At 52.3% G+C, this 138,038-nt stretch overlaps 7 protein-coding genes and 1 long non-coding RNA gene across 19 annotated transcripts; 3 read left to right on the plus strand and 5 right to left on the minus strand.

Moving 5' to 3' along the window:
* Positions 1-8,898: 8,898 nt before the first annotated feature.
* Positions 8,899-13,748, minus strand: SOST (sclerostin). Its single transcript, XM_059668275.1, has 2 exons — positions 13,494-13,748; positions 8,899-10,874 (listed from the first exon to the last, which is right to left on the minus strand). Exons 1-2 carry the CDS (start codon positions 13,708-13,710, stop codon positions 10,453-10,455), a joined length of 639 nt encoding a protein of 212 aa, XP_059524258.1. The 5' UTR covers positions 13,711-13,748; the 3' UTR covers positions 8,899-10,452.
* A 3,283-nt stretch (positions 13,749-17,031) lies between these two features.
* Positions 17,032-28,121, minus strand: DUSP3 (dual specificity phosphatase 3). Its single transcript, XM_059670310.1, has 3 exons — positions 27,777-28,121; positions 24,549-24,775; positions 17,032-20,689 (listed from the first exon to the last, which is right to left on the minus strand). The coding sequence occupies exons 1-3, from the start codon at positions 27,899-27,901 to the stop codon at positions 20,484-20,486; spliced, it is 558 nt and encodes a 185-aa protein (XP_059526293.1). The 5' UTR covers positions 27,902-28,121; the 3' UTR covers positions 17,032-20,483.
* Positions 28,122-29,531: 1,410 nt separating this feature from the next.
* Positions 29,532-33,580, plus strand: CFAP97D1 (CFAP97 domain containing 1). The gene is made up of 5 exons (XM_059670314.1): positions 29,532-29,655; positions 30,864-30,934; positions 31,220-31,341; positions 32,901-32,954; positions 33,453-33,580. The coding sequence occupies exons 1-5, from the start codon at positions 29,532-29,534 to the stop codon at positions 33,547-33,549; spliced, it is 468 nt and encodes a 155-aa protein (XP_059526297.1). The 3' UTR covers positions 33,550-33,580.
* A 6,117-nt stretch (positions 33,581-39,697) lies between these two features.
* On the minus strand, positions 39,698-64,829 carry MPP3 (MAGUK p55 scaffold protein 3). 2 transcript variants are annotated; one of them, XM_059670312.1, is made up of 18 exons: positions 64,713-64,829; positions 64,401-64,519; positions 64,102-64,179; positions 62,754-62,834; positions 62,397-62,534; positions 59,190-59,271; positions 58,131-58,216; positions 56,137-56,211; positions 52,554-52,750; positions 50,547-50,611; positions 49,338-49,358; positions 48,720-48,761; positions 47,237-47,401; positions 47,054-47,134; positions 44,635-44,728; positions 44,334-44,442; positions 42,604-42,726; positions 39,698-40,136 (listed from the first exon to the last, which is right to left on the minus strand). In XM_059670312.1, the coding sequence occupies exons 1-18, from the start codon at positions 64,816-64,818 to the stop codon at positions 39,960-39,962; spliced, it is 1,839 nt and encodes a 612-aa protein (XP_059526295.1). In that variant the 5' UTR covers positions 64,819-64,829; the 3' UTR covers positions 39,698-39,959. The 2 variants fall into 2 exon arrangements, with proteins under 2 accessions (XP_059526295.1, XP_059526296.1); XM_059670313.1 differs by lacking the exon at positions 62,754-62,834.
* A 10,741-nt stretch (positions 64,830-75,570) lies between these two features.
* CD300LG (CD300 molecule like family member g) lies at positions 75,571-90,650 on the plus strand. 5 transcript variants are annotated; one of them, XM_059670315.1, is made up of 8 exons: positions 75,571-75,685; positions 78,072-78,407; positions 81,461-81,559; positions 82,283-82,523; positions 83,178-83,290; positions 85,300-85,349; positions 87,768-87,887; positions 88,475-90,650. In XM_059670315.1, the coding sequence occupies exons 1-8, from the start codon at positions 75,643-75,645 to the stop codon at positions 88,586-88,588; spliced, it is 1,116 nt and encodes a 371-aa protein (XP_059526298.1). In that variant the 5' UTR covers positions 75,571-75,642; the 3' UTR covers positions 88,589-90,650. The 5 variants fall into 5 exon arrangements, with proteins under 5 accessions (XP_059526298.1, XP_059526300.1, XP_059526301.1 ...); XM_059670317.1 differs by having other exon boundaries at positions 82,412-82,523; XM_059670318.1 differs by having other exon boundaries at positions 82,466-82,523.
* Positions 90,651-92,861: 2,211 nt separating this feature from the next.
* On the minus strand, positions 92,862-114,314 carry MPP2 (MAGUK p55 scaffold protein 2). 7 transcript variants are annotated; one of them, XM_059670322.1, is made up of 13 exons: positions 114,223-114,314; positions 111,453-111,516; positions 106,395-106,495; positions 100,878-101,030; positions 100,599-100,748; positions 99,998-100,225; positions 99,012-99,143; positions 98,804-98,909; positions 98,661-98,729; positions 98,276-98,437; positions 97,434-97,636; positions 96,998-97,126; positions 92,862-95,769 (listed from the first exon to the last, which is right to left on the minus strand). In XM_059670322.1, the coding sequence occupies exons 2-13, from the start codon at positions 111,481-111,483 to the stop codon at positions 95,593-95,595; spliced, it is 1,641 nt and encodes a 546-aa protein (XP_059526305.1). In that variant the 5' UTR covers positions 111,484-111,516; positions 114,223-114,314; the 3' UTR covers positions 92,862-95,592. The 7 variants fall into 7 exon arrangements, with proteins under 7 accessions (XP_059526305.1, XP_059526303.1, XP_059526306.1 ...); XM_059670320.1 differs by having other exon boundaries at positions 106,377-106,495; XM_059670323.1 differs by lacking the exons at positions 111,453-111,516; positions 114,223-114,314 and adding exons at positions 106,978-107,006; positions 107,994-108,078 and having other exon boundaries at positions 106,377-106,495.
* A 9,706-nt stretch (positions 114,315-124,020) lies between these two features.
* LOC132217847 (uncharacterized) lies at positions 124,021-124,733 on the plus strand. Its single transcript, XR_009449021.1, has 2 exons — positions 124,021-124,158; positions 124,278-124,733. It is a non-coding gene; the product is annotated as an uncharacterized LOC132217847 (long non-coding RNA).
* A 2,425-nt stretch (positions 124,734-127,158) lies between these two features.
* On the minus strand, positions 127,159-128,995 carry LOC132218715 (pancreatic polypeptide prohormone-like). Its single transcript, XM_059670328.1, has 4 exons — positions 128,635-128,995; positions 127,728-127,925; positions 127,467-127,537; positions 127,159-127,303 (listed from the first exon to the last, which is right to left on the minus strand). Exons 1-4 carry the CDS (start codon positions 128,692-128,694, stop codon positions 127,279-127,281), a joined length of 354 nt encoding a protein of 117 aa, XP_059526311.1. The 5' UTR covers positions 128,695-128,995; the 3' UTR covers positions 127,159-127,278.
* Between the last annotated feature and the right edge of the window lie 9,043 nt (positions 128,996-138,038).

Consider the following 138,038-nt stretch of genomic DNA (forward strand, 5'->3'; position numbering starts at 1 on the left):
ATCAACTGGTATAAATACAGTTGTAACAAGACAGAAACACTCAGAACTTAGAACAGAATCAAGAAGACAGAACCTATACGGAGCCTAGAGACAGAAGAACTTCGCTGGAGAGAGCATGCTGGAGGATCCTGGAGAGGGACTGGCCTCGGAGCCTAGAGACAGAGCCTAGCGGGAGAACATGGCAAGGGATCCTGGACTGAACCTGACTACAGAGATTGGCAGGAGAACCTGACTGGAACCTGGACACTGAACCTGACTGGAGAGCCTGGACAGAACCTGGCTGGAGATCCTAAGCAGAACCTCTCTGGAGATCCAGACCAGAACTTGGCTGGAGATCCGGGCTAGAGATCCTGGCTAGGCTGCTGATCAACTGAACGCTGTCTCCGTGTCATTCCTTCTTTGCCGACTCCGTCTACGCCTTTGGGGACCCCTGGACCTGCTGGGGTTGGACCCCAGCAAAACTGCTTTTTGCAAACCAGGTTCCACATTCCAAACCTCGAAATGTAATTAATACCTTTGTGATATTTGCCTATATAAGTCTGATGTTTCGGCCAAGCGGGCACTACAAGATTTGGAGAGCATATTGCCCCCTCATAGTCCCGGCTTTGAAATAAATGTGGCTCCTTAATTCGACTTCTTGAGGCGTCCTTGTGTGATTCGCGGGGTACAATACAACATTATAGCACTCTAAGGGGGTATCAGAAGACAACAGACAACCCTTAAGGAAATCATGACCCATCATCTCAATGGCCCAGACAGCTATCTATCTATCTATCTATCTATCTATCTATCTATCTATATCTATATCTATATCTATATCTATATCTATATATATGCCTAATATGCTAAGTGTCTGATCGACCATTCAACTGTCCTACCAGCCGCTATGATGTACACTGACCACCAGGGGGCAGACACTTGGACTGGTAGGTTAGCTTGCTGCTTGGTTCTGGCCAAATGGGATTGGGCAGGAAGGGCCAGACATGCCCTGGAGCCCTCCCATGGTCCCTTTCCAGCCCCAATCATGCACCGGTGGGGTCCCTCAGCCTGGCCTGCACCCTCTCGCAATCCAGGACCCCTCGGAGGATGTTGGAGAGCCGGTTTTGGCCTGATTCCCTCAAGCCAGGCAGAGGGACCCCACAAGTGCACAAATCTGTGCACGGGGCCTATAGTGAGTAGTGAGGAATAATGATTATGAAGACTCTGCAGCAGCATGGAAAATGCTATGTTATCATACAGAAGATATAACTTTATGGACCTAAGGTGGCGGGGAGGAGAGGAGGCTGGAGAAATGAATGGGCCAGGTCCCTATGCTGGTTTGTGTATGTCAGCTTGATTAATCTGGGAATAACAGCTTTCCAGACCCCCTTTTCCATCTGGGTTTGTCACTGCTGTCCTTGCTGAGCAGTGGTTCCCCACGGACCTCTCCATGAGCCCCCTCATGGCCCTTTGGGCAGCTGGACACACTTGGCATCTCAAATGTCTCTACATGTTCCAACTTGTCGCCCTTGGCAAGATTGGTTAATGACACTGCCTCTGACCATCAGATCCCCTTTTAGAATGTCATTTCCTCAGCTCCTCCCACATCTGGCTACATGTAATGCCTATAACATACCCTTATTCCCATATACACTGCTTCCCTGGCCAAACCCTGATCAATCTGGTCTTTATCTGAGTCCATTTTGAAGAGCAGGATAAACTCAAATGTTGGAGGTGAGTCCAGAGGCCAGAAGAACCTGAAAGGCCAGGACAGGGGAGAGAGTGGTTGGACCTGGGGCTAGCACTGGGGAGAAATGAATGGACTCAAGAGACATCAGGCAGATTAAAGAAGGTAGAAACCACTTAGGTGATGTTTGGTAGGTTGGATGCAGGGGATGGGGAGCAGGACAAATCGTGGGGGGTTCCAGGTTTCTGGCTGGAGCCCCTGTGGGAGTTGGAGGCATCCCACAGCCAATTGAGCAGAAGCAGCGGTGTGAATGGGCCCCCTACTGACTTCAAAGTGTCTGGTTGGTCTCCACAGGCGGCCAGAAAGAGCAGGAGGACATGCAGTGGATTCTGTGAACAGTGCTGCTTGTAAAATGAAGTCTCGAATGAAGGCATGGCTGCTGGAAAACAGGCGCATAAAGTGACGGAGGGCAGGAACGCAGCTTGTGCATAAAGAAACAAGGAATTAGAGCTCAAACTCTTTTTCCAGGTCCGGGGTCTCTTTCTCTCTCTCCAGGAGGAGGGCTGCGGGGCGACCAAAACTCTAAAGTGTTTGGCATCTGGTACTTGAGGGACACCTACAATGGGTGTGTTGACAGCGGTGGTAGAGGGCGTGGTCGGTGCTCTTGTGGGGGCCACTCACTCCGCAAACATTTGCCGAGCACCTGCCGTGAGCCACACTCCATGGTCTCCCCACTGGGCACATGGGGGCGGGGCGGGGGGGGGCAGGGGGGGCCAGCTCAGTCCCTGACTAATAGAACTCATGACATGACACCCATACAGAGGGACAAATCCTGACAAGGCTTGGGGAAGAGAATAGCAGGATCCTATCTCAGATGGGGTGGTCGTGGGGAGCCTCTGAAGAAGTGACATTGGAGGTGAGACTGGAAGAGCATGCCAGGCAGCGGGAACAGCATTGCTATGAGTGAGGAGCCCGTGCTTTCGAGGAACAAAAAGGGAGGCAGCGTGGGTGACGGGGGAGCCAGAGCCAGGGTGGGGGTGGGGGATGCGGATGGGAGACCAGGCTGGAGAGGAGGTGAGGGCTGACCGTGCAGAAACTGAGATATTTTGGCCAAGTCCAGACCAAAGGATTCCTCGGGGTCCCTGTTACCCCGGTGTCTATGACGTTGTGAAGAGCCGTCCTGACTGCGTCTGCGCATAGAAGGCTGGCCGGCGTCGGTTGCCATCTCCAGCTCTGCTTTGAGAAGAGGGCACCCAGGCTCTCATGGAGCAGGCGACCCAGAAGGTGCCTCTCGGTGCCCTGCAAACTGTCCAGAGACATTTTTAGAAAACGTTCCCTTTTAGATTCAACTTCTCTTGGGCAAATTATCCAGGGGAAAATAAGGCCCTACAAATAGGGATCATTGGCGAACGAGGAGAGTCATTATCTTAAATTGAGGCTGGTTTCTAAGAAAAAGGAGAAGAGAAAAAAAAACCATGCGCTGGGCCAAAACCTCACCCCCACATACCTCCAGCGCATACGTGAGGCTGCCGGTGGCCCCACCACCCTCCCTGCGAGAATGGGGCTCCAGGGGGCCTCTGAGCAGGGGAAGGAAACGGGCAGAGGAAGGAAGGCACGAGATTAGAGGAGCTGACAGATGTAAATAGCCTCAGAGGAGCCACGCTGTCCCGCGCTCCTCCCCAGGGAGCCCTTTGTCCCAAGGAATCTGGTTGCCTGAATGAAAAATGATATCATTTATTTCTTTAGTCAGAGCCGAGCTGTTTTCTTCAGACATAGAAATAACCTAACACCGCAACACCAAATTGGTGGCCAAGTGATAGAGGTATCTGTAATTTGGGCGCTTGACAATGTTCTGGGTAAACAACCTTGGACTTGCTTTCTTGGGAGGGGCCCTTTCCCCCTGCAACACCGTCGCAAAGCTACGGAGGGACTTGAATGAAAGAAATGCTTCTGAAAATGTGTCCGCTGAAAACGCCTGCTGCCCAGCTAGAAAGAAGCTGGACTTCTCATTCCTGCAGCTCAAATCACTCCCCACTGGCCAGGCATCCATTAATTGAGCAAATAGTTATGAAGCACTGGCTCTGGCCAAGGCTGTGCAAAGGCACTGGGGTTACAGATGTGCAAAAGCTGGGGCCTTGCCCTCAATGGACTCACAGTCCAGAAGGAAAGGAGGCAAATTGGCAGCTCCTGTAATACAGTATGCACAGGGCACAGTGGTCTGCTTCCACGGAAGGGGCAGTGTTTGAAGTGAGACTTGAAGATGAAGAGGAATTTCCAGAGCAGAGAAGTAGGAGGAGGGCGTCCCAGGCAGATGAAATAGAATGCACAAAAGCGCAGAGACTTGGGACTACCCTGACTCTTTGGAAATTAAAAGAAATACAATATTATAAAGAATAAAATGCTAAAGAGGCCACTGGTCAATGTATGCCTGAACAGGTTGGCAGAAACCAGATTATATCCTTATAAACAAAAGAGTTTAGAGTTTATTCTTTAGGTAATAGGGAGCCATGGAGGAATTTTGAGCAGGGAAGTGACATGATCAGATTTCTGTACTAGAACATTCACTCCTTTCTGTCTTGAAGAGACCCTACCATATGTCATATTAAGAGGCACTACAGGCATCTTCCTTATAGCATTGCTTGTGATAGTGAACACATTGGAAACGAACTAAATATCTACCAGTAGAAAAACGGTTATATAAGTAAGGAGATAAAACACAATAGGGTCCAATAGTTAAAAATAACCCAACCTCGCTAGCTCTTAGAGGCATACTTTTGAGTAAGAAAAGAGAAGTATCAGAATATGTATAGTATGAGAGAGTGCATGTAAATGTAAAATCACACATGTTTGTATGCTGGTTATAAATAATACCTATGTAGAAAAGCATAGAAACATGGGTGGCTGCCTCTGAATAGGGAGGCAAAGGCATGGGGAAGGGAAGAAATGCAAAGAGGGTTTTATCTATAATGTTTTATATAGAAAAGAAATAATTCAGCAAACATGCTAGAACATTCCATTTCCTGCATTAAAATTTTTTTTTTAAACAGAGAAAGGCCCATCTGGCAGTGCTGTAGAGGGCGGGAGGGAGAGGCTGCGAGAAGGAACCGGCGCAGCTCCTCCTGGATGGAGCGGAGCGTGGGCGGCCCAGGGGGAAAACACAGAAAACGCCCCACCCGACGTGCCGTCCTGACCTCTTGTCTCGTGTCCCTGGAGGACTTGCAGCTCTGTCTTGTCCAGGACTGGCCACCGCTTCGATCTGGCTTGACTTCTAGGTTCCCGGTCCCCCGGATGCCAGTACCATTCTTAGACACCTGCTCACCAAGGGGCAGAAACAGGAGGCTTGCAGAGTGCTGGGGGATGCTTGGCATCGTATATTCAGAGTCAAGATGGTGTGTGTGCACACACACGCATGCACACACGTGTGACTGCATGTGCAAAGCCAAAGAACAGAGTGAAAGCAAGTCTTCTAGAAGAGAGTTTGCAGTAGATACTGTGGGCATCCAGCAAAGGAGAGCTGTGGGCTTTTCTGCAATTATATACAAATTTCATAATGTATGTGTGTCCCAGGAGAAATGCATCTGTCCAATGCACACAGCCTTACTCAAGCAAACCTATCGTGCACTTTAAGAATGAAGGTGAGGCCCGGCCAGTGTGGCTCAGCAGTTGAGCATCGACCCAGGAACCCAGGTTGCGGGCTCCATCCCGAGCAGGGGGTGTGCAGGAGGCAGCCGATGTGATGATGTTTCTCTCTCTCTCTAAAAATCAATAAGAAACTTTAAAAAAAAAAGAATCAAGCTGTGCATAGCTGCTTATTAATAATATGTAAATTATTATTCTCTGGGAACCACATGGTCTTTAACATATAGAGCCAGGAGAATAAAAAGACACTCTGTCTCTTACACACACATACACACACCCCACACACACGCACCACACACACACCCCACACACACCCCACACACACCTCCCCACTATAATTATAATTACCATGCTGGCTTCCAGATTAGGGGTTAGCAGCCTTGGCATAAAGATGCCTGAAAGACACCCAAGGCAATTAGTGGTGTCCCTCCCCTCCCCCGCCCCCCACATACTTTCAGGGCCTTTGCACTTGCTGTTCCACCTCCTGGCATGTGCATCCCCCTGGTCCTGAGCGGCTCTCTCCTCACCCCATGCAGGTCTCAGTTTAAATGCCACCTCCTCAGAGAGGCCTGGCCTGGCTCGCTATCTGCTCACCAGCTTTATTTTGCTTTACACAACTTTGCATTCCTGGGCTCTGCATTTCTTTATCTGTCTGACATGCGTCTCCCTGCTGGCACAGACCATGAGCTGCACGCGGCTCCACAACCACAACCACACTCCTGGAGCCTCGGGTGGAGCCTGGCATGCAGCTGGCACTCACTCAGTGTTAGTGGAATGATGACTGCTTACCCTTCTCTTCCTCCCATGTCCATCCTCTCTTTCCTCCTACTTCCTCTCCTGCCCCCATCCTTCCTGCCTCCACCTGAAGCAGGAAGTTGTCAGGAAAATGAGGCTTGTCGCTGGCCCTCTCTCCTCCATCTCCGTTCCCGCTCTCCCTCACGGGCACCTCTCTCCCACCTGCAGCTGCCCTCTGCCAACTCTGGCCCTCTGGGTGCACCCCAGAGGATGGTAGGGAAATGGGGAATCTCAGGGGAGAAAGGCTGTAAGAAAAGCAGGGTTCCGTCTCCAAAGCAGCCCGTCATTCGAGGCCCCTTTCAGCTCCCACGGCCCAGCTTCTCCTCTTTCCCATGGGAGTCAATGCCACCATGATGGGACTCAGCCCCTCCCTCCTTCTCACTCTATGCTTCCTCTCTCCAGCCCTGACTGACAGTCTCCAACTCTGCCCCCAACCCACCTCCTCTCCTTTCTGGCTTCTGCTGCTTCCTTGTGTAATAAAGCCGAATAGAGAGCGCCTGGCGTGCCAGGTCCCGTGCCGGCACTGCCCCACCCCTGGCGTGGGATCCCCTTGCTCCTTTTCCTCGCTGCCCCTTCTCTCACCCCCTCGATCTTCAGCACGCCTGTGGCAAATGACCATACAGTCCACAGCGGCACCTGGTGCCCTCCTTTCCCACTTGTCTCCCAGCAACATTATAAATTGCTTGAGGGTGGGAGCTGCGTCTTATCCTCAGAGACCCAGTAGAAGCTGATCCAGGCGAGCAGCCTTCTTTCATAGAGGTCAGACACCCCCCCACATCCCCCCCTCCCCCGCCTTCCACCTTCATCCATACATCCTATTCCATTCCATCTGCCTAATCTCGAGAGAGAAGAGATCCTAAATGGATTGAACAACAGCTATGCAACCACAATGCATGTGAGGCGCCTGCTGTAGACTGGGTATTGGTGGGCAGCGACAGACCAGAGTCCCTGCTCTCCAGAACCCCGCCCTCCCAGCTGAGCCTGTCAAAGTCTGCTCCGTTTCTGAAAGGCGCCAGGCTCATAGACCCCATGTAGGTAGAATATAACTTTCCATAAATAACCCCTAGCCTGACCTACAATTTAGCCTTTGAGGTTTTTTCCCCCCTCGTGGTAATGGGATTGTAGCCTGGGCTGATCCCTCCTGGATCTGCAGGTCCCAGAAAGCAGACCCTAGGTGTATCTGGTGTGAGGCATTGCTTGGCATTCCTGGTCCCCCGCACTGCCTGGAGCGCAGGGAGGACTCGGTCCGTGTTGAGAAATGGTGGAGTGAGTCTTGTCCGCCAGAAGCAGCCACACATCTTCAGCCCCAGGGCCTTTGCTTGGGCTGTGTCTCCGCCTAGAATGTCTGTGCTCCCTTCTCCACCCGCTGAGCTTCTAAGCAGCACCCACCTCTGCGAACCTTTCCCTAAACGTTATCCCTTGTCCCTACCACAGAGCCAAGTACTCCCGTCTTTGGTACCATAGCACTTTGTACACAACAGTGTGACCTGATCATTTGCCCACGTGCCCACCAGGCTCTGAGCAGCTTCAATGAGTGTCAGGGCAGGGAACTGAGTTCATATCCAGCAAAACATTTAACCCTTTGGTGCCTCAGTTTCCTCAGATTCAAACACAAACGTGACTCCAGAGCCCGTGTTTCAGCCATTGGACCACATTGCCTCTGGGAGCTGGGTAATGTACCCATTTCCTACCTGCTCTTGTGTTCCGGGCTCTGGGGCACCCCTCACAGAGTATAGATCCTCTGCAGGGTCTCACTGAGGCCTCCTGAGGCCTGGAGGCAGAAACACACAATGCCGCCTACCATAGACTTGTTGATGATGATAATGGATTTGGGAGGGTTCATTGGGAGTTAAAATGGTAGGTCACCAGGGCAGACCTCAGCTTACTTTGGGGGGTAAGGTGGGCTCTTAGGGTGGGGTTACCCCAAGATGGGCTGGACTTGATTTAAAGCTTTGCAATTGATTGACCCTCCTAATGGCAACTGAACAGTACTTTCTGAGTCTCAGCTGGCATCAGCACTATGAGAGAAGTGCAAGACGCTGTCCCTGCTGATACATTTACCAGAGAGGCATGAAACTCCTGTTTGGGGGAAAGCTTGGCTGAGCTCCCAGTGAGCTGGTCCTGAATGGGACATGGCTTTGTGTCCATCCCAGTACTAAGCAGGGCAGGGCCAGATGAGGCAGGTGGTCCATGAATGAAGGTCAAATGAGAGACATAGAATCAGAGGCGTGGACAAAAGGGGCCGGACATCTGAGGAGAGAAGGATCAGTGGGGACTGAAACATCTCTGGGAGGTTCAGGGAAGAGACGACAAGGAACATGAACCCAATAGAAAAAGCAGGAGTTGTTGGGGGTGTGGGCAGGTGGCAAGCTAAGGCGGTAGGGATCATCAATACAGCATGTGGCACTTGGAGTCATTAAGGAAGCTTGGTGGAGTGGGGGATGGGACTCAAGCAGGCCAAGCCTTATATGCCAGACTGAGAAGCCTGAACTTGTTCCTGGGAAGGAGGAGCTGTTAAGGAATTTTGAGCAAGGCTGTGACAGGATGAGAGCAGTGTTTTTGGAACCATGTGCAGGGCAGGCTGCTCGAGGGAGACGGGACTGAAGTTATTACAATGGCGGAGTGAAGGAATGAGGTCTAGGTTTGGAAAGGAAGGGCGGAACATGACTTTTCAAAGGAAGGTAATTGCCACCAGGGCCACCATAGCGCAGCCAAAGGTGTCCCAGCGCCCGAGAGAAGGATGTTAACTTTGACAGAAATGACTGTGTGTGGTTGACAAATGGAGACCACACATCCTCTCCATAACGACTCATTGTCTTTATTAACAATGCCTCTGGACTCTGAAAGAACAGACTGGTATTTCATAAAGCAATATTAACATTGTCATCCTCTACAAGAAAAACTTTTGCATAAATAACTTAAGTGAGAAAATAAATATGTAACTTAACTCTTTAAAAACCACAACTTTCATTCCTGTGGACAAATCCCACATGAAAGATTGCAAAAAAATGACCAGCCCAGCAGGCTTTCACATGGCATGTGCTTCTGTTCTTAAAAAAAAATAATAAAAAATTAACAATTACAAACTACACAGAAAGTAAGAGGTGTCTGAAAATGATTTTCAAAAAGATTTTTGAACGGCAGCTATTGGCTTAGTGATTTCTCAGCGTATGTACAGCACTTGTCATTTCCCCCCAATAATATTATTTTAATGTAAGATATGCCATCCCATGAAACAGCAGTAAAAAAGCAATTTTCTAGACAAAAATGTGTCTGTGAGTGGTAGGCAGGAGGAGGGGACTCAGAAGGGATTTGCTGGTCTTTGAAAGGGCGGGGGCTACTCCTTTGGGCCTGCAAGCCCAGTGTCCTGGGACCTTGAGCTTCTTTACAGAAGGTGGGTGACTTTAAAAGATGGCCATGGGGGGAGGGTGCTGCTCTCTGGGAAGAGGAGGGTGATTTCTGTCCCTCCCGGCACCCTGGGGACCTCCTCCTCTACCCCCATGGATGGCGTTTCTGCACCCTTTTCGATGGAGGGGCGGAGGTAGCCAACCACCTGGGGAGGCAGGGCTGGGAGACAGCTCAGCATCTTCCAGGAGTTTGGCAGCCAGAAACGGGCCCTTCTTTTCCCTGCTAGTTTTTCATCTTTGGCTGTCAGGTCAGAAAATGACAACTCGGGGTTCTGGACATGACCAGGCAGGGATTCAAGCCAACCTCTCTCTTCCTGCTCATTTGAAAGCCACCCAAGTCCCTGGAATCATACGGCAGTAGATTCCTTGAGATCCTAATCCCAACCGCACCTGCATTTTACAAAGAGGAAGTCAAGGTTCAGAAAAAGAAGAGCGTAGCCCAAGGTCACCCAGAAAGGGAGTGGCAGAACCAGGACTAGAACCCTATCTAAGAACCCAAGTCCTGTGCTCTTGGCACGGCATGGCGCTGTGTTGTCTGATGGGCAGACGCGGGGGTTCTTATTGACCTTTCATAACCAGTCCCCAGACTTCTCTCACTCCCCACCGCTCCCTAAACCCCGGGGCTTCCTCTTCTGCCTGCTCGGAAGTGGGACATGAAAAGGCAGGTGGCCCCGGTGGGCGGGGTTGCATGGCTCAGTGTCCGTGACTCTCCCTCGCCTGCCCTGAGGGACCCCCTCGGAGGGCGGGGAGTGTGGGGCTTTGCTGGCAGCCGGAATCCACCGGACCTAGCTACCTCCTGCGCAGCCAGACAGGTCTGAGCCCCCTGCCCTGGGTTGCAGGCATTTAAAATGAAATACAAACAATCAGACCGCGCGCAGAAGCCTGGGGCGCCTGGGGCGCCTGGTTCCGGGGCGCCCGCTGGGGAGGCGCGGCGGGCGGCTGGCTCTAATAGGCGTTCTCCAGCTCCGCCTGGTTGGCTTTGGCGCCCCGGGCGCGGGGCCGCAGCTTCCGGCCCTTCTGCGGCCGCGCGGCCTCCGGCCCGAAGTCCTTGAGCTCCGACTGGTTGTGGGAGCGGGTGAGGCGCTTGCACTTGCACGAGGCCACCAGGCGCACCTTGCGCGCGCGGGGCGCCGCGCCGCCGGGACACAGCAGCTGCACCCGCTGCGCGCGGTAGCGGTCGGGGATGCAGCGGAAGTCGGGCCCGTTCGGGCGCCACCACTTGCCCCGGCTGATCGCGTTGGGCAGCAGGCGCGCCGGGCCGCACTGGCCGGAGCACACCAGCTCGGTGACTGGCTTGGCGCTGCGGCAGGGCCCGTCGGTCACGTAGCGGGTGAAGTGCAGCTCGCGGCAGCTGTATTCGGACGCGTCTGCGGAGAGAGGCGCGAGTGAGGGCGGAGGCCGGGCCCGACCCCGCCTCCCCGTCTGGCCAGCTCCCTCCACACCACCTGGCCTTTCCCAAACCTGCCTCTCTCCAGACGCTTTTGCTCCTGGACATCTATTATGGGAAGGGGCCCGGCTGGTGGAAAGATTTACCCTAAAACTTTGGAGCCAATTTCTTTCTTTCTTTCTTTGCTGCAGTTCAAATACCAGCTCCATCACTGTGTGATCTTGGGAAACGACTTCACCTCTCTGTACTTGCTCTCTGAGGACTCAGTGAGTTAATCCGTTACATATATAATGCAGGGGACACCACCAAGCACACAGTAAGAGCTGGAAGTGTTGGCTGGCTGCGATGTGTTATTATTTCTCTCCGAGGGGGGCCTCTTTGCTATATTAAGTCACACCTATGCCACAGGGCCCCTGACCGCGGCAAGGCTGATACTAGCCGCACAATTTGCATGCCTCTGGCTTCTCCCAATTCCTTTTCCAGGCACTTGGGAGGGGCCTGAGGTGATGGCGAGGAGTAGGGGTTAATTGAAGGTAATAAATCAGGGCAGCTGCGGAGGAGGAGCGGGATGGAAGGGAGGTGGAGAGGAGGAGAAGTCGTTAGACTTGAAAGGAGCCAAAGGCAGCATGTCCAACCCCCTCCTTTTCACCGACAGCACTGAAGCCCAGAGAGGGAAAAGCGCTGGCCCGAAAGGCAGAGCTGGATCTCCTGGCTCCACTTCCCTGGGGCCCAGCACCGCTTGGCTCCCACGTGGGTGGAAGCTGTGTGCCCAAGCTGGGCTTGGGGGGCAAGGGGGTGCTTTTTACTATAGTTACTTCCCTACCAGAGAGGGACCCAGCTCTGACGGAAAACCTACAGGTTCAGCTGCCACAAACACTGAAGTACCTGTTGGGTACCAGGTACCCTGCTGGGCACACCTCTTGTTTGTGCCATTTGAATGGACACCTGACAGAGGCACAGGCTTGCTTTCTGGGTGGTGGGGAGATTGTCCTCTGAGGCCTGACTTGGTCCCCTGAAGTCACTTTGATGATGTCTCCTACCATGGGCTTAAATGGTGGGAGCTTTTTAAATAGCTGGTCCTCCTATGAGCACCTGTCCACCCCAAGGGTCTCATGGGGACCATTCCATGTGACACCAAGGGATGAAAAATAGTCCTAAGACCACACCAGAGATGGGGGCAGAGAAGGCCAGGCAGCCACCCCCAGGCACGGAGAGCACGCGCAGCAGGGGGATGTGGGCTTGCCTTCCTCCTGTGGCCGGCCTCCTGGTTTCGGGGTTGGCTTGTCTCCCTCGTCCTGCTCCCAGGCTGCAGGGGTGTGTGTGTGTGGGGGTGTGTGTGTGGCTTATTTGCCCAGAGAAGGAGGCTTTGGGGCTTTCCAAGAATAGTGCCCCAAGGTCAGGTCCTTCCTCTGCAGAGGGTGACTTTGTTTTGGACAAGTGGCTCCCTTGGGGGCTTGTGGCCTCTCGCAGGAGCCCAGGGAAGTGGACACCTCATTCCTGGGTCCCCTTGCAGCCCAGTGGTTGTGAGGCAGGGAGGGGTGGGATGCAGGAGCCTGGGAAGTGGGCTCCTCTCCCACCTGGGCAATGGCCTGAGGGCAGTGAGGCCCTCACTCTGAAGGATCAGCCAGCCCCGCCCCCAGCCGTTCCTGCCAGCTGTGCACAGTGCCGCCCCCCCCCCCCCCTGCTTCTCTGTGCAGACCTGACCAGGAGCCCAGGTGTACCCTCCACCGGGGCCACTGACTTTTCGCTAGGGTCAGGCTCCCCAGGAATGGGCAAGGCTGGGTCTGAGGTGGGGACACAGGACGGATGCTGGGCTCAGGAAACACCTGTGTCTGCTCCCTGCACGGAGGATGCTGCTGCTGCCTCCCCTCCAGGGCCTGGACCCAGCAGCCACCCACACTAGAGGCTGAAACGGTGCCTACACTCCGTTCAAGGGCCAGCTCACAAGGCCGACCATGCGCAGGGGGGGCTGACGAGGTGCCTCTCTGTCATCTCTTTCCCACTGCTCTGGGGGGATTTGCTCTGGCTTTTGATCCCCACGACCCCACCCATCATCCCCCACGAGGGCTGTTTTGGAATTGGATAAAACTGGGTCCAAATCTCAGTCCTTCTACTCACTACCAGACTACTTAACTTCTGGAAGCTCTATTTCCTCACCTTCAAGCTGGGAGTTCACCTCATGGGGCTCCCATGTGGACCATCCTGGGCTATAGCACATGCACAGCCCACAGAGAGCGTCTGGCCTCCAGCAAGAGCTGATAGGTGTGAGGCTCCCTTGCCTTGTCCTGTCCCCAGTGATGCTGGCAGCTGGACTGACTCCTGAACCTCAGGAAGGGGTTCCTTCAACCTTCTCCTTACCCAGCCTGCCCACCTCCATCCTGCCCCAGGCTTTCTGCCAGCCCCCTGCCAGCCTCAAGTCCCTGCACTGCATTCCAGGGCTCCATTGGCATGCTATCCTTCCCTGCCTCTAGGCAAGACTGTCCCTCCACCCATTGCCAGCAGCACCTGAGGGTCCACCCCACCCCAGCCTTCAAACATCCCAAAGAGAACCCTCCCCTCAGAGGAGCCCTGTGCCCCAGGCGCTCTCTGCCACCCATACCTTTGGTCTCATAGGGGTGGTGGGGAGGCCTCCCTCCGTTCTCGGCCCGGTTCATGGTCTTGTTCTCCAGCTCTGGCGGGGGCTCGGGGTACTCGCCCAGCTCTGGGATGATTTCCGTGGCGTCGTTCTTGAAGGCCGGCCACCCCTGGGCCTCCACCACACGGAAGGCTGCGTGCACCAGCAGGCAGACGAGACACAGGGCAAGAGAGAGCTGCATGGTGCCAGCTGGAGGAGGGCACCTGGCCTTCCAGTAGCACGGGCTCCAGTCCCCAGCCCAGGCACGTTTGCCTTTTTAAAGCCCCCTCTGCCTCGTGCCAGCCAATGACAGGCTGGGGCAGGGCTGGCCCCATGCTTCCCTCAGCCCAGGGGGAGGGAACAGGGTGTGCTCAGAGCAAGCCCTCTCCAAAGACTTCTCCTCAAGTGCAGCGAACTCCCAAATTGCTGCCGGTGCTCCTGGTGACTCAGAGAGAGGGGGGCACCTCGTCTGTGCAGGCGGCGGTGGTTTTCACTTATCAACATGAGTCCCAGCTCTTCACCTCGACTTCCCTGGGCCCCCCGGGCTTTCTCAAAACAAACTTGGCACCAGCTTAACAAAGGAAACTGCAGTTCTGAGTCCTCCAGAGGGCTGAGCCCAGCTGATCCCATTTCTCAGGCCACAGTGAGTGTCCTGGGACCCCTGAGTCAACGGAAACACATTATCTGGAGCCACTGAGGCCACTTAGAGTCATTGTGCTGTCATGGTCTCCAGGTGCAGAGGAATGTGTTTCGAAAGACCAGTAAGATCACTATCAATGGGGGTTTTCAAGCCACAGTCAATGGCTTATTCAATCGAATGGGATAACTTATATAAGTTCAGAAAATCAAAATAACTTTTTTATTACTTTAGCAAGCAAGTAATGACAGAAGCCAAGTCAGCAGGGTTAAAATACTAAACAGCCATTTTTACCCAAGCATGGTTGCTACCATGCTTCACATGGTGACAGGCACTTTTGGGCCCGGACACTCCCTGTGGCTTGCAGGCTGACGTCCCGAAGGCAGTCATTTCCCCAGCCAGGCTGTGGGCAGGAGGGGAGAACACAAAATCCCTTTTCTTAGCAAAAGCCAAGGCCAACGTTTTTAGTGTTGACATTTTTCCTTCCTTGTCTCGCAGCCCATTACATGTTTGAAAACCAGCTTTGAGTCCTCTCTGGGAGATCGTACGGGTGCCTACCACGGGGCGCACTCCGTGAAGCCCTCCCAGGCCCGGCCAGCCGCCGAGAAACCAGAAGGAATGGCTACCACAGCCCTGGAGCAGAATGAGGCCTGGGAGGGGCAGAGGCGGGGAAGGAGGTTCACACCTGAGGTGCAGGAAAAGAAAGGAGCGCCAGCGGAAGCTTTCATTGCAGATGGATTGAGGCGGCAGCCGCTCCTGGCCCCGGAGGAGACCGGGAAGAGGGCTGTGGCTCCGGTCCTCTTGGTATTTTCACTGGGCCGTGAATCAGCCTGCCCCACCTGCAGAGCATCTGCAGGGCCTCTGCCACCTGCCTCGACTTGTAAGTCGCCGTGTCCATCTGCGGCCACCGGTCCCTCCTCCTTTCCATCATCCATCACTCAACACATGAATGCAGCTGCTCTGACAGTTTTACAAGCCAGACAGAAGCCCCTGCAGGAAGGGCCCTCTCTGATACCTGCTTCCTTCGTCTTTCCTTCGGGGCAGACGAAAACAGCTGTGGCCATTGTTGGGGGTGATCTATCTCTCCCAACAGAGCCCGTGTGTTGTGAGAAGCTGGTCCTCCGTGCCCCCTCCCCTGTCTCTGACCTTCCAGCCTCCTTTTCCTTTGCTCTGGAATGTGAGCCGTTAACCCTATTGTGGCCGGACACTGCCTTCTTGTCCTGGACTTGGGAGAGGGCCATTCTGATGCCCGGACACCCTGAGCTGGCGGGATTGATGCCGGAGCCCCACCTGCTGTTGGAGGTGGCAGGCCCATCGCATGTAACGGAGACGTGGGGACCATCCTTGGAACACGTCTGCCACCTGCCGGAGGTGGAAGGAGAAGCCAGCTACTGGAGGACAGCGACGGTCAGGATTTTATTTATTTCATTATTTTATTTGAAACTAATGTTTGAGAGAGAGAGAGAGAGAGAGAGAGAGAGAGAGAGAGAGAGAGAGAGAGAAATCCAGTGGACTTGAATCTCTAAATTATCCCCAAACTTTTGACGTATTCTCTGCCAATGTAGAGGCATGCTTTCCGCAGATTGGCTCAGAGACAACCCGGCTATGATGCCATCTGCTGTTTGTTTTAAAACCTCACCGAGGATATTCTTTCCATTTATTTTTATAGAGATTGGGAGGGAGGGCAGGAGGGAGAGAGAGAGAGGAACATCAATGTGAGAGAGAACATCGATTGGTTGCCTTCCATATGTGCCCTGCTGGGGATCGAACCTGCAACTTTTCAACATATGGGACAATGCTCCAACCAACTGAGCCACACTGGCCAGGGCACCATCTGCTTTTTTGCTTAACATCAATTCCACTTTATGTTTACCCAGGCCACAAGCTTGTCGTTCAGAGCTAGACAATGCTGCGGGAGGCAAACCCCTCGGCTTTAGCTGACTTCTGTTGTGGGTAGTTTAGGTTACATCCCATGTTCCCCTATTCTCGGTACAGGTGCTATGAACATCCTATACAAAGTAATTTTTCAAATTAATCTTTTAATTTTGAGATAATTGTAAAGAATAATTTTTCTAGGATATACCTAATAGTGGCTTCCTCCGAGGAGAGGGATTGAAGGTTTGGGGTAGGAGATTCACTTTTCATTATAAGCCTTTTGTATTGTTTGAATTGATTACTATGTATTACTTAAAATGTTTTAAAAATTATACTTAAAAAACACTTTTACCAGTTTTACATCTTAGTGCTCTGCCTTAAGATTTTGTGTAAAAATATAAAGGTTATGTGCCACAGCGGTCTGACAAATAATGAGTTCGCCTAAGTGCCTCTAAGCAAAGACTAGAGAGGCTCTTTTGCTGTCCAGACTTTGGGACTAAAGGCACCCAACTCTGAGTTGTTTATTCAGAGGGAAAAAGGCAGTGCTTATGGTAGGGGAGACCATGCTAATGGTGGGATTTAAAGCATCTGGGGTCGGGGATATGTTTTGGGACTGTCCATTTGCAGGATAACAAATCCCAAAATGCCACCCAGTCACCTTCCCGTGAGGCCACCTTGAGACTGTCACCCCCACCCCTACTTCTTAGAACCATAAATCTTACCTCCCTCATTAGGGGTGGGCCTTTGCACTCAAGAATATTCCAGTCTATTATACCTCAATAAATCTGAATTTTTAAAATGAAATAAATAAAAAGACTTGCTAACACAGGACATTTCTGGTACTGGAAGGGTGTTCAGCAAATATCTACTTGTCTAAATATAATCAGCATGGACCCTACCACTAGCTCAGGAAGGCCAATTTTTAGATGATTCTTTTTAAAAATTAGAAAAAGCAAACATAAAAGGTAAGCATAAAAGCAACCAACTGTGATAAGGACCGAAAAGAGACCATTTCTTGGTAATATAAGACATTTATTTTGGTTACAGTATTAGTATTTTAACACTGATTTGTGATATAACAGACATTAAACTTATTTTAAAAAACAAACCATTGAATACCTTCCCCCTTTTCTGTCCAGAAAATTTGTTACTTTCACAATCAGGTTACCCTGAAAGCTGACAGGAGGGAAGGTAAGCTTCCAGCCAATCAGCTCTCTCCGCCGGAGCCGGCCTCGGCCTCTAACCCAATCAGAATAAAATCTTGACATGGAAGGACCATCATCGTTGGCTCTTCAGTGATACTTGACACCGGTTTTATAACAGGAAATCTCCTGCGAGAAAAGCTTATATCTTTATTATAAGATCAGTGCTTATTCTGATTAAAACATTAGCATCTTAACATTAACTTGTGACACAGAAGGCACCAACATTCATTTTCAAATCATCCCTCCCCACGGGTGGAACGCAGCGCCACCTGGCGGTCACCATATTGACATACCCTCTAACTTTCAGGTGGTGGTCAATTCCAAGTGGGGACTCTTAGAGAACCCTGGTGTCAGAGTCCCCTTGTTTGTAGATGCTGATTTATGCTCTCCAGGTAATTCAGAGTGGCAGGGAAACAGACCAGCCTGTGGCACGTGTACTGCTTTAGATAGAGGAGACGCTTTGTGCTCTAATCTGGGGGTCTGCTAGTCGAAGAAAGGGATCATGTCAGGGAGGGAGGGAGGGCACCCTCAGTTCCTAGTCCATCACTTCCCAGGGGTAAAGCTGCCCAGAAACAGCTTCCCCTCAGCGCTGGGCGCGTGTTGACTCTTACACGATAGAATTTGATGTTACGTTACTCAAAGAACTAAGAGCTAAATCTTGTGAAGTAAATATTAGGATTCTGAGCCTACAGACTGTCAAGAAATCCTAGTTATCAGCATAAAAGTAGTCCCAAAGTAAAGGCAATACTTCTCCCACTGACTTTTTTCCCTCAGGCCCCCATGAACAGGCCTTCAAGAGCTCCTAAGTCGCTGTGGCTGTCCTGTGGGGTGACCACTGCCTGGGCCCCATATCCGGAGCCTCTTCCAGAAGTGGGGCAGAAAGCTCTGGCTTAGGGATGCTACGTGTTTCCTAGAAGAAGAGTCACACATTCGAACCCAGTCTTTTACTTCCTGTTCCTGGACTACGGATGGCTTTGTGCCAACTTTGTCTCAACCTTCACTAGACCTCCCTTGGCACCACAGCTTGAATCGTTCTCTGTCCACAAAGCTAACTGGCCCTTGCACACATGGGCTGGGTCAAGGGCAGGTGCAGCACACCTGGACATGGTGGGGGGGGGGGGGGGGTAGGGGAGCTCATTTCTTGAGGAGTGTCGTATGAGAGAAAGAATTCAGCTTCAGGAAGCAGCAAACCTGAAATATTGCATCAATTCTGCCTTAAACTGGGCAATGTAGGGGGTCATGTCCTTAATCACCCTGAACCCCAGAACCCCAGCTCCTTTTTCTTTTAAGGTGACCATACATGAAGATCCACCAGCTAGGGTTATTGTGAGGATCAAGTTGGATTAAGTGGGAGGGTTATCTGAAAACTGAGGTACAGAGTTTAGAGGATGGCCATTTCACTTGGGTGGCTCTCTCTGGGCAGCCAGCATATCAGGGCTGCTGTGGTCACAGAGAAAAGTGCAGCCCGGGCTGCGCAGTGCTGCCCCTGCTGGTCAGGCTGCGCAGCGCTGCCCCTCCTGAGATAGAGGCCTTGCCACCTGCGAGTGAGTTCCAAAGGCACGCCTGCTTCTCCTTGCCCTGGCGGAAAGCTCCTGGTCGACTGAGAAAGGCACATTCCACACCTCCACGTGGTAACACCGCCTGGATTTAAACTTAAAACAACTTTAAATATTCAACAAAAGTCCCTGATATTTCACTTCAGGCAAGACTCCTTTGCAAATCTTTGCAAGTGATCCTACCACAAATTCAGGATTCTGGGAGCTTGGTACACCCACCAGAACAATGCCCTACCTATATTTGGTGCTCAAAAAAAAAAAAAAAAAAAAAAAAAAAAACACGTTTAATTCCACAGACTTCTAACAGACACCTATGTGCTAGGTGTTGGGGGCATGGCTGTTAGGGAACCTGTATACAGCACTGTATCACTTTCCATGACGACAATCATGCAAAGTTCTAACAAGACTGTTGAAAATAAAATCCTATATTCTGACAAACGTGCGCACACATGTGTGAGCTAGTGCATTCCTAAAAAAAAGTTGTTTCTTGTTGTTTGTTTGCTTGCTTGCTCTACCACCGATAAAGGCTCCATTTGGACGCTCCGTCATGCTTCATTTCTGCCTGGCTGAGTCATTTTTGCTCCGAAGGGCCAGTGGCTTTTCTGGCACCAGAGAGCCATAAGAACGACCTGTGCGTGGGCAGGGTGTGAGCCTGGGACCGTTCATCTCCGTGCTCGTCTGTCCTTTGGCTGTGTTTCTGAGACCCCCCACCCCCACCCCCCGGCACACACCCCCCCCCATACACACATACACAAACTGTAATTGGCCAACTTCCTCCTCCTGTTCTTAGAATAGCAACCGAGACAAAAAGCAGCTAGCACGAGTGGCTTGGGCTCGCCAACACTATAATTCAGGACAAAATCCTTGTAATTCTCCAAATGGTGGGGTTTTTAAATAGGCTGGACTTCAACACCCTGTTTTCTAAAAAAGAAAAATAAACCAGGCCCAAGGCATCGCTCTTCTAACAAACCAAGTGACTGAGAGCAGGCCCAGGGAAATATCCCCGAGGATTCGGGCCTCAAGCCTCCCAAGGGTTCGCATTTTAGAAACTGCTGATTCGGGAGAGACCTCCGGGGGGAATTGTTTGCCCCCCTGAGGGCCTCTTTGTCTGTCTAGGCATCTTTAATCCTAGGGGAGCAATTCAAATGTGGTCTCTTCGCAGGAATTTCACCCACGCCAGCTTCAGACTTCACGGAATGCCTCTGCCTGCAAGCAGGGGATGGGCGGCTGCAAGGAGCCCAGGGGAGACAGACACGGGGGAGGGGGGCCCGAGTTTGCATAGTTCCTTTACAAGGCTCAAGGTGCTACAGTCCCCACTCAGGACAGGACCCAGGTGTAAGGAGTCGGGGAGGCCAGGAGGGCCCCTGTGAGCGTCGCAGGCCTCACACTTCCACAGACCTGCCCTGGCTCCTCCAAAAGCATGCATGTCGCAGGTCTTCCCCCTCCGCGACCCCACCTCAGGGAGAGGACACCATAAATTGCAGGCACAGGACACACCAGGGAGCAAGACTGTCCCTCAGCAAGCTTCTTTATATGTTCCCCAGGGGGAAAGAGGCCCAGGGCGGTGTTGGGACAGATTTGTGGGCAAGTGCCTGGTGATGCTGGGAGCAGGGTACATTGTGTTTCCTAAATGTGGCAGCTACGGACACCTCAGCCAGGGCTCCCCCTGTCCAACCTCTGGAGAGGAGGCAGTGGGGGTGCCCTAGAGTTTCAACTTCCCCTCCTTGACTAGTCTGTCATTGAGCTGGCAGAGTTGGGCCAGGAAACCGTCATTGGGGCCGATCTCACGGTTCTGTCTCACGATGCTCAGGGCAGACTTGACATCCATCTTCTGACGCATCATGAGGTATGCGATAACTAGAGTTGGGGAGCGGCTATAACCTTCACGGCAGTGGACCAGCACACGGCCTGTAAGAAAGGGGGTGACACGGTGAGCTGGGGCCATCCAATCACACCATGACTCAAAATTCTCCCAGCAGATGCACATGACAAGTACAAGGCGAGGCCATTCTGTGCCCACCAGAATAGCTAAAATGAGGAAGACAGAAAACACGAAGCGTCTGTGAGGATGCGGAGCAGCCAGGACTCTGACATGTGGCTGGGGAGGGGGTGCAAGTTGGCACATCACTTTGGGAAACTGAGAAGCCGTATCTACTCCATACTCCCTATGGCCCAGCAATTCCGCCCCAGATCCATGCCCAGCAGGAATGCGCACACCCACATTCACCAAAAGACGTGCACCAGAACGCTCATTCACAATGGTCCCAGTGTGGGGACTCCCAAAGGCTCATCAATGGCAGAATGGATAAAGAACAAGAATGTACAATCTCCCAAGCATGTCAAACTCGTGGCCGGCGGGCCACATGTTTGACATGCTTAAGTTATCAGAAACCACGTGGATGAAACACACCAATAGGATGTGTATGATGCCACAGATTAGGAGAGCAGCCTGACTGGTGTGTGCTGTTAGAAGACTAGACAGTGGTAAAGAGTTAGGAGCAGAGGGATTTAAGACTGGACACGTTATAGACTTTCTGGGGTGCTGGTTGTGTTATTACCTCTTGATCCGGGGGTTGGTACATGGGTGTGTGCAGTGCCCTGATTTACATACTTGTGACATGACCTCTTCTCCATATGAATCTTGTATTTCAGTCCAAAGCAAAACACGGAAACAACCCAAATGTCCATCAACAGGTGAATGGATAAACAAATTGTGCTCCATCTATATGACCAAATAGTCCTCAGCATTAAAAAGGATGGGCTATTGACCGTGCAACAACATGGATGAAACATGAAGTACTTATGCCGAGTGAAGGAGGCCAGACCAAAAAGGCATGCATGCTGTGTGGTTCCATTTATATAAAAATCTACTGAATGTACCGGTGTCTGGTGATAGAAAGCAGATCAGTGGTTGCTCAGGAATGGAGGGAACAGAGGGCGGAAGGGAGAGGTCACAAAGAGACAGAGGAAAATTTGGGGGGTGATGGATATGCTCACTATCTTGGTTGTGGTGACGGTTTCACAAGTGTATACACGTGTCAAAACTTGCCAAATTACACTACGCATAGTTTATTCAATGTCAGTTATACCTCAACAAAGCAGTTTAAAAATAAAAGGAACCCAACTCGCAAATGCAAAAATAAACCAAGACAAAAAAATCAAACACACCATTTCATGGCGCCCCAAATGGCCCACACGGCCTTGCAGCATCTGGCCCCCACCTGGCATGGTTATCTCCTCCTCTCCCTCTTCTATTCCTAGCACCCTGTCCCCAAAACACAGGCATTTTCCCAATGCCTCCCAAAGCAGGAGGGGGAGTCCTCCACTTTCCTGCCCATTCTCTCTCCGGCCAGCGGACCCTAAGTCCTCAGAGTGGGGCTTTCCCTGCCCCAGCCCTGGTCACGGGACCAGTTGCAGAACAGCTGCCTTGCCACCTGGAACACTCAGCATAGCCCGGGCTCACAGGGCCAAGGAGGGTTCAAAGCCCATCCTTCCAGGCCCCCCAAATGCCGCCTCCTCAGGAAGCCTCCCTTGATCATTGGGGCTGCAAGTGACTGTTCCCTCCTGAGCACCCCCGGCCGTCTCCCTAACTCTCCAAAGTGATGGGCCCCTGACTCCCCTGAGCCCTGCACACTGTGGGAGGACAGTGAGTTTCTGTTGACCCACTTGGCCAATCTCAGAAGCATTGACAGCTGGCATTAGAGCCCACGGGATTCATTTCAGTCACTTATTCAGTCATCACTTAGTGTCCCTGCTATGTGCCCAATGCTACATCAGGCGCCGCGGAGACAGACAAGCGACACAGTGGACCCAGCCTGAGGGCAGGTGTCATGGAGGAGAGGACACAGGCCAGCGCTGCAGCTCACAGTAGGGTTTGCCAGAGGACAGCGTCAGGAGAGGCAGGGAGAACTTTCCAGACTGATGACCTAGGCCAGTGGGCGGCAAACTGCGGCTCGGCAAACTGTGGCTCGCGAGCCACGTGCGGCTCTTTGGCCCCTTGAGTGTGGCTCTTCCACAAAATACCGACTTCTGCGCCTGGGCCACGAAGTTTCAATCGCACTGTACATGCGCGCCCGCACGTGGTATTTTGTGGAAGAGCTACACTCAAGAGGCCAAAGAGCCGCATGTGGCTCACGAGCCACAGTTTGCCGACCACTGACCTAGGCCCTGTGAGCTAAGGCCGGTGATCACAAAAAGGCGGGGTATGTTCCTAGTTGTATGAAAAGAGGAAACAAAGTCGGAGGACTCTAAGTTCCCCGAGTGGGTGCCTAACCAACACACAAGAGCAACATCCATCCCCTTCACTGGGACCCTCGTTCTCACCCACCCAGGAGCTCGGAACAGCTGGAGTGGAGGGGGTGACACATGCGGGACCATGACGACCATGAAAGGCCTGATGGTAAAGTCGGCAGATTCCCCAGGCGCTCAAACTTCCCTCCTGGGCCCCGACCATGAGACAACCAGCGTCTAGAGGACTCTGTTCACTGGCTAGCATTTCAGTGGGGAAGCTGCTGGCCCAAGAAGCATCCGTGTAGCAGAGGCAGGCTAGCATCAGGGGGACAGGGTCGGTCACACCTCAACGGGGCTCACTTCCCCTGGGTGGTTTTGGGGCGGGGAGGAAGGACGAGGCTGGAGGCAGCAGGAAGGCAAAGACAGCTGCTGAGAGAAACAGCTGACAGCACGAAGGGCAAGTGGCCCAGCCCACTCAGCAGATACCTGCCCTGGCCTTCTAGGGTTTCTCTCAGGCGTGCCTTGCCCAGTTGCCAGTGCCCCAGCAGGCCTGCTTCTTCAGTCTTACCTTACATTTCGGAGCTGCAGGAGGCATTTAAAATCTGACTTGAAGATTTGGCGTGTGGGCTGCAGTGTGCTGACCCCCAGCCTCAGCCAATCATGGCTGCCCCTTCCCCTTGGCAGGTGCTCATATCACCCAACTCTAGCCAGTGAGATGTGCGGGAAATCGCACTGGAGGATTTCTGGGGAATGTTTTATTTGCTCTTAAAAAATGAGAGAAGCCCGGCGGGTGTGGCTCAGTGGCTGAGCATCGACCTGTGAACCAGGAGGTCATGGTTCAATTCCCGGTCAGGGCACCTGGCCAGGTTGTGGGCTCGATCCCCAGTGGGGGGCGTGCAGGAGGCAGCCGATCAATAATTCTCTCTCATCATTGATGTTTCCATCTCTCTCTCCCTCTCCCTTTCCCTTCCTCTCTGAAATCAATTTAAAAAACATTTTTTTTTAAATGAGAGAAACATGAGGAAGTGGTGGCTGCTGCATCTTGGGACCCTTAGGGAGTGAGTGCCCAACACTGAGGGTGGCAGGAGAGAGAGCGGGAAAGCACCTAGTCTGATGCCACCCTTGAGCTTCCGAATCAACCAGCCTGGAGCTCCGGCACCTCAGCACTTCTTATCCTGGGAACTGCAACTTCATTACGGAAGCTCTTTGAACTGGGGGGGGAGGGAGGGTCGGTGCTGGAAACGAACCCTCCGTCAAAGTCAAATCAAACACGAGGACCCTGAGGCTGCCACTGTGTGAAAGGTTTGTACATCTTGTGTCACGTGGGGCCACTTGACAGACTTAAAGCTCTCAGTCATTCATCACAGGGGACAGGAAACAACAGGTTTGCCAAGAAAAAGTCCAGCCAAAGCTGCCCCCCTTTGGGGGGACAATAAGGGACATCTGTAATACTTTCAAACAATGCAGATAAATTAAAAATTAAAAAAGCTGCCTCCCATCGTTTCCGGGGGGGGGGGGGGGCGGGTGGCTTCCTTACCATTGTTTTGAGCCAAGGCCTGGTCAATGAAGTCTGCAGCCCTTTCAAAGTAGACGCTAAGGTTGAACTCCTGAGTGTCGTTGGCTTTGATGCCCAGGTAGGTGATGCCAGAGTCCTTGTAGAAGTTGGCATTGGTGTTGACGTGCATGAAGGACCTGCCCTCGGCAGCATTCAGGACGTGGGTGATGCCCAGTTTCTGCAGCTTTGGGATGTCTTGAGCCACAGACCTAGACAGGGGACATCGACAGGGGATGCTTAACGGACCAACTGGCAATCCCAGGGGGAGGAAGATGGAGAAGATGCTAAGCCTCTTGGCAAAGGAAGAAACCCTCCGTGCTCTGGTCCTGCTAGAGCTTCTCCTCATCTGATGCCCCTCGTCCCTCACCCCAGCGATATCTCATTACCAGTTGCTGCCCCAAATAGCCTGGGTTCATGCCTGAGCTGTTCTGCCTAGAATGCCCTTCTCCATGGACATGCACCCTCTCGTTTTTCACCACTCTCTGCAGTACCAGTATTTCTTGATTTCCTCCCTTCCATTTGGCCTCATGCTCCCTATACTGTGGTGCTGGTATAGCCAAGTGGCTAAGAATGGGCTCTGAATCCAGCCAGCCCTGCCACTTACCAGCCAGGCAACAGTGAGCAAGTCACTTAACCTTTTTGTGACTCGGTTTCCCTGTCTGTAAAATGGGGATGACCCCTGGGATTTGTGAATGCTGAATGAGGTCTAGTCTATTCTATAGACAGAGCCAGACACTGAATCAGTGCTCCTATTCTAACACTTGACTGTGCTCATTTGTTTAATGTCCAGGCAGTGAGCTCTGTGACATAAGAACCATCTCTGCTTCAGGTCTGTATGCCCAGCACCTGCTATGGTACCTGGCACCGAGTAGCCGCTGAATGAATATGTGGCACATCCGTGAAGAAGAATGAACTCAGCATGTCCCGGGCTGCCTCCTTCCTTGGATGGCAGCCTCCTCCCACCCCGAGAGGGGTCCTTCCCACCACAGGCCACTAGCCACCTTGCTGATATTTTCTTGGGTGAGTAAACACTTTGGGAGCAATGGCCCCAACAGGACTGACAGGGGTTACAACACATGTGATCTGAATAGTCAAAGGGCTCCTTTATTTCATCTCACAACAACATCCCAATTCAAACAGCCTTTCATATGTTACCAAACGCCTTGTCCGACAGGGTCTGGTTTGCCTGTCACAGCGTCAGCCCTGTGAGGAAGGAAGGAGGGCGCTTAAACTCCGGCCTGACAGGACAGCAGACGGGTGCGCATGTGCTCACGTGGGCTGCCGAGCAGCGGAGCTGGGGGGAGACCTCCTTTCTCCTGACATCAGCTGAGCTGCTCTGTCTTCCCCCTCACTCTGCCTCTCATGCCCACATCATTGCAAATCCCGTCACCCGGAAAACGTGGCTCATCCAGCTCCTCTCTGCCCTCTGAGCCCGGATCAGGAGCCCTGGTTTTGTTAAGGGGCTCCTGATGGGTGGGGGGGTACTAGGGACTCAGTCAATCCTCTCTGCCAGGCGCCCAGCACACCCCTGGCTAAGTCAAGGTCAGATTTGCCCAGAGGACAAGGAGTGTGTTTTCTACAGGGGCCGGCAGCACTAGCCACTCTGGCTGCCACTAGACGTTCACAATCTCCGTTTCCAGTTGGGAAGGGGTGACAACTGAACGTGCCAAACTGCCCAAGAGATCAAGGTTTCCGAGGGTGCCCAGGCCGCCTGCTGCTTGGGTGGCTGAGAGGCAGTCCTCCTCAGAACTTGGCCATTACTGAAGCCTTTGGCTGGGACCCTAGGGCTCTGTTTGATCTATCCCTACTCCTGGCACTTTATGCGATGGTAAAGCAGTGGCTCAATACAAACAAACACTAAAATAACTGTGAAGAGTCACTACCATCCATCTCCTTTCCCGAATACTAATTCAACATTCAATAAATTTACCATTATCATTACTGTCACTACTATGAACGAACACTGTACACTGCCTGACACACAGGTACTCATATCGTGAGTGAATGATGCAATGAATGAGGCTGGGACCTGCCTTATGGACCCCTTCAAGCTCCAAGATGACCCCCATTTCTGTGGCAGTTCTTGGCATCAAGACCTAGTCCAGGACCCAGAAGATACTAACAGGAGAAAGACACTGACCCTGTCCTCACACTCCCTCAGCCACTTGCTTGGTTGCCACTCTGTGCGTGTGTGTGTGTGTGTGTGTGTGTGTGTGTGTGTGTGTGTGTAAAACAAGAGAAGGGGAGTAGTTCTGGGTTTCTAAAATACAGGCCCCGGGCCCATGGTTCTCAGGGCACTGGTAACCTCAGGGTCTTCGGAAAGCCCAGCCTGAGCCTCCGAACGCGGTACAGGCTGGGCAATCTGGCCGTTACCTTGGGCTGCTATTTCAGCCCCTCTCACAATGGCTAACACTGGTTCTCTCCTGCTGCTGAGAATTTCTTACTAGGAACTTGGCTAGCAGAGAATGAGAAAATCAATTTAAGAACTCGCAAGTGATAAGTAATGCATTTCCTGGTGGTGAGAAGCTGGAAAGCCTTTTCTAAGGGATGGCTCAGGTCCTTATGGGGTTTATCGCTGGATCATTCTAGAATCCATGTAAATCACACCCTAGCTGGAAGGTGGGAGAAGGAGCGAGGAAACCCTGGTCCAGCTCTCTGGATGCCCCCTCATTGGGGGTATTTCGATTCCTAGATCTGGACTTGCCCAACCGGGAAATATTCCACGCCCGGATTGTGACGTCAGCCCGTTGCCATGGCAGCGAAGGCAGACATCCGCGGTGACCTCACTGCAGAACCAGGCAGCTGTCACATGACTCGCCGGCCTGAGTCCGGCCGGGCGACCGAGGCCACCTGTTAGTGAACATGGTAGCCCGACCCCACCCAAGGCCGAGTGCCCAGCGGGTGGCGGCTGCGGGCCGCACGTGGCGCTGGCCGAGCGCCCCCGGGGCTCTACGCGTCCCCGGAAGGGAAGGACCCCGCGGGGCCGGGGCGGGGACCAGCCCCTCCGCCCCCCGCGTGGGGGTGGGCGGCGACTCCAGCCCACGCCCAGCCCATGCCCAGCCCCGGCTCAGTCCCGGCTGCGGCTCGGAAGGGGCGACCCCGCCCCGTCTCCCCCAACCCGCAGTCGCCCACGCCCCCTCCCCAGCTCCCGGGTGGGCGATGCGCTCCGGGGAGGGCCCAGCGGGGCTGGGACTCGGAGCGGCGACTCACGCGTTGCCCACGTAGACCCTGGGAGTGACCTCGTTGCAGGGCTGGCTCGGGAGGCTGTAGCAGCCGCTGCCGTCCGAGAGCAGGTCGTTGAGATCTTGCACCGAGAGCTCGAACGGGCCCGACATGGCGGCGTCCGGGCCCTGCACGCCGGGGCGGCAACCAGCAAGGGGAGAGCGGCCTGGTCAGCTGGGCGGGAGCTCCCGCGCCCGGGCCCGCCCCTCCCCGCCCCGGAGGCGGGTCCGCCGGGCCCTGGAAGCCGCGGGTCACCGGCGGCCACACGCGATCCGCCGCCGGGAAGGACGCGCGCCGCCCGGCACCCAGCGAACCCCAGGAAGCCCTCTGGCCCGTCCCCAGGGGCGGAAGCGCCACCACTCCCGCGTTTGGGCGGAGCGGGGCGGGGGAGGCGGTCCTACCCACCCGGTATCACCATCAACTGGGAAGCGCAGTAACGCCATCAGATCAAATGCGAGGCACAATAAACGTTCCTATGGACCGGTACACCCGAGTGTCGCTTATTTTTTTATGATTATCGGGGTTCCGCTTGTGCGCTCTGACTTCCTACTGCGCACCAGCAGCGTCGGCACCCCCAGGAGCCTGTGGGGAGACTCCCTGCCCAGCTCAGGCCCTCTGAGTGACAATGTGCATTTTACAGGCCCTACGAAGCTTAAGGTTCCAGAAGCCCGATTCCGGGGCACATTTCTGTCAACATTCATTGAGCCTCAGCCTGGTGCCTACATCAAGGCGCGGGCTCTGTGCAGCCAGCCTTGGCGTTCTGCTTCTGGGGAATCATTTAATCTCCCGGAGCCTGTTTGCTGAGAAAAAGAAAAACAGGGATAATAATACTAGTTCCTAACTCCTAGCGCTGATTGGAAGAGCAAAGACACTTAAGGAAAGAGCCCGGCACTAACACTGAGCACTGCATAGGGGTTGGTCCTCCCTCTCCATCAGCAAATGTGTGGAGCACCCCGAGGTGCCACACCCTGTGCTGGTGTGGAGATGAACCCTCAGTGGAGGGGAACCCACAGTGGAGCAGCTGCCAGCCCGCTGTCGCCAGGGAATGTCAGATAATCCTTTACTGAGATCTCAGAGGAGCAAAAGACAGAGCCTCTGTCCTCCCCAACTGCCATGAAAATGGTAGACTCACCAACCCACCCACCCACCCACCCACCGTCCACAAAGCAAATGTGGCCCCCGGGATTCGGGACACCCAGGTCTGAGCCCAGCCCTGCCTCTAACTTGGATCTTGAGCAACTTGGCTGCTCCTCTGGATTTCACTTTCCTCTGAAGCTGAGCAAAGTGAAGACATTGGGTCCGATTACCCTTCAGAGAATCATCATCTCCCCCAAAAGCCTGTGGTCTCACACTTGTAGGGGAACCATTGCTGTGGAGACTACTTAGCTTATAGCCTAAGGTAGGTAACCAAGGGTGGCTTTCTCCACTTCCACCCGCCCCCAGCACCCACACCTCCCCGCCGCCAGCACCCCCTGCCCCCCACAGCGTACCTGGTAGCATCTGCACTCAAGGCAGGTGAAAATGCTTCTGAGGTCCTCGCTCCTCATCTTGACGTGGGCCTAGGTCAGCTTTCACAGGAGAAGCCCGGGGACAACTAGGCATGCTCTGCCACTGCTCCTCCTTCCCTGGGTCCTGTCCCTGATGTCACAACTGGGTAACTATGACAACCCACCATAGGGACAGCAAAGTACCTCACAGAGAAGCCTGGCTGCCTCATTTCTGAAGTGAGACTAGGAGGAGAAGATGAATAATTCCCTGCAGTATCTAGCCTACCCTGTAATTGTCTCTAATCACAGGCAGAGCACAGACTTTGGGAAGAAACTGGACTTCAGCCATTACATATCTCACAAGAATAGGATAGAGATAGGTATGTGGGCAGTTTGGGTTGGACACTGCCATTAGGGGCTCAGGAAGGGTCTGCCTGAGAGATGCTGACAGCAAATCAGACCGGCACATGGCTTTGAGGTGATGCGGCCTTATCTGCTGAGTTGGGTCAAAAGGACATTAGCATCAGTGACAAAATTTATCTTCCACCAGGGTTCATTTGATAGATATGCTCATTTAAATTCTTTTTTAAAAATTCATTCTTTTTTTTTTTTCTTTATTGATTTCAGAGAGGAAGGGAGAGGGAGATAGAAATATCAATGATGAGAGAGAATCATTGATTGGTTGCCTCCTGCACACAACCCAGGCATGTGCCCTTGGCCGGAATTCAACCTGGGACATTTCAGTCCGCAAGCCAACCCTCTATTCACTGAGCCAAATTTAGTTAGGGCTAAATTCTTTTTTTGAAATATGTTTTTATTGATTTTTCTAGAGAGAGAGGAAGGGAGAGGGAGAGAGAGAAACATCGATTGGCTGCCTTCTGCACACCCCCCACTGGGGATCAAGCTCGCAAGCTGGACATGTGCTCTAACCGGGAATCAAACGGGTGACCTCTTGGTGCATGGGACGACACCCAACCCACTGAGCCACACTGGCCAGGTTCATTTAAATACTTTAAAGCCAAAGTAAGATGGAAGAGAATAGGACTTCAGCCCTTGATAGACAAGCTAGTCCTACTGGGAAAGGATGGGAAAGAAGCACTTTCATGGAATTCAAAGGACATATGTCTCCATAAATGTTACTTATTCTAGCCCTTACCATCCTGACCTGCTCAAAACTCTTCAAAGATGTCAGTTTGGGAAATTAAACTAAAACTCCTGAACTGGATTAAGGTCAGAATTCAAAATCGTAATGTTTATTAATCAGGGTCATTGTCTAGAACAGTGATGGCGAACCTTTTGAGCTCGGCGTGTCAGCATTTTGAAAAACCCTAACTTAACTCTGGTGCCATGTCACATATAGACATTTTTTGATATTTGCAACCATAGTAAAACAAAGACTTATATTTTTGATATTTATTTTATATACTTAAATGCCATTTAACAATGAAAAATCAACCAAAAAAATGAGTTCGCGTGTCACCTCTGACACGTGTGTCATAGGTTCGCCATCACTGGTCTAGAATGTGAGCTTTTCTGAGGCTGCGAAGAGGTCGCCTATGATATAAAATTGCTCTCTTTTATCCTCCAGTGAAACCTGCTGTCGATACCAAACCTCCAGTGACACGCACACATCACATTTTAAAGCTGGGCAAACTACAGGTATGTGTTCTTGCCATCTGCACATGTACCTTTCTGAGTTTTATCTGTGTCCTAAAGAGGTCCAGTTCCCCAGAATCTTCTAAATACCCACCCAACCAAAAGATTCGCGAATGCTCCTCCTCCCCACACGCATCACCCCCAGTCTCTCCAGCTCTGCTCCCAGTCGCCCCGGGGGTCCTCAGTTTGCCCTTTCCCACAATCCCAGAGGAGAGCGATGCTAAGCCCTGTGTGTTGAGGCACAATGTCGCGATGACGTCATCATGCAGGGGTGGGCTTTCTCACCAGGGTGAACAAAAGAGAATCAACAAAATCGAGCATGAAAACAAGCAACTGTGTCAGAAAATTGCGAATGCCCATCGCGGCCCTGCCAAGGTGGATTGCTGGAATGAGTACTTCTCCAAAAGGTAGTGTTTTTTCTCTTCGTGTCATTGTTCAGTGTCAGTGCAAGCTTCTCCCAAGGGGGAGGAATACTGAGGGGACGTTATCTTGAGGAATAACCCAAGAGATGATGTGGAGGAGAACGAAAACTCCCCCAAATGGGGAACTTTCCCAGCATTAAGGAGCGTTTGTATCAGCTGAGAGACTGATTTCAGAGTCTCATTCAGAGTTTGTCACGAGAAAGCACTACATGCTTGTGTGAAGTGCTGACCATCGCTGGGACTATGACACAGCATCTTCAGACTCATTTCCACAAATATTTCCTGAGCTACTGTGTGCTCAGCACTGGGATCCAGAGACCAGATAAGATATATATATTTCCTAATCTCAAAGAACTCAGGTCTGATAGGGGATACAGTCATGTAAATAACAATGCAATGTGGTCAGGGCTACAAAAGTGTATGTAAGAGGAAGAGTGTGTGTGTGTGTGTGTGTGTGTGTGTGTGTGTGTGTGGTGTGTGTGTGTACACGCGTGTGCGCGCGCGCGCGCGTCTTTCTGGGTCATTGTGTATCTGAAATTGACTTGAAAGCTGAGGGAAGTGAGATGAAACAAAACTTGTCACCGGCCATCTGAGATTTATCTATAGGCAAGACCTTCCCTCATCCTAGAAATCAGACATTCTCAATCCTTGTTTCATAAGATTCCTTAAGGGCTTTTACAAAATGCCACTTTTTACAAGCTGCACCCGAGACCAATCACCTGGCATCTTCGTGAGCAGTGGGGCTGAGAACCGCTGATCTAAGCCGACCTGCCCAGTTCCCAGGGTGCAGCCTGGTCCGGGAGGCACGCGGGCCTCCGGGCTCAGCGGGGACAGCTTGCTTCATGGCCCCCATTCCCATCCAGGAGGACAATTTCATTTTTCACCAAGGTTCTGTGTTTTTTCAGCTTAAACAGAGAAACGAGGAACCGGAACCTGGTGAGAATCACCATTGAAAACCAGGGCATTCTGAAGAGGCTCGATGATCGCAAACCAAACTATGACCGCAGGTCGTCGGAGATGGACTGGCAGGCACGTGGGGGCTCTGGGGTGTTCCTGGGGGTGCACAGAGTTTGTCTGTGTTCAGAGCAGAGTCAGTCTCAGGAGGGCCCATTAACCACCGAGGGCAAGATCATGAGAAATGATCGGTAAAAGAAAATAATTGGTAAAAGAAAAACCACCTAGAACAAACCACCCAGGAGCCCAGGATCTCTCCTTGGCAGCAAAGCCAGCATGCATGTTCCAGAAAGATATCCGGTAGCATCTTCCTTCACCCCTCAATTCATTCAGAAAGGCTGAATGTCCAAGCGAAGAGAATGGAGGGTATACAATCCAACACGGGGTTAACATGCTTTATTAGGCGTAACCCTTCAAGGAGGGGGAGGGGGCGGCATTGGCAGTATTTTTAAAACCTCCGCTCCCTGACTTTAATCTGGAAGCTTTTTCTGTAAGCAATTCTGAAATATTGAATTTTGAAACTTCAACTTTCGCACCCCGCGCCCTGGCTTTGACATAACCGTTCTGATTTTTTTTTTTCCCCCTTCAAGAAGTCAAGACGTTATATCAAAAATACAACAAAGTATCTTTTCTACCAAGCTGGATAGGTATGTCTTACCCGGCTGCTCTTTACTATCGAACATGGTGATATCGAACACTGGATACCAAAGCCTTGAGAACTGTGGAGGGGCCCAGTGAAAGGGTGGTTTACTCTTCTATAGTCTCTGCTGGTTACCCACTCAGAGACCTGCGAGCTCTGTCTCTGCTTTCTCTCCATTTAAGTAGGAAATGACTGTCTTTTGTCATCAGCTTTGAGGCTTTACATGTCTAAGGGGACGTGATTTGTTCCAAGCAGATATAAACAGGAGGTCTCGTGGCTTTAATGTTGTGCCAAAGTTACATTACAGGTCTCTGTCACTATTTGAAAGTATTGTTGTGTTGGCATTTTGTATGATTGAACATTGTTAGTAACGACTAAGTTTGGTCCCCCACTCCCCACCCCCACCCCGGGGAGAGGGATAAATGGACACTTGGGCTTTCCAAAGAATAATTCTGTATAATTGATGCTTCTCTACTTCTCTCCCTCGCTTCTCCCCGAATACAAGGTTACTCCCCACAGAACAGACACAAGAGAAGGCCCTAGGATTTCTTAGCTGCTTGGAATCTCAAGACACTCCTAAATGGCTGCGTGCTCAATCCTAGGGATGCTACAATAAAGCTTGAAACACAAAATGAGTAAGTTACATTTAAGGTACCCAATGGCTTTAAGTCCCATCCCAAAATGGAGACAGAATGGGGCAGGCGGAAGAAAAGAGGCAACAAGCATTTTTTATTTGGGGCTGTGAAAAGAAGTTTTAATGAGAGAGAACTTTTTAAGACATAAACCATCATCACCATTCTGGGGGAAGAAAAGGTGGGGTGAGATGATCCAGCCACAAGTTCAGCTCCATCAAAATGGAAAACAGTGCCAAACCGGTTTGGCTCAGTGGATAGAGCGTTGGCCTGCAGACTGAAGGGTCCCAGGTTCAATTCCGGTCAAGGGCAGGTACCTTGGTTGCGGGCACATCCCCAGTGGGGGGCATGCAGGAGGCAGCTAATCGATGTTTCTCTCTCATCGATGTTTCTAACTCTCTATCCCTCTCCCTTCTTCTCTGTAAAAAAATCAATAAAATATATATTTTTTTAAAAATGGAAAACAGAAGCACACCAGGAAATTAGGGTCCAGACAACACAGAGAACGTATGCCGTTAGTTCCCTGTGAATATGCAGAATTGGGAAAAAATGCTTGTCGACTTCCCACGTACCGTGTTCATTTATAAGAAGCAGCAACCGTGAAAATATCAAAAATATATTAAACCATATGGCAAGACCACATTGAGTGGCTTCTATGACTGGTCATGTTGGTGCTGAGCCTGGCTTATTTTGAGAGACAGTAAATCTATAATATTCTTATCATAAATAAACTTCTTTATTTTAAAATAATTAGATTCACAGGAAGTTGCAGATAAATGTACAGGGTAGGAGTCGAGGGGGGCGGGAGGACTCCTCCTGCACCCGTCACTCAACTCCCTCCAATGTTAGCTTCTTGTGCAATAATAGTACAACCAAACCAGGAAATGGGCATTGGTACAATCCGTAGAGCATATACACAGTTCTCCAGTCATACATGCACATTTATGTGTGTACAGCTCTATGCAATTTTATCGAATGTGTGCCTTTGTGTAACTACAACCACATTCAAGGTAGTTAACTGTCCCATTATCAAAAGACTCTACTGTCTTTTAGCCACCCTCTTCCTCCCATTCTTAACCACTGGCAACCACTCATTTGTTTTTCATCTCTATCATTGTTATCTCATGACTGTCACATCAGTGGGATCGTGCAGTGTGTATCCATTCTTTTGAGACTGGCTTTTTCCACTCCATATAATTTCCTTGAGGTTCATCCAAGTTGTGTGTACCATTAGTTCATTCCTTTTTATCGCTGATTAATGTTCCATGATATGGATGTACCCACTGAAGGACATTGGGTAGTTTTTAGTTTTTTTTACTGTTATGAATAAAACTATTATGGACATTTGTACACAATGTTTCTGCAAGAAAATAAGTTTGATATCTCTGGGATAAATATCCAAGAGTGCGGGGTTGCATGTTAGTCCATTTAAAAAGGAACTACAGCCCTGGCCAGTATTGCTAAGTGGTTAGAATGTTGTTCTATGCACCGAAGAGTTGCAGGTGCGACTCCCAGTCAAGGACATGTACCTGGGTTGTAGGTTCACACCCCACCACCTGTTCAGGGCATGGGCGTGCAGGAGGCAACCAGTTGATGTGTGTCTCTCACATCAAAATTTTTCTCTCTCTCTCTCTCTCTCTTCCCTCCCTTCCACTCTCTCTGAAAAAAGCAATGGAAAAAATATCCTCAGGTGAGTTAAAAAATAATAAAATAAGTAAGTAAATAAATAAATAAAAAGGAACTACAAAACAATTTCCAGAGTAGTATACCATTTTACATTTCCACCAGCAATGGATGAGTGATCCAGTTTTCCACATCCTCACCACCATTTGATATTATCACCATTTTTATTTTAGTCATTCTAATGTGTGTGTAGTGACGTCTCATGTGGTTTTAACTTGCATAACTCTAATTAATTAAGTTAAACATCTTTCATGTGCTTATTCGCCATCTGTCTGTCCTCTTTGGTGAAATGTCTGTGCGTATCTTTTGCCAATTTTCTAATTGGATTGTTCTTTTTTGAAATATTGAATTTTGAAAAGTTCTTTGTATATTCTAGATACAAGCCCTTATTTGGATATGTGATTTGCAAAATATTTTCTCCCCATCTGTAATTTGTCTTTTTGTCACCTCCATGGAGTCTTTCACAGAGCAAAGTATTTTAATTTTGGTGATGTCCAATTTATCAAGGGTGAAAGTATTCTGTATCATGACCGTATCACTGTCAATATCCTGTTTGTGTTATAGTTTTTGCATGTGGGAAAGTGGGTAAGGGGTACACGGGATCTCTCTGTATTGCTTATCACATACATGGAAATCTACAGTTATCTCAACATGACAAGTTTAAAGAAGACATATGTCCAAATATAAATTCCTTATTGAACTGGTTCCAGTTCATCTCTGTTGGAGGAACCACCACCAGTCTAGACATTCAGGTGAGAAGCCTGGTGGCCATCCTTCACTTCACTCCTCCTTTCATCCCTTCCCCCTCGCTACATATTTTCAAGCTACCAGTCCTACTTCTCAGTCTGTGTTACTGCTCATATTCAGGAGCTTGTGATTTACAACTGTATTAGTGATGCAAAAATATGTCCCTCGCACTTTCTAATTTGACACCTTCTGTCACTTGCCATTCCTTCCAGAATGAGCCATACTTTTAAACATGGCATGCAAAGTATGTTAATATGCCCCCCAACCTGTGATTCTGTCCCTTCTGTCTCTGCAGCCTCCATCAATTAAAATTCTTAGCTTCAAGCAACAGAGACTGACTTGGTCTGATTTAAGTAGTGAAATAATTTATTAAAAGAATATGAATTAACAATACTTGCTAAAAAAAAACCTGCAGAACCAAGCTTCAAGCTGCACATCAAGGAACAACACCCCAAATCTTGCTGTAGAACTGGTCTGTGGGTGCTACAGCCCTGCTCCACTAGATCTCAATCTTGCTGACCGGCAACTGCTGTGCCTGAAAAGTCTCCATTGTCTCTGCCATGTTGTGTCACGAGCCCCCAATTCCAAGTCAGTAAAGGTATTTCTGATGGGTGTAACTCAGATCATATGTCCATTCCTTAGCTGCAAGGGAGGCTGAGAAAATGAGTAACTGACCTTTCCCACTTCTGGACACAGGTTCTGTTTCTCACCAGAATTCATAAGAGAGGAAACTTCCCCAAATTAGAATGAGGCTCAAAAGGCAGGACAGAGTAAGAAATGGATCCATAATAACGCTACCGGATAGAACATGCCTCTTGGTTCCGAACTGTATGATTCGAGAATGGGCTTTGTACATATGCTGGTTTTTAGTTAATAAACACATTGACAAGTGCTATCATTTTTTGGATTCATGATCCTGTGTTTGGTGGCATAAACGATGTGATAAGTGGGTGCAAAATTTTGATGGGCCACATGTCTTAAAACATGTATAATTATTTGAAACTACAATGGTACATACAAACATGATCAACTAATATTTAATATAGCTGAGCACAGCCTGTGACGGACAAGTGGTTGTAACTGTCTAAACCCATCTCCTATAGGGAGTGGAGTGGGTGGCAGAGGAGGTTACAAATCACTGGATCAGGGATGGCAAACAGGATTGACTCACTCGCTAATTCTGCTCAAATGATACTGGATATTGTGTCTGGAAAGATAGGAAAGCAGTGCCTAGATTCAGCAGGAGAGAGCTGTGATCAATTAGTAATGTCTGCCATGAGTGCAAGAATGGGTGATTGCAGCACATATGCCCCATCCATTTAACATCCCTGACCTAGAATAATCCTCTAGAGCTCACAGGTTCTCTGGCTGTAGACACAGGCAGAGAGTTTATCTGAGTTTGAAAGCCCAAGGTGGGGGAAAAAGGATACATCTTGGGGAGTATGTAATAAAGAGATTTATTGGTGTGGAGGCCCAGACTGATGGACTTGTGTGAAGTTTTTGCCCAGGAGCCCAGAATGTATAAATTAATAGCTCGAATGGGAGTTGGAGTCGCATTCACACACGTTCCACCAATATATATGTGTAAACAGATGCATTTTTTCAACACCACTCTTCTGCTTTTCACAAACAGGAGAAACACTTTATAAATGGACCTCTGCCTCTCACAGACAGCCAACAGCTGTAGGCACAGCTTGTCTTAGGGGTGGGGGGGGAAAGCTGGAAAGCTACTTTGATAGGGAAATAAAGCAGGCATCATGTTTCAATGCTTTGCTTCATCATGTACATAGAGAATTATTACCATTTCCTCTGATAATTATATAAAAATATTAAGAAGAAAATGGCTGCAGAATAATATGAAATTACAACAACAAAAAGTCATCTGGTGCTCAACCCCCGTGTTCCTCCTCCAGAGAAAAAGCATCTGGGTGGCACCTGCTAAGAGATGGTGAGGATCTCCACCAAGGTGCCTCCCAAGGGGACTTTTCCAGAGTAATTTTGACCTGTTTTCTGCCTGGGAGCTGACTTTAGATCACGGCTCTCCTGTGAAATACACACAACCTTGCATGTGCCATTCTCACAATGGGCAGCTGCCCCTCCTGCCCTGGTTCTATGTGAGACAGCTCCAGGCTAATTTCACTCGATAAGAATCCAATATTCTGTAAGTGCAAAGCGGTCCTCATCCTTTTGCTAGAAAGGTCTAAAGAACGTGATCCCGCCCGGCTGGCGTGCCTCAGTGGTGGAGTGTCGACCTAGTCACCAGGCGATCATGGTTCGATTCCCGGTCAGGGCACATGCAGGCTCGATCCCCAGCGTAAGGCGTGCAAGAGGCAGCCGACCAATGATTCTCTCATCATTGATGTTTCTATCTCTCTCTCCCTCTCCTTTCCTCTCTGAAATCAATAAAAATATATTTAAAAAAATAAAATAAAGAATGTGATCCTGTCAGGTGAACCCACCAGGTTAGTGAGCTAGATAGAAAGTTGCAAATGTGTCCTTGGGTAACAAGGCAAAATGGAAATTTCCAAACCTTCTCCATGGCGCTTCGCCCTTAACCTGGCCTCCTTTTCTTCTCATGAGGAAAAGAGCTTGAAAATGTACAAGTGTAAGAGCCTCTTTTTAGTATGAGAAGCTACAGCCACACTGCATGTTACTGTAAATCCTAGCTGTGAACACATTCCTCACTTATAAGCCAATTATTTAACAGGTAGCCTCAATTATGGATCCACAAAAACAATGAAAGTGTAGCATAGTGGCAAATGGCCATCTCTGGTATTAGGGAGACTTGGGCTCAAATACTACAGCGCTGCCATTTATTTAAAGCTGTGTGAGCTTGAACATGTTATTTAAACTTCCTAAGCCTTATTATTCTTATTGTCTGACAGCGATGATAGAATCTTATGTTTTAGGCTTAGAGTATTTGTCAAAGTAATGTACTTAAAGGCCACAGCATAGCTCCCAGCATAGAATAAAGACATACGTTGGCTATTATTAAGAAATAAAATTCTCCGAGCAGCTAAGATATGTCACAAATCCTGTATGGCAGTTTTGCTCAGAGAGAGACCATTAGCCACTCACTCAGAGTCTATATAATTTGATGTTCACAGTCAGGACTGATGTATCCTGACTCCGACACAATTTCGACAAGAGGGATCATCTGGTTTCCCATGATCTCGCCTGACAGGAAGCCCTATCATCTGAAGGTAGGGACAGGCAAGAACCAGCACCGCTGTCAGTAATGAGAGGGACAAGGGGTGGATCAGAACCAATCAGACAAAGCAAGGGCTCCGTTGTAGGAGTCTTGGGGTATTTAGAAAGGGGACAAGCAGCCTTGCCTTCCTCAGTAGTCCCTGAAAACACCTCCCTGTGTCAGCACAGTGCCTCCGTCTTCCAGAGAAGTTCATGTATGCCCACTGCTTAAGAAGGCAGAGGAGCAAGTTCTCCAGTGCCCGGCAAGCACTTGCCTTCAACAAGGTGAAAATTCACGTTGTGATGCTTGGAGACAGGGGGGCTTCAGTTCCATGGAAAAATCCCCTTGGGTAAAGCACCTCGACTTCCAACAGAGCGGGATCCATGAGGCGTCACCCTACTTCGAAAGCCTACATCCCTGCAGGTCGGCCCTGTATAAACCCGCCACCCCCACCCCCAAGAGACAGGGGCTCCTTAACTCTGGTACAAAGAATCAGGGTCAACTTGCCTGTGACACTTTAATGAAGGAAATGTGTTCTTGTGTGCTATGCCCCCTTTCAACTCACGGTTTCTGCTCCAGGGGGGTATAGTGGAAAACAACAGATAAAACCCAATGAACGGGACTTCCCACATATGCTCTTCTGGTTGATGGCGTTCATGGAAAATTCTGCCCCTCTCCACACCTGGGATTCCTTGATGGTAACATGGCTGGACTAGGTGGTCTTCCAGGTCCCCTCCAATGGGGCTGTTCTAGGATATAGTTACCTGACCCAACTAATGGGAACCCAGTGAGCGTCCTTGCTCAGGTTCTCTAAGAGAGCTCTGAGCTGGCTGTACGCGCTCTGGAGATCCTCCCTCACCAGCACAGCGTCCACCAGGTGCCCGTAATGCTGGTCTATGAAGGCGGCGGAGGCGGACATCTCTCGCTGCTCCTCATCCTGCAAGGAAAGGGGCAGTTATGGAGCAACAGGGTGGTTCTCCCCTCAAACAGGAAACCTACACCTTGTGTCTTGGGCAATGTCCCAAGTGAAGTGATGACTGATGATGATGGTCCATGAATAACCAACTGTGTACACAAAGAACAGAGTGGAGTGAAAATATCCTAGCAAACATCCAAGAAAGTGAATGGGCAGTTGACAAAATCATTCACTGTTCAGTCAGTCATTCACAAAATATCTACTCAGGACCTGTTAACTGCAAGCCATGATATGAAGTTCTTGGCAGGGGCGGGGGGGGGGGGGGGAGCGGATGCTGATTCTGTATCTGTGTCAATATCACATTTCCTGTCCCAAGGTATTTCCAAAGAAGTGCTACTATTGTGATGCATGGCAATTTGGTTAAATAATTACAGGAAAGACCTATAAATAATAACAATAAAGAAGCATTTCTGGCCCTGCCGGCGTGGCTCCGTGGTTGAGCATCAACCTATGAACCAGGGGCTTGTGGTTTGATTCCCAGTCAGGGCATATGCTCGGGGTTGTGGGTTCGATCCCCAGTGTGGGGCGTGCAGGAGGCAGCCGATCAACAATTCCCTCTCATTGTTGATGTTTCCATCTCTCTCTCCCTCCCTCTTTGAAATATACATATACATATACATATACGTATACATATACATATACATATACATATACATATATTTAAAAGCAATTCTGAAACCAGTGGGGGAGGGAGGGGAACGAAGTCGAATAAGGAACTCTAATGCCCTCTGAAGACTCCTAAGTTCATGCTGTAGAACTCAATTTTCCTTTTCATTTCCTTATACCAGGGCCAAACACAAGACACAAAGTAGAGTTAAGAAAGTGCTGGGACAACACTGGCCAAATTCCCCATTTCCTTAGGGTACCTGCCTCCTTTAATCAGATTATTTTCCTGACACCTCACACTAAGGTATAGATAGCCAATGATCCCGCCTTACCAAACTCACACAATGTTTGCTTCTGCATTCAAGAAACCTCTAACAAATAGAATTTAAAGCAGAGAGTTGACTAACTTGAGTTTGGGTTGGGGAAGAAAGGGGCAGATCCACTCTAAGTCAAATTGCAAAACAAAATTTGTCTTCGGCATTCGCCCACCTCCTATCTCTTTCCAGTCCCGCGTTGCCTTCTCTCCTCTGCTTTTAGGGGCTCAGTGTTTGGATGCTGCCATGGAGCGGGGTGAGCTGTCCTCCCCCAAAGAGACCCACCTTCCAAAAAAAAGTCCCTCCTCCTCTTCTCTCTGTCACCAATCAAAACCTGATTCCTGCTTCAGGGAGAGCGCCCGTAGTTTCGGAAGTTATGTTCTAAAGGGCGAGGGAACAGTTCTTACCTGCTAAGACGGCTGAGACCTAAGAGAAGACTCAGATCATTCCTCCTCCTCCTTTCCCCCAGGAGGGAAAAAGCTAGATGAAATTTGGAGAAGCTTCCCAGTTCCATACTGGATCTTGCAGGGCCCCTCTGGTACTCAAAGGCGCACCACCGTGACCCAGTGCCACCCCTGGATCTTCAACCCCACTTCTCCCTCCCTCTATACACACAGCCTGTAGCCTGTCTGTCTGTTGCTGCCGGAGTTTCCCCTCTTCCAGGCCCCTCGCTGCTCACCCTGGAAGCATTTAGCTATTTGAGAAATGGCAGAAGGAATATTTTTGCCATAAGTACCTCGACCTTCCTAAGGAATATTCGCATCTTGAAAGAACTCAAATCTCTAGTGGAGTGAAATGTGTGACATTTGTTTTGCAGCCACAAATCCCCTGCATCCTTTTCCTGGCCTGCAAAGGTGGACCGTCCAACCACCTGCAGCTTCAGCAAGAGTCACAGACCTGAACAGCCAGCAGGTGGGCAAGGCTCCGCTCATGCTGCCAGTGGCCCCATGTTGGATTAGCTTACTGGGTCTGGACTGGGTTTCAATGAAAGTGTCAATTAAAACTACTTGGGTCTGGCTTAGTTCAACAGATTTGTGTGGTTTGTGGCATTCAGGTACCTATTCTCAGGGAGGGCGGGTGGGGAAGCCAGACAAAGTCGCCCCTGTCTAAACTGGGAGGCAGCTCCGGCTGCCCCACCTGGGCCGTCTGGTCACTGACCAAGGAACTCTGACCAACAGGCAAAATGGAAAGATGGCCTTTGGCAGGAGGTACGAGCACCCTTATATATAATGGTAGCAGGCCCTGTTGGGCCTTTAGAAAAGAAATGACCAATTTTAGCCTTCGCTGGTTTGGCTCAGTGGTTAGAGTGTTGGCCTGTGGACTGAAGGGTCCTGGGTTTGATTCCAGTCAAGGGCACATGCATGGGTCCCCAGTAGGGGGCGTGCAGGAGGCAGCCAATCAATGATTCCCTCATCATTGATGTTTTATCTCTCTCCCCCTTCCTCTCTAAAATCAATAAAAACATATTTTTAAAAAATTATGAAAGAAATGACCAATTTTAAACTTACAAGTGGGGCTGCTATGTCCTCACAAGCCGGGGACATGGGTGGCATCTTCCTTTTTTCCTGAATTGCAGGCTTCACAAATATAATATAGGGCTTGAACTCTGAGGTCCTCAGTTGTCTTAGTGCCTGTGAAGACAAGTTCAGGAATATTATATACTTTGAAAATATTTTACTGTGAAACATAATTTTCAAATGCTCCATAAGGGTGTGCTTCACCACAGGACCTCAATGGTAAAGGTTCCGACTATACGGTCATATGACAATGAACTGCAGCTGGGCATTCTCCTCTTCTGCTCATTTCCTCACTCTCCACGTTGACTGTGGACTCGACTGGAGGCCTGGAGGCCCACTTGCTGAGATGGGAGGTTCCGAAGCCTCTGCTCCCAGAGTTGTCATCTCTTTGGCGCTGACCCCACGAGCTCGAACTAACCTCCTTATGCCCTTCCCTACCTGCCCAGGCCTGACGGGTGGGCCAGCAGGACTCACTGTGTACCTATTTAGTCATCAACTTGGACTACGCCAATTCGGAATGTGTGCTATCGCCCAGACCTCCTACTGATAGTCAAAGAAAAGGTTTGCTAAGCAAATGAAGAGACTAAGAACTTGAAACAAATTGTGAAGACTCTAGGAGGTTTTCAATATGCAAACGTCCTACTAGTGCATTGTATCTTAAGGGCCTCTGTCTGGAAACACTGGCATTAAACTGCTATATGTACAATTTGCAGCCAAAACAATAAAAATCACTTTCCAAATAAAATCCTGAAATTTTGACTGCCAACTCCCAGTAACTCCAAATTAGGGAGGGTTTTCCTTATATATAATGTGCTTTTTGGAATTTGTTTCAAGCAAACTTCTATAAAATAAAGCCTATAGCTTATATCAAAACCAGAGTGCTATTTCTATAGAGGAATAAAAAAATCTCCAGGTTGAGGTCAAAGCTTAGAAGTGTTTCTCAAAGACAAGGTGAAAAAGATGGGTCAGCCCCTGTCGAGTATACAGCAGGCAGGGTGTGCAAGACTGAAAGGGTTTTTGAAGCACTTCACAGGGACGTGTCTCCCCCTTTCCCCTTTCAAACTGTTCTCCCGGCCACCTCCCTCGGTGGTTCCCACGCCGCTGACTTCACTTGTCCTGTTCAGGGAGGAGGTACGCTGATGCAAAGAGCTGAGTCCCAGCCTCCAGCTGGGCACTGACATCTAATTTCCTGTCCCATCACAACGGGCCAGTCGGCGCCGCCCTCGACTGCATGACTTACTCCATGCAGAGTCCTATCCCGGGTCTCTGGCTGCCAAGGGGTCCATGGCTCCCTACAATGTTAATGCAGTTTTGGTGTATAGAGGTGCATATTTTGGGATGCAAAGCTTTCATTAGCTTCTCAAAGGGTGACCCCAAGAAATTTTAATACCCAGTGCTCTAGGCCAGGGGTCCTCAAACTTTTTAAACAGGGGGCCAGTTCACTGTCCCTCAGACCATTGGAGGGCCGGACTATAGTTTAAAAAAAAAACTATGAACAAATTCCTATGCACACTGCACATATCTTATTTTGAAGTAAAAAAACAAAACGGGAACAAATACAATATTTGTATTTGCATGTGGCCCGCGGGCCGTAGTTTGAGAACCCCGGCTCTAGACTAATAAAACTCCCTTAAACTGAGGTCAGATATGCTGTAAAATGTACAACCCTCTAGTTTATAAATTCCACGAATAAAACATGCCCAACTGGCCCAGGAACTCACGTCCGGCTCTACGTCCACCAAACAAACTTTGTTTTTGGCCATCACAGCGTGAATGGCATCCAGGCTGGTCCCGTAGAGATTTTCCTTATATTCCCCATGCTCCAGGAACCTAAAACACCAAAGGGGAAAAGGCCTGCGGTTCCCGAGCTCGCCCAAATTGGCACAGAAACATGAACGGACTTCCACCACGATTCTCTCCCCTCCTCCGCCTTCCCTGGAAGCCCTCCTGGGGGTCAAGTGGAACACAGGGCAGATGCGAAGACCCGCACCCAGGGCCAGCTGGCCCACCCAGCAGACGTACCTGTTGTGATGTATGCCGGCCTCGAATGCTTGCTTAGAGACAAAGTGATACTCCACCCCCTCCTTCTCATGGCTCTTCCGGGGTCTGGTGGTATCTTTTAAAGAAAGAACAAGGCAAGCTGCACAAGGAGATGTCACATGACAGGGAGTGCGAACAGCAGGGAGCCTGTGCCCTCATTCGGAGTTCACTGATGCTTTGTACATAAAGCAACGTCTTCCATCCAGCCAGCGTCTCCGTGTCAGGCACAGGGCCCTTTCCAGGCGCACCGCTGGTTCACACACACCCTGATGGAGGCAAGAGGCCTCCCATCTTGCAGGAAAGGACACGGAGACATGCAGAGAGGTGAAGCACCATGCACCGGCCCAGAGGCGGCCGGTAGCAGAGCCAAGGTCTGAACTCTGTCTCCTGCCAATGTGGGCCCTGAGCACGCGGCCAAACTGCCTCCTTGATGCTGTGGCTTCCAAGGAACCACGGGGACGATCCTCAGGCCTAGCCTTTCGTGAGCCCCTCGTCCTAATTGCTTTTTGAGAGCAGAGGAGGCACAGACATAGGTAACCTTACGGTCTGCTTTCAATCCTTGACTCAAGTATTTCTCATTTTGAGAGAAAGGGGACATGCAGACCGTCCCTTTACGGAGGAGATGTCGCTTCTCACACAATTTCATAGCACACAGAGTTTCCGCTGGATTTCCGTAACAGGATTGAGATGCACACTCCTGGGGCGAAACGGGTCCGCCCCAGCACAAGAGCACACGTGAGGCAACACATAGCGTTTCCTGCGCATCCCAAGAGAAAAGGGGGGAGGCACCAGGGAGATGCTCTGCATTCTAGATGTGGTGCCTTTGGCCAACCTCTGGCAGAGCCGCTGGGGTCGCTTTTCTGACCATGCCATTCCCTTGCTCTGAATGTTTATTCACCCACTGATTACGTCTAAAGACCTTAGATGAGCATAGGGGACCCTTGTGATCTGCCCAGCCTCCGACTCAGCTTTATCTCCCCGACATCATCCACACCAGCTTCCCCAGCCCCCGACACGGCTCCGCCTGTCACACCTTCACCCCTTGCACTGCACGTGTTGTTCCCTCTGCAGAGAGAATTCTGCCTTTCTTCTCTGCCAGGAAAACTCCTATTTACTCTTCAAAACCCAGCATAAAGGTCACTGCCTCTAGGAAGCCTTCACTAACTCCCCAGCTCCTAAACGCCAGGGGGAGAGTCACCTTTCTGTGGAGTACCTGGAAGCAGGTAGGCCTGACCATCCAGGTACCCTTCCCCCAAGGGGTGGGTCTGAGGGTTTCAAAGGACCGATGTGTGAGCAAGTTCCACATGTCCTGTTTCCGTCCATCCGTGGCTCCCTGAAACCTACCAGGTCCATTACGATGTGTTGCCAGAATGGCCTCCCAACCCCACCCCCCATCCCCATCCCCACCCCTGCCATTTCAGGTTGGGCTCTGTGAGGCAATTCTGACAACCCACAGACGGGGCTATGGGTCCCAAGGCCCAGGGACTTTGTAGCGGCCCTTCCTCAGAACATTCTGAAAAAGTCCCATCACCACCACCACAGCATCCCCCCTTGGCGGCCACCAGGTGCCAACACTGTATCCTGCGGAGACCAAGGGATGGACAGAGGCCCACAGGACGGAAAGGGCAGGGAGAGGCAGGCTGTCATGCGGCCTGGTTAAGAATGCGCCTGGAGCAGGCTGCCTGGGTTTGAATCTTGGCTCCACTATTTACCAACAGTGTGATGTTGGGCAAGTTACTTAACCCCTCTGAGCCTCAGTGTCTTCCTCTGTAGTATGGGATGATAATAATCCCTCGTCTCAGGGGCACTAGGAAGGCTGACCAAGTTAGTCACAGAAGAGCTCCTGGTGTAGGTCCTAGCACTCTTCATTCTCCTCTTCCTCATCACATCCAATCTGCCTATTGGATTTCGGCATCCCTGCCTGCCTCTAGACCCAGGAGCCACCCTGATGGGCCAGATCCAGCTACAAGGGAGAGCCCAGGCCATGCTGCTCGCTGGCTCTCTGGCTTCCCCGCCCTGCTCGCTTACCCAGCAGACAGCAGGGGCCACAGCAGCCAGCGCCATTTGGAAAAGGAGGCGGGAGCCCCCTTGGTGTTCGCTTGAGGTTGCTATTTTGCCTGCAGTGTGCTCTAGGCTTACCTCCCATCCCAGGCGGGAACCAAGCCAATTCGATTCTGGGAGTTTAACATGCATACAATTCTACTGTCCTCCAGCTTCTGCCTCAGCGGGTCCTCGTGGGCCATTCCCATCACGCCCAGGTCCCATGATCTGCTCATAGCAGGCGGTGCTTGGCAGTCCCTCAGACCCCAAATAAGGATGAGGATGGATACAGGGAGTCAGGCCCCTGAAATATTCACGTGTAGGGCCCTCCCCTCCCCCTCCCCCCCATCAGCCCTCTTACGTGGAACAGCAACACCAAAGTGCTGGGGGCTCTCTGCCACCACCTTCTGCTTCAGCTCGTGCAGCCGGGCTCCCAGAGACCCTGGGAAATGAAGGGAAGGCTGACCAGAGACCCTGCGGAGCTCCCTCCCCGCTCGTCCAGGGAGGAAACCAGCCCACGCCCTGGGGAGGCAGCATCACCTACCGATCAGAACCACCAGGCGGGGCCGCTTACTGGGTTGGTGCTGGTACCTGGTCACCTCCTCATAGGTCAGCAGCTCCAGAGGCTCCGTTCCTGCAGGCGTCTTTCCTTCTTGCGGGCTTCCCAGTCTCTCCCTGCGGCCCAGCCGGAAGCTCCTTCGAAGACCAGCTTTCGGGGAAGGGCAGGGGGCACCTGACATTTGTTCCAGGACCTCCCACTAAACTCTTCCCACCTGGCCTAACCTGGAGGTGGGTCTGAGCCCCACTGGCCTCTCCCAACCGCCTCCAGGTACAGAAAGGGGTTGATCAAGACACACAGTAACATGGTGAAAGGGTGACCACCCGGCATCCAAAAGTAGGGTCCCAGGTCCCTGTTTTACTTGGCATGTGACTGACCTTGAGTAGGTCATCACCTCTCCGAGCCTCAGTTTCCTTATTTGTGAAACGGAAATATAAATCTACAAATGCAGTGTGTGGATTGGGTCCCGGGTCAGGGGAAAATGCTCTAAAGCAGTGGCTCTCAACCTTCTGGCCCTTCAAATACAGTTCCTCATGTTGTGGCCCAACCAGAAAATTATTTTCGTTGCTACTTCATAACTGTAAGGTTGCTACTGTTATGAATCGTCATGTAAATATCTGATATGCAGGATGGTCTTAGGCGACCCCTGTGAAAGGGTCGTTCGACCGCCAAAGGGGTCGCGACCCATAGGTTGAGAACCGCTGCAAAGAATGTTGTTGGGACAATCGGCAACATTTTAATATAAACGGTATTATATATAAACACGCATATAATAGAAGTGTGTGCATGTTAAACTCCCAGAGTGGGATCATTGCCCTGGGTTATATAAGAGAAGGTCCTTGTCCTTAGGGACCACATGCCGAGGTATTTAAGGGTGAAGGGACAAGCTGTCTGTGGCGAACTCTCCCACGACTCAGGAGATGATGCATATATGTAGAAAACAGAAATGATACAGCAAACGTGGCAGAAACCAACTGGTGAATCTGGGTGCAGAAGTTCTTTATACAATTCTTACAACCTGTCAGTAAGTTTGAAATTACTTCCCAATCGAAAGTTAGAAAAACTCTTTGCCTGCCTCTCAGGTCTCTCAAAAGACTGACCAAAATGCAAGAAGTGAAGGTGCTTGGGAAACTAGTAAGAGGCCCCTTCATGGTACGGTGGTGGCGTAACCACTGAATAAACTGCAGTTGAGATCACAAGACTAACACAATCAGTATTAATGGAGGGTCCGTGTCAGGGCTCAGCTGTCAGCAGCTGGTGAACGTTGAGGTGGCGGGCAAGGCCTGGGCAGGCCAGTCCCTCCTCTGCTGACAGATGGAGGGGAATGTGGGTCCCACAGGCCCCAGCTGGGCACTCAGATGGCTTTGCTTCTGCCTCTCCCTGCCCCGGGAGCCTGTGGTGGGCTGTGCATGGTGCGGAAGAAGATGTTGGGGGAAGACATTTGTCCCAGGATCTCTCTGCTACTTACCCACATAATGCCCTTTGAGGTACCCCTCACAGTCACAGGTCTCTGCGAATCAAACAGAGAAGGAGTCCAGTGAGCCATTCTGGGCACAGACCCAAGCCCAGAGGTGCCGGCCCCTGGATGGTCAGGAAGAGCCCTCTGGGATTGTGTCTCAGGGGAGCTCAGGAGAAATCCCATGTCCTGCCCCCCCCCCCCCCAAAGAAAAACAAGTTCTTCTGTTTAGCTCAGTTCTCCATGCTTATTCCTCAAGTAACTTTTCCAGGCCCTAGCAGGTTCCGGGCCAGCAGACCCCATCCCAGTCCCTGAGTCAGGATCCCTGTGAATAAGGAGGGAAGGTTCACTAGCCCTGCCCCGCTCCTGTCTCGTGCCTCCTACCCAGCCAGTTACAATCAGCCCAGCCAGCGTCCTGGGAAGGCTGAGCCCTGTCCCCGCCAGCTCTGCAGCCTCAAGGAGCAGGCTGGACCAGCTGGCAGAGCAGGGAGAGGTGGGCAAAGAGCAGGAGGGCACAGCCACCCCAGAGTTAGGGGGGGCAGGGGGGAGAGGAACAAGCCCCTCCGCGCCCAGACATTCCACAGAAAAGGGGCCTTGTCCATGCACACAGGGGACAAATGCCAGGCCTACCTTGGTCACAAGGCTGATCATCTGCGGTTTGCACAAAAGACAGATGGAACAGCGTTAGCGGAGGGGAACAGGAGGCCCTGCGGCCGCGAGACAGCCATGGCCTCGTGTGCCTGAGGAGCCCTCCATCTGTGCCCCCTTTCTCTCCTCGGGCAAACCTGTGATCCGAGCTGGGCTGCATTATTAAACCAGGACTTGCTCTAATTAGTCTTCCTGTGTGTGTCTCATTAGCAGCTCAAAGAAAGCCAGCTCATCGCTGGCGTAAGCAGCCTCAAGGCCAATTTATTCAGCAGCCCTTTGATGGAGAGCACGTGTAGAGGAGTGGGCATGGGCAGCAGCCGCCAAGCCAGGGGAGCAGCTTGCTCTAGTCTAGGAGCCCGCAGTGGGCAAGCGTCCTCTCCAGGTCCTCCCTGGGCCCCTGATCACAGGCCCCCCTCGTCCCACTTCCTTGGCCTCAGGAGCCTCTGTTTTCCCCTCTTGGAAAAGGAGGTGCTCTGAGCCCACGCTTCACAGGCTGTTGTGACGATTACAAGGAAGAAGGTAGGTGGATGTGTTTCCTAAAAGGTAAAGTGCTACACAGAGTGGAGTTGGCAGAAAAAATACAAAACACTGGGCTAACTTTGAATTTCAGAAAAACAAGGAATCGGCATTTAGTAGAAGTATAGCCCATGCAGTATTTGGGACAAGTGTCTTTATGCAAAGAAATGACTTGTTGTTTATATGAAATTCAAAATTAATTGACCATCTTGGTTTTTATTTGCCAAATCTGATCCCTAACACAGAAGCACAGGATCTCCAGAGCTGTCTCCCCAAATCCAAGGTTCCTAAACGGACAGGACCAGTGTGCCCCTTGGGCATCTAATGAAAGCTGTGGACCTTCTCCCAGACACAGACCAACAGCCAGACACACACACACACACACACACACACACACACACACACACACACACACTTGCACACAATTTTGGGAGAGGTGCTAATTTGCCCCCTAATGTCATCCATGAGCTCCTCTCCAGGGAATAGCACCCCCAACTTAACCCCCATTTCCTCTCCTCACCCCTCTCCCCCGCCCCCTCCTTCCTCTGGAGGCTGGGAGGTCAGAGAAGGCCCTTGGTGCTGCCTCCTGCCCAGCGCCTGCTTCTTCTTGGCACCAAGCCCCCAAGTCCTAACCCCGGCCCCTCCCTTAAGTACCATCCCTGCCAATCTACTCACAGGGGGGCTTCTTGAGGCTCTGGGGGCTCGGCAGGGTGCCCGTGGCTCTCCGGTAGCTTAGGCGCCTATGGACAAGGAGATGGACAGGCCCATGAGCTGGGCCACGGAACCAGTCCGGGGGGTCTTACAGAAAACTTGGAGAAACTGATGCTGGATCCTACAGGTGGGCACAGCCTGGCAGCCTGAGGGCCTCCGGCATCGCACCGAGTTCCAGGGAAGAGGGACACGCACTGGTTCACGGGAAAGACGCGGAGTCTCGGCTCTGGAAGACGCCTGCCCAGCCCTAACGGTCACACAGCCCAGTGCCCAGGTCAGCAATTGGTTGTTACTGTCCCACGACCGATTCTCAAGAAAGGGAGGCCCCCTCTCCTCTCTCCTGGCCTCCATTCCCGAGGAAGCTGGAAAATAGCAGGACTCTCAGGAGAGGCTGAGGGTGAACGTGACCCTGACTTAACGCCTTCTCCCACCGGAGACCTCAGCCAGACACATCATCCAGCCGGGTTGTCAGTGGAGAGGCAGCTGCCAAGGTCTCACCTCTGACTGAGAAAACGCCAGGGCTCTCGGAGGTGTTTCAATGTCCACATCTGAATGCAGCTAAAGAGCCTCCCCCCCCCCCCGCCCCCGCCGCCCCAAGACCTGTGAAGCCAAAGATGCCGATGGGTCTGAGGCTCCCCTGAGGAAAGAGAGCAGGTTCCCAAGCTGCAGCACCTCAGAATCGCCTGGAACCTCGGTGAGAACAAAGAGCGCAGAGCCCACCCCGGACCTTCCGACCCAGCAGGTCTGGGGCAGGGCCCAGGAACCTGCACTTCCCACAGGCCCTCAGGGGCCGCCGCCGCCCTGGCCGGGGACCACTGAAACGCATGAGCGAGGTCTGTAGGACTTCAAACCTCAGGCGAGGCCGATGCCGTCTTAACTGCCAGCCCCTCTGACCCAGAACTTGCACTTCTGGAAATCTATCCTAGGGAAATAATTTGAAATGTGAGGGATAGTCTACGAGCAAGATAACAATTGCAGGCTTGTAGCTGTGAAACACGGGAGAAGACTGAAAGGTGGGGAAGGGGTAGCTTTCCAGCTAAACTGTAAGCTCCTCCAGGGCAGAAAGCAGGGTTCACAGCAGCCCACAGGATGCCCAGCACAGGCCAGCTCCATTCACAACAAATCCATTCATGCTGCCTGTGAATGAATGGTGTAGCTCCTGATGAACTAGTGCGTAGCCACTACACTCACACAATAACTAATAGGCAATATGTGGAAAATGCTGGCGTCAAAATGTATAGCTAAAAAAAAAACAAAAAAAAAAAAACCAAGATCTCAAAACACTCATGTAAAAAACACAAAAGGAAATAATTATGTAGTTTAGATGGTGGTGAGACTTTGGGTAGTTTTCTTTTCCTTGTTCTCTTCTTCCTTATTTTTATAGTTTATTTGTCAACTTTCTCTAAGAATGTATCATGCAATATACATTAATAACAGAGATTTCCATATACAGACAGTCCTTGGGTTACTTCGAATTCGACATAACGTTGTTCCGTGGTTATATTGCCATCTCCCATTTATTTATTAAAAACAAAGTTCTGTCATTTCGACGTATGTACATGAGTGCTTTACGTTTTTTATTATTTATTTACCACAAGTAAAGGTCAGGAATTGTTATCTTTCTTCCAAATTTTTTTTTACTGTTTCACTTCATTACTGCTGTGTATGTGCTCCCTGTGAGTGACGTAGGTGCTTATGTAGGTGAGTTCTGACTGACGGCGAAAATTGCGTTATGTCGCACCATAGGAACATATCTCCAACATAACCCAAGGACCTACTGTATTTCTTTAAATCTCAGTCATCGCCACTGGTTATGGGTCAAGAAGGACAAACACAAGTACAATTGGTACTTACCTCAGGGAACAACACACAGTGTGTCCCTCTGGCTGTGGTGCAGAGATTCGTGGGTTTGCCATGTACCCATTCCTCTGCCACTCCAGAACCACCCCCTTGCAACACCTCCAGACCCACCTTTCCTGGAACTGCTTGGAGGGAATCAGGCCAGCTCGAAGGTTGGTGTCCCCCACTCGCTTGGCCTGCCACCACGTAGGGTCATCCTGGCTCACCACCTCCAGGACCTGCCTGCGCTGGAAGGGCAGGCCTGCCTCCTGGCAGGGAATGGCCCGGTCCTCCCGCGGGTTGTAGTGGAAGAGGGCCCGCATGAACACCTGCAGGGGATGGGCTGGGTGAGGCGACCCTTCATCGTGGAGACATGGACATGTCTATGCCACGTTGAAAGTCAAATGACAATTACCGTTCACCATTAGGAAGCATAAGCAGCCTTGAGAATAGATAGCTAATCAGAAACATACTGCACATATTTCCTTATTGTTCTTCAACCATTTTGGATATTAGAGTCAGGAAATCCTTCAAGAATCAGAAAATTAACAGATGGGCCCCATGTCTGAATATCTTTCTCCAACCTAAACGTTTCCTTAATTACCTGATCTGCTGTGCTCAGCATACACAATGCCACAATTAGTCCTGGGGACAAAAGGTAAAGGCAAGCACAATCCGTCATTCAAATGTGATTTCTGATATGCTAACTGCCCCTAATGAAGGCAGCAGCCATCTGTTAAATAAGTGATCTAGATGTTTTGGTAAGAACACAAATCCCAATAAAACTACTGCTACTGACTCCTCACCATCATTTCTCAGTGGGTACTTGACACCCACATTTTTTACAGTTCAATCCTGACTCATCTGTCACACGTTTGGCTAACCCCCAACTCTCCCCTTTACCCTGAAGTCACCCCCTCCAGAGAGGATGGTGGGGAGACACAGCATTTTGTCACACTTCCCAGTTCTCTTCTATAATTCAGTGGCATGGGTTTATTTATTTCTATTTGGGCCCAATTACTTAACAGCAAATAGACCAAAAAAAAAAAAAAAAAAAAAGGCCGAAACCGGTTTTGCTCAGTGGATAGAGCGTCGGCCTGTGGACTGAAAGGTCCCAGGTTCGATTCCAGTCAAGGGCATGTACCTGGGTTGCGGGCACATCCGCAGTAGGAGATGTGCAGGAGGCAGCTGATCGATGTTTCTCTCTCATCGATGTTTCTAACCCTCTCTATCTCTCTCCCTTCCTCTCTGTAAAAAATCAATAAAATATATTTTAAAAAAAAAGAAAAAGAAAATATTAAAAAAAAAAAAAAAAAAAGGCCAGAGGGCTTCCTTAGGGCAGTGATTCTCAACCTTTTTCATCTCAGGGCACACATAAACTAAGTACTAAAATTTTGTGGCATACACAAAAAATATTTTATTTTTGGCCAATCTGAAAAACAAAATAGGTATAATTTTGATTCATTAACACTGGATGGCTATTGTTGTGTTGGCTGTTGTCATATTTTTAGTTGACAATCTAAGGGAAAAGAGGTCAGTGCCCCTGACTAAATAGTCAGGTATTGCATGTTGTAAAAATTCTGTCAGCAAAAAAATAAAAATAAAGTAAAAAATTCTGGCAGCACACTGATTGAAAATCGCTGCCTTAGACAGATTCAAACCATATCCTTTTATGCCCTCCAGAAAGGATTCAGCTAGTAGCCCACAGTAAGAACCTTCTGGCCAGGTATTGCGAGGACAGATACCCTCATCAAGCCACCGGTGTCACCAGGGTCCCAAACACTCAGAAGAGTATAATCCTCAATGGCCAGCCCAGATCAAGCTTCTGGCTCAAGAAGAAATACTTAGGAAGGATGAGCTAAGGGACTGGAAAACCAGGTTCTCGCCCTGTATCAAGTGAAAAGCTTCAGCAGCTGCATCTGGAGACCACATTAACTCATTCCAGAAAGAACCGCCTTCCATCAGGTGAGAGCCCGTATATGGCTGCCCTGGGATGCAATGGAAGAGTGCAAATAAGAAACTAGCCACAAACACCTTATTTCTTCGTTTGTTTAAAAAAAAAACACACACACACAAAAAAACCTGACATCAAACACAATGTCCATTGTTAATCCCATTCATCAAGATATTTATTGACATCTATTCTGTGCCAGGTGCTGGAATGACCCTCTTTCTTGCACTTAGTACTGGGAGGCGGGGCTGGGAATCAGCTTTCTTGAAACATTGGCATGCTCCCTTCCTTCCACCGATGAAAAGCATGCAATTGCCCTAGCTGGTGTGGCTCAGTGGATAGAGCGTCAGCCTGAGGACTGAAGGGTCCCAGGTTCGATTCCGGTCAAGGGCACATGCCTGGGTTGTGGGCTCGATTTCCAGTAGGGGGTGTGCAGGAGGCAGCCAATCAATGATTCTCTCTCATTGATATTTCTCTCTCTCTTTCCCTCTCCCATCCTATCTGATATCAATAAAAATATATTTAAAAGAAAAGGAAAGAAAAGCATGCAATTCATTATGTTATTTCTGCCTTGGCTGCAAGGGTAGTTCAGATCCAAATGTTTTTGAAATTAATTAATGCCCTCATCTGTCCTCTCTACCACCACCCTAAGCTCAGGTCTCAGCCCCCTCTCCACTGGGCTTTGACAACAGCCTGCAACCAGGTCTCCCTGCCTCCAGTCTCCACCTGCTCCACCCTCCTCCATGTGCCTACCTCGGGGAGCTTTCTAAAACACAAACATGGTTGCATCACTCCCCTTAAAACACACACACACACACACACACACACACACACACACACACACACACACCACAGCCCGGCTGGTATGGTTCAGATGGTTGAGCGCCAACCTATGAACCAGGAGTTCGCAGTTCAGTTCCGGGTCAGGGCACATGCCTGGCTTGCGGGCTCGATCCCCAGTAGGGTGTGTGCAGGAGGTAGCTGATCAATGATTCTCTCTCAACATTGATGTCTCTATCTCTCTCCCTTTCCCTTCCCCTCTGAAATCAATAAAAATATATTTTTAAAACCACAAAACAAAAACACAAGCCTTAAGGTAATTCAGAAGACAGCCCTAACCCACCTCCCCCACTTCACTCCCAGACCCCACCCCAGTACATACTCCTCTCCATTACTTTGAGCTTCTGTCTATGCAGACCCCTCTGCCTGAACTTCCCTCCACCTCTTCTTCACCAGGGACCTACTCATCTCACCCTCAAGCCTCACTCCCTCGTGCCTCCCGTGCGACACCTTCCACGGCGCCTGTAACCCCGTATAGAATCTTTCCATAGCGCTTGTCACGTGGCAATAAAAGGCTTGCTCCCCGGCCTCCCCCTGAACTATGAAGCCTCAAAGCTCCTAATCAACCCTGTCGCCAGCATCTGGCAGAGCACCTGGCACAGCCGAGGTGCCCCACAAAGGTAGGCTACACGGCGAAATAAATGGCAGTTACTTAATTGGTCCCAAAGCCAGCACATTGGGTACCTTCTCCTCCTCTTTATGGCCCCAATTTTCTATTCCAATTAAAATGTTTTAGTAAGCTAGGTCGAATCTGGTCTACCGACAGGCAGGGCACAAATAAATGAATCACTTTGTGACAGGATGGCAATCTACTGAGCACATGTTCCGAGGACCAGATGTACAATCTATCCCGAATGACCGTCTCAAAGGCTGGGCTGGAGCCCTCCCCGGCCCTCCAGCTCCGCGCCCCCCCTCCCCCCATACCTTGCTCTCCTTTAAGCGGTCCTCCTCCTGGGTGGCTGGGATGATTTTCAGGGTGATGGATCCCTGGGACTGAGCCTGAAAGGAGAGAGAGCACAGGCTCATCATCCCCCAGGCCTAGCCCTTCATGAGTTCACATCTCACTTCCCAGGTCTGAAAACTCACGTTCAGAGGCAAGTCAGACTCACTGCCCCCCCTGGGCCCCACCCTTCTATGGTGGCACCGGTTGAGTTAACAAAGCGAAACTCAGAAGCCAATACCTGCATTTCAGACAAAGGGGCATAAGATTTTAAATGAGACCCCGAGGACAATGCATACACTGAATCCAGCTCTGCATCCCTCCTGACCTCTCGTGCCCCCCAGGGCTGCCCTCTCTCCTTCCTCTTGGGTTATTTTTAATAACCTGGGCCAGTTTCCTTTTCCTCTTTCCTGCCTCATTTGGGGCTGGTTCCCAATCAGTGCTTTCCTCTTTGCTTCCATCTTCCCCAGTGGGGTCTCCGATGCCAGGCCACGCCTGTCTTCCCAGGGGTTCCCCTTCCCTCTGCCTGACAGAGACCTTGCACCCCCACGTGGGGGGCCCGTGAGGAAGAAGCTGTCAGCCCATGAGAGCACCTCTCACTGGTCTCCCTGGCCCTGCATCGCCCTGGAACACAAGCAGGTCGGTGCCCAGAACCAGGGAAAGGCTGTAAGACCGGAAGACTGAAGGGGCTGCCTGCAGCCTTAAAGAGCCAGCCTTCTCTCTTCCTTCACATCTCAGCCTGCTTCTGCCCCCAAACCATAAGAAGTTAGCTGCCCACCCGGGGTGGCACAGTGGTGAGCGTCAACCTATGAACCAGGAGGTCAGGGTTCAATTCCCGGTCAGGGCACATGCCTGGGTTGCAGGCTCAATCTCCAGTGTGGGGTGGGCAGGAGGCAGCCGATCAATGCTTCTCTCTCATCATTGATGTTTCTATCTCTCTTTCCCTCTCCCTGCCTCTCTGAAATCAATAAAAATACATTTTAAAAAAACATCAATTTTTTTTTTTTTTAAAGTTAGCAAGAAGTGTCGTGCCGGGGGAGGATGCTGAGGATACAGAGGACAGAACTATGACTGGGGCTCTTTACAATTTCAGTTTTGGCTTGAACTCCCAGAATGGACTCTGGAGGGTGTTTACATCCCAGCACAGATGTGAAATGCTGTATCCTTTTCCAGATGTTTACATCCAAATGATCACCACACATGGGATGAGAAACCATCCCTGTCCTTGCTTTCCAGGAGAGGAAATCAAAACTCAGAATGACTGGGTGACTTGCCCAAGGTTGCACCACTAGGAAGTGGCGGAGGCAGGATTCAAACCCAGGACTGTCTGATCCCAAATCCCTTGCTTGGGTCCTCCCTGTGCTTCAACCTCTAAGTCCATATTCCTTGGTCCTTTAGAAGAGGGGACCCTTTTGAAGGGGGTCTCCCAGAAGGGTCCTCAGGAAAGGGAGCTAGAGGTCAGGGGAATGACTGAAGAGAGGGTCTGCGAGAGGCAGATGGACTAGAGCAGTGGTTCTCAACCTTCCTAATGCCGCGACCCTTTAGTACAGTTCCTCATGTTGTGGTGACCCCCAACCATAAAGTTATTTTCGTTGCTACTTCATAACTGTAATTTTGCTACTGCTATGAATCGTAATGTAAATATCTGATATGCAGGATATATTTTCATGGTTGCAAATTGAACATAATTAAAACATAGTGATTAATCACAAAAACAATATGCAATTATATATGTGTTTTCCGATGGTCTTAGGCGACCCCTGTGAAAGGGTCGTTCGACCCCCAAAGGGTCGCGACCCACAGGTTGAGAACCGCTGGACTGGAAGTTCAACTCCTCCTGTCCCCCACCCGCACCCGGGAGCACTGTAAGGCCACTTTGCCTGCGGCCCTCCCATGAAAACAGGGAGACCGAGCCAGATCCGCCCTGGCTCTGGAAGCACCCGGCTTTGGTCCCCGAAGCACCACGTGCAGCACGGACCAGAATCTGGCTGATCTCGTCGGGCCGCTTGTGCAGGACTGTGATCCCGTTCACTTCCCGGAGCTCATCCCCAACGTGGACCAGGCCTAGGAGACACGGGGGCGGCCGTTAGCACAGGAAAGGGGCTCGAAGCTCTGGGCACCGCTGGGACCGGGACGAACGGAGTCCCTACTGCGTGCTGGCTGCCTCACTCGGCATCACAGCCCCACGACCACCCGGTGAAACCTCCAGTTTACAAGTTGGCAGCTGAGATCCAGAAAAAGTATGCAGCTTGCCTCAGGCCACACTGCTCAGTAGTGGAGCCAGTGTTCAAACACAGTCATTTTGATGTAGAAAGACTGTGTTCTTTCTGCTGTAACCTCTGCTTCTTTAAAAATTGCATTAACTCTTCACCATCCTGGCCTCCGCTGTCATGACAAGCCTCTCCGGGTATTGGGCCCTATTTGCTACTGAAAGTGGACGCTGGCCCAGCAGTGTTAGCACCACCCAGGAGGCGGGCAGGGTGCAGAATCTGGGGCCCACCTAAGACCTGTTGAATCAGAATCGCCTTTTAACAAGATGCTGGGGGAGAGGGGGGTCGTGTGCTTGCTCACATTTGAGAAGCTCTGGTCTGGGAGCCTCCACACCATGATCCCCAGATGTGGGGATAATGCTCCCCACACCAGGAGGTTTGCCTCCGACTCAGGAGTTCTTCCTCACACAGTGATTTGCAACTTCTTTCCCACCCAAACACATCTGGGACATGAACACCCTCCCTTCCGCAATAGTGCAACTCGGTGGGGGGGAAGGGTGTCCCTGCCCCCAAGTTAGAAATTACCCACCAAGCCCATGCTGCATGCAGGAGTCCTGATCCCCTCATCTCTCCATGTCTGAGAGATTTTTCAAGCAATTCAAATTTCTACCAGGCTGGTGAAAGAGAATTCCAGCCCCACTCCCCCACTCCCAGTACCTCCCAAACAGGTGACCACAGAGGAGGGGAAGATGAGACCCGTGGCCAAAGGGGGAAGGCCGGGGGATGAAGGCCATCGCCTTGGCCAGGTGGGCATTGATGCCACTCACCACTCCGGTCTGCTGCGCCCCCTCGCATGATCCTGGCCACCACGACAGCCCCTGAGTGCTCATCCCGTCGGATGGTGGCGCCCTGCATCGGAGACAGAGCAGGCAGGCTCCTCAGAAGCACCCACAAACCTCCAATTCCAATACTCTGGACCCCCCAGAGCCTCCCCACCCCTCCCTCTGTCATCTCAGGGGGCAGGTCAGAGGGGACCTTTCCAATGCTGAGGATGCAGTAAAACTGACATCTCCCATTAGTGTAGCACAGCACTTCACAGTTTAAACAAAGCACCGTAACACAGCGCCCATCTCATTTTGGACACGAGGAACTGGGGCTCAGGGAAGGGACGCATCCGCAAGGTCACCCAGCCGAGACGGAGGAAAGCTTTTTGTGATGCTGAATCCAGAGCTTTCTCTATCATATCACAGCCACTGCCTCTTGCAAAGACATTTAATAATGAGGAGAGTATGTGCCAGCAAATTCTCAGCCTGCCTCGTCTAACCAATCACAGGGCCTTCTGTTGCCGAAGGGAATCAATTATGCCCCAACCAGGGTTTTGGGACCAGGACTCGGTCCATGAAGCACAGAAGAGAGGTGATCTAGGATGAGAAAAGTCTAACAAGCCCTCAGTTTCCTGCGTCACACAAGGCTGGACAGTGAGCGGCAGGGCAGGGTGGCAGTCAGGCCAAGAGCTGAGCTCCGGAGTTGGACAGCCCTGGGTTTGAATCCACGCTGGCATTTACTAAAAGCATGCGGCCTTAGCAAGGAAGCCCCTTATCCTCTCTGATTCTATTTCCTCTGGGGTGTGGGGGAACATTTAACTCACGGGGTTGTGCAAGGATTACATTAGGTAAAACATCCAGGGCACTTAGCACACAGTAAGTGCTCAATAAATGCTAGCCATTTATCACAGGCTGTAACTGCAGACACTTTGTGCACTTATTAACTTTGTTTGTGTCATCTATTTGAAGTACACAAGATAAATGCTGCTGGAAAGAGAGGCCATTAGCTGAGGACCCTGTGGCTTCTTGCCCCCTAGACCTTCATGCTTCCCAGCATGTGTCCACCCCTCCCTCCTTCCCCGTCTTAGCGGAGGGGCTCCTCCTGTCTAGGCTGGTCCCTCTGCCCTCCCTCCCTCTCTTACATCCTCAATGCCCCTTCTCTCCTGGACCTGAAAATATTATCACGTCTCTCCCATCATAAAAAGCCTGCAGCCCCATCCAGCAGGAGCCAGTCTCCATTCCTTTGGAACAAGCTTCTTAAAGAAACAGGGTGCATCTGCTCTCTCTGCTTCCTGCCCTCAGAGTCACGCAGCCCTGCAACCTCAGATGCAACAGCAAAAGCACCTGATGGCCCGCCAGCTGCAGCCCTCAGCCTGCTCTCCTCGGATCAGCCTCCTGCCTGACTCTGGTGCTCACCCTCCCTCTGGAATTCGGTCTCAGCCTGGGCCCTGGCGATACCTCTCTCCCCAAGGACAAGTCATCTCCTTTGCTGAGCCCTCCTCTATCTGCCTTTGAAATGCTGACTACAGGGCTGGGACCTGGCCCGGCCCTCTTCATGTCTCACTTTGTAAACTCTTCACCCAGGAGGTGTCGACCTCTCAGGTGTGATTTTAACCCCTCCTGCAGGCTGGGGGCTGCCAAGTCTGTTATCTCTGGACACATAATCCTTCCACCTCCTGGACACCCCCAGTTCCAGTCGCACAGGCCTCTTGAATTCAGTGGGGCCTAAGCTCCTTCTTATTTCCTCCCCAGAATTACGGCCCCAACACCACACAGTCGTGCAAGCAGGACACCTGGGCATTATCCCAGGTGCCTCCCCAGACTCCTGCCCAAACAGTGGCAGGCACAACGTGACAACCATTTTGTTTCTGAACTATTTCTTGGATTTCTCTTCCCTATTCCCACGGGTCTAGGTCAAGCCCCATTTCTGAACCTCATGGGTCTGGCCCCCACTTTCAAATTGGTTTTCTGCTTCGGGCCTCACTCTCCAGATTGCTTTCCACTGGGTAGCCAGCATGATCTTTCTGCACTGCACATCTGGCCATGCTATTTCTTCCTTAAAACCTTTCCATGGCTCCCCCCACCTTCAAGGTCAAGCTAAGTAACTCTGCGTGGACAAGCAGGTTCTTTTATGATCTGCCACTGATCTGGCCTCACCCCTGTCGCTCCGTACCTCAAACTTGGCATTCTATGTCCACACCAGGCAGCTCCCATGGCCTGAGTATTCCAGGCCATTTACCTTCCCGTGGCTTTGCTCGTGCAGTCTACTTTGTGGCATGCCCTCTCCCTTTTCCTCCTAGAAAATTCCTGCTCACTCTTTTTGGAATTCAGCACAGGCATCACCCCTTCCAGGAAGCCCCCAGTCACCACCTCCTGTGAACTCCCAGGTCTTAATCATCTCTGAACTGCCTGCACCCAACAGGGTGCCTGGCACACAGAAGGGTGCACGAGGTGCCTGCCCAGTTGGTGGGTGACTGCTCCGTTTGGAAAGAGGGGAAGCAGAGGCAGAGGAGAGACCTCGCTCTGTTTGCAGCAGGGGGTCATCTGAGGTCATCTGGTGAAAGTTGGCTATAGAGGGTGCCGGCAGCGCTGTTCTTCCGGGCAAGCACTCAATTCTCTGGACTTCCCCTACTTCCCTCCTTCTAATAAACAACCCCGTCCCTTTGCCCAGTAATCAATGCTGAACCAGGACCAGCATGATAACCGTCTGTCAGCTGGGGAGAAGAATAGCTGCTGCCTGGGCTTCCTCGGGATTCAGAGCAGGGCCTGGCAACCGGTTTGGAAAGAGCCAAATGTAAGTGTTTTAGGCCACGGGGGCCGCATACCTCCTGTGCAGCTACTTCACTCTGCCGTTGCAATGTAAAGGCAGCTGTAGACAATACGGAAAGGAACAGGATGGCCGTGTGCCAATAAAACTTTATTGACAAAATCTGGCTTTGGCCCTTGGACGGTGGTTTGCCAGTTCAGAGCACGATGCTCAGAGCTGCCCCGTACAGTCGTGCAGGTTATTTACTGCACAAAGGAGCTTGGCCACCGTGGAGGGAGGCTGTATCCACCCAAAGAAAGGGGTTCCCTGCGCACAGAAGCGTTGCAGGGACCAGCGAGAGCCTGGACAACGCTGCTGTCACTCACTCCAAAGACTCCAAGAGGGTCCCTTCCCAGTTTTCTGGGTGGAACAGGGAAAGGGGGCGGGGCTGGGGTGCCACATACCAGGGGTTCCTTGTTCTTTACCAGGCGGACAATCTTCACTGATTCTTCATCAAAGTCCTCATCGATATTGTCAGGCAGAGGGGGGAGAACAGGGTCGAAATTCTTCTGAGCAACCGTATCATGCACCATGAGCATGGCCTGTCAGGAAAGCATGAGAAATGAAAGGCTGGCCCAGAGCTCCCAGGGGTCAGGCAGGGGGCCTTGGCCAGGCAGTGGTCGGGGTGGGGGGGGGGGTCTCGGATTTCATGCCAGACAACCACCCCAGACACTGGTACTTAGGATCCCTCACTGATGAGCCCCCTTTCCTCAGTTTCACGACTGAATGCTCAGGAGACACAGGGACCGCAACATGACTACCCTGAGGTGGGGGGTGGACAGCAGCTGGAGCAGCTCCCTCTCGTCGCTGTGCACGGAGGTGGCCTGCAGCTCCTCCATCACCTGTAGGGCAATGAGACGGTGGCTGTGGGTGCTTCACGCCTGCTGGGAGTCCCCAGGGAAAACCCTGCTCCCTGGACCCAGACCCAAGAGCCCTCCCAGCCGCTGCTACAGCACCCAGGGGCACATGGGACCCTCGGCCACCCAGGACCGATGCTCCCAGGGAACTCACACCGGGGATCAGAAGAGCTTGAGCAGCTTCGCAGGGTAAACCTAACGGGCACTAACTTATGAAGCCCTTCCCGGGTGTCAGTTGCTCTACGTGGGCCTTCTCACTCAGCGCTCACGATGAACTAGATGTAGCGGGCACTATTGTTTTGCCATTTTACAGATGAGAATTAAATGAAAGATTAAATATCTTGCCCAAGGTCAGAAAGCTCGGAAGTGGCACAGCCAGGACTTGAACCTGGGCTTACCTGGCTCCATTATCTGTGCCCTCATCACTACATTCTTTTATAATTGAGGAAATTGGGGCTCAGAGAGGTTGCGTGACTTGGGTAAGGTTGCAGAGCTAGTAGGGAAGGCAGGGCTGTGCCTGGGAGCCTAGCAACCTGCCATGTTGCTCATCACCACATCCCACGGAGGAGAAAGGAGAGGGAGGTGCGCCCACAGGCGGCGGCCTCCCCCCAGCAGGCCATCTCCGGGGGTTACGTGAGTTTATCCAGGAGCTGGACTTAGTCAGCAACAGGGACAGCTTTCCCAAATCATGCAACACAGAGGACAGGCCCACAGGAAATTAGGACGCCTTCCTTAAACAACGAGAAGCCTGAGCCAGGAAGCGGGGATGGGCGGCGAGTCCCTGCCCCCAGGACTTCACATTGGGCCTCTCCAGACACCAGTCTTGTTTGACCTGTTCCTATTGCCCGTCCTCAACAGCTTGGAGCTGCCGATCTGATCCAAATGCTCTCATTTCACAGCTGGGGAAGCAGACTTTCTCGGGAACACACAGTAAGTGGGCGTCATCATGTCACCATGTTCCCAAGCCCAGTCCAAGGCTCACGAGTTCCTCCCTGCCTGTTAGGAGGCCCAGGGAAGAGGAGGAGGAGGAGGAGGAGGAGGAGGAGAAGGAGGAGGAGAGGGAGGGGGAGGGGGAGGGAGAGGGGGGAGGGGGAGGAGGCGGAGGAGGAGAGGGGGAGGAGGAGGAGGGGGGAAGGAGACACTTCACTTTGCGGCTCCCCAGGCGCATGGCTAAGCAATGGTGATGAGGCAAGAACACAGAGCACTACGGGTGGGGAGAGGCTGACACCAGAAGGAGAAACTTGGGGCTTACATCCTCGGCGAGGGCCACGGCGCCGTGCAGAACAGGGGTTGGACTTTGCCTCTCGTAATAGCGAAGCTTCTCGTGAATCTGCGAAGACAGCGATTTCCGGCTGGGGCCTCCCAGGCCAGCTGCCTAGCTTTACCCTGGACACCACCCGGCCGTCCGGCTGTCGGGCTGCAAACTGGGTCACCCACAGGGCAGCTAAGAGAAGGCCCCGCATAGGGGCTCCTGAAGGCCTTCCTGGGGCAGCGGGGAGGCCAGGGTGACCTCCAGAAACCCTCACAGGACGGGATGAAAGGGGGCTTTACCTTCATTAAGTAACTGAGGCTCTTTTCACTGAACACATCCTTCAGGAAGCCCATCTCTTCCTTGTGGTTGGAGTCAGGTCTGAGTTGAGAGGTCAGCAGCGCCAGGGTTTCATGCAAGCCTGCCAGAGTGAAGGAAAACAGAGTACAGCAAACACAGCGGTCCACGGAGACCCCCAGGGAGACCCCCAGTGGGCCCTCAAACCACACATCAGCCTGTCCTGTCAACATTCCCTCCCAGGCTCACATTCCTGAGAGCCAGCTGACAGCAGCCTGCTTTCCTTCCTTCTTATCTTCGGGGTGTGGCGCACTCACCGGAGTCCTCGGACAGCACCGGCATGTCTGTGCTGGTCAGCTCCCCGCCTGCCTGGATCCTGGAGGAAGAGGAGGAGGCGGGGGAAGCTCCATCAAGCATATTCATTCAACAAACAGTGATGACACATCTACTGTGTCTGTCTGTGGCCAATGTGGGGACAGAGGGGGCGGGAACAAACAGCCCTGCTCACTTTTTGCAGAGCGGGGAGCCCGCTGCGGTCTGCTGAGGCCTGCAGTGTGCCCAGCGCGGTGCTGGGTGACCTCATCTGACATTTGTCTTAATCTGCACCAGGCCCCGAGGAACGAACACTAATACTATTGCTCACAGAGGCGTAGAGGAATTCAGTCGCGCATGGCCCCTGGCTGACGTGGGCGCTCTCCTCCACAACACCCCCTTCTCCCTTGACCTTCTGTGAGGCTCAACCAAGTCCCTTGCCTGTCACACCTTCAACAAGTTACCTGGCCGGGCCTAAAGCGCCCTCCTTTCCCTCCATCCCCCCAGCCCCAACCGGAAGGAAGCCTCCCCCGAGAACAGAGCATACAGAGGAGGAGCAATGAGAGCGCAGGGGGCCCTGCCTCAGAAGGCCCCCCAACTGCTCTGCAGCACGTGGACCTCAAAAAGTCCTCCTTCAGGAGGGGACGAGGAGAGGAATGATTCATTCATTCCGGAAACACGGGGCCAGCCCCTCCGCGACTGCACGGGTGACACTAAGATGCTTAAGGATGGTACCCGGCCCTCCAGCCACCGCCCCCCCCCCCTCCCCAAGCCGGACTTGCCCTCTGGCTCCTTCTAGCCCAGCACCCCGCCTCTCCCGCAGGCGGCAGGCACAGACTCCAGCTCGCCTTCAGAAGGAACCTGTGGGACAAACAAGGAGCGAGGCTGAGCGGAGGAGAGCGAAACCTGGGGGGCGCTGGGGGCGGTCTCGCAGGATGCCCGGCGGCTGGGAAGGAGCGGGGTGCCAGGGGAGGGGGGGTGCGGGAGGGGGGACCGGCAGCCGTGGGGCGGGGACTGCGCTCCCCCTGCCCCCAGCGGGGGGCTCTGTGGGCCGCGAGGCTGCGGTGGGCACAGAGGCGGTCTTGGCCCATCCTCCCCGCCCCGCCCGGCCCCTCCCCGCGGCCCGGTCCCCTGTGTGTTCCCGGCGGGTTCCTACCTGGGCGCCCCCGAAATCTCCGCTCCAGCCCGGGAGCCACGCGGGCCGGGAGCCTGGGCCGCCGCTGGCTCCGCCTCCCGGCCCCTCCCTGCCAGGACCCGCGAGGCGGGGGAGGCGAGGCGCGGGGAGGGGGGGGAGGAGGAGGAGGAGGAGGAGGAGGAGGAGGAAGGAGAAGAGGGCGCCGGAGGAGGAGGGGGAGGAGCGAGGCTGTCCGCCTAGTCTGGCGCTGCCAGCCCTCTGCTGGCCCAGGCTTCGCCTCCTGCGTCCTACCCCCTCCCCACGGTCCTCCCTGCCGAGGTCCCCCCTCCCCCCGCCTGTGTCCCCCCACAACCCGGGCACACAGCCAGCGTCCCTCTGCCCCCACCGCCCACACACACCCGGCGTATTGCGGGTGGACGCTGGCTTAGCGTATCATTGGATTCTGCCAACACCGATGGAGCCCCGTCCAAGGGCCAGGCGCTGTGCAGGGGCTGGGGTCCGGAGACCACAGAGACCCAGATCCCGGACTTGAGGGGCTCCCAGGCGGGGGCGGGGGCGGGTCAGACGCGAGGACATCTTGTAACAATGCAAGGCGCTGGGAAAGCCGTGTCGGCGCGCGCGGCCCGGGGCGCGGGGCAGTCATGGGGGGAGAAGTTGGGCTGGGAGACCGCAAGGCTCCGCTCCGCTCCGGTGCAGGCGGAGGGGGCGGCTTGTGTGCAGGCGCTTTTGTGGGGACAGGCTCGGGAATGGCCTGACGATCACTGACTTCTATTGTGCTGTCCCTCTGCCCCCGGCACTCCTCAGATCCCCTCGCATCACACTGACCCCTGAGGCAGAGAACATCATTATCTCAGCTCTGTAACTGAGGAAACTGAGGCTCAGGGTGTGCATGGAGGAGAGGGCAGGAGCTGCCCGGTGAGTGAGCATGTGGTTGGGGGTATTAGAGGGTAGGGAGTGGGTGCTACCCTCGCCTCTCCCCCAGCAGCAAAGACAGAGAAGGAGAGGAAATGGGTCCACACTCCCCACCCCCACCCCCACCCCCACCCACCCAGGAGCCTGCAGTGCACAGGACGGTGGTCAGTGTTGTCAGTGGCAGAGCAGGTGGGTCATGACGACATTTTCCCTCCTCCCTCAAACATCTACACCAGGGTTTCCCGGATGGAAGGCGCCCAGGGGTTGTGTAGGGCCGGAGCCCTGCCGGAGTCTGGATTTCTAACAAGCTCCCAGGGGATGTGATGCTCCCTGTCTTAGGACTTCGCTTTGAGTAAAGAAACACTCTAGGAGACAGTTTACCTGTGGTGCTTAGTGTTACATATCAAGAGCCATCTGATAGAGGGTCAAATGGGTGTTGACAAGGGCACCAGCAAAGGATGCTGGGACAGCTAGACATGCAGGTGTGTCTGGTGTTGGGGGTAGGAGCCCTGCTTCATTCCATATGCAAAATTCAATTTAAGAAGGACTAAACGTAAACTAAATTGATAAACGTTCCAGAAAAACATAGATGATTATTTTCTCAATTTTTCAGTAGTCAGAGATTTCTAGAAAGGACATAAAAAGCATAGACCCTAAAAAAGTTGATAAATGAACTTCATCAAAATTTTAAACTGTTGTTTATCAAAAAACACTATCAAGAAAATAAATAAGTGAGCCAAAGACCGAGGGGAAATATTCATAACGGATATACCTGACAAAGGACTTGGTAACTCGATAAAGAACTTCTGTAACTCAATAATAATAATAACCAAAATAATGGGCAAAAGATGTGAACACACCTCACAAAAGATGATGTATAAATAGCCAATAAGCATTCGAGAAAATGCTTACCCAATATAATTTGTCATTAGGAAAATGCACATTAAAACCATGAGCAGGTATCACCATACATCCACCCTATGATCCAGCAATTCCACTCCTAGGTAGTTATCCAAGAGAAATAAAACCATCTGTCCACAATACCTATACAAGAATATTAATGCATCTTTATTCATAACTAGAGGCCTGGTGCATGAAACTCGTGCACGGGTAGACGGGTAGAGTCCCTAGGCCTGACCAGCGATCAGGGCCGATTGGGGCCTTCCTTTGTTCCATGCTGCCCCCTGGTGGTCAGCGAACATCATAGCGAGTGGTCTAACTCCCAGTCGGGTGAACTCCTGAGGGGACAATTTGCATATGAGCCTTTTATTATATAGGATAGCCAAAACCAGAAAACAATTCAGATGTCCATCAACAAGTGAATGGATAAATAAATTGTAGTATAGCTGCACTGGTATGTATATTCACTCATCAGTGGGGGAAAAACCCAAACTACTATTTAAATATTATTCCTACCATGTTACAACACGGTCGAGTGACAGGTGTGTTATGCTGCACGATAGAAGGCAGACATGAAAAATACCCACTGTCGGGTGCCTGGGGGGTGTGACCGTGATGCTGCCGCTGCACTCACAGTCCTTGACTTGGCTGGTCCGGGGACCCAGCTTATTATTCTGACACAAACTAGCAAAAGGACCCCAGAAGGGACAGAAATAGTAACAGGCCAATTTCAATAGATTGTCAAAGAATTGCTCCCTCAAAAAAAATCAGGTAGTTCTGCAGGAGAGTCCTACCAAACATTTAAAGAACAGGTATCTTTAACTCTTCTAGAACAGCGATTTTCAAGCAGAGTGCCACAGGAATTTTTACAACATGCAATACCTGACTATTTAGTCAGGGGCACTGACCACTTTTCCCTTAGATTGTCAAATTTTAAAAAATCACAGCAGCCAACACAACGACAGCCATCCGGTGTGAATGAATCAAAATTATACCTTTTTTTTTTTGTCAGATCCACAAAACAAGAATTATCAAAGCTATTCAAGAAGAAATAGATAACCTGAATGGTCATGTATCTATTAAAGAAATTGGGGGGGAACCCCGCAAGAAATATTTCCAGGGATAAGGGGGGCTATTCCACAGTGATAAAGGATCAGTTGATCAAGAAGACATTTCAAGCCTAAATGTTATGAATACAATAATTAAACCTCCAGGTGCCTACCATCACCAGAGTCCTTTAACATGGCTCTGGGTGTGTTGGCCAATATGAACAGACAAGAAAAAGAAATAACAGGCGTAAATACTAGAAGAAGGCGGCTCAGGTGATACATGGTATACCTAGCAACTCAAAAGTATTGACTAAAAATAGAAATGATGAGTGCTATCAAGGATGTAAGGCAATAAACATGTTTACACGGTTGGAAAGAGTGATAATTGGTATTAAATTTGCTGGAAGATGATTTATCATTATTCACTAAAAGGTTCATGTGTACGTGTCCATTAGCCTAGGGAACATTTGGGCAGGGAGGTTAGAATGAAAAGTAAGGAAAGAGAGAGAGAGAGAGAGAGAGAGAGAGAGAGAGAGAGAGAGAGAGAGAGAGGTTTGGGTGAATGAGGGTTTAGAACTGGAGTGCTGGGGAGAAAGCTTCACCCCAAGGCAGAGAAAGTGGCTCAGGACATAGCTGGCCAAGATGGCTAGAAGCCTAGGCAGGGGTCCCCTCACCCAGCCAGGCCAGGGCAGCCACAGATGGAACAGGAAGATGAACTCAACACCCGACGAATGAATGACTTGGAGTTCATCTCTACAGGGAGAGGAGAGTGTAGGAGGCACGCTCTGGAAAAGATAGAAAGTCGATGATCCTCCAAGAGGTGACAGAAAGAATCTGCTTCAGGCTACAGGTCTGCATCTGCAGGTTTGGCATTCAGCCCAGACGCTGAGGGAGAAGGGAATAATTCCAAGGTGAGAAATGGACTCACTCCCAGACACACCTCAAGAGGGTGAGTCAGGAGGGTCTGGAAAAAGGGCAGCTCAGTCCATTTACATCTCAGTGAGAATCAGGGAGGCTGTAACTGGGTTGGGGGGCGTGGGGGGGGGGATTTCTGGTAACTTTTCCTATTTGTTGTTTTTGTTATTCTATCTCAAAAACCAACATTTAGATTTATGAACTAGAATACTAGACACACAGGAGAGTGCACCAACAAGACAACTTCACAAATTAATGAACACCCGTGTAGCCACCATGCCTATGAAGAAACTAGAGGCCCGGTGCATGAAATTCGTGCACTCGGGGGGCGGGGGGGGGTGTCCCTCAGCCCAGCCTGCGCCCTCTCTCAGTCTGGGAGTCCTTGGGGGATGTCTGACTGACGGCTTAGGCCCGCTTCCCTTGGGAGCCTCTGTGGACATCCTTAGCACTGCCACAGAGGCGAGAGAGTCTCCCGCCACCACTGCTGCACTCGCCAGCCATGAGCCCGGCTTCTGGCTGAGCAGCACTCCCCCTGTGGGAGCACACTGACCACCAGGGGGCAGCTCCTGTGTAGAGCATCTGCCCCCTGGTGGTCAGTGTGCGTCATAGTGACCAGTTGATCCATTGTTTGCATATTAGCCTTTTATTATATAGGATAAACTCTGCCAGCCTCAGAAGCCCCTCACAGATCACATCTCCCCACAGAGATAACCACTACCCCGACTCTCCTAGTAATCACTTCTGCTTTCTGGTTTTGCCATCTACATGTCACAATCCAATACCATTTCGTTGTTTCCTTTGGTTTGCTTTCAGACATCTAAATGGAATCTTACAAGATGTCTTTTGTACACATGGCTTCTTTCACTCAATATTATCCTTTTTTTTTTTTTTACGATTTATTCATGTTGTCTGTGATTTGTGTGACTGATATTTCCTCCCACTCTGTGGGTATGTCTTTTCACTCTTCATGGCATCTTTTGATGAACTGTTTTTAATTTTAACACAGTCTAATTTATCAGTCTTTTCCTCTGTGGTCTGTGCTTTTGGTGTCTTGTTTAAGAACTCTTTCCGCACCCCAGAGACCATGAACATATGCTACATTATCTTCAAAAAGCTTTATCATTTTGCCTTTTTCCTTTAGTTCTGGAATCCACTTCGAATTGATTTTTGTGGGTGATGGGAGGCAGGGGTCACATCCCGCATTTTTTCCATGTGTTCCAACATACTTACTGAAAAGCCCATCCTCTCCCCGCCCCACTCTACTGTGCCACCTTTGTCACAGATCAAGTGTCCACACTGTACCCAGGCAAGAGAGGCCCATGCCCTGGGCACAGGCTTTAGCACCCCAAATATTATAATCATGTGCATATTAAAAAACACATGGTGTGCTTCTTTTTAAAAAAATTGATTTGAGAGAGAGAGAGAGAGAGAGAGAGAGAGAGAGAGAGAGAAACATCGATTTGTTGTTCCACTTACTTATGCATTCATTGGGTGCTTCTTGTATATGCCCTGACCAGAGATCAAACCCTCAACTTTGGCATATCTGACAACACTCTAATCAACCTCGCAACCCGGCCAGGGCCCATGGTGCATTTCTTCACATTTGGAACATTCTCGCAATTATTTCTTTGATTACTGCTTGTGCCATATCCTCTATCTTCTTTCATTTTCGTCTCCAATAAAATGTATGTTGGGCATTCTAATGTTATTCCCCATTTCTCTTACCCTCTCTTTTTTATTTTCCTTTCATTTATTTCTCTCTGCTTCATTCTGGATGATTTCTTTGGTTCACTATTATCATTTCAACTGTGTCTCACCTGAAGCTCATTTGTTGAATTATTAAGTCTAATGATTGTATTTTTCAGTCCTAGAATTTTATGTTGTTCTTTTTCAAAACTGCTGGCTCATTTTTTTATACTTTCCAATTCCCTGTCAACAATTTCAAGCTTGACTTTTACCTCCTTGAACACAGTGAGAATGGTTGTGTTAAGGCGACTCCTGCTGCTTTCAATCTCTGTAGTCTCCACAGGTCTGCTTCTCTTGTACATTCTCACTTGAGTCTTGTTTCCTCAGACTATATCTGGTTCTCTTTCATTGTATACTAGAGGCCCGGTGCATGAAATTCGTGCACTCGGTGGGGTCCCTCAGCCCAGCCTGCACCCTCTCGCAGTCCGGGAGCCTGCAGGGGATGTCCGACTGATGGCTTAGGCCAGGGGTGGGCAAACTTTTTGACTCGAGGGCCACAATGGGTTCTTAAACTGGACCAGAGGGCCGGAACAAAAGCATGGATGGAGTGTTTGTGTGAACTAATATAAATTCAAAGTAAACATCATTACATAAAAGGGTACGGTCTTTTTTTTTTTTAGTTTTATTCATTTCAAACAGGCCGGATCTGGCCCGCGGGCCGTAGTTTGCCCACAGCTGGCTTAGGCCCACTCCCTGGACATCCTTAGCACTGCCATGGAGGTGGGAGAGGCTCCCACTACCGCCGCTGCGCTCGCCAGCCATGAACCCGGCTTCTGGCTGAGCGGTGCTCCTCCTGTGGTAACGCACTGATCATCAGGGGGCAGTTCCTGCATTGAGCATCTGCCCCCTGGTGGTCAGTGCACATCATAGCGACCAGTCATTCTGCTGTTTGGTCGATTTGCATATTAGCCTTTTATTACATAGGATTGGGTTGTATTTGGAGGGAAAAAAGGTTTTCAAATATTTAATGCTTAGGCTGATGCTATCTTCTTTCAGAAAGGATTTTCATTGGTATCTTTAAGATACCTGGGGGTAGGGGAGGAGAGGGTATTACCAGACCAGGACCAATCTTTTTAATTCAAGTTCAAAGCTTGAAGTTTCCTGGGGCACCTAATGACCGAGCTGAGCGAGCGCCCACGGTGGCCTGGTGTACTTGCAGTTCACCCTTCTCCCAAATTGCAGCCCTTTGGCGTCCTAGTCTAAGGTGATTAAATGTATGTAAGGATAGCCCTAGACTCCAACATCCCCTTAGTGGCTCCTCCTGAACCAGCAGGTGCTCCCCAGGCCCAAAGCACCTTGCGTGCTCAGCTCATCCTCCCGGGTTTCTATTTGCAGGCCTCAGCCAGGCAATCACTCATGTTTTTGTTGGCTCTTCATTGCTTTAAAAAAAAACAAACAAAAAAAACCCTTTATGCCCTAGCCAGTTTGGCTCAGTGGATAGAGCGTCGGCCTGCCTGAGGACTCAAGGGTCCCAGGTTCAATTCTGATCAAGGGCAAATGCCCAGGTTGCGGGCTTGGTCCCCAGTAGGGGGGCGTGCAGGAGGCAGGTGATCAATGATTCTCTCATCATTGATGTTTCTCTCTCTCTCCCTCTCCCTTCCTCTCTGAAATCAATAAACATATATTTTTTAAAAATAAATAAAATAAAATAAACTTTACATTGTGGAATAATTTTATACTTACAGAACCCCCCCTGAATGTCCTTCATTCTGTCTGCTCCGCCTAACGTTAACATCTTATGTAACCATGATACATTTGTCACAACCAAGAAATTCACTTTGGAACATTACTAGTAACTAAACTCCAGACTTTATTAGTATTTGACTAGTTTTTCCACTAATATCCTCCCAGTATTCTGGGTAAGAAGCAGGGCACATGTGTTCTCTCCTCTCAGATCCCCAAACCCACCAGGGGACACATCTGGCCCACCACATTGCTCTCCCTCCATCCATCCCACGGGGTAGGACCCGGTGCAGGGCCCATACTAACCCCTCACTCTAGGCCCTTCTCCCCGGTTCTTGCAATACTTTTAGGCCTGGAGGATCTGTTTCTAACGGAGTCCGCAAAAGGATGATGCACATTAGACCCAACCCCCTCTACATGAAAATTCACATTTTGGTAACACTTCTTTTACTCTCAGGAAATGCAATCATAAATAAATATGTCTTCTCACACTTACTTTTTAAAAAAATCACAATACAATGCGTGAGCTGTAACAGAGGGAACAAATAAAAGGAAAACAACTTGTCACCAAATAAAACATTTCAAAGTGTCAACGCACAGGCCCTGAGACACTGGAAAACGAGACAGTGTCAGATGCTCGTCCCTGCCTACAGCGAATAGTTAGGATTTAAGATAAGCAGGAAGGTCAGAAACTATTCTGTATAGGACAGACAACAGTGAAAGGACAGAGATATACTATCAAACCCTACAGTGGTCAGCAAACTGCAGCCCCTTGAGTGTGGCTCTTCCACAAAATACCACGCGCAGGCGCGCACGTACAGTGCGATTGAAACTTCGTGGCCACACTCAAGGGGCCAAAGAGCCGCATGTGGCTGGCAAGCCGCAGTTTGCCAACCACTGCCCCAGAATAAATATTATTTTCATCTGTGTTTTTAAAACTGCAGAAACCGGTTACCTTTTGCAGCCTATACATGTAATGGGGAGTGGGGTCCAGGCTGAGCTCATCCTTACAGGGTTTTCACTGATGCGAACCTCTGTCCTGCCCAGCAGTGCCCACAATCACAGAGAAATTAAAACCTGTCTCCCACATCACCAGAATATCTCTCTCTCTCTCTCACACACACACACACACACACACACACACACCTCCCAGAATCAGTGAATTATTACTTCAAATATTAGCCCAACAAGTGGATAAAATTCTGGCTGTCTGTATGGATGTACACATGCCCAAATGTAAACAGCGGTTTTCTGACAGAGAAGGGGAATTACAGGAAACATTCCCATTGTTCTGTTGTTTTTTTTATAGCATTTCTGTGTTGTGTAAAATTTTGCTTACAAGCTGCATGAACTTTGCAATCCAAAAAAACACACCGACAGGCCGATTTTGGAAAACGATGTGTCAGGGCTCCCTCTAGTGTCCGTGTGCATTTTGTTCCTTTCCGGAAGGGTTCAAATCTACGGTGGGAAACCGCTAATTCACTTTTTTGGATGCTAAGACGGCTCTGCGTGTGCGCGCGCGCGGGAAGACCAGCCTTGCAGCACGGCCTGCAGATGGCTCCCTCTCAGCCCAGCCCTGCAGCTTCTGACCCCTGCCTGCACCGCCGCCTGGTGGCCAAGAGCCGTACTGCGTCCTCTGGCCCGATGAAGGAGGGGGCAGTGGGCACTGCCACAGGCGTTCTAACCTCTACCATTGACCTATTCTATGGCCCCCTCTCAGAATAATGGTCTTTTTTTTTCCAGAGAGGAAAGGAGAGGGAGAGAGAGATAGAAACACCAATGATGAGAGAGAATCATTGATAGGGCTGCCTCCTTCACGCCCCAGACTGGGGATCCAGCCCGCAACCAGGGCATGTGCCCTTACTGGGAATTGAACCGTGACCTCCTGGTTCATAGGTCGATGCTCAACCATTTAGCCACACTGGTCGGGCAGAATAATGGTCTTTTAAAAATATAAAATACACATGCTTAGCAGAAAACCAATAACACTGAAGTGGTTATCAAAATGTGTATGTGTGTAATATAGGAGTACACGTGCGTCTCTATGAGCGCTTTCAAGAGCCAGCTCTAGTGGCACACCTAATTACTAAAGATTTTCCATGGCATGAGGAGCACCCACGATATTTTGAGTCATCGGTGACAACGTGCTGTGCTAGTGTCTGTGATTTGTCTTGGTGGCAAAGTCACAGGTCCTGCTAACACTCAGAAGGAAAAGATATTACTTGAAGGTCAATATGTAATTTTTTTTCTCATCCCAATTCATGAACTCCCTGAATTTTACACACAGACCCCCTTAGGTGTATGGCTGTGGGCATGGTTAAGACTCCTCTGAAGGGGCAGGGGTTTGGGAGAAGTGCTGTCGTGGGATATTTTAGGTGGGGGGGGGGGGGAGGTGGGCGCTAAGGGGGGGAGGGAGGTAATTAGATTTAATGGCGAAGGCGGATCCCTGGGCTGGGTGCCCAGGGGTGACCCACATGGCCCCTCCCCTCCCTTCCTCGTTTGGATCCCACTCATCTGGAGGAAGTTAAAGCTCATGTGCTCCCAAGAGGCGCTCCCAGTTCACCCGCGTGTGCTCCTGCGTGTCCTGTGCCCACCATGGGGCCCCTGGTCCTGCTGTGGGGCTGCCTCCTGCTCCCAGGTGAGATGGGGCAGAGGGCGTAGTGGAGGGATGTGGGGCTGAGGCTGTGAGTCTGCAGAGAGAGGACCCCCCCCCCCAACCGGCATTTCCTTTCCCGCTGTGCGCGTGGCTGTGACCAGCCCTGCCGGATCCTTCCAGGCTTCACCCCACCCCCGACCTCCTCGGCCTCCTCAGCCCTCAGAGGGTGGCACTTGCTGGTTCTGGAACCCAGAGCCGGGTGTTGTCCCCAGCTTGGGGTTCCAGCTTCTCCGAGTCTGTGTGGCTGTGAGAAGCTTTGCCTCTCTCATCACTCTCCCACTCGGAGCCAAGCCTGGAGGCAGATCAGACATCCCCCATACCGTTGCCACCTTAAACTCAGCAAATATTTCTTGAACTGCTGCTAAACTCACAACAACCCTGAGAGGCAATTTTCACCTTTCATCAACTCACAGACCTGCTTTATTTTTAACCTTCTAACATCAAAAATCAGGATGCATTTTGTAAGTGAGGCCAGTTGTTCGAATGGCAATGTTTTTCTTAGTAGTACGTAAAATGGTAGTGTGTCTTACATGTGATAACATCTTACGCTAAACGAGAATGAAGTCTTACCATCTGGGGCAGCATGGATGGGCCTCGAGGGTCTTATGCTAAGTGAAGTCAGTCAGTCAGAGGAAGACAAACACCGTCTGATTTCACTTACATGTGGAATCTAAAGAACAAAATAAACAAAGAAACAAAATTGAAACAGACTCATAGATGCAGAGAACAGACTGGTGGTTGCCAAAGGGAGGAGGGGGGGAGGACTGTGTGAAAAGGGTGGAGGGCTTCAGACATACAGATTGGCAGCTACAAAACGGTCACTGGGACGTAAGGACAGCACAGGGAATACAGTCAATAATATTGCAATAACTGCATGGGGGCAGGTGCGCGCTGGAACTAGCAGGGGGAGCACTTTGTAAGGTATATGGCTGTCCCACCACCATGCTGTACGCATGAAGCTAATAAAAATAATATGGAGTGTAAACTGCAGCGGAAAAATAAAATAAGCCGTAACCGGTTTGGCTCAGTGGAGAGAGCGTCGGCCTGCAGACTCAAGGGTCCCAGGTTCGATTCCAGTTAGGGGCATGTACCTGGGTTGCGGGCACATCCCCAGTAGGGGGTGTGCAGGAGGCAGCTGATCAATGTTTCTAACTCTCTATCCCTCTCCCTTCCTCTCTGTAAAAAAAAAAAAAATCAATAAAATATATTTTTAAAAAGGAAATAAAATAAAATAATAATATTTTTAAAGTACAAATTATATAGTGCACATTGTGGAGAAGAAAATGTCACCGACCGAGCTAACCAATGTTAATTGGCTGCCTGTGTGAGTATTAAAAGTATTTTTTCTTAAAAAACAAACAGATAATTCAGGATGTATGCTGTTGTATCCTGCCTCTTCATTCATTATTAGTTTTAGACCCGCCTTTAAATCTGAGTCTCCAGTTATTAACATGACCACTTGTTAGACACCCAGGCAGACTCCAAAAGTCCATATGAGGAGAGGAGCCACCCAAATACCTTATCCTATTTGAGCAGGAGGTCAGGGACCCCCATGACCAAGTCCTCCCTTGGCACTGCCCTGTGCTGTGGGGGACTCTCCAGAGGCTGCAGAATTCCATGGGTTTCGGCCGCGATCACACCTCTCCAGGCTCCACCTGGAGCAGCTCATGGTGACAGGCCAGGGGGCTGCTTTTGCACGGACCTTGACAAACAGGGGATTTTGTAGATAAATGTTTGCCCTTGGGTTATTTTTTTTTAAATATATTTTATTGATTTCTCATAGAGAGGAAGGGAGAGATAGAGAGTTAGAAACATCAATGAGAGAGAAACATCGATCAGCCGCCTCCTGCACACCCCCTGGGGATGTGCCCGCAACCCAGGTACATGCCCTTGACCGGAATCGAACCCGGGACCTTTCAGTCCGCAGGCCGACGCTCTCTCCACTGAGCCAAACCGGCTTCGGCTGCCCTTGGGTTATTATGTCTATCCATAAAAGTAATTCTTTTCAACAACAACAACAAAAAGATACTGTCATTACCTATCGATGAGAAAACTCAGAGGCCCAGAGAGGTCAAGCAACTTCCCCAAGGTCACACAGCTACGAAGTGGCGGTGCTGGGATGCAAACTCCGGGCTGTCTGAGGCTAGAGCTCCCCTTCCCCATAATCCTTTAATGTGCCAGTTTTAGGGAAACAATTATATAGCAATATCTATATTTCAACAGCCCCGTCCCAAAGTCCCCTGGTGGGTGGGGAGTACCAGCTCCGACAGGGCTGCCCCCAGAAAGGGGTGATTGAGAACAACCTCTGGTCTTGACCCTGGTGCTTGAATGCGGGGAATTCTGACCTCTGTCCCTGCTGTGGTTTCAGGTTATGAAGCTCTGATGGGGCCGAAGAAGATCAGAGGATTCGAAGGCGACACTGTGTCCCTGCAGTGCACCTACGAGGAGAAGCTGCGGGAGCACAAGAAATACTGGTGCAAGAAGGGCGGGCTCCTCGTCGCCCGCTGCTTGGGCATCATCTACGCTCGAGAAGATGGCCAGGAGAGGACAGAGGGCAGGGTGTCCATCCAGGACAACCCCCAGAAGCTCACGCTCAACGTGACCCTGAGGGAGCTCACCCAGCAGGACTCGGGGGACTACTGGTGCGGCATCACCATCCTGGGCATTGACGAGACTTTCCTGGTCTCTCTGCTCGTCCTGCCAGGTAAGTAACGTCCCTCCTTCCCTGGCGGGAGGACCGGAGATGCCGAGGGCAAGGGGAGGGGTGGGTCGGTAGTGGACCCAGTTCCCCGGCACAGAGGGTGCAATGCCTCATGGGAGTGTGTCTCAGGGACTCAGTGAAACCACACAGGTCAAAAGCTCATCAGCGTTTGGGGCACAGAGGTTGCCGCCTGAGCCTCAGATGTCCTCTCACTCTTGCCCAAGGTCACGCCACTAGAAGGTGGCAGAGCAGCATCGAACCCAGGTCTGTCCAACGCCAGGCTCAGTGCCCTTCCTCTCTGCCCAGATGTGGGAGAGATTGCCACGGCTGGGGCAATAAAAAAGATTCCCGCTGAAACCAGTTTGGCTCAGTGGATAGAGCGTCGGCCTGCGGACTGAAGGGTCCCAGGTTCGATTCTGGTCAAGGGCATGTACCTGGGTTGCAGGCACATACCCAGTAGGAGATGTGCAGGAGGCAGCTGGTCGATGTTTCTCTCTCATCGATGTTTCTAACTCTCTATCTCTCTCCCTTCTTCTCTGTAAAAAAATCAATAAAATATATTTTTAAAAAAAGAAGAAAAAGATTCCCTCCCTCTCTCCCTCCCTGGTGTCAGAGAGAGTCCAGAGGATTCCTCAGGCCGGATCCATCGTCACTGCCTCCTGGGCCCTCCCCACACAGCACCTAAGCCAGTGGTTCTCAACCTTCTGGCCCTTTAATACAGTTCCTCATGTTGTGACCCAACCATAAAATTATTTTCGTTGCTACTTCATAACTGTCATGTTGCTGCTGTTATGAATCGTCATGTAAATATCTGATATGCAGGATGGTCTTAGGCGACCCCTGTGAAAGGGTCGTTCAACCACTAAAGGGGTCACGACCCACAGGTTGAGAACCGCTGACCTAAGCCATGGCCACAGGGGCCTCAGCTCGTGTAGCTCCCTCGGCTCTTCCTTCTCGCCTCTTCTTCCCAGACCGTGCAGCCCCATGGACAGGTGTGCGGAGTGCCTGGCAACCAGCCTCAGAGGGGCTTGTTGAGCTCAGAAACATTAGGGGGCTGGGGCTGGTGCCATGGGGCTCTGGCTGGGGACGAGCACCTCTCTGAGTGCCCGGAACCCCACCTGGACCTGCTGAGCCGAGGAGGAGAAGCAGCCAGAGGGGGCCCAGGGGAGTGGGCAGCCCAGGCTGCAGGTCAGTAGGGGGAGGTAGGTCTTTGTATCGCATGTCACATGTCACATAAGGGGACGGAGGCTCCGAGAGATCAAACGATTTGCCTGGGGTCTCCTGGCAGGAAGTGGTGGAGCCAGGAGTCAAAAGCAGGTCATTTCTGGCTTTGGAATATGCTCTTTCCCTCTCCTGGCCCAAGAGCTGGGACCCATCCCACCCAGGCCCATCCCCACGGCCAGAGCCCCCTCATCCATGGGTCTTTATTCTAATCCTACGTTTGAGCTCTACTGTTTTCATTGTATTACCCTCCTGTATCAGACCCTGCAGGCCTCTCTGACGGCGGTTGGGGTATTGAAAATAAGGAAAGCTAATGGCAGTGGTGGGCTGGTGAAGGTACATAACGAATGGTGGGGGAAACTCCGGCTTGTAGTGTTTGCCCATTTCTGTGGTGTAAATGCCCCTGCGATGCCAATTTCCAGCCACCGGCAGTTTAACAACCAGCTCACAAAATTCCCGAAAAGCTACGTTTTAGCTCTCACGAGCCAGCGTGCGTGTCTGCACACCATAGAGAATGGCAGAGCGTTAGAAGAATTCCTAGGAAGGTCAGAGCAAGGCAAGATGCCCACTACCATCACTACTATTCATCATTACCTGGAGGCCCCAGGCAATGAAATGGGACACAATTAACAAGTACACATAGTAGGAAGGAAAATAAAAATATTCTTTATCTGCAGATTTGATCATTTACTCAGAAAATGTGGAGAAAAACTGGCCTAGATTACAATAGAAAATGGTGGGAAACGAAGAGTCCAGGATGGCATACAAGTCAGAAAGGAGGCGCCTGATGGATGGGGGGGAGGTTGGGAGCTCAGTGCTCAGTGGCTGCTGGGAGCTTGGCCCCGGTAGGTTTCTGCCTACTGTGCTGGGCATTTTGCCCCGGGGAAGTCCCAGCCCACTGGGGAGTCCCAGGCTAGTGGGGAGACCCCATAAATGAGTTATTGCCACAAATGGAGTATTAGTTCCACTGGCGCCATGCACAGGCTGCTGTGGGTACACGAAGAATAAAGGATTGGCTCCTCCCACCGACTTTTGAGCCGGTGCTTGGTGAGTTAGGTAGAGATGGGAAGGAAAGGCAGGGCACACAGGAAAGCAAGTCCAAGGTATGGAAGCAGGCAGGCGGCTAGCTTAGATGGGACTAGAGCAGTGGTTCTCAACCTTCTGGCCCTTTAAATACAGTTCCTCATGTTGTGACCCAACCATAAAATTATTTTCGTTGCTACTTCATAACTGTAATGTTGCTACTGTTATGAATCGTCATGTAAATATCTGATGTGCAGGATGGTCTTAGGCGACCCCTGTGAAAGGGTCGCTCGACCACCAAAGGGGTCGCAACCCACAGGTTGAGAACCGCTGGACTAGAGGGTAACTGGTTGGCCCACGGGATGGGGAAGAGGTGAAGTTGGCACAGTGGGTTGAAGCCTGAGTTTAAAAGGCCTTGAAAGGCATGAGAAAACGTTTGGATTTCAGCTTATGGGCCATGGGGGGTCCCTGACTGCTCTAAAGTAGAAAGTGATGGGGTCCCATAGATATTTTAGAGACAAAACTGGCATCGGTGTGAAGGGCAGCCTGGAAAAGGCCGGTGGGCAGTGGGGGACAAGGGAAGCTCAAGGTCTGCGTTAAGTGGGAGGCCAAGGGCCTGCAGGAGCGGAAGGCCAGCAGTCTGCTGGAATCGGCCATCCGTGGCTCCTGAGTGGCTGAGGGGGAAAGGTGGCGATGGGCTGAGCGGAGATGGGGGGAGGGGGTGGGAAAGCTGCCGGCTGCTCCCAAGGCAGGAAATCTGGCTCAGAGCAGTGATCCCTGCCTCCCTGAGACCAGCCTTTCCTCTCCCCTAGGTCCCTGCTGTCCTCCCTCCCCCACCCCCTCCTTCCAGCCTCTTGCTACAAGCCTCCAGCCCAAGGCCAAAGCTTGGCAAACTCAGCCCCCAGCATCGAGTGAGTGCATGGGTTTCTGCCCCTCTTCGGCCCCTTGGTAGAGAAACCACCAGTGGGTGCCGGCCTGGTGTCGGACACTGCGCTATGCGGCCCCACATCCTGGGAGCTGGATTGTCAGCTGAGCAATGGGAGGCTCCGCAGGGTTAGGCCATTGGCTCAAGGTCACACAGGAAGCAGCAGAGCCGGGAAGCAGACACAGCCTGCGGGCAGAGCTGCCCTGTGTTCTGGGGTGTCTGAAGGGTGAGCAGGAGAGGCTGGGCCTTTTGCCTGACCTCTGGGCCTGTCCCTACCACCCTGCAGGAGATCAAGGACGATTGAGACCTAGGTGGTGGGGGTGGGCAAGTGATGGTGACATGAGGACTTTCAGGTGAGAGCAGAGGTGACAATTGGCCAGAGCTGTAGGGGGAGGGCAGGAAGGCATCTACCGAGCGGTCACTAGAATGGGTCTTGGAGGTGGGGGTGGAGTGTGCGCCTCCCCACAGAGAACAGGCCGCGGGCACTAAAAGGCTGGCGACTGCGCACAGGTGTGGGGCTTGCTCAGCACGGCTTTAGCTAGGCCTCTGTTTGCTTCCTGGGGTGCCCTTTACCTGGGGGTGTTCTGAGAAACTGGTCCCGGGGAGGAGAGGGGAGGAGACAGGAGGAGTCAGGGGTCAAGGCTCAGCGGTCTGGGGATGGGATGCAGGGGCCAGGGAAGGTGCTGAGGCATTGCTTTTGGACTTGTAGCTTCTCCTGGTGTCCGCCCGACAGTCACCAAGCAGGGGAAGACAGAGGCCGAGGCCTCTCCATTCGCAGGGACGTCCCCGCCCGAGCCCGCAGGAACCTCTCTATACACAGGAACCTCTCCGTACGCAGGGACCTCTCCGAACGAAGAGCCCCCCCTTCACAGAGCCACCTCTCCTCATGCAGGGACCTCTCGGCCTTCCACGTACCTGGACTCCACCTCTACGGAAGACCCCAAGTCCAGGTGAGCTCCAGGGGACCAAGGTCACCTTGCAGGCCATCCCCAAACCGGAAGGAGCCTGTGAGCGAATGAGAACCTAACATTCCTTCCTCCAGGTGAAGACAGCCTCCGGCCACGGCCACAGCTGGAGGCAGTGAGGGCAGATTCAGCCCTCACTCGCCCCTCAGCAGGGCCCTTGAGCAGTGAGCCACCTGCCCTACAGGGGCCAGCAGCCCTGTTGCCCTGGACACGCAGTCCCACCCCCCCCAGGTGAAGGGCCCACCCCTCTCCCTGCCCCAGCCTCAGGGAAGCCACCCCAGTGCAGTAGCTTTTGCCTGGACACTTTGCATTGGCCCTGTGCCAAGCATGAAAACAGGGAACAAAAACATCTTTCCCACCCAACTGGAGTCCAAGCCTGAGGGATTGTTCTTGGGGGTTCATGCATCGTTGCACGCAGTTACTGACATCGGGTAACTGCTGGCAAGTGCAGACCCAGCTGAAGTGTCGCCGGGGGGGGGGCCGTGGAGATTGGGGTCCTTTGGGACTGACTAGATGTTTGGTCCCTGGTGCCCTCTGATCTCCTTGGGAAAGACAAGGGACATGGCTGGGACTCAGAATAGGAATGTCGGGTGCACCACGTGCTGCTGGCTGGTGACAGCCCCTGGGCGCCTTCTGCAGGGCGTCCCACTCAAAGGCCCACATCCTGGCGCCGGTCCTAGTGCTGCTGGTCCTCCTGCTGGCCGCAGGCCTGGCTGTCGTCGGCAGGTGCGTGCTCCGGTGCAGGAAGGAAGGTGAGCACAGGTAGACGGGAGTGGGCGGGAGGCTTTCAGCCGGGAACCTCACTGAGACCAGCCGTTCCCACCATCACCCCAGAGAAGACCTGTGGCTCAGTGTGTCTGTCTGAGATACGGGCATCACGAGTCCTTTCTGAGGCTGCCACAGGGCCACCGGCATTAGGAAAAAGGTAATTCTATTGGGGGAGTGAGAGTGAGAGCGGGGCTCTCGGCTTGCTCACGTCCATCCGAGGTCATCAGTCGCTTCCCTCCCTATTGTTCTTGGGGGTTCGTACGTAATTGCACACAGTTACTGACATCCGGGTAACTGCTGGCAAGTGCAGACCCAGCTGAACGTGTCTCCAGGGGCTGGCAGTGGGGATTGGGGTCCTTTGGGACTGACTAGATGTTTGGTCCCTGGTGCCAAACATGTCTTCCCCGAGAATCCATGTTCAGTGTCTGCCGGTCCGGCTCCTGTGTGAGGACTGACTATAGGGGGGAAGGCTGGACGCAGCACTTGAACTTGAGTGTGACATACATTGTGGCTGCTGGGTCTGGAGTGCCCAGCTGCTGTGGAGGCGTGGCTTCAAACCCCAGGTCTTCCATCTTTTTAGCTGTGAGACCTGGGGGGACTCATCTAAACTTCCTGAGCCGCGGCTTCTTCAGATCACAGGTATATGTCCAGAAGAAATATTACACAAGCCACATATCTACTTTGCAATTCTTCTAATAGTCACGTGAAAACAATAAACTAGTGAAGTTAATTTTAATCATATGCTTTATTTAACACGCTATAACCAAAATACGATCATTTCAGCATAGAAACAAGATCAAAATGTTAATGATACATATTCTACATTCATTTTTTCATATTGAGTCTTTGAAACCCAGTGTAATTCGGAGTCACATTTCCAGCGCTCAGGGGCCATGTGTGGCCCATGGCTCCTGGGTTGGACAGCACAGATAATAACTGAAATAGCAGTAATAGAAGCTACCAGGTGCCAGGCATGGGTGTGTAGCTTATGTTGCTTTTATCTCCTTTAATCTCCTCAATACTGTGGAGTTAGGAACTACTTATTGCAAGTACTCCCATTATACAGGGAAAGAGACTGAGGCCCTGTGCTTGCATAGCTAGGAAGCAGTGGAGACAGGAAGATGTTTGGGAAAGCACTTTGCAAATTGGCAGTGTTGTCCCTGTGCAGATGGCCACGGGCCAAGGGGACATCCTGGGCTTGCCTCCCAGCTCCTCCCTGTGCGGCCCCAGGAAGAAATGTCAGCTCAGCCCATGTCCCCAAATCCCCACAGAGGAGTCGGGGAGGAGCATACAGGTGGGAGCATTCCTGGCCACAACCTCAGAACCTCTTAGCATTTTGCCTCTCCAATCGTGGTCCCCAGCCAGCAGCCGTGACCGTGACCTCTCCTGGTCGCCTGGTAGCAGTGCCGACTCTTAGGCCCCAAGGCCAGTCTATTGAATTAGAATCTGCATTTGATAACATTTCCTGGGGCCCTGTAGGCACGCTGAGGTTTAAGAAGCAATGATTTTAGCCCTGGCTGGTTTGCTCAGTGGTTCGAGTGTCGGCCCATGAACCGAAGGGTCTCTGATTCGATTCCTGGTCAAGGGCACATACCGTGGTTGCAATCCCCACCCCCGGTTGTGGTGTGGGCAGGAGGTCTCTAACACATTCCCCTCCCCCACCCTTCCCACTCTCTCTAAATATCAATGGAATAAGTATTCTCACTCTTTGGGTGAGGATTCAAAAAAGAAGCAATGGCTTTAGCACACAGAATTTCCCTTCCCCAGCCTGGCTCTGGCCCACATGAGGAGACCTCCATGTACTGATCTCCAAAGGCCCACTCATTGCCAACGGGCTGAGCTAGAAGGGGCATTTCTGCCCAACCTGCCTGCCAACTCCCTCTAGGAAGCCCCTGCCCAAAGATGCAGGGAGGCCAGTCCATCTCTGTGGGAGCAGCTGCAGGCTACTCCTGGCTACTCCTGGCCTCAAGGTACTCCGTCTGATCTCTTTCAGTTCAACTGGACACAGAGACACAGAATGAGAAGGTCCACCTCTCACACTTGGTAAGTCAGGAGGCAGACAGAGGCCAAGCTCGGACCCTCAGACTCTGCAGGGCTCCGCCTCTGCATCTCCCTACCTGGTCCTCCATGGCTGACCTCGAAGCAGGGGTGGCTTCCCACCTCCAGGGAATCTCTGAGCCCCAAGATGAGCCCTTCAGGCTGTGAGCTGACAGCCTTCTTCCTCACCCGGGGCCAGGCAGGGCTCTTCCCCAAGCCCAGCACCCTCCTCTTCACCCCCCTTTTCTAATCAGAGAAGATCAGAGCTGGATCCAGAGCGGGCCTTCGAGATCATCTAGTCCAGCCTGCCTCTAAGTTGGGTGCACACCCCCTTTCAGAACTCCTGGGGTTGGTGGGCAGGTGGTGTCAGAAAAAATATCCTCTCCCACCCGCAACCTCTAGGGGTGGGGCCCTGTGGATTCTGACGGCACACCAGAGTATGACAACTGCAGGCTCCAGTCTGCGTTTGCAGAAGAGGAAACCGAGGCCCAGAGAGGGTCAACATCTTGCCCGAGGTCACACAGCAAGTGGTGGCCCAAACAGAGAACTGGACCCAGATTTCTCGTCTCCCACCTCTCCTCTTTTCAGAACACCCTACTGTTTTCTCTGAGCATTTTCTTGGCTCTGAGACACAGCCTGAAGGTGGTGCTCTGGGAGCCAAGGGGAAGAAGGAATGGGGGTAACTTGCCCATCTTCCTGGAGAGGGGAACCTGCCCTGGCCCTTCCCTGACCCCTGCAAAGAGAACGTCCCTTTCCACGGAAGGAGAGGGCTGCGGAATCACGGGTTCAGGAAACCGAAGCCCCACCTGCCTCACCCACCCCCTCCTCCCTCGGCTGTTTACTGAGATGCCTCCACTCGGATTCCCTAAACTTGGGGGCAGGAAAGGGGCTACTCCGCCTTCTTTCCTGGCGCCAGCAAAGACAAAAGCCTCAGGCCTGATCCTTCTTGGGAGGGGCCGGGGCAGGGGCGGGAATGGGGTACTGGGCGTGGCTTAGGAAGCAGCTGTTGTTGTCTCAGGAAACTCTACAAGGCTAAAGGTGGTGGACAGGAATGAGGGAAAGGTCAAGGAGATGGACAGGGGCTGCCACTGGCCACTTTCGGAGCCCGGCCTCCAGGCTATGCCTCCTGGGGCTCACTCCCACCCAGTGCCTGAGAGGAGCTGGGGAGGAGAGAGGACCCCCGCTGCTGTGGGGAGAGCCTGCCCCAGGCCCGTCCCTGCTCTGCTGCTGTCCAGCCCACACTGGGAAGGCTGCCCGCTCTGCCTCCTGGCCCTGCACCTGTGGGAGGGGCGCTGGGCCATGAGCAGAGGAGCTGGGTGGGGGGCTTTGTTAGGAGGATGGAACGGGTCTCCCAAGAGGGTTGGAGGCCAGATCCTGTGAATGGGACCAGCCGAAAACTTCTGCTTTTCTCTGGCTTCTGTCGTTTTGAGCGGAGTCTGGAGGTGGAGTTGACGGGTTGGAGGTTTGCCCTGGCGGTTTTCCTCCTCCGTGCTCAGAGCATCAGCCCGAGGACTGAAGGTCTCAGTTGTGCAGTCAACGTGTCTCTCACATTGATGTTTCTCTCGTTCTCTGTCTCTCCCCCTCTGGTCCACTCTCTCTCTCTCTGAGAATCGATGGAAACAATATCCTTGGGTCCTCAGGTTGGGATGCCAGGCCCCTCCACTTCCTGCCCCCGGGTCCTAGCCGCTGGGCAGAGCACGGGCTGGAGTGGGCCCAGGCCCCTGGCCAAGTCTCTCCGGGGCACAGCTGTCCTGAGGTGCCTGGCCAGGAGTCTCATGGCCTGATGGGCCCTGAAGCCAAAGAGAGGAGCTCCGGCTTTCTGGATGGTCTCATCTCACACTTTCCCACCTCCAGCCCTGTCAGAGGGGAAGGCCGGGGCTTAGCGAGGTTATGGAACTCGCCCGTCTCTCCATGTGAACGTGTTGGGGAGTCCCCGTCTCCTCTGTACCGCCCACCTCTCTCCCCCGGGCCTCCGTTTCCTCATCTGATCCAGGAGGGGCTGCTCAGACTTACGATCTCTGGAGAGTTCTTCTCGTGCTGTCTGTTACTGGGTGAATCTTTGAGATGTCCGATTCTGCGCTCTCTGAGCCTATTGCAAAGAACCTGCAGCCAAAGCTGGAAATAACAATCATGAAAACAAATTCATCGTTGCAGGAATCCCCTGTTGCTGAGTGATAAAACCTTATCATGAAGAGTCATCATGACCCTGAGGGAAAAATTCTTATCCCCATTTTACAGCTTGGGAAACTGAGTCTTGGGAAGGTTAGGTGTCTTGCCCAAGGTCCCACTGCGACAGAGGAAACGGGACGCAGGGACTGTGACTTCACAGCCCATGCTCTCCCCTTGCCCACCCCTCCCGCCTTACCCTCCACAGACCACCCCTGCTGCCAAGAATGGGCTGTTCTGACCAAGTCTCTGTTTCAGAACCGCCAGGCCCCGGAGTACACTGTGGTCAGCCTCGCAGCACCCCCTGGGCCTCGAGCCGGCCCCAAGCCCTCCGCCAGCCCCTACACGGAGATCCCGGAGATCCGGAGCCAAAGCCAGGTGTGGACACAGGGCCCTCGGGGTCTAAAGCCGCCCGGCCTGGCCCCGCTCGGACAGTGCGGGGAGGTGGGGAGAGGCTCTTTCCTTAGCATTGCTCCCCAAACCCTGCCCCCCGCCCCCATGCACCCACCTACCCCCCATAACCACAGGCCTCGGCCGTTCCACTCGGAGCCAGAGCTCTGGACCTTATTTCCTTTCCCATCCGGAACATTCTTGACTCGCTTGTTGGGAATCACAGCGTAAACCAGCGGCCACCAACCTTTCGGACCTCACGGACCACCGGTTGGCGACCCCTGGCTTAAAGAGCTGGGGGCTGGCAGGATTCCAGCATCTAAAGCCAGAGCCTGGCCTGGGCTCCCTCAGGGGGTGGAGGGAGGGCTGGGGAGGGAGGGCTGGGAGGGCTGAGTCAAAGCCTGGAGATTCTGGGGAGAAGTTGCTAGTTCCTGTGACCCTGCAGATGGACAGAGGCCTGGAGCTGTGGGAGAGGCTCTGGGGTGGACCAGAAGCTGCGCAGATCCATCCCTCCCCCACCCCCCACCCCCAGCCCTAACTGCGCTCTGCTTCCAACCCCACCGCTGTCTTTGCAGACTTTGAAGAAAGAGGAGGCCTCCTTCCAGGACCCGGCGGGTGAGGCGAACCCAGGGCCTCCCCTTCACATGTCCGAGGAGGAGCTCAGAGCCTCTGTATTCATCCCAGTCTAGCCGCTGGACGCCCTCTGGGCCAGGCCTGCCACGAACCGTGACCTGGAGTGGCTGGATTTACACGAATCGCAATAGGCTTTGGGCCGTGGCCTCAGAGTTCCCCCGCCAGGCGCCAGGCCTCTGCAGGCTCCCAGGCTCTCCTGCCTGCCCCGGCCTGCCGCGGGGCCCCGGAGTTCCAGCGGGACAGGACCTCCCCAGCACGGTCACATCCCCGGGCCCTCACCAGGGCCAGGCAGGGCTCAGAAGACCTGGTCTGTGTGTACCTGGAGCAGGCAATTCCCTGGGCCTGGACCCAGCAGCAGGCTTCCCTCCGCCCCCTGCAGACCCCACCGGCTCCTCCCTTCCCTCCATCCTCGGACTCAGCACCACTCGCTCCTGCATAAGCTGGAGGGAGGAGTGGGCCTGTTGCCCGTTAGACCAGTTCTGATTTCTCCACGTGCAGCTGTGAACCACGGCATCCCAGGCCTCAGAAAGCTGCTGAAAGAGGTGATTCCTGGGCTCCATCCCATCCTTCCAAGCCGGCCCTGGGGCTGGGCCCAGGACCCGGGATTTCTAACAAGTACCTGGTGATCTCAGGTGGAGAACCCTGGGCACCCTGAACGCTCAGTACTTATGTTTGGGATGTGGGGTCTTCCACCCGCCCCATAGGGATGCTCTGCCCACGAACCATGACCCAGTGGGAGGCTTTCCTGCCCGAGTCAGCCCAGGGCAGGTACACACTGGGCGGCAGGGAGTCGCCTCTGTGATCTCCCCACCCAGCCAGGCGTTCATTCCAGGCTTTGGAGGAAGGATGGAGACAAGCCTGGCTCCTTCCTGGTCGAGAAAGAGTTAATTGCCTGTGGGTGCTGGTGAGGGGCTGGGGTGAGGGGCAGGAAGCCACTGGTGCAGGTGGGTCTCTAAAAGGGAAGAGGAAGGGTTTAGGGCAGGAACCTACAGGGAACCTCAAGGTGACCCTGAGTCTGGCCCCTGAGCTACTATTATTTTTCTTTCTTCTTTTTTTTACAGTGAAATTGGGGGCGGGGGCTAGGGGGTGGAGAGGGGAAGTCTTGCCCCGTATACAGAACTTGGAGGGAAAAAGAAGAAAATAAGTCATTCATCTTCTCACCGCTGCCCAGAGACCCTCATCACTGCATTTCGTGGTGTTTCCTTTCAGTCTTTCTTCTCCGCATCATTTGCTGGTGTTCTTTTACAAATCAAGTTGCCTATACAACTTCATATCCTACTTTTCCCACTTCGCTATTATTGCAGATAAGCATTTCTCCATAAATAAAGTGTTTATCAGCTGTGTCATATTTCGCCATGTCAGTGCGCTTTAATTTCATTGTTCTCTTCCACTAGATAACCATTTTCCACTGTGCTTTGCGCAAGGCTTTATCTGCACTTGGAGATTTCCTTAAGAAGGATTTGCGTATGTGAAAGTGCCGGGTCATAGGGCATAAATATTTTTGAAGTTGCTAATACCTATCGCTAAACAGCTGACAAAAGAACAAAGCTGAGATGTTCCAAATTAAATTACAGCCGGCAGGAGAGTGAGCAAGAGAGACAGGAATAACTAACCAGTGAATTATTATACTAGTAGTGGTGAATTAATTAACCAGTTAATAGCTGCGGGCCGACTGACAAAAGACTGCTGACATTCCTGAATGTTTTTGGAGCTTTGGGTCAACCTCCGGGCACCGACCAGCTGACCCCGGACATCCCCGCATCCTGCATATGAACGAACGAACGTTCTGGACTGCTGCCCGAAACCAATCAAAAGAAGCGAAGATTTCTTCCTTCCCCGGAAGGTGCTCCTATCACAGAACTGTCCCTGCTTCCCCTTATCTCGGCCCCCTTCTGTAGCCAATGCAAATTCTGTCCAAACAAACTGCATCTTTCTTCCCCAAAACAAAATACAGAAAAACGCTCATGGGCTCCAGGATGGGGGACAGGTTGCCTTCCCGCCCGAATCATGCTGTTGGCGGCTCAGGCCTCATGCTCAGGACCTGGCCCTTCTCTGGCTGCAATATGGCCCAATACCCCCTTTCTTTTCAAAAAGGCGTTCAGCAGGTTAGTAGGGGGGGGGGGGAATCCACCGCCGTTGACCCCAGTGCCTCTGCAGTGGCTCTCGCTCCCCCGTGGCTGTGGGTCTCCACAAGGGCCACAAAGTGACCAAAAACGTGAGTGGCTGCCGCGGGCGCCTCACCATGCGCCTCACCACGCACCCCACCACCCACCTCACCACGCACCCCACCACGCACCCCGTTCCTGCAGGACACGATCTCAGAGGGTGCGGCTCTGCACCGCCCCCCCCCCCTCCTCCGTGAGCAGTGCACCGTAGAGCGGCTCCAGGTCTCTAAGCACAAGGGGGCCCTGCAATTTGTCAAGAAAAGGGTGGGGACACACATCCACGCCAAGAGGAAGAGAGAGGAGCTGAGCAATGTCCTCGAAGCCACGAGGAAGACAGCAGCCAAGAAGGACTGAGCCCCATCCCCTGTGTGATAAAACCTGTTCAGGAAAAAAAAAAAAGGCATTCAGCCACGGAAGTTCGGTTTTCTTTGTGGCTGTTTAACACAGCTTCCTGAAATGGCAGCACCAACTTCACTCCCACAGGGCCGCACCATCAGCATTTCTCACAGCCTCTACCCGCCCCCCCTCCCCCCGGCACCCCCCACCCCCGTCCCTGTGGGTGGCCGGAGGAGCTGCCCCTAACCTAGCCGGCATATGGAGCCCAGCAGGTAGTCTAGCCTAGAGTAATCTTTTATGTCCTTTATAACTTTGCCTTGATCTAGCCCTGGAATTTATAAGGTTTGTGTAATGTGTATCTTGTCATTTGCTAAAAGTTTCACAAAAAGACCAAGCCATATTCAGCTAAAACTGCTGATGATTGCCAGTGAAAGGTTAAAGTTGGTGAGGCCCGGGCAGGCTAAGTAAGCCCTCTCAGATGGAGGATAAAGAAAAAATGAATTTATTTAAGGAAAAGAGGCCTAGACGTTATCTTTCGAGAGAAAACGGTCAGGGGTCTGAACCATAAGACAGCGATATGCTAGGGGAGGAGAGGATACCCTGGGGACAAGGTTTTTGTTTTTCCGTTTTGCCCCTTGCCAGGCCTCCAGAGCTTTCTGCCCTGAGTTTCTGTACCTGGCCATGGTCCTTGCTCTGCGCATGTCTATCTAACAGCCAGGACTGCTGGTCAGGCCCAGGCCCAGGATGTTCTGAAGGACCAGGGCGTGAACCAGCTGAAGCAGCTGGCAGGACCCTCTAGGGGCCTCCTCATGAACTTCCGCATTGTACCCTCCTTATACCTCAGAGGTGCTTTGGGGCACCTGTGAAGTAAGAGTGAGGTGCTCTTCACCTACAAAACTTTAAAATATGGCAGGCACCCAGCACTGGCCGCTGGGAGGGGTGCCACAGTGACCTGAGTGGGGCCCATAAGCCTGGTGCAAAAGCAGCAGATCTGCCCATCTTGATGGGACCACATAGGTTTAACAATCTATATCCCCCTCCCTCCCCCCAAAAAAGCTTGCTGACGCCCAGAGAAGTAGAGGGGCCTGCTGAAGACCACAGAGCCAGTTCTAGGTGATGTTGAGTGGATTAGCCATGGAGTCCCAGTTCCCTGGCCCTGAGAACGCTCCCAGGCTACTGGATGCAATCATTTAGAAAGAGCATCTTGGGGGAGGTGGAGTGTGGAATGGCGGGACTGGAAATTTCAGAAGACAGCACAGAACACAAGACATGTCACTCAGAATCCGTTCCAGAACCATCTGTGCCGTGTTCCCTGCTTTCGCCCTCTCCAGAAGCCATCTGCTGACCCCAACCAAAGACAAACAGCCCATGCCCTAGCCCAGTGGTTCTCAACCTCCCTAATGCCGCGACCCTTTAATATAGTTCCACATGTTGTGGTGACCCCCAATTTCATTGTTACAAATTGAACATAATTAGAGCATAGTGATTAATCACAAAAACAATATATAATTATATATGTGTTTTCCGATGGTCTTAGGCGACCCCTGTGAAAGAGTCGTTCGACCCCCAAAGGGGTCGCGACCCACAGGTTGAGAACCGCTGCCCTAGCCAGTTTGGCTCAGTGGGTAGAATATCGGCCTGTGGACTGAAGGGTCTCAGGTTCTATCCTGGCCAAGGGCACATGCCTGGGTTGCAGGCTCGATCCCCAGTGTGGAGTATGCAGGAGGCAGCCAATCCATGATTCTCTCTCATCATTGATGTTTCTATCTCTCTCTCCCTCTCTGAAATCAATTAAAAAATTAAATTAAAAAAAGACAAACAGCCCAGATGCCTTTGCTTTCACATTTAATCAACGGAAAAGAAAGAAAACCAGTCAGACAGAAAGCTCAGGAACTGGAAGGCTGAGGGAGGGAGGGGAGGGGAAATGGGTTCAGACTGTGGGGGGCAGGGGCCTCATTATCCTGAGGTCCCTCAAATACAAGCGTCCACAGTGGGAGGGGGGAGGACAGAGTCAGAGCTAACTCGTGGGTGCACACACCTGTTCCATGGAGTGGGGCTTATGCAGGGGAGGTAGCACGCTGTTCAGAGAGGGATGGGGACAGGAGAGGGGCCCAGCCCTGCCCCCTGGGGATCACTAGAGGTGAAGGTGCCAGAGAGCATCAACACTGGAGATTCACCCTAAAGGGCCACCTGCCAACTCCCCAGCAATGTGCCCAGCTCCCCCCCACCCCCCGACCCCATCTTTTGGTCAGAGGTTAACCAGGTGAGGTGGGACCTGGCAAAGGACACCCCATTTTCCTCCCACTCCCAGTCCCCTTGGGCTGAGGGTGAGGGTGATGTAAGAGTTGAATTAAGGATAAAAAGAAGGCTGAATAAAGGGAAAAGAGGAGTATAAAGATGACTGCATAGTGGATGCAGAGCTATGCAAATGAGATGGGAGCAGACTTGACCCTGACATCTCATTTGCATATCTTATGCAAATGCAATGAGATCCCTAATATAATAAATATATTTCTAACTTTGTAATAAATATTCTGTTTCTTCTCCCTCCCCTTCCCTAGGAAATGGGCACACAGTGGTTCAGGGCCAGCTTGGGCTGACGCTGCAGCGAACATGACTGACATTCAGAAGTACTGGGGGGCACAGAGGCTGGGGCAGTGATGGCGAACCTTTTGAGCTCGGCGTGTCAGCATTTTGAAAAACCCTAACTTAACTCTGGTGCCGTGTCACATATAGAAATTTTTTGATATTTGCAACCATAGTAAAACAAAGACTTATATTTTTGATATTTATTTTATATATTTAAATGCCATTTAACAAAGAAAAATCAACCAAAAAAATGAGTTCGCGTGTCACCTCTGACACGGGTGTCATAGGTTCACCATCACTGGGCTAGGGGATCCCCTAGCAAGGACAGGCTCACCTCAGGAAGGAGCACAGAGAAGGATGAGGGATGATATGCCTGGGGAAGTTGAGGACAGCATTCTTTTCTCAAAAGGGATTCTCACCCTGGCTAGTATGACTCAGGTGGTTGCAGCATCGACCCATACACCAAAAGGTTGTGGGTTCGATTCCCGGTCAGGGCACACACCCAGGTTCCAGGTTCACTCACCAGTTGGGGCACATGGGAAAACGACCAATCGATGTTTCTCTTTCTCTCTCTCTCTCTCTCTCTCTCTCTCTCTCTCTCTCTCTCTCTCTCTCTCCTTCCTTTCTCTAAAAAAAAAAAGGGAGTCTCCTATTTTACACAATTGCCCTCACCAAGGACAGGAGAGTGGCATTTAGGGTCAGGGGACAATAAAAGAGCTGGAGGAAGATCTCTGGGCGGGTCAAGGCTCTAGAATCTGGGATAAGTGCCTCATAAGACAGGGGAGCTGCTGGGAAACCCTGAAAAGGGGACACAAAGAGTGACCTCCAAAGTGTCTCTTCTCCAAAAACCAAGCCCGACACACACATGCCAGTGGCAGAACCCAGACCAGGGGGGTCGCATGTGGACGTAACCTGCACAGAAACAGTATGGATGGCACCCCCTGGCGCTGGGCAATGAGGAGCCTGTCAGAGCACAGTGCTCACAGCTTCCCTCCGCATCCTTCCTGAGCCCCCCGCCCCCATCAGTCCTGACACTAGTGGACCACGTGGACCTGGCCAGAGCAAAGGCCACATGGACAATGGTTGTGAACAGGGAGCCCAGGCGTGTCCTCCCCATGGGCCATGGAGAGCTTGGAGCTCTTCGGTCAGTAGTAGCAGGCTCCTGGGGACAGGGCTCAGCCTCCAACCCCCCCCTGGCCTGGGCTGTGCCTGCTGCCCCCTGCCGGCCTGGCCCTGCAGGACGCAGAGCTGACCTGCGGGCACATTGGAGAAGTCCGTGGAGAGACTTCGGCAGTGAAAAGCTGTGGGTGAGGGAGATACCGGGCAGGGTCCATTCACGGGACTCTGCCTCGTTCCCGGGAGCAGAGAGCTGCACTGCCCCCAGCTGTGACAACTGGCTCATGCTTTGGCTCCTGCAGCCTTCCGGATGGCACCAGGTTGGCCCCACTGCCAGGCCTGCCTAGCTGCCAGGGGGCCTTGCACTCCCCTGGCCACATAGAAAAAGCCTAAGGCCTGCTCCTAGGACAGAGGGGTGAGAGGTGGGAGGAGCTCGGGAACAGGGTGGGGTGGCCAGTCCAGAGGAGAGAAGGTGACTGGAGAGGGGTGGCAGGGGCAGTGTACCTACTGACCACGTGGTCCCAAAGCATCTTCTCTTCTCTGGTCTGAGCCTTTGGGCGGTGACTGACACACTCCTGGGCACAGCGTGGCCCTCAAGAGGAACATCTGGTGGCTAATGGGCATCAGGAGGGGGCAGCACCTGGGCACAGAGGTACCCCACGAACACCCACCTCCCTGGCAGTGCATGCCTCTGCGCCGAAGCCAGTCTCGGGACCTGCGAGGAGCTGCTTCCCAGGGAGCCAGAGCCCCAGGGACTGGAGCTCAGGACTGTGGTTGAGGGTCATGGTTGGGAAAGGGATGGATTCAGGTCTCTGGGTCACAACCCAGAGGGGACAAGGTCCAGTCGAGCAGGCTCAGTACACCCAGCTGACAGGCACCCACTGCGGCTCCGTCCGCAGCTTCGCCATGGCGGCCTGGAGCTCGCCGAAGGTCCTCTCCAGGTTGCAGTTGACCAGGCTGAGGTCAAAGTAGTGCCCGTAGCCCCTCTGGATGCGGCTGCTCTCCTCCACCGTCCGTCTCAGGTCCGCCTCCTGCCAACACAAGGGGACCTCCCGCCGGTCAGTGTCCCCCACTCACCCCCATCGTCAGAGGGATCTACAGCCTGCCCCGCCCACACCCCTCCCCAAAGGCCAACCATGGTGGGCACAGGCTCCCTGGCTTGGAGCCCCTCCCTACATGTCCCAAGGCGCTCTCCTGCAGCCATGGACAGACACACAGGTAAAAGGAAGGAAGGAAATAGCCCTTAGTAAGAGCCAAACTTGGCACTAACATCTTAACAACTCGCCAAATTTTCACTACGGCTCTGCAAGGCAGGACTCATTATTCCCCATTTACAACAGAGAGAACGGAGGTACAACGAGTTCACACCGTCAGCCAGGGCTACACAGAGCCTGCCTGACTCCAAAGACAGTGCTCCCTCCAGTCCGATCAGGCAGCCCGAGAGGCACGTGTCAGACCTGGTACTGGTGCAACCCATCAGTGCCCGCCCGAGGCAACCCCCACCCCAGACCCAGTCCAAGCTGGTCAGGCAGGGGTGAGAAGGGACTTGAACGCTGACTTAAACAAGCGGAGATGGGAGCGCTGGGCTGGCCCAGCATGTCCCAGCAGCACCAGTCCTCGGAGTTTGTGGCCAGGGTGGCATGCAGCAGAGGGCAGCCCAGCCCCAACAGCCTCTCCAAGGCCTTGGCAATGCTGCCATGAGGGCCCTGAGAGCGGCAGTACCAGGTATGGCCAGCAGAGGGACACCTGCGCACGGAGCTCTGCAAACCCTATACCTCTAGGAACAGGCTGCTCCAAGAGGGGGGTGCCCTGCAGTCCTGCAATACCTGATTTGAACCCTCTCCTCCCAGCACCGCCGCCTCCCTAAGGCTAACTCATCCCGCTAGCCAGCCCTCCAGCCTCTGTTTTCCTCCCTCCCTTCAGCCTTTCCCAAGTTGTAAATAGCCCAGAGTCCCCCTGCCTCTGCCCACAGATACCCCACTGGCCCTCTGGGCTCCCAGTGGTCAGCACTGTCCCCACAGAGTGGACCGAGCAGTGAGCCTGGCAGAAGCTCCTGCCCCGCTGGCTGGCTGTGTCCCTGATGCTACGGGAATCTAGGCACTTCACCTCCTTGCTCAGGCTTCTGTTTCCACACCTATAGGTGGGAACTTCGAGTCCTCCTTCACTGATACCTGGGGTGGGTGCTCTCCCCTCCCTCAGCACCCCTTCTCCTCATCAACGCTGATCTGCCCCCTCCCACCGCACCTCAGAGCCCCTCACCGTGAGCTGCTTAGTAGACACCCCACTTTCCAGTGCAGCCCGGTTCATGGCCCGAAGGGTCTCATAATCAGGGGCCTCGATGAACACCACGTAAGGGACAAACTCCGCTGTTCTCAGCACCTTCACCGCCTGCAGGAGAGAGAGAAAGGTACATGTGGGGTGATGGGGGTGAAGATGGGAATGAATGGGACATCCGTCCTGGAGGTGGATGCTAGGTGAACAGCTGGCAAGTAGCTGGGGATGGGGTAACTGGAGGAGACTAGAGGAGCTGGGGATCTTGGAGGCTGAGAGAGAGGGTCTAAGGGGGCTTGGTCCCTAGCAGTAGTTGAGGGGTCGCTTGGGAGATAAGTGCCTGGAAATATAGGGAGGAGCGCTGGGGGAATCAGAGGACCCAGTGGGGACACTGGGCAGACTGGGAAAAGCAGGCCAGCAGTACCTGGGGGTTGACATCCAGCACGCACACCTTGCCGGCAGCGACCACACCCCGGATGGAGTCGATACGTGTGCCATACAGGTTGCCCTCGTATTCGCCATGTTCCAGGTAGCGCCCAGCACGGATGTCAGCCTCCATCTCCGCTCGGGACACAAAGCTGTAACCCTGGCCTTCCCGCTCTGAGTCTTTGGGCCGCCTGGATGTGTCTACAAGGAAGGAGGGGCCGAATGGGCACTGCTGCAGACACACATGCACATGTTCTACTTGCATCCCACAGCCCTAGGGGGGGCATGCTGCCCTCACATGCTCAGTTCTGCTGCCTTCCCACACTCTGTGCCCTCACCCTCTCCATTGGCACACACAGGCTTTATACATCCATATGGAGAGAAACCGGCCCAGTGCTCACAGAGGGGGAGCTGAGCCCAGAGAGGGCAATGTGGAGCCACAAAGCAAGGCCAAGCTGACCTGGTTCTTGCCCCCAGGAAGCAGGAGCTTTCACCCCAACGGGTTCTGTCACCGAGAAGCCCTGTCTTTCGTAAGGCCACACACAGCCAGATCCCTGCTTCACATCAGTGCCCAGCTGGGCTTCTAGCAAGTGAAACGTGAGAAAAGGAAAGGCAAGGCCAGGTCAGGCCGTCTGGCCACAGGCTCAAGGGACAGCTCCCCAAAACATCCCAGCCTGCAGTTTCCCCCACCAGCCCATAGAGGGCGCTCGCCCCACACCTCACACCCCAAGTGCTACTTAACGTGGTGCCCATGCATATGCCCATTCAGTGGACCCAGTGCTGGCCTCCAGGGCATTCCCACTTCCTGACCCGCACCCAGCAGGCCCAGCTCCCACTCACAGGGCACCGTGGTGCCATAGCGGTCTGGATCCCACATGATGAGCTTGTTCTTCAGGCTGCGCCGACCCACACCCTGAGCCCCGATCAGCACCAGGGTTTTCCGGCGGAAAGGAGGCATGCGGGCCACCTCCTCATAGATGAGCAGCTCATGGCGGTCAAACTCTGGACACGGGGAGATGGCGCTGCTCAGCAGGCTGATCATCAGGTGAAAGGGGTGGGGCAGGGTTCTCAGGGGCCAGGGGCAGCAGGAAGAAGCTGGGCAGGGTCGAGGGACAAGCCTGGCAGCATCAGAACCAGGGGAGCACATGCACAAGTCAGTGGTGCGGGCAGAGAGGGGATGTGCCAAGTTAGAGGAGGACAGGGGGAGGGCGCCTACAACACCCACCTGCATTCTTGGTGGTCAAATACATCATTCGTTTCTTTTTTTTCCCCGAAAGGCTGCCGCATAGGGTCCCTGGCCATAGAGAGATGGGTGAGTGAGGCCAGGCTGGGATGCAGTCAGATCCCAGAGGAGGACCAGGGCCATACCTGAGTTGGGCGTCAGCTCCAGATCCCGTTTAACGAAGGCTTTGCGCTTCTCCTCCAGCAGCTGGCTGGGGATGAGCCCAGCACTGCCTCCTTCCACGTGGCATGCCTAGAATAGACATGGGCAAAGCTCTGAGTGAGGGGACACCTCCCGAGCCCTGACCTACCCCACACCATACCCAGAGAGACGACAGGGGCACCCAAGGCTCACCTGCCACCAGTTAGCATCATCTTGGTTTACAATCTGGAGTAAGTCCCCGGCGTTGAAGCGCAGGCCCGCCTCCTTGCAGGGGATGAGGCTGTCTCGGGCCGGGTCATAGTCAAAGTGGCATTTCACAAATACCTGGACCAGGGATCAGGGAAGGGTCAAGGGAAGAAGCAGGGGAGGCTGAGGGGATGGGCCCTCTCCCATCCCCCACCCCACCATCCCCAACCCCTCGTGGAGAGGGGGGGTGTCATACAGTCCACCCTCTTCCCCCCTTCCCTCACAAAGATGAGAGAGGCCCTGGTACTGCCCCTTTAATAAAGGCATGATGCCCCCAGGCCTGCCTGGCCCGCCTCCCTGGTACCAGCCTCCCTTTGCATCTAGAACAAAAGGACTCAATCAGAAGGATGAGAAATGTGCTCAGGCCTGGGGCCCTGGCCCCACCTACTGAGGAGGCAGGGTCACCTGGTAAAGGATAGAGACTCTATCACCTAATGCAGGATCCCTCCATCCACTGACCTCCTCCCCTGGAGGTAGGGGCTCTGGCAGACGCTAGAGAGCCAATAGAAGTGGGCAAAGCAGCCAGACCTCCACAATCCACCAACAGAGAGGCCGCTGTACAGGACACCTGGCAATCCGACTCTGCGCACCCACACAGACACACAGGCACGCATGCAGCCGCACACCAGGCACTCGCTGGTACACTTGGGTACCACAGGCCTTGAATGCACACACGTCCCTTGCACATGCACACACGTCCCTTGCACATGCACACGGTGCCCAAGACGAGGGCAAATGCGAGTGTGTGCACAACACGCCGATGCCTGCAGGTGCCCTGGCCACTTGCCTCCCCAGCCGCAGATCCTGCCCGCTAGCTCGCTTTTCAACGCTGGTTGAAGAGTTGCTCCCACCCCAGGCCTGTGACCCTGACAGGGAGGTTCAGCTACCCCTCGGGCCTGGTGCTGGATGGGGACCTGGGTGGAGGGATTCACCTGGCGGGGCAGATGGGGCTCCTGGTAGCTGGGCAGGATCTTGAGGATGACGCTGCCGCTGGCGCTGCGCAGGAGCTCCTGCAGCGCACGGGGATCGCTGCCCACGGGCTGCCCATTCACCTCTTTGATGATGTCACCCACATGCAACAGGCCTTGCTGAGCCACCATTCCCCCGTGCAGGATGCGTGCGATCACCAACTCGCCACCCTCCACGCGGAATGTCACGCCCTGGGGGATGGAGAGAGGGTAAGATGAGCCCCACTGCTCCACATCAGAATCCTCTAATGGAGATTGGAAGATTCCAGTACCCCGATTTGGATCTCCAGGATCCCCTGTTCCCATCCCTACCCCCCCCACATAGCCCTCACAGACTTCCGCTCTTCCATCCTCTGCCCAAATTCTTCACTTACGGGAGCACTAAAGGCGGGAAAGTGGGCAGAACGAAGAGGGTTCTGGCACGTGTATGTATGCAGCTCATATGCACAGTCTGTGAGCCCCTGGGTCTGCATGGGCAGATCCCTGGGCAGAGCTGATCCTAACTACTAGTTACTCTCAATCCCCCCATCCGGACCGCACATCTGGCCCTGCCCAGCACCCTCACCAGATGTTCTCCAGCGGTCTTGCGGATGCCCACCATGCGCACAGCGTCAGGAGGCACCGGCTGGTTGCTGAACGTGGGATCCAGGCCGGGACTGGGGGGTGGTGTCTCATAGGTCTTTGAGGCAACAGAGTCGTGCGTCTCCAGGAGGGACTGGGGAGGTGGTGGGAAGAGAAGGGACCATGGGCCAGTGCCCTGCAGTCCCTTTCCATTCCACCTCCAACTTCCTGCCGGCCCCTCCCCCAGTGGCCTGCCCCAGTCGCACCCCAGCCTGGAGGAAACCTGAAAGTGAGGCTCCTGGAGGATGCGGGCCAGCTCAGCGGCTGTGCTGCTCTGTTCGGCCAGCTGCGCCAGGTCCCGTAGGATCTCCTGCACCAGCTCCAGGTTGTTGTCCCGAACAGCCTCCAGCTTCGTCTCCTCCAGCCTCTCATGGGCCTGGGGGTGAAGGTGGAACAGGTGAGACCTGATGCTTCCCCAAGAGCCCTGGTACCAAACAGTGCCCCCCATTTTCCCTCAGGTATCTCCCCATCCCCAAATCCTGATTTTAGACCCTTACATAAAAGGGAGAACACTATATACACTCTTTGACCTCTTGGGTTTTTTGTTTGTTTAGTAGGTTTGGTTTGTGTTTTGGTTTTTTAACTTAATATGCCCTGGAAATCACTCTATGCTACAATATGGAGATTTTCCTTTATTATTATTATTATTATTATTATTATTATTATTATTATTATTTTAATTACTGAACTTGACTCATTGTATGTTTGGAGTATCATAATTTATTCAATCAGTCTCCCCGGGTATTTAGGTTGTTCCAATGTTTTACTATTCTATATAATAGTGGTCGCCAACCGGTGGTCCACGGACCACTGGTGGTCTGTGAGGTCCAAAAGGTTGGCGATCACTGCTACATAATAAAAGGCTAATATGCAAATCGACCGAATGGAATGACCAGTTGCTATGACACACACTGACCACCAGGGGCAGACACTCTCCCACAGGGGGAGCACCGCTCAGCCAGAAGTTGAACTCAGGCTGGCAAGGACAGCGGTGGTGGTGGGAGCCTCTCCCGCCTCTGAGGCAGCACTAAGGAGCAGTGAGCCTGGCTTCTGGCTGAGTGGCGCTCCCACAGGGGGAGCAGGCTTAAGCCAGCAGTCAGACATCCTCCAAGGGGTCCTGGACTGTGAGAGGGCACAGGCCAGGCCAAGGGAACTCCCCATCTGTGTGCACGAATGTCATGCACCGGGCCTCTAGTAACAAAAAAAAGCTGCAGTGACTAACGCTGGCATAGCTGTTCTAACGCTGTGGAGAAGCTCTTCCATGTAAACACCTAGAAGCCTTGCTGGGTCAAGCAGTAAATACATATGTGGTCTGACAACTCCCCTTTATGGGGCTTGGGCTGCTCTGCCCTCCCACTGACACTGGATGAGAGACTTTCCGAAGCATTACCACCGAGTACTAATGATAGAGCCTGTGCTTGAACCCAGATATGCCAGCTCCTGCTGCAGAACCATAAGCCAACTGCGAATGCCACACTGCCAGTTCTTTGAAAGTTATTCCGTCCGCGGTCCCACTCCAACCTCTCTGGTGTTGGCAGAAGACGCCTAGGGTCATAATTAAGTAGTTCAAAAAATGAAAGTCCCTTGCCGAAACCGGTTTGGCTCAGTGGATAGAGCGTCGGCCTGCGGACTCAAGGGTCCCGGGTTCGATTTCGGTCAAGGGCATGTACCTGGGTTGCGGGCACGTCCCCAGTGGGAGATGTGCAGGAGGCAGCTGATCGATGTTTCTCTCTCATCAATGTTTCTAACTCTATCTCTCTCCCTTCCTCTCTGTAAAAAATCAATAAAATATATTTAAAAAAAAACAACACAAAAACTGAAAGTCCCAGAGACTGGTGTGCCAGACAGAAACATCACTTGCTCTTCAATCTGGATGTGACCATGTGATTGGCTTTGGCCAATGGGACATTAGCAAGTGTGATACAAGCAGAAGCTTGGAAAGTGCTTGGGATTTGGAGCTTGTCCCCGTTTGCGGCCGAGACGACCATATGAAGAACCTGGCGCCACCTCCCAGAGGATGAGAGACCTTGCCATCCCAGATGCCACAGCCTTCCAGCTGACTCAGCAGGCATGTGAGGCCATCCTAGAGCACCCAGCCCCAACTCAGCAAGCCCATACCAGAAAAGCCACCCCACTGACCCCCAAAACCATGAGAAATAAATCACGATCGTTTTAGGGCACTATGCATTGGGATTGTTTGTTACACAGCAGAGGTTAACTGATACACTAGGCTCCTCACCACTGAAGTCTCTGCTTGTCATGTCTGCTGGTCAGTGACCCCTGTGGACCCTCATTCTTCTGGGGCCGTGTCTTGCTTTGCCATCTCTCTCACCCTGGCCTGACCACAGGAGTAGGGTCCTTCCTGTGAACTCTGGCTAAGACTACATTGTAACACTCTTTATGATTTAAAAAGCACCTCCATGCCCTAACCGGTTTGGCTCAGTGGATAGAGCGTCGGCCTGGGGACTCAAGGATCCCAGGTTCAATTCCGGTCAAGGGCATGTACCTGGGTTGTGGGCACATACCCAGTGGGGAGTGTGCAGGAGACAGCTGATAGATGTTTCTCTCTCATCGATGTTTCTAACTCTCTATCCCTCTCCCTTCCTCTCTGTAAAAAATCAATAATATATATATATTTTTTAAAAAAGCATCTCCACATCCATGACCTCCCCCATCTAACCCCACCATGCCTCTGACAGATCAGCATCATTATCCTCACTTCTCAGGACAAGTAACTCAAGCTCAGACAGGCTGTCAGGTGTCCTAAAGCCACAGCCGACCAGTGAATCTTCCGACTCCAAACTCTGTGTTCTTTTTCCTGCACCTCATGTGGTGGCCTCCCAGCTGGCAGATGCCCCTACTGGTAACCGTTTGCCTGGACTTCTGAGCGTCACCTACATTGAACTCTTCACCTTAGCCTTGGCCGCCATTGAAACACCTGCTGCTGGACCCATGTCAGCCCTCCCAGATGCCAACCACCTGCCAGCCACCTGCTGTCTGCAGCCAGACCCCTAGATTTATCACCTTCCTGCCAGATTTGACTTCCCTCCAGCGCCTTTACTTCTCTGGGTTTGTCCCTCAGGCCCTGCCCCTCCCTGGTCCCAGATCTAACCAGCCTGGCCTCTCCCACACTGTCTGCATTCCCAGAGAGAGGAGGCAAGCCCAGCTCCATAGGGTAAGATAAAAAGGTTAATAGCTACCACAGGCAGTTCCACTCTACTCCATTCCTATGGGTTTCTGGGCCACTTTGCCGGGAGAACCCCAAGCCTTTACAGCTGGATCTTTGATAAAAGCACTTTGTCTATTAGATTAGAAATGTACTGCTACATACATAATCATTAAAATCGGTAACAAGGAGTCAGAAGTAGGTCCCGTTATCCAAAGCAAGTCACATGGTCAAGCCCAGATTGGAGAGTAGAGACAGCCCTTTGATGTGAGAAGTGGGAAAGTTACATCGCAAAGGGTCGCACCGGAGGAGACGGGAAGGATTTTCCTGAGCTCCGGCAGGAGAAGGGCGTTTATTTACAGCCTGACACAGTCCGTTGGCAACCTCTCTGTCAGGCTGCACTGTGAGGTCCCAGGAGGAGATGACAGACTCGGGCTCCATCCGGAGAACAAGCTGACAGTTCATTGCCATAGCCCTGGTACATGGTGAGCACACAATAGTATTTGTTGAATAGATGATGGATGACTGAGTGACTGAATGATTAAGTGGAGGACAGGGCCAGCCAGCCAGCAAGCCCATCATTGGAGAGCCCATCAAATAGGTTAGACAAAGCCCCAGAGATGAAGGCGACTGAGGGGGTCATGCTTTGGAGGGGACTGGCTAGAGGACCTTCTAACCCTGAGCTTCTGTCAATCCGAGTGACTTTCCTTATGTCATTGGCAGTCTCACTGTCAAAGCCATAGCTAACGTGACCCAGAGCTGATGTGGTCTAATAAATCCAATTCTGAAATCAGCTTTGGAAGGTTCACAATGTGCATATCAGCAATTCCATTGCCAAGGGCCCGCCCTAGAGGAACTCTCACAGGCAGAAGCAGAGGGGTGTGAGGACGTGCACATCCTCATGCAGCACTGTCCTTAATAGAGGCAAATAGGCCACAACGTCCCTGCCCTTCAGTGTGGAAACCAATGAATAAATACACTGGTCAGGGCACATGCAGGAGACAACCATTTGATGAGTCTCTCTCACATTGATGTCTCTCTCTCTCTCACTCTCTCTCTTCCCCTACCATTCTCTCCCTGCCTTCCACTCTCTTTAAAAAGCAATAGAAAAAAATATCCTTGAGTGAGGATTAAGAAAAAAAGCACACAAAAACGTTAAAAAATAAAATAAAAACACATATAAAGGGGCATTTACATCTAAATACATATATAGGCAAGCTATGCAATTCAGGATTATGACATCATCAACCTCAAGTCAATCCTGCTCCCTGGCTTTGCTGAGTTCCCGCTCTCCTCCCCTTTAGTGATTAGTTGAACCTTTACTTCCAAATTCCTCCTATTTTCCTGCTCAACCCCCAATCCCGAACTCCCAGCAGATGACTGCCCCACCTCCACTGGAAAATCTGAGCAATTACACATGATTCCATGCAACGCCCAGTTTGCCTCCAGCACAGCACTGGCACCTTTCTCGCCTTCCCTCCTCCTCCTCGGAAGAGGGGCTCCTTCTTCACCTGCCCCTCCCCTCGTCCACGCTGCTTCTCTCAGCTGAAGGCAGCACCAGCCCCACACTTTCCCTCTGCAGAATCCAGGGTGCCTTGCTACCCTCCCCCCCTCACCTTCCGTCCCCAACACCAAGTACTACCAATTTTCTTCCTAAATATTTCTTCACCCTCCCGTCCCTCAAGCCCTGTTGTTACCAGAGGTGTGGTTCAGAGCCACCCCCCGCCTCAGTCTCTCCAACTCCATGTGGCTGCCAGAGGGATGCTCCTAAAATGGCCATATTCCATCATCACCCTCCTGCTTAAAACCCATGGAAGACTCCATCCATGTGACTCACAGGACATCACAGGACAATGTCCAAGCACCCGGGCCCAGCCCCCAGTGCCCTCCACCACCTGCCAGCATCTCCGAAGCTCCCACCCCGTCTCACACCTAAAGCTCCAGCCTCACGCCAGTCCCCTGCACACTCACTCCCGACTCTTCTCACCTTTGCTTCAGCTTCAGCTCTTCCCATGGCCCAGGATGCCCTCCCCTCCCTCCTCATTCATCAAGACTCAGCTCAAGTGGCCCTTCCCCCTGAGTTAGGCAACTGTCCTTTATGCTCCCAAATGCCGACTGCATCTGCCCCTGTCACTGCTGTTACCAACTGTTTAATAACTCCCCCGTTTAGTGAGTCTTTTACCCGCCTGATGCATGGCAGGTGACCTTGTAAAAATGTGTGCACAAAATGCCCAATGACAGAGGGATAGGCAGGATGAACTCTGGAGATCCCACACAGGCATGCTCTCTCCCCCCTCCCATCACAGTCCACAAGCCGGCAGACACCACACAAGCTTCCACATGGGCATGCCCCACACTCAGCAGCCAGGCCTGGCACAGCTCCCCGACCTACAGTCCCCCAGCTACCATCTGGGCATGGATGGTCATGTATACCCCCCTCCAGGGGTCTCTTGTGCCACATGCCCCATTCCCAGGGCCCTGTATGTCCAACACCCCATCCCCCGCTGTGCCTCCCCAGACACAGTGCCCTGGTACCTGCCTCCTGGAGCACTATACCTTGGCCAGGGATCTTACTATGGGACTTTCCATAATGCCTCGCAGGAAGATCAGGTCCAGTTCTGCAGCCCCCGTGGCATTGGGAAGGGATCCCAAGTTGTCCAGGACTTGCTGCATGGCTGCGGGGAAGGGGTAGGCGGTGAGACACACAGGTGCCAGCTAGGCACCAGAGACCAAAACACACGACAACCGCCCCACCTCACGCCCCACAGAAGGCAGCCCCGCCCCAGCAGCACCTCCCTCTCTGCCAGGCACGGGAATGCCTGGGGTAGGGCCCTAGCGGGAGTGGCCGTGGCCTGTTCTGCAGGCCCTAGGTAATGCCAGCCTGGGCAGGTGGGAGGCCCCAGGCAGGAGGAAGTAGACTCTGATGTGGGAGGAGAGGGGAGAGGGCAGCACCAGGGAATCACAGGCTCCTCACTCCAACTCTGAATGGGCTGAAGACCCCGGAATCAGCCACCTGCCCCTGAAGGGCTCAGGAATGAGAGAGAGAGACAGCGCTGGGTCATGTTCCTGACAACAGGCAGCCATGCAGGAAGCCAGGGCCCACACGTTAGCTAGTGCAAGCTGTGCCACGAAGTCAGTGTGATTTTGCCTAACTCACTGGTCCTCACTGGTCTCCATCTTTCCCTCCTATATAACGGGTGGGTTGGATTAGATGGTGTCTATAAGCCCCTCAGCTTTGATAATGATCTATAATCATCCAGAAATGAATATAGATCCTAGGAAGCCAAAGCTGAGGCCCAGGACATTGGCAGGAGCTGGGAGAACAGGCCTGGCATGGCTGTGGGCGCCCAAGGCCAGAAGTCAGACTAAGTCGTCCCCAGGATCCGCAAACCCTCAGCCGGGGAAGGGACATAACCAAGGACATGAGGCCCCTGATGCTGGGCCCCAGCGGTATCGCTGAGACCTGAGGTAGGTGTTGCCATCAACCCCAGGAGAGGAGGGAGCTGCCAGCTGTGGCAGGTTCTGGGGGAGGAAAGGAGAAGCAGAGTGTGCCCAGCTGGGGGTCAGAGATGGGCAGGGGGTATCATTAACCTGCCACCCTGCCACCCACACCTACATCTGCATAACAGCCCCCAAGCCATGGAGGAGGAAGGGTGGAGACCGCCACTGGCACCCCTTACTGCTCTTGCCAATGCCTCCTCCTCCAGGAAGGAATGGGAATGGGGAGGAGGAGGCACCGAAACTGGAGCTGGCAGACATGGTTCAGGGGCTCCTGGACTCCCACCCTCCTCCCCCTCCTTCACCCCACCTTTTCCAGAAACAGCATCCTAGCCTGTCCTTCAGACCCCCCTGCCCAGGCCTGGGCTTGCCATTGGTCAGAGACCTGTAAGACCCCTCGGGGCTCAGAAAGATGCCATGGACCCTTCCCAGTCTGCAGGGTACCTCGGGGTCCACCCGCCTTAGCTGTCCTCACACACAGACTGCCCGGCCTGCCAACCCCGAGGAAGGACGGAGCCAGGGGAGCTGGCGCCCTCTGCCTAGGCCCGCTCTCCGGAGGGGCTGTGCCGCCGGACCCTCAGGCTCCCGGAGGCCCGGACCTGGGACACCCTCTCCAGGTGCCTACAGACCCTGTGGGGCCAGCTTTCCCCGCGGCCTCCGCACCCTCCTTCCTACCTTTCCTTCGGAGGTCGGCTTCCTCAGAGGATCCCCGGGATGTAACCCCCAAGGAGGCCCCGCTGCCTGGGCTGCCCGCCGTAGCGGCCCCCCACCCGGCCCCGGACGCCAGGAGCAGCCTGCACTCCGGCTTCGGGCTGCCTTCCCCGCCAGGGGCTGGCGGCGCTGGAGGAGGCGGGACTCCGGGAGGGCCTTCTGCAGGATCAGCCAATAGAAAGGTTCAGCTGCCCTGACCGCCTTGCTGATTGGTCAAAGGCGGGGGCGGTGGGAAAGAGAGTCCCAGTCCGGCCGCTGGCTGGAGCCCCCTCGGTTCAGTACCAGCCAGTGGGAGGGGGGAGGAGGGGGCTGAGAGAGGGGCCGGGGGTGCTGCCCCTTCAGATCTGGGGCGGCGCTCAGAGACCTTCCCCCCGACCTCTACTCTGTGTCCCCTCTCCAGGCCCAGTTTCCTTAACAATAACCCCTTCGAATCAAAGGAAACGCCTCTCCCACCCCCCCACCCCCCCAGAGCGACTCAGTCCTCCGCCTAACTCAGCCATTGGGGGTGAGGGGTGACAGGGAGAAAAACGAGGGGAATGAGAGATGGCACCACTGTGCCTGGGAAGGGTACCTTAAGCCCTTCTGACCCCACATCTCAGCTGTAACTTCTCCGGGTCCCCCATCTCCCATTAATTCCTCCCCTTGGATAAGAGGTGACTACCTGGTGGGCAAGTCGGGCATCTTGGAATTGTGGAAGGGAGAAGTGAGGGAGCATTCTTGCAGCAGGGACAAGGGCGGTAGAAGGGAGAGAGTTGGCATTTACCCCAGCCCAGCGCCTCCATTACTCTCAAACCCTGTACCCATGAGGCCACCAGGTGCTGCTCCTGCCACCAGCTCTCCATTCCCGGAGGAGTGGCACCAGCTTGCATTGCACCCCTGGTTGCCACGGCAACAGGAGGGCTTACACACCAGGACGTTAACCCTGGGATGCAAGAAAGATTTAAAGGGACAGCTCCATCTGAATTCAGCCTACATCCCCTCTGGAGTCAAAGAAAGAGAGGAATCGGGTAAAGGGAAAAGAAAGGCCCAGGCTGCCAGTCTGGAGACTCCAGGGGCAAGTTCTCTCCACTCTCAGCCCATGCTATCACCTACATATCTCTCAGCCCACCCCTAACCCTCAGGGAAAGGGCCACTCCACCTTCCTGGAAGCAGAGCTGGGGGCTCTCTGCGAGAGGAATACACCCATCCCACGCCCCCTCCACAATGACAATGACCATCTTGACCGAGGGGAAGGGTGGGAGAAGGACCTTGCCAGCTTCACTCTCTGCAGAGCCCAAGGCTGGGATCTCTCCCGAAAGGAAGAGGCCAGTGGGAGGGTAAACCTGACCTCAGAGGCTGGGGCACAGTTGTCTCTCAGGCCTGGAGGAAGTGTAATGGCCACCAAGTGAGGAGGGGAGAACCCACCGTTAGATTTTTTAGGGCAGAAGCTACTCCTGGGCACGGAGGGCTGCCTGCAGGAAGGGCTAAGAGCCTCATAGCCTCTAAGTCCCCCATCACCTCTTCACAGAAGATGAAACAGGCTTCGGGAGGTGCAGCAGCTGACTCCTGTCCTTTAGGTTTGGGAAGGCAGGAGCAGCCCAGGGAAGCAGGGGCCCCAGGAGTCCTCAGAGGAAATAAGCCCCATAGCCACAACGCTGGGCTCCCCTCCCTGCCCTGACCCCCCCTCACCCCACCGATGCCCCCATCACCTGGCCTGCAGCAAGGGAGCTAAATTGGTGAACCTTCTCCTCCCTCTGCCCCCCTGCCAGGCACTATTAATGGGTTTACTGGGCAGCCCCAGATTGAGAGGCCTTTAATCACAGGCTCAGGGATGGGCTTAATTAACCCATAAGCAGCTTACAGTGGGGCCCAAGCATGCCAGAGCAGGGGGGCGGGGCCAGGGGACCCAGCAGGCTGACAGGAAGTAGAGGCACTGAGCCTTCCAAGGCTGCAGAAGCTGGGGACATTGGTGCAGTCCCTCCACGGCAGGAAGAAGAGGCCTTTCCTGGGGGGCAATGGTGCCACAGTTTAGGTTCTGGCCCCTCACAACAGTCTTCACTTTCCTGGTTCAGTTTCTCAGAAGAGAGCAACAGTCATTTTAACACCATTGGGAGCCTGGGACAGCTTGCAGAGGCAGCTGCAGGGCCTCCAGCAAGGGCTACTTGGGAGGGAGGCACCTAGGCCATGAGAAAGACAGACAGCTCAGAGCAGGTTAGAGTTGTAGGGCCTTTAGCCTCTAGCACAGGGAACTTCGCCTGGTGGTCCCTAAAGTGTCCATGAACCCCAGAGTGGAATACAGATTTTGTGAAGAGAAGATCTCTATATATAAAGCCCAGCAACCGGAACGGCGAAACAACCAGAACAACTGGTGGCTATGAAACCCACTGTGGCGGCCAACCAGCCTGATTCAGGCCCTGATTGCCTCCCCCTGCATCCCCACCAGCCCACCCTAATTGGCCCCTAACACCCCGATGGGGGTGGAGCTGGCCACCAACTGCCTGCAGCCCCTCCCCCCACCGGCCTGGCCCGATGGGCCCCCACTAGGGTAGCCCGCCAGACCCCACCCATGCATGAATTCATGCACTGGGCCTCTAGTTTGTCTATAATGGAGCCCATGGCTGTCATCAGGTTCTCAAAAGGATCCAGGACCAATGACCTTGCCCCATCACCTCATCTTACAGATGGGGAAACCTAGGTCCCCAAAGGGAGGGATGACTCAAGGTTACAGGTTAACGAGGTAATAATTTGGAGCATAGCATCGTGAGTGACTGTTCCTAACGGTAACTCTCATTCTCTGACATAGCCTTGGAGGCTCCCACCAACCTCTTTACGGAACAGAAAACGGGCTCTGGGAGGCTAAGCAGCAGCTTGCTCCTGAGGCTTCCTAGCTTGTCTGGGTGGCCCATTCCCTTGCCCTTTAAAGCTCCTACAGAACCAAGTTGAGGCTTCCTGACCCGGCATCCTCCCTGCATAGCCTCCTACGCCCCTGCACACACACACACACACACACACACACACACACACACACACCCATCTCTAGCTGGTCCACTCCACCTATCTGGTGGGCACCGCATCATGGACTTCTCATCCCCAGGCTGGGCTGCTGTTGTCCCTCTACCTCAGCCATCCTCCAAGGCCCAGCTCCTAGGGGGTCACTTTCTCACCAGCCAGGTCCCATGCCATAGTCCTCCAGCAATAGTGAGTGTGCGTTATCTTTGGAGCGTTCATACCCCTGCTCTCCGAGGAAGTGTGTTAAGCTCTGTCTCCAGCGCTAACCTGCGGCAGGTGTGGGAGGGCCACGGAGTTGCCTGAATGGATGGCTGAGTGGCTGGGTAGATAGTGGTGTTCCTACAGGGACCTGTGGGAGTGCCTGGTAGCTGCTCCCCACCCTGCCTGGCACCCTCTGAACCATTAATATTAACTGACTTCCTCTCCCTTTCTTACCAGTCTCAGAGTTGGTGGCGGCAACCGGCATGGTGAGGTCAGCAAAGGTTCCGAAATGCCTCTCCTAGAGGAGGGAAAAAGGAGGATGAGAAAGGAATCCGGAAGGAACGTCCACTCACCATTAGCCAACAAGGTAAACGGAATGGTCCCAGGGTCCTGGGAGGCAGGAAGAGCAGGTATTTCGTGCCCAGTTCTTGGAGGAGGAGGTGACAGAGGATCAGAGAGATCAATTGATTTGCCCAAGGTCACAAAGCTAATAAAGAGAGCTACAATGAAAATCCAGGCTTTATGACTCAACAAAAAAATTAAGCGTTTATGCCCACCATCTGTCCTTTCTATTTTTTTAAATCCTCACCCAAGGACATGTTTATTGATTTTAGAGAGAGGGAGAGAGAGAGGGGGAGGGAGAGAGAGAGAGCCCTGAACCCAAAACCTAGTATGTGCCCTGACTGGGAATTGAACCTGCAACCTTTAGGTATATAGGACCATGTTCCAACCAACTGAAGCCACACAAGTCAGGAGGCTGTCCTGGATGTCTTTATTTATTTATTTATTTTTTTAGAGGGGTTGGGTAAGAATAGAGAATTTGAGTCAAAGGCAGGAAAGATGGGTGTCCCCAGACAGTAAGCTCCATGAAGTCAAAAACCACATCTGTTTTATTTTGCCTCTGGATCTTAGGCCTAGCCCAGTGTAGATAGATGCTCCACAGATGTTGTCAGTCTGTCTGATAGAAATGATGTCATACCTCCCTAAGGCCTCTCTGGGTTCCCCTTCCCCCCTTCTCCCCTTCCTAGCCCAGAGCTGGGACTAGGAGAGCAGGGGGCTTTGGGCAGAACCAGGTGTAGAGTTTACAGCCCTAGTTCCCATTCCAGAACCTCCCCAAGGTGGCGTTGGGTCTCCCATTTTTCAGGGAAAGGGGTGGGAGGGATTGAGGCGGGGCAACCCATCACCCTCCCTTCCTTTGCCTTCCTGGGTCTGTGCTGCTGAAGAAAACGCTAATTCCCAGTTGCCATGACAACAAAAGGCAGTGGCTCACAGCAGGGGTGGGGGAGTGGAGGAAGTTCCTGGCAGTGCCCACTTTAGGCCTGAATGTGTGCTGGGCCCGGGGAGTAGGGGAGCCACAACTTCACCTCCCTCCCAAAGAAAGGATTCTTCCCAGAGAGACCACGCCCTGATTTTAATAATATCCTCTCCCCTTCCCCTCCCAAGCCTGGGCACAGATAACAGAAATTACAAAGATGGCTGGACGACTCCCCTTCCTCCCGGATCTGCCCCTGAAGATGTGGAAGAAGGCAGCTTTCGGGGAGAGGCAGGGCACCTCCTGTCAGGCTGGCATCAGGCTGGGAGAAATGCTCAGGATCCACGGTGCCAGCCGGCGCCCCCAGCGCCAGGCCCCGCTGTCCCTGTTCCTAGAGAGCAGCGGGAAGGGCTCTCTTCCTAACGACCGGGAGCCTGGCACCTTCTGGCGGCTGGCGCTGCTCTCCGGACAGGGGTGCGGACGGAGGACTCCGGTGGTCCGCCTTGGGTAGAGGCGGGAGGGTGGGAAGAGGCAGGGGGATTCTGGCTCCAGAAGCCTGGCCCGGCTGCCTGCGTTTTCTCCCTGAGGAGTCGGTTCCCACGGCAGCGGCTCGCCTTGCCCATCCCCACCCCGGTCCCCGAGAGGGCGGGGTCCGGCCGTGCCCACGGAGAACGGCAGTGCCAGGCGAGCCGGGCTGGCTCGGGGCCAAGGCCCGGGGCCCGGGCATCTGGGAACTCTCACCGCGGCTTCCAAAAGCCAGGGCCCGGGTGCCCTCTCACCCCCACCTCCAGGCTACCCACCTGACCCGGAGTGGGCTGGGGGTGCGGGCCCGCGGTGAAAGGGGAGGTTTTCTCCAACCTCACACCCACCCCTCCATCGACACACGTACAAAGAGACGTGGGGGAGAAGGTCTGACAAAGGCGCTTTGAAGACCCGCAGGTCGCGGGGGGTGGGGGTGGACAGCCTGAGGGATGGGGTGCTGGAGGCCGGCGGACTGCGCGCAGCCACAGCCGGAGCGCCCCCGCCCCCCGGCCGGCCCTAACCCGCGGGGCGCTAGGACCTGGGGGCAGGGGGGCGTGTTTCGAGCCATCAAAGAAGGCTCTTTGCTCGCGCGCCCGCGGGAGACCCAGGGATGAGGTCATTGAATGGCTGTCCCCAGCCCCGTCCTCATTCCGCCCCCCTTAGGTGACCGAACTCTCCGACCCTGGCTCCTGGTTCCGATCACCGATCCCCTCCCCAATCTCCAGGCTCTAACCCTGGCCCTCGACCCAACCCAAGCCCCCCACAACCTGGGAGGAGGAAGCTGGAACGCGCCCCTTCCCTGGACCCTACTCCCAGGGAAGATTGAGGTGTGAGCCTCCCAAGGGGGGCCGGGGAGCCGCGGAAACGCCCGCAACCTCTGTCTCGCGTCCGCACCCCCGGAAGCGCTAGCAGCGCAGTTCTTACGTAATGCCAGGCTCCGAGGTCCCCCGAACCCGCACAGCCCCCCGGTCCCGCACAGCTCGCCAGCTCTGTGCCCGAGGTCACGTTGGAGCCTTTGCCGCAGGGGCCGGGACCAGTGACAATGGGCAGTGGGGTTTGGTCTCTGGGGGGCACCCGAGAAGGAAGGGGGGACGGGAGGTGGCGAGGGAGGAGGTGAGCCTGGGGGACGGGGTCCGGGGAGACTGGACCCGGAGAAGAGGACCCCAAGTGCCGTGTCTGGATGTAGAGGACACAGAGGTGGGTGCTGGCCCGGGGTCGGGGGTCGCCTACCTGCGCGCGGGGGAGCCCCTGGCTCCGCGGCTCCAGCGCAGCCCGGCGCTAAGCGCTTATTGCTGTCAGTCGCTACCCCGGCTCTTAAAGCGGCAGGGCCTCCTCTGCGGGAGGGGGCGGGGCCGGGAGGGGAAAGGAGGGGGCACGGGGCAGCCCCGGGGAAAGCGGTCTTTCCGAGCAGCTAGTCGGCAGGCCGGGAGGTGGCGGTAGGAGAGACGTCTCACAGCCCACGACACCCCGCATGCTGCCCACTCAGGGGAGCACGAGCTGGGATCTGCACCACCAGGGTCCCCTTCGCCGAGAGATCCCTTAAAAGGGCGATGATGAATGAACGACCACTCCGCCCGTTTCCCGCAGTTTAGATCCGTGTTCGAGTTCCCAGCGCGCCTCGCTTTTCCTCGTGATCCTCCTTTCCAATCGGGAAAGGGAACAGGGGGAGTTTAGGGAGGCCGCCAAAGAGCAGGAGATCCACCCCCCACCACCAGGGCCTCGGGCTCAGGGGCAGTTTTTAAAGACTCGAATGATGGATACCTGGATCCCCGACTCTCTGGAACAATTTGCAAAAAAGAAGCGCGGGGGGCGGGGGGGCGTCTTCGAGAAGGGATTCAGGACCCTATATTAAGCCTGGATCAGAGACCTGGTCCATACCCCTGTCTACGGAATACAGAAATTAGTAACTCGCTACCCTTCGTCAGAGGCCCATCTCAAGAAGTAAATAAAGGGTTAAACCTACTTGCCCGCCTTCGCCAGCCTCTGGCTCCACCCCAGACCTTCTAGTGGAAGACACTGTAAGGCCAAGAATGCTAGGAGCTCCCATTGCCCACCCTTTGCTCAGTGCATGGAGCCTTTGGGACCAGCCCCGTCCTGGGTGTCTCCCCATCCCCTCCACTTGCCCTCTGGAATATGCAGGAGTTATCCCTCTTACGTACTTACTGCGCTGCTAAGGAGCTTATCCTGAAAACTTGCTTAGAAATCTCAGAAATGGGTTTGACTTGGGAATTCGTCCCAGAAGCAGAAGACGGACTGGTCCCTGGGTCCCTGGAAGCTCCGAGGGCACAGGTGTATCGGTGTACAGGCAAAAGCCGTAGCACCAGGCCACACTCTCCCCAAAGCCCTCTCTGCCTTCACTGAGGGAGGAGAAAAGAGCCAGTGACTGCAGGCTTCTGTCTCAAACCAAAGAGGCTCCCTGGAGACACTGCTTCTAACTCTCCCCCTGTCTTCAAGCCAGAAGATCCTCCTAATTCAACTCAAAAAGAAGTTCCCTTCCCCTTACGAAGGCTACCCTCCACTCTCACCTGACAATCTCTGGGCAAGGAGTCGCTCTGCCATTTGCATTTGGTTGGGAAGTGGAAGGATCCCGAATCCCTCCAAAACATTAATTACTTCTCAATCAAGTAACTGTTGCTACACAGCAACCCCCAGCTTCAGTTCCATTCAGGGTCCCTAAGTCCAAGTGAGAGCCCAGATTCTGGCCCACTAGGGAGGTGGAGCCCAACTCATTATTCTTACTAGCCGCTTCCCCCATTAGCCAGTCAACAGTATCTCTCTGTTAAGGACTTCGTAAAAGGCTGGCCCCTCCCATCTGTTCAGGACCTTATAAGTTGTTTGATTCTCACGGAATCAAAGCTGTATTGAGTAACGTTGCACTTTTGGAGCCCTGTGAGGTTGCGGGGCGGGGGGTGGGGGGGGCGGACATTTCTGGATGCAGATGCTCCTATTCTGTTCCAGACGAAGCGCCAGCTTCAGGAATACTGAGTCAGATAGCAGCTTCAGTGCCCGTTTCAGTGACTCCTGGTTTCTTGGAGCTCACAGCCTGGGTAGAGCTCACCACCACCACCGGAGGAGGGTGTCAGACACCCAACACTTTCTGGTGGTATCACTGAGGGATATAACGGAGGTGCAGTAAATGTTCTAAGCTGGGCCCAAAGGAATGAGGGTGCGACTGGTGGGGGGTAGAGTATCTGGGAAGTGAAGCCGGTTTGAGGGGTCCACAATGCATGGCAGTTAGGGGCTGCCACTCCGGTGGGGGTGGGGTGGGGTGGGGTAGGGATAAGGAAGTGGAGGGATGAGTCCTCCCCCTCTGGGGTCTGTAGTTAGCTCTGCCTTCCTCCCTGCCTCGTCCCAGAGGTTACAAGGATGAAGGCAGTGTCTCTGCTTCCCCAGAGCTTTGGGAGTCAGGGCACAGAGAGGAATAAAACTCAGGGTGGGTATTCTGAATTTCAGTAGATCTGGAGCTGTACTGAGTAATGTTACACTTTTGGTAACGGCCAGCAGGGGCCGCCAACAGCTATCCTGAGTCTATCTTTTCTACACCCACCCCCTCAGACTCCTCTCCCCCACCCCTGCAGTCTTGTTCTGGTAACCTTTTATATTGGCTGCACTTCTCAGTAAAAAATTAAAAAAATTTTTTGAAGTTTGAAACCCTCAATGCATATATGTTTTTATGTTTATGTCCTATATAATAAAAGGCTTACATGCAAATCAACCCAACAGTGGAACAACTGGTTGCTATGACACACACTGACCACCAGGGGGAAGATGCTCAATGCAGGAGCTCTCCCCTGGTGATCAGTGCACTCTCACAGGGAGCACCGCTCAGCCAGAAGCCCTGCACACGGCTGGCGAGCTCAGCAGAGGTGGCGGGAGCCTCTCCCACCTCCATGGCAGCGCTAAGGATGTCTGCCAGCTTAGGCCTGTTCCCACAGGAAGCGGGCCTAATCCATCAGTTGGACATCCCCTGAAGGCTCCCAGACTGCGATAGAGGGTGCAGGCTGGGCTGTGGGACCACCCCCCACCCCTACTCCCAGAGTGCACTAATTTCATGCACTGGGCCTCTAGTATTATATCTTTGCTGTTGAACTAATATGTGTATTTTAAAAATTCACACACCAAAAAAGAATTTTAAATTGATTATTTAAAACTTTAAATAGAAGTTCCAATATTTTCTTACTACACACCAAAGGATTTTCTGGGTGCATCCCACTTTCGAAACCACTTTTCTAAAGGAAAAGATGCACCTCCCCCCCTTAATCCCAGCCTCAACAGGTAGCTCTGCCTCCCCTCCAGGACCAAATCAAACCCTCCCTGGAGAACAAGTGTCCTGGCCTCTTGTTCTTTTCACAACCTCCTGACAGCCTGAAACTCCTCCACCCTCTCTACCACCACCACCACCACCATCATCACCACCAGCCAGTCACACACCAGCCTGCCTTGTACCACATCAGACTGCTGATCTATAGGATAAAGATGAAAAAACTCTCCCAAAAGCAGCCTCCTTGCCCTCTCCCGCCATCCCAAGAGCAGCTGGCAGGGATACCCTAATACAAGAGCCTCTGGCTCTCAGACACCACCTTCCTCCTCCAGCACAGAAAACTTAGTCATTTGTCCTTGGTTTTCTCATCTGTAACATGGGGGGTTGGGACATTGGGACTCAGTTACTAAATTCCCTTCCAACTCGATCAAGGTAACAACTTCCCGCTCTGCTGATATAGGAGATAAAAAGCTCTTCTTCCCAACAGGAATTTACAAGAGGTGGCCTCTTGGTAGGTATTTCTTAAAATATTGATTATCCCACTCAATAAATACCCATTCCCACTACTGTGAGGTTGAGGACAGTGGCTGTATCTCACTACCACTGTCACTCCAGCACCCGGCACAGCGCCTGCCTGCCATCGAGTGGGTGCTCAGTTAACACGTGGTGCAGACTCTGGGGGCGGGGCCACATGACAGTAGTTTGGGACGCTCCCAGTGATGCTGATGTACAGCCAGGGCTGGGAAAAGGTGTGTGTAAGGGATCACCAGCAGGAGATGTGGCCCGTGGCCCTCGGGAATTAGACTGGGCAGGTGTGCTGCACAGGTGAGGACTGCTGAGAGGACCCCGAGGGAGCTGTGGACGTGCAAGGCACTCGGGGTAGCAGGTAGAGCTGAGGGAACCCAGAGCAGAGGGAGATGAATGTGCCCCTCAGAACAAGGGAAAAGAGGAGGCCTACAAGCATGGTGGCCCCGCCCGGCCGGTGTGGCTCAGTGGTTGAGTGTCCACCTGTGAACTAGGAGATCACGGTTCGATTCCCAGTCAGGGTTGTGGGCTTGATCCCCAGTAGGGGGTGTGCATGTGCAAGAGGTAGCCAATCAATGATTCTCTCTCAACGTTGATGTTTCTATCTCTCTCTCCCTCTCCCTTCCTCTCTGAAATCAATAAATATGTATTTTTTTAAAAATAAGAATGCAAAAAAATATCATCTTCAGTTGAGGATGGGGAAAGAAATGATGGTCTGGAAATTATTGGCATTTTGTTGTTCAGAGAAAGTAAGGGTCAGATAACTGGTTCTCGCTCTGGTCCGGCTGAGGAGCGGCCTCGCTCCGTAAGAGTGCAGGGAGCAGATGGAGTAGCCCCTGTGGGAAACAGTCTGGCAGGTCCTCAGAAGGTTAAACAGAGAGCTATCACATGACCCAAGAAATCCCACTCCTAGAGAAATGAAAACCTATGTCCACACAAAAACGAGTACACAAATGATCACAGCAGTATTCATAATAGCCAAAAAGTGGAAACAATGCAAACATCTAACAACTAAAGAATGAATAAATAAAATGTGGTATATCCAGACACTGGAATATTCAGCTGTAAAGGAATGTGTGGAGTAAAGAACTTAACCTTGTCCAGAGAGATGACCCTTGTCTTCTGAGGATCGCTAAGCCTGTGGAATGTCATACCTACCAGGAGTGTTTCTGTTTGCTAGGGGACCTTGGGTCACCCCAGGTAGTCTAACAGTGTGATGTGGACTGGGGGGGTCACATGGCATCACCTCAACCTCTGGAGGGGCTGGATGGAGACAGATCAGCCATACGGGCAGTCAACCATGCCCACGTGAGGAGCCCATAGACACTCCGAACACCAGTGTTCAGGTGGGCTTCCCTGGGTGGCAATACCGTGCATATTGTTACATATCGTTGCTGGGAAAGCAGTGCTATCCATAATCCATGGCAGAGGACAACTGGAAGCTTCGTGTTAGAAACTTTCCCAGATTCTGCCACCTGTGCCCGTCCCTCTGGCTGACTTTAAGCCGTATCGTTTAGCTGTAACAAACAATAATCATGAGCATAACAGCTTGCAGTGTGTTCTGTGAGTCCTTCTAGCAAATTATCAACTCAAATGGTAATCTTAGGAACCCCCAAACTTGCAATTTATGTCAAAATTGAGGGTGGTCTCAGCCTAACCGGTTTGGCTTAGTGGATAGAGCATCAGCCTGCAGACTCAAGGGTCCCAGGTTCGATTCTGGTCAAGGGCATGTACCTTGGTTGCAGTCACATCCCCAGAAGGGGGTGTGCAGGAGGCAGCTGATCGATATTTCTCTCTCATCGATGTTTCTAACTTTCTATCCCTCTCCTTTCCTCTCTGTAAAAAACCAATAAAAATATATATATTTTTAAATGGAGGGTGGCCTTAACACCATCTTCAGGGTAATCCACGGTGGACGTCTTCAGAGCAGCCTAACTACAGCCGGTGTGCCCTGCACTGTCCCCTGAGGACGCCGGAGCCGGCTGCGTAGCTTTCTCCCTGAGTCTCATAACCATGTCACCAATGGCAATGCTCATTCACCAGATGCCCGCCTGAACAGACTCAGGAACCCGGAGAAAGAGCACAGAAGGAGGTGGCACCGCGTAGAGGTTAATGTGGAGCTGGGAAAACTCTTAGCTTTTTTTTTCTTCTTAAGGATGGCCAGATGCTGAAAAGGAGAAATGCGAGCTCCTTTCCCGACGATGCTACCTCTCCCCTGCAGACAAACCACAACACGGGGCACGGGAAATTGGTCTGCGGAGGACACTGTCAAAGGCATCCACAGCAACCGTTTGGAAAGCCAGCTCCGAGCTACTCAAACCACCAGGAAACTGCTTTCTAGGGGAAAACAGCCACCCACAGGCAGCATAACCTGGGCTGGGTTGACTACAAAAGTCGTGTCCTTCATGGACAGAATTGGTTGCAGTCCCACCCAGTTTGAATCTGCTTGGGCCCTCACTAACATTGCTTCTGGGGCAAGAGAACAGACCAAAGCTGTAGTAGATGGAGGTGCTATCCCAGCATTCCTTTCTCTCTTGGCATCTCCCCACGCTCACATCAGTGAGCAAGCCACAAGTGCAAGGGCTCTAGGAAGCATTGCGGGTGATGGTTCCATTGTCCGAGACTTGGTTCTCAAATATGGTGCAGTTGACAAGAGGCGCAGGAACCCAGGGCCAGGCAGGGAGGGAACCAGGGAGGCTTCACAGAAGGGGAATTGCCAGAACCGTGGGATTTTGCCGGGCAGAGGAGCAGAAGCAGCCCATCCGACACAGAAGCGGCAGCACGAGCAAAGGCTGGGGGTTGTGAAAGTGCAGGGCTACTCAGGAGACCACTGAGTGAAACAGGTGGAGGCTCGGACAGGTCCAGTGAGGGAGGAACAACAGCAGGAGGTGCAGCTAAAGAGAATGGGTGGGAAGAAACCTGGAGAACCGGGGTGTGACAAATTGTGTCTGTCCTCACGAAGGAACGCTACAGCTCAGCAACGAAAGGGCACAAGTGGCCGATACGCCTAAGAGCACAGAGAAATGTCAGAGGCATTGTGCTGAGTGAAAGAAGTCAGGCAGAAAAAGAACATACTGTTTGATGCTATTTATATGAAGTTCTAAAGGAATCCACAGAGATCAGAGCAGCAGTTGCCTGGGGCCAGCTGAACTGGAAAAGGGCAGGAGGGAACTTGCTGGGGCGAGCTGTTCCGTACCTTGCCTGTCGGGTGGGTACTTACTTGTCAAACTTATCCAACTGTATACTTAAAATTGGCAGCTTTCATTGTGTGTAAATTATACTTCTATGAAGTTGACTTAAGAGGTTTCTGGGGTGGCTTTCCGTGGCCGAGGACAAATTGTTAAGGACTTTAAATGTCAAGCTCCGAAGCTTGGGTTCTCACGGCCAACGCTGCAAGAGGAGCACAGCATTTGAACTCTTCCGGGAATGCAGGCATCAGCCTTGGACTCGTGCCTAACTGGAGTAAATTTCAGCCTGTTTGTTGGGATTTGGGGTACACTGGCCCCTAGATCTCTCCTTCCACCTTATACTGTGGAATTTTATCATAGGAATCTCATTTCTTTTTCTGGAGATTCTTGGCTACAAGGAAATGCAGTAATGGTCTCACTTGGCTACGGAGCCATCCCATTAACTTCAATGGCATTGACGTTGAGTTTCTCGCTCCTTTCCCTAGAGATGGGGGGAAAGAGTGCACCCAATAGTGGAGAAGCTCACACATGTTAATCACCTAGGAGGTGCCAGGAGCTGCCCAAGGGCTTCAGCTACATCATCGACTCAGTCCTCACAACAGCGCGTGCTACAGGCGCAATCGGCTCCATTTCACAGATGAGGACACAGAGGCTCAGGGATATAATGTCCCTTAGTCAAGGTCACACAGTCAGAAAATGGTGAAGTCAGGATTCCTTCCCAGAAGACCCTACTCTTCCTGCTGTGCCCCTTCTGCAGGTGGGATGGGCAAGAAAAAGTAGCAGTCCCCATTTCATAACCTTGTCCCAGAAAAGCAGCAAGACCCCCCACCCTTTAGAAGGCTCTGCAGGTCAACCATCAGGGGCTCTGAAAGGGTGAGGCAGGCCAAGAAAATCTTCACCCCCCTCCCCATACTAGCGGGCCTAGAGGCCAGGAATGAGGGTGCTGAGGCCTCACAGCAGCTCAACAGGGAAAGGAGGCACCCTGAATCAAGCTGGATGGGAAGGTCTGGTCTCTCAGCATAGCCGCCCTCCCAAATGCTGAGAGAAGGCCCCTGGGAGAAGCACAGCCCCCTCTTAACCTGTGTCGGTTCCTCCTTAGTATCCGTAGACTTGAAGCCAAAAGTTACCCTACTCCCCAGTGCCTCCACCTCTGCCACCCACACCTCTGGGCCCCTGGCAGGGACTGTGCAGGTCAGGACAGCTAGCAGTCCATGTGCTTCCACCCCCACCGTCTCCCTGTTCCCAACTCCCAGGTTATAACTTAGGGGCAGGATAAGGAGGTCAAGCTGGGGGTGGGACCTTACAGGGAAAGGGGCATAGACCTGAAGGAATATAAAGGGCCTCAGACGTCCTGGCCAGAGACCCTTGCTGTGCTGCTCTGCACCTGCTCAGCACCATGGTAATGTCTGGTGGGCCCTGTCAGCTGTCTTCTCCATGATTGCAGGGATGGACACTGGCACCAAATGCCCCTCCCCAGGGCATGAAGGATTGAGACCAGGGCAGCCTCCTCTGCCAGTCCCATGGCCAGGACAGCTGCCAGGTTTTCTGTCCCTGCTCTGGGTGGTGGGGATGAGGGGATTTTCTGGTCAAGAGAGAATTGTCCCAGGGGCTCCAGGGAGAGGGTGGGGAGGTTGTATCATGTTTATGGGCATCATAATATGTGAGTTGCTGTGTGTGCCGGCACAAAATTTTTCTGTGCTTGGTTGGGGGTGTGCATGGAGGTATATGTAACTGTATTAGTAATTATTCATTTAACGTGTATGATTTAGCACTACTGTCAGGCACTGTTCTAGGTTCTTGTAATACATCAGTGAATAAAACAGGCAAAGAGCCCAGCTATAATGGTGCTTACATGCGTTGGGGTTAGGGGGCATTTAGGAGGGACAAAGAGAATTTAAAGCACAGAATATAGTAAGTTAGAAGGTGAACAGAGCGGGGTAGGGGAAAGTAGAGCAAGATGAATGAGTAGGTTGCAATTTTTAAAATTGGGGTTCAGGCTCACCCGGCTGATGTGGCTCAGTGGTTGAGCATCGACCCAGGAACCAAGAGGTCGCTGATTCCCAGGCAGGGCACATGCCAGGGTTGCAGGCTCCATCCCCAGTAGGGGGTGAGCAGTAGGCAGCCCGTGGATGATGTTCCTCTCTCATCAATGTTTCTCTCTCTATATCCCTCTCCCTTCCTCGCTCTAAATAAAATTTAAAAAAAAACTTAAAAAAAAATAAAGGTATCAGCCATAACCAGTTTGGCTCAGTGGATGGAGTGTAAGCCTGCGGACTGAAGGGTCCCAGGATCGATTCTGGTCAAGGGCATGTACCTTGGTTGCAGGCACATCCCCAGTGGGGAGTGTGCAGGAGGCAGCTGATCGATGTTTCTCTCTCATCAATGTTTCTAATTTCTCTATCCCTCTCTCTTCCTCTCTGTAAAAAAAATCAATAAAATACATTTTTTTAAAAAATAAGGGTGTCAGAGTAGGACCCTCTGGAAGCTGAATTTTGAGCTGATGCCCAAAGGGGGCAAGGCAATTGGCCATGAGGAAATCTGGAGAGTTTAAAGGAAATGGCATTTTAAAGGAACTGCCAGAAGGCAGGAGAGGCTGAAGTAGGGTGAGCAAGGAGCTATGGGAGAGGTCAGTGAGGTTAGGGCGCTGACCAACGGCTCTGTGCCACCCTCGTGTGTGTGTGTGGGGGGGGGGGGGAGGATGCGCGCGCGCGTGCCCCTGTGTGTGTGTGTGTGTCCATCTCAGGGCGTGCCTCGCAGTCCATCCTCCCGGCCCCGGTTCCCCTGGTACTTTGTGCGCGTCACTGTGCAAGTCTAGGGGCACCATTGGGCCTGGGCACCTGGATGTGCCTAAGGGCACTCGTGAACGTGTGTACCCTCCCCCCACCACCCCCGTTACCCCAGGCTGACCCATCCCTGGACCTGAGCGCCCAGCTCACCCCCACGCGCGGTGTCCGTGGGGTGGGCTCACGTGACCGCCGCGCTCTGTCTGCCCCGCCCCCTCCAGACGCCGGCTCTGCGCTGCGCGTGCGCCCTGGCCCTGCTGTGCCTGGCGGTGCTGCTGCGGCCGCCGGAGGGCGCGCTGGGGGAGGAGCCGCAGCCGCAGCCGCAGCCGCCCCGCGGGCCCCGGGCGGCCTATTGGCTGAGCACCTTCGGCCAAGTGGGCAAGTACATAGAGAAGCTCTTCAACAGCAGGTGAGCGGGCTGAGAGCCGGAGGGAGGGAGGGAGAGGGGAGGGGCCGGACGCACCTGCCCCCACCCCTCCCACGCCGCGCATCGCAGCCCCACGACTTCTGCAAAGACGTGTTTTCCAGCTTGAAATCTAAGGATGTTAAACACCCCAAGAAAGCCGACAACAGCACAAAAGCCCCCCCAGTGAACGCCAGGAAACCCCCACCAGCAAACGCCACGAGCCTCCCTCCACCGAACCCCGCCAACCCGCGGAATCCCACTAACCCCGCACCGCGCGGCGCCACGAAACCCTGACCACCGAGCTCCTCCCAGGGTCCCAGGTAGGAGAGCTGGGCACAGCCGGCACCAACCAGTCAGGAGCCTCGGAACTGGGGGCAGGTTGGGCGGGAGCGAGAGGAAGACCTGGGGAGCAGGGGTACCAGGGCCACAGGGACTTCCTTCTCCAGGCTGGGCTTTCCCCTCCAGATGCCCGACTCAGGTCTCCTCGCGGGTCCACCGATCTCCACCTTTTTTATGAGAGGGGCCCTAACTCCTCCCACCCCACCCCCAGTGAGAACAATAAAGAGAAATGGAATGTCTGTTGCTTCGTGAGGAATGTGAGCCCTGGACAGGAAGGGACCCTCCTGTCCTGCAAGGGGGAGAGGACCCTGGAGCTCCTGCTGGGAAAAGGCCCAGCTTTTGGGGCATCCCTGCCGGCTCCTGCAGCCCATCCACCTCACACACACACCCCACGGCCAGGAGAGGCAGAGCAGAGCGACAGAAGCCCATTCCAGCAAGCTCAAAGGGGGGGCTTCAGCCAGGCCCCCACCCCAAGTTTCTACACAGCAGGGCGGCGCCATCTCCATGACGGGCCCGGGACCTCAGTGTTGGTACAGGGACAAGCAGCAGCCCCTTAGTGTGTACAGCCGTGGTCCTCAACCCTCCTAATGCCGCGACCCTTTAATGCAGTTCCTCATTTGTGGTGACCCCCAATTTCATTGTTACAAACTGAACATAATTAAAGCATAGTGATTAATCACAAAACAATATGTAATTATATATGTATTTTCTGATAGTCTTAGGCAACCCCTCTGAAAGGGTTGTTTGACCCCCAAAGGGATCACGACCCACAGGTTGAGAACCGCTGGTGTAGAGCATAAGGTCCTGCCTTTGCCTCCTGAACCCTGCCAGCCCCGCTGGCAGCAAGCAGAGCAGGGGAAGGGCTGGGAGCCCAGCCAGGCCTGTTCCTGGGAAGCTGGTGAGAGAGTGGGGCTCTCCTCCAGAAGCTGGTGGCCATCAGAGAGGCCTGGGCAGGGGCAGATCCAATTCACAGGTGTGTCCTGGGCAGGGTCCTAATTCTTGATGCTGGGAGGTGTCTACACCTCTCCCTACTCAGAACCCATCCTCTCAGCTGCATAGAACATTCTGGGGTCAGGTCTTCAGGCTCCATCATCCAAACCCAAATTCTGATCTGCTAGAACCAGCCCCCCTCCCAGACACGCCCTGGAACTTAAGAATCAGCCGGAGACATGCATTTGCCTGGCAGCTGCTTCCTCTCCAGCCCTTTGCCTCTTAGGGCCTGGTTCCACTTTCAGGTCCTTTGCACGCACCAGACACAGCCAGACTGGAGGGGAAACATGATGTGGTGTCATGGCTGTGGGTCAGTGTGAGGAGCTGAGCCCAGGAAGGTGCGTCCCCTCATCCACCAAGCCCACAGGCCCCCATCCCCGCAGGCTGAGCATGTGAGGGGGGCAGGAGAAGCCATTCCAGGAACCAGGAAAGTTCTAATTCTCTCACTCCTCCCTCCCACCCGTATCCCCATGACTCTCCCTTATCCACAGGTGCTCCTAGCCCAGGAAAGGGGAGAGACAAGCCCAGCCACAAACACACACACACACACACACACACACACACACACACACACACACAAACACACACACACACACACAACAGGTGCAGGATTCCTTCTGGGCCCTCCCAGAGCTGCAGTGTGGAATCCACAGGTTAGCCCACTCCCTGGAACCTGAATTCCCCATGGCCCCCCTCCCATCCCCTCCCCTGCTGTCCCCCCCCCCCCCCCCCCGCCTCCTGAATGGCTCCTGCACACAAGAGTTCACAACCTCTCAGGACAAGTTCTTTCCAAATTTCTGCTTCTTCAAGGATATTTCCTATAGTCCCCCAAAGCCTGCCTTCCAGGGCCCCTCCCATGGGCCTCTCCCCACTCCTTCCACGTCTGAAGAGCTTGTTATCTCGCTGCGGTCTTTCCACATATTCATGGAAACAGCCGGTTGGCCAGTGGCTACATCGCAAGTCTGCCCCTTGCAAGCTCCCGTTTACCTGGGTCAAGGGCCCAGCTAAATGTTTCACCTGCATCATTTCATGGCATGCTCACTACAACCCTGTCATTCTGTCCATTTTTCAGATGCAGAATCTGAGGCTCAGAGAGGTTATATCCCTGCCCAAAAGCACACAGACAGCAAGTGGCAGATTTCCTGTTTGAACACAGGCTCATCTGACTCTAACGCTGATGCTAGACCCTCTATTAGAATGCCGTCTGCGGCAGGACCTCGGACAAACTGCGGCACTTCTCTCGGCCTTGCTTCCCCCTCTGTAGGGTGAGGATAACAGTGACCATCCTCGCAGACTTGCTGTGAGGTTAAGTAGGCCTGGCACACAGTAGGCCCCTTTTCCCCACGATCTGCACTGGAAGGGGGTCCATTTGGGCACTGGGCTGTTATTGGGCCAATGATCAGGAGAGTCTATAGGTGCTGAAATGGAAGATTCAGGCTCCAGCGCCACCTCACTGGCTCGCTGAGTGACCCTGGGGGAGTCGCTGCCTCCCTCTGGGCCACACTTGCCCCTCCGTGAAGTGGAGCTGAGCTCAATGGCTCTGATGGCCCCACAGATGGTCTGACCATTCCTAACACCCTTCTTTCCCTTCCCCTCCGTCCCCTCCCCCTTTCTCTCCTGCCTATGGCTACTCCTAATGCACCAGGGTCCACAGAGACACGCAGAGAGAGGCAATGTCTTTGATTTGCTTTATTCAGCCTGTGGGAGTGGGGAGCAAGCTTTGGCCAGAGCCCCGGGTGTGGAGGAGAGACCTGGGCCGGCACTGGCCTTGGAGGCGGAGGAGGCGGGGGTGGCTTACACGTCCATCTGGCTGAGCTCCCTGTGGGGAGAGATCCGCACATGGCAGGGGGAGTGGGCAGTCCTCAGACCTCAGGAGGCCTCAGGCAAGCCCTTGGCCCCTGTTCTCCCCCAAACCCCCAACTCACCTCCACCCCCATTTCAGCCCCAGGGAGCTGGCACACAGGGCGGAGAACCAAACCTACCTGGGGGCAACTTTGTTGGGGGCTCCCCACTCCAAGAAGTTCCGCAGCGTTTCTTCTTGGTCTCTTTTCTCCTCTCTGGGAGGGGAGAGGCAGCTGGGGCAAGCCACCACTGTGCCCAGGTACCAGCCCACCTGCCTCCTGCCCGCCCTTGGGTACCATCCTCCAGGGGCACACGGGCCCAGGACTGGTCAGTAGAACGGTTCAGCTTTCCCAAGAACGTGGAAGAGGCAGGAGCCGGGACCGCTCCCCCTCCCTCTATACACACCTGGATCTGGTCAGCTTGTCGATGTATCTGCGGAACTCGGTCACATACTGGGCCACCTCCTCTGGTGTGGCTTCCTCCCCTGGGATCACTGGCTTCACTGTGTCCTCCGAGGCACCCAGTGGCGGCGGCTGCAGCAACAGAGCCACACACGTGGACAGGAACAGCAGGGAGAGGCAGCGGCGTGCAGCAGCCATCTGAGGAGCAAGGAGTGGGAGGGCATTGGAGGCAGAACCCACCCAGCCCCTTACCCATCACCTACTTCTCCGAGCCTGGGGACAAGAGGGCGAAGCAAAGAGCCGCTGGGACCTGACCACCCCACCGCCTAGGGCCTAGGCACTGCCTCAGCAAGTGTAGACAGCTCCTTCCGAAGCAGTGCAGCAGCCAGAGCTCAGCCAGGACCTCAGCAAAGTAGAAAAAGGGAGCAGTGAAGGTGGGACAGGGGGCAGGAGGCACAGGACGCATGAAGTCCAGGGCCTGATGGCTCTGAGTAGGCAGATGTGGGGTACGGGCTGGAGGGAAGGGGTTCGGGGAGTGTGCTCCTGCGGTTCACTACCCACCGAACCCCCACCACCCATCCGCCAGGGAGAGACATGCAGATACAGAAAGTCACGGTCATACACACACACGCACACACACACACACACGGATCCCAATCACTCACAAGCTCAAAGGCACTCACACATTTGTGTTCACAGCCACCACCAACCACTCCCCACACACATTTGCATCCAGTCACGGACTGCTCTTCCAGGGTGCGAGGTTCGTCCAGATGCAGAGCCAGACCCACACAGGACCTCAGGCCTCCAGAGGCCCCCCGTCCTGCAAACCATCAGTTCTTTGCCCCAACCCAGGCCCTAGACCCAGGGAGTCCCCCAGACCTTGGGGCAGGCTGAGCCCACTTACCCTGAGTCCTGAGCAAGTGAGTCCTGGACCAAGTGGGTGCCTGCCTCCGGCTGGATGCATCCCCTGCTCTCCTCCTGGCCCCTTTATAGTCCTCAGCCCCTAGAGTCCCCGCCTTCTGTCAACCCTCTCCCTCCCCAGCCCTCACACCCTCCTCCCTGTGGTCACCCTGGTACCTGCAACTCCAGCCAGCTCACTGGGGCCAGGGACAGGGCAGGACAGGGCAGTGCTGTGAGGGCCAGACTTAGCAGTGTAACGGGTAGAAGGGAACTACAGTGAGTCTCCTGTGGGCCCCCATCTGCCATTGGGCACCAAGAGCAGGCTTGGTCCAAGGAGGACGGGGTTCTGGGACTTCAGGGTGAATGCAAGGTCCTGGTGGCAGCACCCCTTCCCAAGGATTAGCCCCAAGCATCAATAGAATACATTCAGGGCAGAAGATTGAGGCTGGGGCTCTGAGACTAGGGGTGAGGGGTGAGACTCAGGACTTTCTTCCCAGTCTGTTCTTAGAACAAGGTGGGAATGGGGGTGGTGCCTCAGGTAGCTAGGAAATATGAAAAGGAGTGGGGGCCCTGGTAAGGAGAAACCTACTCTCTGGCTGGTGTGTAGGATGCAAATTAGAACTATGTGCCTGGGTTCAGGGGAACTGGGGGTGTCAGTTTCTGGAGCCACCTCAGAGCTGCATTCCAGGGGGCTGAGTGATAAAAAGCAGCATCATTTATAAAGCCTTGCATTCTCCAGAGTGCTCCCAGTTTAATCACCTCACTGAGTCCCTATGAAACAGTAACCTCCATCTTTTTGGTATAAAACTGCTGTTTAAGTTTAACCCTGCTATCTTGGCTTCTGTACAGACCTGTGTGCCTTAACAATAGGGTAGTTACCTCAGTTTCCAGATTGAGACCTAGAAACTCACATAAATCACCCCTTATGTTGCCAGCCCAAATCACAAAGGTTATCTTCTGTGCCTGAGGACCAGAACCACAAAAGATTGCTTCCCATTGGTTCAGTGGCTCCAGGAACTGAGATTGTAGATGACCTTTAGAGATGATTAACTTTGCTCAATTCTGTTTCCGTCCAAACTGCTTTCGCAAGTTAGCTCCACATTCCAACGTCTAGCAGGATGTGGTTTTTACCTTTATAAGCTCGGTACAGTAGTCACTCGGGGCTGCGAGATTCGCCGGCATTTGAATAAATGACTCCTTAATGCAACTTCTTGACTTGGGGTGTCCTTTGTGGGATTCGTGGGATACATTATAACACCCACAACAACCCATTTTACAGATTCAGAAACTAAGGCTCAGAGCCATTAAGTCGAACATAACTGCTGAGTGGGTAGATTCAGAGTTTGAAGTAAAGTCTAACTCCAAAACCTGGACTCTCTTTTTCTAAGTGGGGCTGTCAACGTCCTGTCTAATAAAAGTCAAAGATTGAAATTAACCGTACCTCCACTACGCTTCCCTTGGCTAAACAGGGCGATATGGAAATAAACTGCCAACTAAGATGGCGGTTAACCACCAACAAAGATGCCGGCTAATTTGCATACTGCAGGTAGGGCAGGACAGCGCCATCCCGCCTGCCCTGCCGCCATTCGGGCCTGCTATCTGTGACCCGGGCGACAGGTGTCCCGTATGGGACCCGACACAGGGCTGGCAGGCGGGACTGCGTCAATCCGCCACCAGCCAGGGCCCCAACCACCCTTCCAGGGGAAATCTGGGGCTGGCAGGCACAACCACAGGGATCGGCCACCAGCCACGCCCCCAACCGCCCCTCCCGCATTTGACCCAGGCGGCTGGGACAGCGTGACTCCTCTGTCATCCCAGCTTCCTCATAACAGTTTTGGAAACTGACAGCAGGGAGGAGGAAGTCCCACCCCCACAGAATCATCCAGAATCAGCCATTTGTCACACAGCTCTAAGTGTCCTGACAGCAGGACTCTCAGTCACCTGCATCTCAGACCGTTTCAGTAGACAGGTAGGACAATGTCCAGGAAAAACGGTTGATACAAGGTAGATCTGCAGCCGAAAGGTGCCGGTGTTATCGACAGAAAATGTCTGCAGAGCAACGTGCGTCTGATCTTGAGAGAAGGCGGCGTCTGCAACAGAATGTATCTGAAGAGCAGCTACTGGAATAACGTTGCTCTGAAGCTGAAAAACAGAGGCATCTTCGACAGAAAATGTCTAAAGACTAACGTGCCTTTGAAGTTGAAAGAAGGCGGTAGTGACGACAGACTATGTCTAGAGAACAGTCAACAAGTACTACCAATACCGGTAGGAACTGCCTTCTCCACGAAAATGGAGTACATGAGGATGCAATTCTCAAACATAGTTGTGGTGGAATGACTGTGAGATGTGAATTTTGCCTATCCCTAAATTTCTCGGATGAAAAACCTTCTGATGGGAAATTTACTCCATGTTGTACCAAAGGGAAAGTCTGTCTAAATGATATACATTTTCCTGATTACCCGTATATTTAAAAAGATTAATGACAAACGAAGATTCTGACAGTAAAAATTTTATGGAAAATATTCGATCCATAAATAGTTCTTTTGCTTTTGCTTCCATGGGTGCTAATATTGCCTGGCCATCAGGATATGGGCCATACTGTTTTAGAATACACGGACAAGTTTATCACCATACTGCAACTTTCCACCCTTCAGATGGGGTTTCTCAGAAGTTTGCTCAACTCTATATTTTGGATACAGCTGAAGCTACAAGTAAAAGATTAGTAATGCCAGAAAATCAGGGCTGCTCAGAAAGACTCATGATCAACATCAACAACCTCATGCATGAAATCAATGAATTAACCAAATCGAACAAGATGCTACATGAGGTAGAAAAGGAAGCCCAATCTGAAGCAGCAGCAAAAGGCATTGCTCCCACAGAGGTAACAATGGCAATTAAATACGATCGGAACAGTGACCCACGTAGATATCATTCTCCCCGTGTAACCGAGGTTGCTGCCATATTCAGAAACAAAGATGGAGAACCTCCTTTTGAACGGGACTGGCTCATTCATTGTAAACCAGATCCTAATAATCCAAGTGCCACTAAAATGAAACAAATCAGTATCCTGTTTCCTACATTAGATGCAATGACATATCCTATTCTTTTCCCACATGGAGAAAAAGGCTGGGGAACAGATATTGCATCAAGACTCAGAGACAACAGTGTAGTCGACAATAACACTAGACAAAATGTAAGGACAGGAGTCACCCAAATGCAGTATTATGGATTTCATCTCTCTGTGAGGGACACGTTCAATCCTATTTTAAATGCAGGAAAATTAACTCAACAGTTTATTGTGGATTCATATTCAAAAATGGAGGCCAATCAGATAAATTTCATTAAAGCAAACCAATCTAAGTTGAGAGTTGAAAAATATAGTGGTTTGATGGATTATCTCAAATCTAGATCTGAAAATGACAATGTGCCGATTGGTATAATGATAATACTTCCATCATCTTTTGAGGGTAGACCCAGAAATATGCAGCAGCGATATCAGGATGCTATGACAATTGTAACGAAGTATGGCAAGCCCGATTTTTCATAACCATGACATGCAACTCCAAATGGGCAGATATTACAAACAATTTACAACGCTGGCAAAAAGTTGAAAACAGACCTGACTTGGTAGCCAGAGTTTTTAATATTAAGCTGAACGCTCTTTTAAATGATATATGTAAATTCCATTTATTTGGCAAAGTAATAGCTAAGATTCATGTCATTGAATTTCAGAAACACAGACTGCCTCACGCTCACATATTATTGATATTAGATAATGAGTCCAAATTACATTCAGAAGATGACATTGACCATATAGGTAAGGCAGAAATTCCAGTTGAGAACCAGTGTCCTCGACTTTTTCAAACTGTAAAATCAAATATGGTACATGGACCATGTGGAATGCAAAATCCAAGTAGTCCATGTATGGAAAATGGAAAATGTTCAAAGGGATATCCAAAAGAATTTCAAAGTGCGACCACTGGAAATATTGATGGATATCCCAAATACAAACGAAGATCTGGTAGCACCATTTCTATTGGAAATAAAATTGTCGATAATACTTGGATTGTCCCTTATAACCCGTATTTGTGCATCAAGTATAACTGTCATATAAATGTTGAAGTCTGTGCATCAATTGGAAGTGTCAAATAACTATTTAAATACATCTATAAGGGCACGGCTGTGCAAATATTCAAATTTCTGAAAAAAATATTATCAATCATGACGAAGCACAGGACTTCATTGACTCCAGGTATGTGAGCGCTCCTGAGGCTGTTTGGAGACTTTTTGGAATGCAAATGCATGACCAATCTCATGCAACCACAAGATTAGCTATTCATTTGCCAAATGATCAGAATTTATATTTTCATGCAGATGATTTTGCTGAAGTTTTAGATAGGGCTAAAAGGCATAACTCGACTTTGATGGCTTGGTTCTTATTGAATAGAGAAGACTCTGATGCATGTAATTATTATTATTGGGAGATTCCACAGCATTATGTGTTTAAGAATTCTTTTCGACAAAGCGCCGAAAGGGTGGGAATAAAGTATTAGGTAGACTGTTCACTGTGAGCTTTAGAGAACCAGAACGATATTACGTTAGACTTTTGCTTCTGCATGTAAAAGGTGCGGTAAGTTTTGAGGACCTGCGAACTGTAGGAGGTTTAACTTATGATAAATTTTGTGAAACTGCTAAACACCGGGGATTATTACTTGATGACACTATCAGGAAAGATACGATTGACAATGCGATCATCCTTAATATGCCCAAACAACTACGGCAACTTTTTGCATATATATGTGTGTTTGGATATCCTTCTGCTGCAGACAAATTATGGGATGAGAATAAATCTCATTTTATTGAAGATTTCTGTTGGAAATTACACCGAAGAGAAGGTGCCTGTGTAAACTGTGAAACGCATGCCCTTCACGAAATTCAGGAGGTATTCACATTGCATGGAATGAAATGTTCACATTTCAAACTTCCGGACTATCCTTTATTAACGAATGCAAATACATGTGATCAATTGTAGGAGCAACAAAGGGCAGAGGTTTTGATAAATTCTCTGAATGATGAACAGTTGGCAGCCTTTCAGACTATAACTTCAGCCATCGAAGATCAAACTGTTCACCCCAAATGCTTTTTCTTGGATGGCCCAGTGGAATGACTTGGTAGTGGAAAAACACATGTGTATAAAGTTTTAACACATTATATTAGAGGTCGTGGTGGTACTGTTTTACCCACAGCGTCTAGGAATTGCTGCAAATTTACTTCTTGGTGGAAGAACCTTTCATTCCCAATATAAATTACCAATTCCATTAAATGAAACTTCAATTTCTAGACTCGATATAAAGAGCAAAGTTGCTAGTCATTAAAAATAATCATTCTTATTATTGATGAATGCACCATGGCATCCAGTCATGCTATAAACGCCATAGATTACTAAGAGAAATTATGAATTTGAATGTTGCATTTGGTGGGAAAGTTCTCCTTCTCAGAGGGGATTTTTGACAACGTCTCAGTATTGTACCGCATGCTATGCGATCAGCCATAGTACAAATGAGTTTAAAGTACTGTAGTGTTTGGGGATGTTTCAGAAAGTTGTCTCTTACAACAAATATGAGATCAGAGGATTCTGCTTATAGTGAATGGTTAGTAAAACTTGGGGATGGCAAACTTGATAGCAGTTTTCATTTAGGAACGGATATTATTGAAATCTCCCATGAAATAATTTGTAACGGATCTATTATTGAAGCCACCTTTGGAAATAGTATATCTATAGATAATATTGAAAAAAATCTGAACTTGCAATTCTTTGTCCATAAAATGAGCATGTTCAAAACTTAAATGAAGAAATTTTGGATATACTTGATGGAGAGTTTCACACATATTTGAGTGATGATTCCATTGACTCAACAGATAATGCTGAAAAGGAACATTTTCCCATCGAATTTCTTAATAGTATTACTCCTTCGGGAATGCCGTGTCATGAATAAAAATTGAAAGTGGGTGCAATCATCATGCTATTGAGAAATCTCAATAGTAAATGGGGTCTTTGTAATGGTACCAGATTTATTATCAAAAGATTACTACCTAACATTATCGAAGCTGAAGTATTAACTGGATCTGCAGAGGGAGAGGTTGTTCTGATTCCAAGAACTGATTTGTCCCCATCTGACACTGGTCTCCCATTTATATTAATTCGATGACAGTTTCCTGTGAGGCCAGCATTTGCAATGACTATTAATAAATCACAAGGACAAACTCTAGACAGAGTAGGAATATTCCTACCTGAACCCGTTTTCGCACAGGGTCAATTATATGTTGCTTTCTCTCAAGTTCGAAGAGCCTGTGATGTTAAAGTTATAAATACTTTATCCCAAGGGAAATTAGTCAAGCACTCTGAAAGTGTTTTTACTCTTAATGTGATATACAGGGAGATATTAGAATAAGTTTAATCACTTTATCAGTCATTATTTGCATCAGTGTTGTTTTTATATCATGAGTTTGTTGTTATATCATTTTATTGCTTATTTATTAATAAAATTATGTATTATTTTCATATACATTATACTCATTTCCTTTTCTCTCTCACACTTTTATAATAGAGAAAGGGCAAATAGCAATATTAAAATATTTCCGCTAATTAATTCCTTTTCAATGTGCATGAATTTCATGCACCAGGCCACTAGTTTTGCGATAATTGCCCATTTTGGGGGGCTGAGAACCATGTGGCTCACAGAGGTGAAGACACTTGCCCAAAATCACACAGCTGTCTAGGACTCAAGTTCTGGCCTAGATTCTCCGCCCCAGGGGCCTGCAAGTCTCCCCTGCTCTGTGTCCCTTCCCCACTCCAGGCCAAGGAGCAGCAGCTGGCCCTGCCTGAATGGCCGGCAGAGCCTGAGAAGAAGCAAAGGACCTCTCACCCCTGAAGGTCTGCTGTCCCAGATCAAGACATGGAAAGTGTGTGTTAGGAAAGGAGGTTGGGGTAGGAGGAGTGAGGAGTGGAGGTGATGCCACAGGAACTGAGCTTTGATTTTCATCAAGGTTGCCAGGAAATATTGGTTCTGCTTGTCTGCCATCTCCCAGCATCCCATGTGAGACTGGATCTGGTGGACCTGCTTGCGTGTTTGCTGGTACAGCGGTTCCACGTTACCGGCCCAGCCAGGTCCGGCTCCAGCTTCTTCGGAACCTGATTCTGCTTCTTGAGTGTGTCCATTTATGCATGCGAGGAGTTGAAATCTGCAGTTTGTTGGGTTGGGCTGCAAAAGCGCAGGTGGTTCCTTTTCTGCCACCAGCACAGCTTGGGCGGGGATGTAAATTGAGTAGGGAGGGGTCTCCAGGAGTCCCCAGGGCGGAGCAAGGGGCAATGGCATCTCCAAGACTCCTTGCCTCTCCGCAACTCTGCATTTCCATGTCCTCAAGTGTCCCCGAGTGCCAGCGAGCAGCTCCGTGAGAAAGCCACCCTCGCTCTCTGTCCTGCTGCAAGGCAGTCCCGCCTCTCCCTGTAGGCTCTGGGACCTCAGAATCCCGCCCCAAACAAGCTCAGTGGATTCAGGAGTCTGTAACCCCTTCTGATTGAAAAAAAATGCACATTCAGATGCAGCCTGCCTGGCACGCGACTCTGCACCTCTGTTTTTAGCGCCTCTGCAGCTCCTACTCAGTCTCAATGCTCTTCTTTCTTTCCTTCCAGTTGTAGAGCTTCCAGTGGGCCAGCCTTCCCATGGTTCTGAATGACAGCTGTTTGTCGTATAGTTGGTAGTTTCGATGTTGTTGTGGGAGGCAGCACGCACAGGTCTGTACCTTACTCCACCATCTGTGAATCTCCCGGATGTGATTTCTAAACACTACGGCCATGTCCGGAACAGTGCTGGTTGGTTCTCCCTCATCGTCATAAGTTCCCAGGACTTGTCCTGGAGCCCTGCTTAGAGAGGCACCAAGTGCTTACCGGCAGGTGGGCGAAATGAAAGTGGCAGTGGTCCCTCTCCTCCTGCCCACCTTCAGGACAGGGTGATGGCCATGGGCAGTGTTGAGGATGGAGTAAGGGCGGAGACCAGGAAAGGAACACCCAAGACCCCTGGGGTCACCGGATAAAGACAAGTGTAGAGCCCTAGCCAGTTTTGCTCAGTGGATAGAGTGTCGGCCTGTTGTCTGAAAGGTCCCAGGTTCGATTCTGGCCAAGGGCACATGCCCGGGTTGCAGGCTCGGACCACAGTAGGGGGCGTGCAGGAGGCAGCCTATCAATGATTCTCTCTCATCACTGATGTTTTTATCTCTCTCTCCCTCTCCCTTTCTCTTTAAAATCAATAAAAGTATATTGAAAAATAAAATAACATAAAATGGGATATACTGTATATACTGTGGTTAGGCTTGCTTTTTTCTCCTTGTTTCATTTAATCCTTACCTGAGGATATTTTTTCCCATTGATTCCCACAGAGAATCTCAAACTTTACTGGGACCTATGTCTTCTGCTAGGTCACATCCTGGGTCATGGACCCCAGATGGTATGAGCCAAGCAGCAGGGAAGCAGCGTGAAGAGTCCTGGTCATCCCTGGAGGGGTGGAGTGGGTGGGGCTGATTAGTGGGGATCTGGGCTCACTTTAGGGAGCACAGGGTCCCATAGCTGCTCAGAGTTCAGCTCTGGAGTCAGACAAATCCTGGTTCAAACTCGGCATTAGCTGCTCACCCAGCCTCTGTGGCCAGAGCCAGTTATTTCATCTCTGAGCCTCAGCTGCCATGTGAAAAGTAGACCATAAAAGTCCTTGTAGCCCTGACTGGTTTTGCTCAGTGGATAGAGCATCAGCCTAAGGACTGAAAGGTCCCAGGTTCGATTCCAGTCAAGGGCATGTACCTTGGTTGCAGGCACATCCCCAGGAAGCAGCTGAATTGATGTAAACATCAATGTTTCTAACTCTCTATCCTCCCCCCTCTCCCTTCCTCTCTGTAAAAAATCAAAGAAATATATTTTTTTAAAAAATAAGGTTGTCAGAGTAGGACCCCCTGGAAGCTGAATTTTGAGCTGATGTCCAAAGGAGGCAAGGCAGTTGGCCATGAGGAAATCTGGAGAGTTTAAAGCAGGGGTCCTCAAACTTTTTAATCAGGGGGCTGTCCCTCAGACCGCTGGAGGGCCAGACTATAGTTTTAAAAAAAACTATGAACAAATTCCAATGCACAGTGCAAATATCTTATTTTGAAGTAAAAAAACAAAACGGGAACAAATACATTATTTGTATTTGCATGTGTCCCGCGGGCCGTAGTTTGAGGAGCCCATGGTTTAAAGGAACTGGCATTTTAAAGGAACTGCCAAGAGAGGCTGAAGTAGGGTGAGCAAGGAGCTATGGGAGAGGTCAGTGAGGTTAGGGCGCTGACCAAGGGCTCTGTGCCAACCTCCTGAGTGTGTGTGTGTGT

Source organism: Myotis daubentonii, chromosome 16 (genome assembly GCF_963259705.1).
Source record: "Myotis daubentonii chromosome 16, mMyoDau2.1, whole genome shotgun sequence".
Classification (NCBI taxonomy): domain Eukaryota; kingdom Metazoa; phylum Chordata; class Mammalia; order Chiroptera; family Vespertilionidae; genus Myotis; species Myotis daubentonii.

Bases quoted from the DNA above. Each gene is read 5' to 3' on its own strand.
- DUSP3 (XM_059670310.1), bottom strand. From the start codon at position 27,901: ATGTCGGGCCCGTTCGAGCTCTCGGTGCAAGATCTCAACGACCTGCTC. The intron at 24,776-27,776 runs GTGAGTCGCCGC...TCCCCTGTCTAG, and splicing joins AGGGTCTACGTGGGCAACGC to GTCTGTGGCTCAAGACATCC. The intron at 20,690-24,548 runs GTAAGGAAGCCA...CCTTTCTTACAG, and splicing joins GGCCTTGGCTCAAAACAATG to GCCGTGTGCTGGTCCACTGC.
- CFAP97D1 (XM_059670314.1), top strand. From the start codon at position 29,532: ATGAATAATTCCCTGCAGTATCTAGCCTACCCTGTAATTGTCTCTAAT. The intron at 29,656-30,863 runs GTATGTGGGCAG...TTTATCCTCCAG, and splicing joins CAAGAATAGGATAGAGATAG to TGAAACCTGCTGTCGATACC. The intron at 32,955-33,452 runs GTATGTCTTACC...CCCGAATACAAG, and splicing joins TTTTCTACCAAGCTGGATAG to GTTACTCCCCACAGAACAGA.
- MPP3 (XM_059670312.1), bottom strand. From the start codon at position 64,818: ATGAATATGCTTGATGGAGCTTCCCCCGCCTCCTCCTCTTCCTCCAGG. The intron at 52,751-56,136 runs GTATGGGGGGAG...CATCCCCTGCAG, and splicing joins ACCGCTTAAAGGAGAGCAAG to GTGTTCATGCGGGCCCTCTT. The intron at 44,729-47,053 runs GTAAGAGGGCTG...TTTCTTTAAAAG, and splicing joins CTTTGGTGTTGCTGTTCCAC to ATACCACCAGACCCCGGAAG.
- MPP2 (XM_059670320.1), bottom strand. From the start codon at position 111,483: ATGCCGGTTGCCGCCACCAACTCTGAGACTG. The intron at 100,749-100,877 runs GTTTCCTCCAGG...CCACCTCCCCAG, and splicing joins TCCAGGAGCCTCACTTTCAG to TCCCTCCTGGAGACGCACGA. The intron at 98,730-98,803 runs GTATGGCCCTGG...CTCTATGGCCAG, and splicing joins GGAGCTGACGCCCAACTCAG to GGACCCTATGCGGCAGCCTT.
- CD300LG (XM_059670315.1), top strand. From the start codon at position 75,643: ATGGGGCCCCTGGTCCTGCTGTGGGGCTGCCTCCTGCTCCCAG. The intron at 81,560-82,282 runs GTGAGTGCATGG...TTGGACTTGTAG, and splicing joins AACTCAGCCCCCAGCATCGA to CTTCTCCTGGTGTCCGCCCG. The intron at 82,524-83,177 runs GTGAGCTCCAGG...CGCCTTCTGCAG, and splicing joins ACGGAAGACCCCAAGTCCAG to GGCGTCCCACTCAAAGGCCC.
- LOC132218715 (XM_059670328.1), bottom strand. From the start codon at position 128,694: ATGCATCCAGCCGGAGGCAGGCACCCACTTGGTCCAGGACTCACTTGC. The intron at 127,538-127,727 runs GTATAGAGGGAG...CCTCCCAGAGAG, and splicing joins AGCTGACCAGATCCAGGTGT to GAGAAAAGAGACCAAGAAGA. The intron at 127,304-127,466 runs GTAGGTTTGGTT...CTCTCCCCACAG, and splicing joins CCCAACAAAGTTGCCCCCAG to GGAGCTCAGCCAGATGGACG.
- SOST (XM_059668275.1), bottom strand. From the start codon at position 13,710: ATGCAGCTCTCTCTTGCCCTGTGTCTCGTCTGCCTGCTGGTGCACGCA. The intron at 10,875-13,493 runs GTATGGGTGGCA...CTCTCTCCGCAG, and splicing joins CCACCCCTATGAGACCAAAG to ACGCGTCCGAATACAGCTGC.